We start from the raw sequence: 121,896 nt of genomic DNA, 5'->3' as shown, positions 1-121,896 counted from the left end.
GACCAGGTCCCGGTGACCCCTCCCTCCTCTGTGACCAGGTCCCGGTGACCCCTCCCTCCTCTGTGACCAGGTCCCGGTGACCCCTCTCTCCTCTGTGACCAGGTCCCGGTGACCCCTCCCTCCTCTGTGACCAGGTCCCGGTGACCCCTCCCTCCTCTGTGACCAGGTCCCGGTGACCCCTCCCTCCTCTGTGACCAGGTCCCGGTGACCCCTCTCTCCTCTGTGACCAGGTCCCGGTGACCCCTCCCTCCTCTGTGACCAGGTCCCGGTGACCACCTCCCTCCTCTGTGACCAGGTCCCGGTGACCCCTCCCTCCTCTGTGACCAGGTCCCGGTGACCCCTCTCTCCTCTGTGACCAGGTCCCGGTGACCCCTCTCTCCTCTGTGACCAGGTCCCGGTGACCCCTCTCTCCTCTGTGACCAGGTCCCGGTGACCCCTCCCTCCTCTGTGACCAGGTCCCGGTGACCCCTCCCTCCTCTGTGACCAGGTCCCGGTGACCCCTCCCTCCTCTGTGACCAGGTCCCGGTGACCCCTCCCTCCTCTGTGACCAGGTCCCGGTGACCCCTCTCTCCTCTGTGACCAGGTCCCGGTGACCCCTCCCTCCTCTGTGACCAGGTCCCGGTGACCCCTCCCTCCTCTGTGACCAGGTCCCGGTGACCACCTCCCTCCTCTGTGACCAGGTCTGGGTGAGCCAGCCCTCAGGCAGGGGCTGCAGCCAGGCTGGAACCTGCTTCTCCCTCAGAACCTCTTCTCGCCCTGAAGGGTATCCAGAGGCGGGTTCGCTGCGTGGCCAGGGAAGTACGTACTCCCAGCTTTCCCGCGAGTGTCCGTCCCTCACCCTGAAAAACACTAGTCTGCCTGCAGCCTGGCAGCCCACCCGGGGGGGGGGTCCCCACTCTCCTCTTCCCACCACCCGGCCCCTTCCTTCCCCCGCAGAGGCCTCTCTGACGCCGAGCCTGCTGCTTCCCCAGGATGGCTACCTGAATCTCGCACAGATGTCACTTTGGTTTCCATTTACAGCTTTTATTCCTAAGTGCATTTGTTTAGCATTTACTTGAGTTTTCCCCTTGTGCTTTATGAAAAGGATGTTTTTGAATTTAGGGGAGGAGAAAGAAGGACAAATAACTATTTTTCGCACATAAAAGTGAGGTCATCCAATGCGAATCTCATTGTCAGTTTCTGCCGCAAGTAGCTCGTGCGGCCGCAGTCAACGCATGGCAGAAAATGGCCCCTTCCTGCTGTTCAATTTAGTGAGCAGGTACAAGGTATGCTTCCCTAGGCCAGTAATCTCTGAAGAGCAGAGTGACCCTTTGGGGTGTGCAGGGAGCAGGTCCAAAACATCAGAGCACCTCTTTGTTCGTATTTCCGGCCCCTCAGGTTTCACCCCAGGTGCGCACGTGTGTTACAAAGGACGCCGTGTTCGATTCAGCTTGCACACGCAAGTGCCCACAGCTTGGGGTTGCCTGGTGAAGACCTCTGATGAGGCATGCACTCGGAAAAGCCTTCCGGTTACTCTTTCTAGACTGTGCACGTCAAGAGCAAGAATGTATCTGTTTTGTTTTCTGTAGGCTGGATACTGGAGCGTAAGAGACACGCCATAACTATTTCTGAATGATTGGATCAATGTCTGCACCAACGTAGACATTTTTAGACTTTTAATTCTTTTCAAATCAAAACCACTTGCATAGGTGATATTGAAAGTGCTACCCCAACATAAGAAGCTATTTAAATAGCATCATAATGGTTATCACAGAAAGGTTATCCAACTGGCCTAATTAATCAAATTAGCAGTTAGTATGCCAAGAGGAGGGTTCTCTCTGTTTGGGACTACCAGAAAGTGCTTACTCAAAAGATACTATATGCCCCGATTTTTGTATTTGTCACTGTACCCTGCACCGATACTGAATGAATACTGAGGGTCTAAATGATGGCTTATGCTTTGCATATTATCTAATAGACTTCAAACGGGCTTCTGACTCCTCACTGAACAGATATTCACACAGTGGGAGTGGTCAGTGTTCAAGGAGTATGTCCCTTCACCAGCCACCCTCATCTGAGAGCATAGTAGGAAACTTAGATTCAGATTGGCTGAGGAAACTGGATGTCCCTAAACCACCCGTCTCTGGTCTGAAACACCGAAAAGCGCAGTGAGCAATGAGAGTGTGGAGCTGTGCACATCATGTCAGTGGGAAGGAGCCTGGGTGTGAAGGGGGACGAGGTCCACGTCTTCCGAGCTGGCCCGTCTCAGGTTCGGGTCACAGCCCCTGCAGAGGTCGTCACACTCAAGCCCGGTGTGGGTCCCTGGGCCACTAATTAGCTTCTGACCCTGCTGAGCAGCTAACCCTCTTGGGCCTCTACTGTGGAATAAGAAAGTGAAATTAGAAGTCCTCTTAGGACCCATTCATCTCCATGCAAATTTAGCTGTGTCGTCGGATGACTCATCACTCACTCAAGCAAATGGCATTTTTCACTTTTTAACTAAATAACCTTCTGTTCTAGTCAGACCTGTCAACCCACACACGACGGGAGGCTTTAGTGTAACTGACTTGCATACTGGGACTGACAAAACCAGAGTGGTGACCGTCAGCCCCGAGGTGGGAAGCTCCTGCTGCTAGAAGGCCCTGGAGGGCCCTCTGGGCGTGAGATCTGGACTCTTGCCTGTCCCATGGGGCCACCAAGGCCTGCGTGTGCAAGCAAGAGGGTGGGAATGGCCTGGGCAGGGGGGCGGCTGGGGCTGCAGAAGAGAGCCCTCCTCTTGGGTGCAGGCAGCTTCTAGAAGCACCTCTGCGTGGCCTCCATCACGTGGTTCAGGTTAGGAACTGCTGTGAAATGTCTACTGAGTCAGAGCCCACGGCAAATTGCACCAGACTGGTGCCTGACCCCATCCATGTCAGGGCAAGGGGACGCATCTCTGTCATTTTGACAAAACGTTTTCTCATCTTTGTAAAAAAGAAATTTCTTTTTGGCTTTTTATCCTCTAAGATTCAAGTTTCCTGCTGCCTTGCAACTTATCCGCTTGTTTTGGAAGAGATAAACCCTCACGTTGGAATCTAAGTCATGGCTGCAATAGTGATAATCCGAGGAGAAAAAGACTAAGGAACCTAATTTTTACATTGTTTTCAGGAAAGGACAGCAAACAGATGCCTGTGGAATCTGCTGTCCGCCAGGAAGAGAGGCCTGTTTCAAGGAGCAGGTCTAACAAAATACGAGCCTCTCCTGCCTCTCTGAGGAAGACCCACCCGGTGGCAGGTGGTGTTGGGCACAGGCTGCCGTGTAAATCAGAGACAAGGCGTGTGGCCGATAGGAAGGGTCGGGTGGCCCTGCGCCTGGCACCCTCAGATGTCCTTGTTTAGCGAACGCTGATTAGACGAGCCGTGTGTCACGCGAGCCTCCTGCCCTCACCTGTGGAACGTGATCACGGGCACGACCCGGGGACGTGGCACAGCTAGAGCGGTTTCTCTCGCCGGCAACAAAATGTGAGGATACAGTCCTTAGCCACCAGATTCAAAATTCAAAAAGAAATTTGAGCTTTTCATCGAGAAAGATATTGTTAGCCTCCATTCGTCTTGCTTGCTGGTTTTCTTTCCTCCTCTGGCACCAAATAAAGGCAAAATTGTACCATCAGTTCTGCCAGCAGGGCCACTGGCCACTTCCTTGGCATCTGGCCGAATTACTTACGCATCACTGCTGCTAGAATTTTTCATCTTCCCCACGGTGGCTTAGGAAGTGACAGAAAAAGCACTAGGATATAAACAGCCAGCACTGTGTTTGCAGGGAGGTTGGAGAAAGGCCAGCCTCGCCCTGGGCCCTGACACAGCATCACTTGACTTGACCCAGCATAATCCAGGCTGTTCATGGACACGTGCAATCAATGCAGAACGTGCTGGTTATGAGAGCGTGATTAAAGTCTGGGTTTTGCTTTAGGTCCGACTTGGGCTGCTCTCCAGGGGCACCGAGCATCTCACCAAAGGCAGGCGAGGCTGCTCACTCCGTCTTGCACAGAAATTCTCCATGTCTCAGTGAAGGAGAAATCTCCGAGTAAGACAGTGTTTAAATTTTTAATAAGTAGAATCCAGGTGGGAGATCCAACCCCCACTGCTCCGGCCTGGACACTGCACTGCGGGTGCTGCTGCTGCTGGATTCAAGGGTCCGTGAGCCAACCAGCTGGGAAGACGTGCGGCACGGCAGTGGGGCTGCTCTGGGGACGGAGGGTTGGCGCCGTGGGTGGGTGCTGGGGGTTCTTGCCACAGCATGCAGTATCTTGTGAATTCCATGCCACGGACAGTTTAAAAAAGTTTGATTCATTTTTTTCTAATAAAAGAAAGAAAAAGGAGTTTATACGCTCTTGAGACTAGCATTCCCAAAGTTTTCTGTAAACTTGGGGGACTCTCTTTTCCCGTTTGCAGCACATATAAAAGAAAGAAACAGAGGCAGAAAATGATTGTCTCAGTTTCCTGTTTCTCTGCTCAGAAGTCATTTGTCCTGTGGGCCTGGGGGTAATACATATCTGTTCCCAGGACAAGCAGACATCTTTGGACTTCAGTCAGCAACCTGGACGACCACGCCCTCCCATCCTCCTTTGTTCATCCCGGCTGTTTCTCCAGGTGGGGCTTCACACTGAGATGCGTGCTCTGGCCATCAAGAGCCGTACTTAGTCTACCTGCGGGCCCAAAGTGGATACCATCTTCCTGTTGATAGGTTCCAACTAAAGGATGCTGATCACTTGTTATGGGAGACTCATAGGACGTAGATGAGACCCAGCCACTGGAGACAGTTAAACACGTGGCTCCTTCAAAGCCACGTCATTCTATTGAAGTGTCAGTCAGAAGCCCCACACGTTGCTGAGAGAGGCCAGAGCAGGACCGAAAGCAGAGCAGGTCGTCTGGAAGACAAGCCTCTGAACCGCTTCCGCACACTATGGAGACACCACAGGGAGAACCCTGAGGGCACACAGCAGCTCTGAGCCCCTGTAGATGCGATCCAACCTCACTGCACTTGTGCTTGGCTGGTGCTGGGCACAGGACCCCCGGAGAAGCAGATGAATTCACCCCACGGGCACAGTGGCTGGAGCCCACAGCCCTGTGTGCACCCGGAGCCACCTGTCGCCGAAGCTTTAAGTGAGGAATATCATAAATTGTATAATGTACACTTTCCGTAGAACATTTTCTTATATTTATATACAAATTTAAACTCATAAAGTAAAAGGTGTTTTATAGAAAATTCATTTAAGTAATACATGCAAATACTTGTATCATTCCCAAAGGAAATTGTGCTCTCGTTCACGTGCAGATGTCAGACATTCTGTTTGGCTGCAGTACGATGTGGTCTGTCCGTGATCATACAGACATGTGTCACAGACTCTTAGGTTCACTGCTAACAGACAACATGGGCAGGTCTCTTGTCCTCTGCATTTGTGGGTTGGAAATGTGTACACACGTCCCAACCCCAGGTAGGTCGTGAGAAAAGGTTGGCTGAAATGTGTGGGGTCAATCTCTCAATACTCATTTCTCAGGGGTTTATGTTCCCAGATCCAAGATGGCCATGAGCATAACTGCACGTTCACCTAGGACAGAGGAGGGAGCAAGGCTGGGGCGGTGGGGTGCTGGCTTTCGGGTCAGCATCCCAGGGTGTTCTGGGCCATAGCCTGGCTGTGTGACCTTGAGCAAGTTTTAAGTTCCCAGTTTCCTCCTCTATAAAGTAGGAGCAACATCCCTATCACATAGGGTTATTGTGAGTGGTAGCCCACGAATGAAAAATGATGAACACGGTCTCTGATGTAAGGATGGTTAATGCTAATTTATCCTCTTTTTCAACATAACTCATAAGATGGTGTTTCTCAGGAAGACTGAAAATTGTTTCAAAAAACAAAAAATATATTAAGAATCTAAAATAGTATTATTTTTTACATATTAAGATAGATTTACTTTAGGGGCACCTGGGTGACTGAGTCAGTTAAGCATCCGATTTTGGCTGAGGTCATGATCTCACGGTTTGTGGGCTCGAGCCCCACGTCAGGCTCTGTGCTGATAGCTCAGGGACTGGAGCCTGCTTCAGATTCTGTGTCTCCCCCTATCTCTGCCCCTCCCCGGTCATGCTCTGCCTCTCAAAAATAAATAAACGTTAAGAAAATAGATTTATTTGGATCTGAAACAACAAGATTAGAACACATTCTGCCCCTTTAAAAAGGGGAAGTGCTTCTGTCACACCCGTGTCCCCTGCAGGAGAGGCCGGGCAACTGTGGGTGAGGCACCTGGCAGGTTGAGAGCTGGCTGTTATCAGCACCATCTAAGAAGGCTGACAGGTCCAGACAGCACTGTGGCTGATCCAGAATACTCTGGGTCCTGACCCTCAGCATGGGAAAGAAGAGGAGCTTAGCATGTGATGTTTGATTTTCAGATCCCAAGAAGCAAAGAAGAAAGAGTAACGTGTTGCTACTTTGGGATATTGGGGAAAACCGATGAGAATCCCAGTGTGGAGGGAATTACTGTAAGGTGCCTCTTTTGAAGGGGACTGGGAGCCCTAGGAAGCTGTGTCTCTAGCTGTGGGACATGAAGAGTGACGGCATTTGGCTCACGTCCCGTGGGCCAAGCCTGGGGAGTGCCAGCACCCATCGCTCGTACCTGCCCCTCACCAGGCACTTCCACTGGACCCCAGGAATGTGCTCAGAGGTCCTCGAATGGGATACTTGTGGGTCTCCCTGTGCTTCATCGCTGGCCACCGTGGACCTTTGTTTTTTCAAATCACAGCACCAGCGGCCTCATAGGTTGGTTCCATGAGTTTCAGCCAGAATTCTCAGGTTCTAATGGTCAGCACTTCATGGGAAGGACCTATGAGGCCGCTTTTCGATTGGGTGACAGTGACAGGGAAGCCATCTCATAGGTCTTTCAGTTATGAAGCTGCATGAGATGTTTGTCATGAAAGGGTGACCAGACCTCTGTCTTACCATGGGGTGCCACACTCTGGCTCCTCTCACGCTCTTCCTGTGTCCAAGGCTGGGGAGAAGCAATTACATTTCAGAAGAGAAGCCTTTAGAGCCCTAAGGGAACCATAAAACCTCCAGTCTAGTCATTTAGAACCAGCGGCTTTGGGGTCCCAGGGATACTCAGAGTTTTTGGCGGGGGTAAGAGTTCATGGCGGCTCCACTGCTGACACAGTGTGCCACTTCTAGTCTTGAACCAGGACTGCGATGCCAGTATGAAGAAGCCATCTAACTTGAGAAATCTGTGGTGATTCGTGTGAAGGATGAAGTATTTTTGTTTCTATCCTCTGCACTTCCTGGAGTCCACATTTGTCTAATATGCCAACTGTCATTCCCTAAATCTTAAAAAGAAATGGAGGAAGAAAAAGGTGTTCAGAAAAGGGTGAACCACATGAGTGAGGGAGTGGAAAATGGCATCAAGGAATGTGACAGTCCGGCTCAGAAGACAGTACGCCATTGGGAATCTCTTTTGCTTTAAATTAAGCTTTCATTTTCTTTGTGCTGTTGGTTGTTGACTAACCATGAGTTCTCACACTCTTTATAAGTTTTGCAGCTCGGTCTTTTGCTCCTAGCACTAGACTCTAAAAATGGTGTTAACTGACCCTACTTGTCTAAGGGAAATTGTGACTACCTTCCGTCCTTATGTGCGTGTCTCCAGACATTCCAGAGTTACATAAGTAATTAGCAACTTCAGAACAGACTCAATGAAGGTAAATATGAAAAACAATCTCTGGTTACTAATTCTGGCTTAGGTCCTAGAGTTCGGTGGTTGTGCCCAATAGCTATCACGAGTAGATGGATGGAGTGCAAGCTCTTCCCAGAGCCAAGCCACCTCTGTCTTGCAACATGCAACTCAATGTTTCCAGATGTTCTGAGTTTCACGGTTTGTGGATTCAGGGCCTAGAAGCCAGAAATCTTATTTTCCACACCCTTGGGATGCCTCCTGCTGAAACTGGAACTCAGAGTCTCTAATTGTGACAGGTCCAAGACAACAATTCTATGACTCAGGTGAGGAGTGATGATGGCATGTGTTCTCCATCTTGGCCATGTCTACCCTGATGTTCTTTTAGAAGGTCCTGTGAACACAGTGTTGAACTGTTAAGTTTTGAACTCTCATGACTCAAAAGAAAAACCATATCTGTTTATTTTTATTCAATTTTGCAAGTTTTATAAAGAGTTCCCATAAATAAAACTTTGTGTTTTGAGAATGTGAGGGCATGAAAACAGATACAGTTTAGCCAAAAGCAGTACCTAATATTCTAGTCTCCTGGGTTGTTTATTAGGGACCCTGAATTTTACACTAGAAAATAATTTAGGGTTCCAAAAGGTTACTACATTGACTTTTTATTTCTTTTTTATTTACACATGAAGTATTAAAAATATTTATGTGCAAAATCTTCTTGTTCCATGCAGTAATAAGTAAGGCCATGGGGACTCCTACAGGTATTGGTAACATGACCACAGTTTGGTGCCCTCTGCACAGACGGTGGCAAAGTCGGGATTCATATTGTGACTCAGCTGTATGATGAAGTGAGCTTCAGGGTTACATCAATGATACATATTGATGATGGTGTGTCCATGAGATATATACAAAAACTTATTACATTTAAGATATTGGTGGATTGATGACCAACAATGTTTTTGACCAGTCTCACTCTTTCCCTGGTATACTTTTATTCTCTGCGAAAGCAACTTTAAGACACCCATATATAAATACACAGGTATTTCTATATATTTTGATTTTTAGCACTATTAATTTTTCACAGGGACATTATAACCTCTACTTATATACTGATTCAATAATAGCATTCAAAAATAAGCATAGGTGATATTTTTGTGTGCTTAGAGAAGGTACTATAACTGATGGATTATTGGAAATCTTTATTTTTGCAAGAAGGCGGAAAAGTCAACAATGGGTAAATATATGTAAAAATAGGCTCCTAATGATTAAAATGAAAGTTTAGGTGGGTGATTTGGGATGACATGAGAAAACATGTCATTGCTTGAAGGTGAGCAGAGATCTTAGAAGTTGAACACACTTAAATGAAATCATTCAGTGAATAAAATTTAGCAGAAGTTTTTTGTTTGCTTGTTTGTTTTGTTTTCTTTTGTTTTGTCAGACTGGTCTTAACAGATTTTCTATAGATATATAACATGTGAGAAGTGCCATTCAGAGAGACAGTTGGACTAAGGTGGAGATGGGACAATGAGAGGAAGGTGTAGTTAGAGCAACCAACTAAGTAAACAGTGGTCAGTGAGATAATATATCAGTTAGTATGGGCTGTGTAACAAAAATCCTCAAAACTTAGTAGTTAAAAAATAGCCATTTTGTTTAGTTCACAATTCTGTGGGTTAGCTGGTTGGTTCTTCTGATATGAGGTAGTCCAGCTGGTCTCTGATGGGCTGTCATTCATCTGTGGATGGATGACAGGTCTGCTGGGGACCAAGGGCTAGCTGATGATAAGCTGAAGTTCTTTGGCTTTTTTTTACGTAGTTTTTCATTTATCAGGATAGTTTAGCCTCATTAGCATGACAGATTTAGGGTTCTAAGATGTGAATCAAACCATATCAGTAGTTATGTTAAATGTAAATGGGCCAAATATTCCAATTCAAATGCAAAGATTGTCTAAATAGACCGAACAGAAAATAAGACGTACTATATAGGCTGCTTGAGAGAGATTTTAAATATATTAAAAACAGATGGAAAGTAAAATTATGGAAAAAGATATACCATGCAACGAGTATAGGAAAACTGATGTGGCCACCTTAGTACCAGACAATGTAGACTTAAAGATAATGATTGTTACCAGAGATAAAGAGAAACATTTTACAATAATAAAATGGTCAGTTTTTCAGGAAGACATAATAATCATTATGTGAATATATTTAAATATAGGTCCTCAAAATGTATGAAAAGAAAACTGACAGAATGAAAGGGAGAAATAGACAAAATCTAAAGTTACCATTGGTGATTTTTAACACTTCTTTCTTTCTTTTTTTTTTTTAAATTTTTTATTGTGTATTTATTTTTGAGAAAGAGACAGACAGGGCATGAGCAGGACAGGGGCAGAGAGAAGAGGAGACACAGAATCTGAAACAGGTTCCAGGCTCCAAGCTGTCAGCACAGAGCCTGACGTGGGGTTTAACTCATGAATTGTGAGATCATGACCTGAGCCAAAGTTGAACGCTTATGAGCCACCCAGATGCCCCTACACTTCTTTCTTAGTAACTGATAGAACAACTAGAAAAAAGTACAGTGGGGATATGGAAAATTGAACAATGCTATCAACTAACACAACTCAATTTACTTTTAATTTTTTTAATGTTTATTTATTTTTTAGAGAGAGACAGAGTGTGAACAGGGGAGGGGCGGAGAGAGGGAGACACAGAATCCGAAACAGGCTTCAGGCTCTGAGCTATCAGCCCAGAGCCCAACGCAGGGCTCGAACTCACAAGCCATGAGATCATGACCTGAGCCGAAGTTGGACGCTTAACCGACTGAGCCACCCAGGCGCCCCTCAATTTACTTTTATAGAACATCCCACACAACAACTAGGAAGTAGACGTACTGTTCAAGTGCAGCTGAAACATTCCCAATATAGACCGTATGTGAGGTCATAAAATAAGTCTCAGTATCTTTTGAAAGCCTGAAACCTTATAGTTTCTGTTATCTGATCAAAAGAGAATCAAATGAAAAATCAACTACAAGAAAATTTAGAAAAGCCTGCAAATACTTAAAAATTAAACAACACACCTTAAATAACTCATTGGTGAGAGGTAAAACACTAAGAGAATTAGAAAACATTTAACTTTATGAAAATAACTACAATAATAGCAGCATTTACAGGGGAATTTAATGATGCTTCTAATGATGATATTAGAAAAGGACAGTAATTTAAACTTTCCCTGCATTTCCACATAAGAAACTAGATAAAGAGAAGTAAACTAAAACCAAATAAATAGGATGAAAGAAATTAGTAAAGAACTGAAATAAGTAGAGAAGGACAAGCCATGAAGACAAAATACTGTAAGTTGGTTCTTTGTGAAGACTAGTAAATGGATAAATCTATAGTGAGACCAATCAAGAAAAAAATAACAGAAAATATCAAAAATGGAAGAGAGAATGTCACTGCAAGTTTTACATAATTTAGACAGTTTATGAGGGAGTGTTATAAACAAACTTATTCCAATAAAATTGGTAACTTAAGTGAAATGGACAGTCTTTGGCAGACACCTTACCAAATTGACATAAAATAAATAGAAAATTTAAATAGCCGTATGTCTAATTTAAAATTTGAACTTTTGTACTGAAGACTATTAAAAAACCTTACCAAAAAGATAACTTTGAGCCAAATGGTGAATTCTAGAATGATGGAAGAAATAGTAGAAACTAACTTAAACTCCACAACAATAAGATATGAATAAATACTTTCATATTTTTTTCCACTGATTTTATTCACACAGCCCATACAGCCCTGATATCAAAACATGGTAAAGTAAAAGGATAATATAACATTGCCAAGTAGGATATATTCCAGAAATCCAAAGGTTGATTTAACACTTGAAAAATCCATCAATAGGATCTGGCCATCAACTGAGGAATGGATAAAGAAATTGCGATTTATATACACAATGGAATACTACGTGGCAATGAGAAAGAATGAAATATGGCTTTCTGTAGCAACGTGGATGGAACTGGAGAGTGTGATGCTAAGTGAAATAAGCCATACAGAGAAAGACAGATACCATATGTTTTCACTCTTATGTGGATCCTGAGAAACTTAACAGAAGACCATGGGGGAGGGGAAGGAAAAAAAAAAAAAAGGTTAGAGAGGGAGGGAGCCAAAACATAAGGGACTCTTAAAAACTGAGAACAAACTGAGGGTTGATGGGGGGTGGGAGGGAGGGGAGGGTGGATGATGGGCACTGAGGAGGGCACCTGTTGGGATGAGCACTGGGTGTTGTATGGAAACTGATTTGACAATAAATTTCATATTAAAAAAATAAAAAATAAATAAAAGAAAATTAAAAAAAGAAAAAGAAAAATCCATCAATATGAACCAATATATTAGCAAAATAAAAAAGAAATATTATATGATTTCAATAAATGCAGAAAAATATTTGACAAAATTAAACACTTATTTGTGATAAAAATACAAATACAAACAACAAATAAATACAAACAACAAAAAAATAAAAAGCAACTTCTTCACTCTGACAAAGAGCATCTATGAAAAACCTACAACTCACTTAATGGTAAAATATTGAAGGCTATTTCTCTAAAATCAGGAAGAAAAAGACAAGGATGTTCTTTCTGACCACTTAAATTTAACCTTGCATCAGAGCAACTAGCCGGTGCAATCAAAGAAAAAGAAATAAACAGGCATACAAATTGGAAAAGAAGAAATAAAACGGGCTCTATTTACACATGGCACAATTGTTTACGTAAAAAATTCTAAGGGATATACAAAATAACTACTAGAGATAATAAATGAATTTAGCAAGGCCATAAAATACAAAATAAATATAAAAATTAATTATATTTCTACATACTAGCATCAAGTAAGTGAAAAATGAAATGCAAATTTATAATAGAATTAAGAAATATAAAATATTCAGAAGCATATTTTATCAGAGTGGAAAAGAATTGTACAGTGAAATTAAAGATACTTAAGTAAATGGAGAGAAATACTATTATCATTAATTTAGAGACTCATTTTGTTAAGAGTTGAAATATCCACAAATTATTATTTAGATTCAACACACTCCAACTGAAATACCAACAGGCTGTTTTTATAAAAATTTACAAGTCTAAAATTTATATGGAAATGCAAAGGACCTTGAGTTGCCCAAATACTTTTGGTTAGGAAGAATAAAGAAAAGGAACCATCCTACCTAATTCCAAGACTTACTAAAAATCCACAGTAATAAAGACAGTGTGGTATAGACAACTGCATCAAGGCAACAGGTAGATAGCTCGGAAACAGACACCAAGTAGATGATAAATTGCTTTCAACAAATTTCTAAAGAAACTAAATGGAGAAAGGGTGTTTTTTGAATGATGTTGGAACAACAGGAGAAAAAAATGGAAATAACCCACCACTTCTATCCCCACCTCTCACTACACGTATAGATAAATTATGATTCACATTCCAGATACAAGCCAAAACTATAAAGTTCTTAGAAGAGAGCATAGGAGAATATTCTGCAACCTTTCAGAAGGCAAAGATTTCTTAAAGAGAAAAAAAGAAACACTAACCCATAAAGAAAAAGTTGGAAAATCAATCTGCATCAAAATTTGAAAATCTTTCTTTAAAATATATTATTAAGAAAATACAAAGGTAAAGCATAGACTGGGAGAAGATATTCATAATACATATATCCAACAAAGGACTCATAAACAGAATATACAAACTGCTCACATGAATGAGTAAAAAATAGATAACTAAATAAAAATGATTCAATGACTTAGGCAGATGTTCTACTAAAGAAGATATACATGTGTGCAATAGAAACATACAAAGGTGCTTAACAGTGTTAGATATCAGGGAATATAAATTAGTATCTCAATGTGATACTGCAATTTGCTGAAGTTAAAAATTTAAACGCACCAAATGTGGAAGTGGTTGGGGAGCAACGTGAACTTTCATACGTTGCCAAGGGAGCGAGAAATGGCTCAATCACTTTGGAAAACTTTTGGCAGGTTCTTATACGGTAAAAATATACTTATACTATATGACTCAGTGGTACCACTGTAGTACTTACTGAAGACGTATGAAAAAAGTGTGTCCACAAAAAGACTTGCTCAAGAATGTCTATAGTAACTTCTCGCATAACCCCAAAGGTTGTAAGAAATCCAAATACCCACCAGTAGGAAAATAGATTGAAAACCTATGATGTAATCACACTATAGATAGTGCTCAACGATGAAAAGGAATGAACCAGTGATTCCCACAGCAGCATAGATAAGTCCTAGAAACTGTGTTGGCTGGAGGACACATGTCCAGGACAGCCGAGTAGGAATGGGCAATCGTGTTGATAGAAACCAGAACCATGGTTGCCTGGGTAGGTCGGTATCCATCTCTGGTAGGAATTATACAGCTTTCTGGGTGATGGAAATGTTTTTATATCTCGACGTGTGTGGCAGGCTGAAAGGCAGCCTCCACAGATATCCAAGTCCCAATCCCTGGGCCTGTGGATGTCATTTTATACGGAAGGCTTTGCAGATGTGATCCTTCTGGATCGGTGTGCCCTACAAGAGGTGTGCAGAGGGAGGTGTGAAGACAGAAGGCAAGTGGATGAGATCCTGTAAGAAGGGGAGAAAGGCAGTGGGAGGCAGGGCTGCGAGCTGCGGGCGTGGACAGCCTCCAGAACCTGGGAAAGGCAGGGAAGCAGACTCTGCCCCAGGGCTTTTGGAGGGAGCCAGGCCCTGTCAACACCTTGACTCTGGCCCAGTGAAGCCCATTTTGGACTTCTGGCTGCCAGTCTGTGAGAGGATAAATGTGCACGGCAGAATCAGGAAGCAAACCCACTAGCACGGTGGCGTGGGCTGTATGCATTTATCAAAACACCAAAATCATGCTTAGCAAAACTGGGGGAACAAGACAATGGTCAGTGGTTGCCAGGCGTCGAGAGGCAGCAAGAGGGTGAACAGGTGGAGCACGGAACATCCTCAGGGCAGTAAGGTACCCTGCGTGGTGCCATAGTGTCCGATCACAGCGCTCTGTATTTGTCCACACCCACAGAATGAACACCACCAAGTCTGAACCATGATGGAAGCTATAGACTCTGGGTGATGTCGATGTGTCGGTGTCGTTTCACCCTTGGTCACAAATGTACCGTCTGGTGGCGGTGCTGACCGTGAGAGAGGCTGTGATGGGGCCACGGGGTGAATGAGAACTTGGGCCTCATTCCTGTTTTGCTGTAACCCACACTGTTCTAAAGCATAACGTCCTTTAAAAATGTACCCTTATGATCCGTGAATTTGACTGTATGAAAATTTTACCTCAACTTAAAAAACCCTCAACAACAGCAACAGAAAGAAAAATAAATCTATTCCACACTTGGATACAAAAATATACACACACATGAAATGGGAGTTCACATTTGATATACTCTTCTGGAAGAGATTCAGATATGATATTTTGTGGGATTCTTATTCTTTTAAGTAGGGAATCCTCACCAGAACCTGTCAAATCTCATTTCTTCTAAGTCAATGCAGCAGAGTCAGTTTCCAGACTTCTCCACTCTGCTAGTTCTGATCCTGCTCTCCATTACCTGGGGAACCCCTGCCCCCAGGACCCTGGGAGGACATGTCAGTTCTGCCTCATCCCTTTTCCCACAGAGCCACCCCACTGCCCTCCTTCAGTCCACTGTGATCCACATCCACAGCCTCTTTCTTCAGCTGACTGAGAAGAAGCAGAGGGAGAATGAAAGCAGGCTCAAGGAAGGGAGATCGCACTCCTGGGGAAGAGACTTTAACTCCAGAGAAAGGGACACTGGGAGAGGACTGGGCTGCGTGCCCGGGACCGGGAAGTGCAAAGGGGACCAGATGCTCACAAGGAAAGTCCAGAGGAAGATGCCTCTTTCTGCTGTTAAATAGAGACTGAGCCATGTATCAGCGGTGAGGAAGCTTCAGGGAGCTGACTGGAGCAGCCCGAGTGCAGCCAGGGCTCCCCAGTGCAGGGGAGCACAGGGGTGTGCAGAGAAGGGCAGGGGCACACAGAGGAGGTCAGGGGCGCACAGAGGAGGGCAGGGGTGCACAGAGGAGGGCAGGGGAGCACAGAGGAGGGCAGGGGTGCACAGAGGAGGTCAACGGTGCACAGAGGGGGGTAGGGGTGCACAGAGAAGAGCAGGGGTGCACAGAGGAGGGCAGAGGTGCACAGAGGAGGGCAGGGTGCACAGAGGAGGGCAGAGTTGCACAGAGAAGAGCAGGGGTTAACAGAGGAGGGGTGCACAGAGGAGGGCAGGATGCACAGAGGAGGGCAGGGGTGCACAGAGAAGAGCAGGGGTGCACAGAGGAGGGCAGGGTGCACAGAGGAGGGCAGGGTGCACAGAGAAGAGCCAGGGTGCACAGAGGTACTCAGTGGTACCCAGAGAGAGGGCCAAGATGCACAGAGAGAAGGTGCCAGGGGACCTGCTGATGGGCAGGCAGTTCACAGGGCAAGAAAGGAAGATGAGCGTACAACCCCCCAAGCTCTGTTAGGTATGTTTCACACTGGCACACTCACTGTGGGTGGAAATAAAGGGGTTTCCTGTGGCTGACTCAATGTGGAGACAGGACACCAAGGGGTCACAGCAGGGCGAGACATCAGCCACAGGCAGAGGGTCCCAGGCTGGGTAGATGCTTGTGGGTGGGATCTGTCCTTGGAAACTGACCCTCAGGTGTGCCCTCCCTCTTCTCAGCCCACAGGCTTCTCTTCTTGTGGGGTGGCCCCTTTGGTTTTCATTCACAATTTGCCGTAAGTGTCCTCATCTACATCTCCAAATTTAATAAAGAAAGGGTTTAAAATAGTCTCTGAACAGTGAAAACCAGAAAGGACTATAAAAGGTTAAAAATAACTTTGAACATGTTTAAAAATATAATTGCTTTGGATACACAATCTGTGGCTCTCAGCTGGCTCTGCTAAATGCCAGCACTTTTGTACTTCAGAGCTGACATCCCTCCATTGACTCTGAACAAAGGGCAAGCACATTTGGTGCCCATCATGAGTCAAAATGATCACCCGACAACATAAAATGTTGCTGTCTGATCCACACTTGGAGTTCACCTCCAGACTGTGATTCTTAAACCCCTGTATCTTTGTGTTCTTTGTATATGTTGAGTTTTACGTAAAATTAAGCAGTTTCTTATTTTGTTTCCCTGAAGCAGGCCAAGTTTCTAAATCTTCCTGTAGGGAGTATCTACATGCAGGTGCTGCCGGGCTCTGTGGTGTGAGTGCCCAGGGCTTGGAAGGGCAGGCAAAGTCCAGACACCCCCTTCCTGGAGGTGCCAACCTTCTCTGAGATGTTTGATGCCGCATGATTCCTCCTTCTTCCCACTACACCCATTCTGTTTACAAGGTTAAACTTGTAATTTTTCCTTCTTTAGCAAGAGAGACTGAAAGCTATATCACATTACATTGGGATGGAAGGATCTGGAGCCATTGATGCAGCTTTACCTGGACAGGTAAACTTGGGGGAAGTAGACGCCTATCTCTCAGGCGTCTTCACTCCTGAGGAGGACAGAAGTGGGCAGGTGCATAGCTAGCCCTAGAGATGCCCGGAGAGAAACAACATTCCTAGAACTCAGAGCCCTTATTAGCAACTGGAACAAAAACCTGAGCTTGACCTCTGAGTTGAGATTGGGATTGGGTTGAGTCCACTGCAGGGATGGTGAGTGGCATGGAATGGGGTGTTCTATGTTTAATATTTGTCTCTTAACTATGAAAGAACTCAGTGGTTACCAGGCATATTAGCAGGAAAGGCAGGAAACAAATAGACAATAAGCAAAAGATACATGTCTAAAGACTGTAAGCAGAAGAAAACAGAAAATAATACCATCTTGAGGGAGATTGGAGATAGTATCAGAGCCACTCAATGAGAACAAGATGTCATTACACAGAAACATTCAGAGAACAACAATGAACCCTTAGATTTTACATATATATACATATATATATATGTACATATGTATGTATATGTATATAACCAAAAGTTAACTCAGTAAAAGAGTTGGAAAGTAATCTTTGGAAGCTACAGATAAAAGGCAGAGATGGAAAAGACGACAGAAAAACTACAAAATTCAAATGAGTCCTGGAGGCTCATTGTATTACCAAATCAGAATTCCAGAATGAGCAGGCAGGGGAATTACAGGGAAGAAAATAACTGAATTCGTTAAAAAAAAACAGATTTCCAAAACTTAAAGATAGTTTGAAATAAAAAAACTCAGGGCCCAGCACAAGGTATGAAAATCCAGCCAAATGAAAGCACCACACTGGGAAACTTCAGAACGGTGGTGAAGCTGAAGTCTCTAAGACAAAACACAAAAGGCCAGCGATAGAACCATTTATAGTTCACAAAACAACACTGGAATTGAAAGGCAACTCAAGTTTTCATGAGAAATTATTTCCAACTGAAGCTACCATACCAGTCAAACTATCAAAATGAAGGGCAGAATATAAGTATTTTCAGATATTATCAAATATGTTCAGACAAAGATACTTGCCATCTCATTGCCCTTCCTAAGAGGGGAGCAGGGATGCAGGAGAGAAGAAAAGGCATTCCCAGGATGATGTATGGTCCATCCCAGAAAAGCATTTGTGTGTCTAGTTTAGAGGATACCCAGCGTGGATAGTTCTGTCTCCAAGAAGTAACTGGGAGAAAATTCGATGTGCCTGAAAGCCTTAAGGGAAGATTTAGTATTGTATTACTCTAGTAAACCAAATAAAAAAACAAGGCAATTATCAACTCTAGAAACCACAAAATCTTTTTAAACAGTACCACAGTTTATTATGTCTTATGTCAAGTGAATCTGCTGTCACCAAAATGTGAATGCTAAATATTGATCTGGCCTGAACTGCAAGATACATCTTTGAGGAAGATGGGCAGTGCATGCTGATGTCTAGAGGGGGAAACAGGGTCAGTGCTGATGGTGCAGCAGTGGGAACACGACAGAACTTGTCTAATCTGAAAGTTTCAAGTTTCCACATTCACACATGTGATACAGAGATGTGAAATTAGTGTAGAACGGTGTGAGCGGAGAGGGAAAAAAATGGCTGCTCTGTGCCTGAATAACCTCAATAAAAATAACGAGTAAAACTAACAACTAGTAAAGATGAGATATAGATGCTCGTGATAGAGCTCCTAGAATATGTATGCCAGGGCTATTTCAACATGGACTTTCTGTTCTCGCTCTCAGGAACACTGGACAGTACTGCAGTACTATTCTTTGGGGCCATTTAAACAGCAAAATCACCAACAAAAACAAAAAAATGCAAAGATTTGACATATGTGCTGTAAACAGTACACTGTCCCAAGACAGGAGCTGAAACAAAAAGGCAGAGGGCAGCCTTGACCTCAGCTGTGAACATGGGCCTCAAGCAGCTCAGACTTCTTGCCTCTCTGTGCATATCTGCAAGTAGCCCTGAAGCAAGTGCTGAAGCATAGACTCAAGGTTACAAATAAATTCTGGTGAGTAGGTGAATTCATGAATGCTTTGAAATAAGTTTTAAAATTGGGACGTGTAAGTCCTCCTCCCTTGTTTCTCTTTTTCAAGATTTTTTTGGCTATTTTGGGGTTCCTCATAATTTCATATGAATTTCAGAATCACCTTTTCCATTTTTGCAAAATAAGGTCATTAGAATTTGGGAAGGAACTGCTCAAATCTATGGATCACTTTTGCAAGTATTGACATATTCATAATATTGAGTCTTGTAATCCATGAACATGGGATGTCTTTCCATTTTTGAAGGCTTGATTTTTTTTCAGAAATGTTTTGTAGTTTCAGTGTTCAAGCATTTTATTTCCTTGATTTAATTTCTTCCCACATATTTTATTCTTTTGGATACTATTGTAAATGATATTACTTTCTTAATTTTCTTTCAGATTATTTAATGCTGATGTATAAAAACACAATTGATTTTTGTTGTTGTTGATCTTGTACCCTGCAACTTTGCTGGATTTCTTTGTTTGCTCTAATAGTTTATTTCTAATGTGGATTCTACAGGATTTTCTATATGTAAATCATGTCATCAGCAAACAGAGATAGTTTTACTTCTTTCTTTCCAATTTGAATGCCTTTTATTCTTTTTCTTGACCAACTGCTCTGGTTAGGACTACATGGCATAGCAGTGTGAAAGGGGGCATCCTTGTTTGTTCCTGATTTTAGAGAGAAAGTTTTGGTCTTTCACTAACAAGTATGATGCTAACTGTGTGGTTTTCAATTGCCCTTTATTATGTTAAAGATGTTCTGTTCCATTCCTAGTGTGCTGAGAATTTTGTAATGAGGAAAAGGTAATGAATTTCATCAAATGCTTTCTCTGTGTCTATTGAGATGATTATGTGGGTGTGTGTTGTTTTCTTCATTATATCAATATGGTGTATGACATTGATTTTCTTATATTGAACTATCCTTGCATTGCTGGGATAAATCCTACTTTGTATAACCCTCGTGTGATGTATAATCCTTTTAATGGCCTGTTGGGTTCAGCATACTAAAAGGCAATGCTACTTTAAAAGTATTCACATATTGTTATGTAACTTAGCTTGAACTTTATTTGATGAGTCCAGGTCAAGACCCACAGCTGGAGTTACCTTAATTGTTGGCTAAAATTTTGGTTACACCTTTGTTAGTTGGATATTTCAGAGAAGTAGAAATTAATCATATTACAGTTAGCATACAAAAAGTAGATTTCAGGTTGATGGGTGGCTTAGTTGGTTAAATATCCTATTCTTGATTTCAGCTCAGGTCATTATCTCACAGTTCATGGGACCAAGCCCCATGTTGGGCTCAGTGCTGGCAGTGTGGAGCCTGCTTGAGACTATCTTTCTCCTCTCTCTCTGCCCCTCCCTCACTGCCTTTCTCTCTCTCTCTCTCTCTCTCTCTCTCTCTCTCTCTCTCTAACTCTATATCAAAATAAATAAATAAACTTTTTTAAAAAGTAGATTTCTGTTTGTAGGAGGTTTTTTTCTGTTCCATAATAGATCATTAACTATGCCTGATCAGCTAGTGTATGATCCTGCAATGGAATCCAAGCAAATTTATCCACATTTAATTTATTTTATTGCTAACTTTTCATATTTTATTATTTATTTATTTTACTTTTATTTAAATTTTATTTAAATGTTAGTTCACATATTGTGCAATATTGGTTTCAGTAGAATTCAGTGATTCATTATTTACATACAACATCCAGTGCTCATCACAACTAGTGCCCTCCTTAGTGCCCATCAGCCCTCAAGCCCATTTCCCACCCACCTCTCTCCATCAGTTCACAGGTTGTTCTCTATCATTAGATTCTCTTGTGGTTTGCTTGTTTGTTTCCCTCTCTTATTTCCCCCCTTCCCACATGTTCATCTGTTTTGTTTCTTAAATTCCACATATGAGTGGAAATCATAGGGTATTTCTTTTTATCTAATTAACTTACTTGACTTAGCATAATATATTCTAGCTCCAACCAAGTCATTGCAAATGACAAGATTTCATTCTTTTTGATGGCTGAGTAATATTCATATGTATATATATCTTATATATGATACCACATCTTCTTTATCCATTCATCAGTTGATGGACATTTGCACTCTCTCCATAGTTTGGCTATTGTTGATAATGCTGCTATAAACATTGGGATACATGTACTGCTTTGAATCTGTATATTTCTATCCTTTGGGTAAATACCTAATAGTGCAATTGCTGGATTGTAAGGTAGTTCTATTTTTAGTTTCTTGAGAAACCTCCATCCTGTTCTTCAGAATGGTTGCACCAGTTTGCATTCCCACCAACAGTGAAAGAGGATTCCCTTTTCTCTACATCCTCACCAACACCTGTTGTTTCTTGTGTTGTTAATTTTAGCCATTCTGACAGGTGTGAGGTGGTATCTCATCATGGTTTTGATTTGTATTTCCCTGATGATGAATGATGTTGAGCATCTTTTCTTGTGTCTCTTAGCCATCTGGATGTCTTCTTTGGAAAGGTATCTATTCATGTCTTCTGCCCATTTCTTAACTGAGTTATTTGGTTTTGGGGGGTGTTGAGTATAATAACTTCTTTATAGATTTTGGATACTATCACATTTATCCAAATTTAAAAAATAAGAATAGGGACACCTGGGTCACTCATTCTGTTGAGCGTCCAACTTCGGCTCAGCTCATGATCTCTCAGTTTGTGAGTTCGAGCTCCCCATCAGGCTCTGTGCTGACAGCTCAGAACCAGGAGCTTGCTTTGGATTCTGTGTCTCCTTCTCTCTCTTCCCCTCCCCTGTTCATGCTCTTTCTTTCTCCCTCTCAAAAATAAATGAACATTTAAAAAATTTAAAAAAAGAAGAGTAAAACATTTGTCATTGTTATCTAACCTCATATTTAGAACATAGGGATGTATGAAATCTGATTTCATACAACCTTAGTATCTCTTTTTTTTCTTTTTACCAATAGTGACTTGCAATCAAATCAAATTTATAATCAATTTATAATCAACTTTGACAAGTTTTTCTTTATTTATTTTCAAATAAATATTTCCAAAGGATTATTATGTTTTTATTTGGTATGTATCAAATGCATAACTCATTGACTCTTCACTGACTTGCATTTTCTCTGTAATATTGCCTCAAGCTATTGAGTTATTTTCTCTTTGGTGTTAATTTTTAATTTTTATTTCGATTCCAGAAGTAATAATTTCCTAAAGTTACACCTTTGTCAATAATATATAGGGTTTTTACAAAAAAATGGTATAATTCTTGAAATAATTGTTATGTTTTTCCAAGATGTACTTTAAAAAAATCATGATATATTGTATGTAGTTATATCTATTTTTTGAAATTCATGTCTTTCTTCTCTCCTCATATGCTTTTGAAGATATTAGAAGGTAAAATTCTTATTTCACATTTAAAAAATGAGCTCTTCTATTAAAACATAAAAATCCAGCATGCCTGGGTGACTCAGTTGGTCAAACATCTGACTCTTGATTTTGGCTTGGGTCATGATCCCAGGGTTGTAGATGCAGAACCCCAAGTCCTCTCTTCTCTCCCTCTGTCCCTCTCCCCTGCTCATGCGCTCTCTCTCTAAAAAAACAAACAAAACCCAAGACTTTTATATTTCCTTTTATTTTAGATAACCATCGATAAAAATTGATTTATTATAGTATACAACTTTTGCTATTAGAATAATTTTAATACTGACAATTAAATATATATTTATGTAAAGTCTCTTTTTAGACATGTTTTTTAGAAAACAGTACAAGTAACCCACACCCAAGAGGGCACTTAGGGTGGACTAGACACCTTCAAACAGTATGTACTCTCAGGAATTCTGTAGCTTTTCCCCAAGAGTGTCACAGCCAGAAGAAGCATGTTTTGTCCAGGACACCCACTTTGGTCACCGGGATCCTGTGTGACACATGCTTGATCTTCAAAAACTACTCAGTGCCTGGGAGACCTCCCTCCTCTCTGTCAGGTTGCTTCTTAGAAAGGGTTCTTGACACTTCAAACCTCAAATGTCTCTGACACCTGGAGGTGACTGCGTGTCAGACTCCCCACTCACCTTCTCTAAGGGTTCAGGCTCGATACCTTCATTACTCTGTCAGGTGTAAATTAGCAAAGTTGTGAAAACACACCAGCCGTAAGTCTTTTGAAACAGACTTAAATTCCTTCATAAAAATATACTTTGCAAAATGGAATCTATATTTTTGGAAATAAGTATCCAGATTTCATTACTCATATCTCAGCAGGGAAGAATCTTTTTCCAAGTCTCGCTGAGGGAGAGAAATTACCTGATTAATCAGGAATATAATAATTCTTTAGGAAAAATAGATTTTATTTGAACTCTAACAGGACAGCAGATGATGCAGCAAAGAAAGAACACAACAGAGGCCACTGGCTGAAGTTACCAGCTAGTTTTCATCACTCATCAGTTTCTAAAGAATTTAAATATATTAAAATACAAGAAACACAAATTATAGTACGTAATTTAATCTTTGGTGATTCAGAAACAATTCAGCATCCTGCTTCAAGGTTAGCATTATGAATATCTGTGGATATTCTGTACTTGAGAAATTTGTCATCAGCACTGACTGCATGATATAGCCTTTCACCCAAAACCGCACTATCAGTGCGTTTACTTAAGATCTAATCCTTCAGTGGTCACAAGATGCCAACTTCCAGTTATAAAATAAGTAAATCATGGAGATGTACTAGACAGCAGAGTGACCACAGTTGATAAGACTATTTTAAAGTTGCTAAGAGAGCAGACCTTAAAAGTTCTCATCATGAGAAAAGACATGTCACTGAGTGGTGATGGATGTTAGCTCGACTTGCTGTGGGGATCATTTTGCAATACACGCATCTATCAAATAATTAATTTGTACACCTGGAACTAATACAATGTTGTATGCCAATTATACCTAAAGACATAAATAATTTTAGAGAGTCTTATGTCTTTCTATTGCACTTGATGCTTTAATTCATGGTCCTTATTGGAAAAACACTCATCATGTGGAGAACATTTGTATACATCTTGAGTCTATTTTAGAGTTTTCCTTGTTAACAAATGACAGATTTTTCTATATAGGTCCTTCACATTTATGGCTGTGCATTCCTAGGTACTTTATGTTTTTTGTTGCAGTTACAGAATAATCTTTTTCATTATATTTGTTGATACCAAAAATCTGTGATTTTTCACATTTGTTTATGTCTGATCACCTTATTTCATTACTAATTTCCAATAGGCTCTCTTGGATTTTGCAGGTAAATTGTCACATGATCTACAAGTAGCAGTAACCTGTCTCTTGTTTTTCCATGTTTGCCTCTTTCTTCTTGTCTTTTTCTTTTTTCTTCTTCTTTTTTTCTTCCTTTTTTTTTTTTTTTTGGTCTTATTTAATCAAGTAGAATGCCCAGAGCAATGAAATCAGAACAAGTGGTCAAAGTAGCAGACTCACAAAGACCAAGTTCAAACACAGTCCCACACTGCATGTTTGCGGGACTCTTACAAGTCACATCCCTGGAAAAGCATCCACCTTGTTTCCATTAAATTGGGAAAATAAAGTCACCCTCACTGGTCAATGTGAGGATTAGGGTTATTCTTTGTCATTACCTCAGCTCAGAGGCTAGAACATACTTTCCATTGTAGTTATTGCTTATACTAATTGTGATAATATTGGGCATCCTTGTTTATTCTTGATTTTAAGAATAAACACCCTTGCTTACTTATTTTTTAAGAATGAATTTTTTGTATTAGTCTGAATTAAGGTTTTTGATGATGGTTTGTAATTGATTTGTTTTAAACACAATTTTTGTATAAATAGGAGATTTTTCCCCTATAAATAGATGATGGGTTTTATTATAAGGCAGTTTTATGATCTATAAATATGTTTTTCTTTGACCAATGGGTGTAATAAATTTTGATAATGCATATATTAGTATTAAACTATCCTTGCATTTTTGATATAAATACTACTTGGTCAAAATGTATCATTAAATTAAGATACCCAGTATTAAATTAGCAAATACATTATATATGGGGTTATATCTCTAAAATAGAAAATATTCTTCTTCCTAACTGTGTTTTTAGTATTGTGACTTTGCATTTTCTCTTACTTCTTGAATATTCTTATAAAATAATTATTTTATTGCTTATTTTAAAGAATTAACATTTGAATTGTATAACTTTGGTTAGTTTTCTGTTTTCTAATTCTTTGTCTTTGTTTCAGACAGCTATCCTTATTTTTTCCCATAATTTATTAAGTACATGCTTGCTTTATTTCCACCTTTTCCACTTCTTTTTTTTTAACATTTTATTTATTTTTGATAAACAGAGAAAGACAGAGCACAAGTTGGGGAGGAGCAGAAAGAGGCGGAGACACAGAATCCAGAGTAGGCTCCAGGCTCCCAGCTATCAGCACAGAACCCAACGTGGGGCTCCAACTCACAAACCGTGAGATCATGACCTGAGCTGAAGTCGGACGCTTAACCGACTGGGCCACCCAGGCGCCCCACTTTATTTCCACTTCTTAAAGTTAATAATAAAACATTATTGACAAACATCTTAGATGCTATTTATTGCCTGTGTAATTATACTACTGTCTATTTTTATTAAAATCAGCCTATGTTCCTCTAAATGTCACATTTAGTTTGACAATATTCTATTCCTAAAATCTATGTTTAAAATTAGAAATCACTTTATGGTACATTGTATTGGTCTGCTGGGGCAGCTGTAACAAAATGCCCTAGACTTGGGGGTTTGCACACAGACGTGTGTTTCTCTATGTTCTGGAGGCTAGCCTTCTGAGGTCAAGACGGGGGCAGGGCTAGCTTTGGGTGAGCTGAGTGGTCTTGGTGAGCGGACACTGCCTTGTTGCTGTGTCCTCATACATCTTGCCTTGGCAAGTGCTTCCTTTGGCTCTTCCTGTTCCTGTAGAGACAGCAGCCCTCTGGGAGTAGGGCCATACCCTATGACCCCATTTAATCTTAATTAGCTCCTCCAAAGCATAAGAGACTCTTAAAAACTGAGAACAAACTGAGGGTTGATGGAGGGTGGGAGGGAGGGAACGGTGGATGATGGGTATTGAGGAGGGCACCTTTTGGGATGAGCACTGGGTGTTGTATGGAAACCAATTTGACAATAAATTTCATATATTGAAAAAAAAATCTTAATTAGCTCCTGAAAGGCCCTCTTTAAATCCAGTAATGTTGGAGGTTAGGGCTTCAATTTACAGATTTGAGGAATACACAGTTCCATCCATCACATACATCACTGTATTTCACATTCTATATCTTGTGATTGAAAAATATTTTTGATATGAGTCTGTTTTTGTGAACAGATTTCTTTGGATATATGTATGTTTGATTGGCATCCATACTTACTGGTAGTCTTGTCATAATTTTTCCGTTCTTGAACTCTTCACTTTGATTCATGTCATGCTGGATTGGAATTACTCTCTGGAGAGATTTTTCAGGACAGGTCCATGAGTGGGATTGTTTTGAACTCGTCTATTTCTATTTATTAGATCAAATACAGCTTGATGATGAAGACGTCATGTAGTCATATGTTCTCTTTCAGACATTGGTAGGCCCTATTCCATTATATCTTGACATTTAAGATTTCAAAGTGATGAGGGAGCCTGTGGCAAACTGAGGGCAGAGTACAGGCCAAACCCCCTCCACCCCTCGCCCCCACCCCCCCGGAATATCTGTGATATTCCTTAGACACTCCTGGCCACCCAAGAACAAAGAAAGGGGTTTAAGTGCTTGCCATAGCGATGTGGGAAACTAAGGCAAATGAAAAATTAAATTCCCTTACTGCCTACAGCCCACTGATAAGTCCTTGAAACCCGCAGAGTGACCTCCCTCTAGTAGCTCAGCTGCCTCGAGGATGACACTTTGTTAGGGCCAAAAGGAATCTTAGCTTGACATTACCCCAACCTCAAGGACCCTGTAAGTCTACTGTAACATAAAAATTCCTTTGGAAACTTCCTTTGTCTCAACTGCCCCAAGATATATGCTGGCAGTTATCCTCCAAGCTTATGGCCCCTGATACATCTGAAGGGTCTCACGCCGGAGGTTTTACTAAACAGTAATAAATGGCATTTTCCTAACCTAGCCCCTCAAGGTCCTGGAAACCTTGCTTCTAAAATACCTTAGAGACTTACTCTATCCCTAATCCCTTCCCAACCTGAGGGTATATAATCAGTTACCTGTCACAACCCCAGTGCATCTCTTCCTGCCCACGGGTCCTGTCCCCATGCTTTAATAAAATCACCTTTTTGCACCAAAGACCACTTCAAGAATTCTTTCTTGGCCATCAGCCCAGAACCCCACCATCACCCCAGAACCCCCACCATCACCCCAGAACCCCACCATCACCCCAGGACCCCACCATCAGCCCAGAACCCCAACCATCACCCCAGAACCCCCACCATCACCCCAGAACCCCGCCATCAGCCCAGAACCCCAACCATCACCCCAGAACCCGCACCATCACCCCAGAACCCCACCATCACCCAAGAACCCCCACCATCGCCCCAGAACCCGCACCATCACCCCAGAACCCCACCATCACCCCAGAACCCCCATCATCACCCCAGAGCCCCACCATCACCCCAGAACCCCCACCACCAGCCCAGAACCCCAACCATCACCCCAGAACCCCCACCATCACCCCAGAACCCCCACCACCAGCCCAGAACCCCACCATCAAAGGGAAAATTATACTTTAGTTGCTCAGTGGGCAAATTCCCTCTCATCCTGTTACCAGTAAAATTTAGGTTCTTTCTTTATTCCTGTTGTCCACACACCTGTATCTGTTGTCACTCTCATTGGTAGTTTTTTGTCTGGAATGACTGCATATGCTGCTTTTCAGTTCAGAGAAGTTGTCTTATATAATTTGTTCCTACTGTGCTTCTATATTCCTGCAAGCTTTCTTTGTATCACTAGTGATCTTTATAAAGTTCCTCTCTTTTCTGTTCTCCAAAAATACCATTTCACTCCCATGATTTTCTTCTCAGTTTTCCCTTCACATCCCAGAGCGTGTTTATGAATGATTACTCAACTCTTGCTAGCAGTTTCCTGCATGCACTGTTACCAAGATTTTTCTCTGCCCCTTTACAAAGCTGTTCTGTGACAACTGTACCTCCCAGGGGTCAACTTCCTGTTGCCAACTCCTACCCTTGTGGCTTTAACAACCAATTTCCTGAAAATGCAAAGTTTTGCTTGAGACAGCTGTCCATGAAAATAGCCCAAGAAGTCCTGTGTGGGTGAGGAAGCCAGCAGCTGAGAGCCCTGTAAATATTGCAGAATGACAGGGAGAATTTCTGGATAATACTTCCTCTGCATTCCTAATGCAGGGGGAGATTTTGCAAGAGCTCCCAAGTTTCTTTCTTCTCTTGCGGAGGGACTCCGCAGTCTTGTGTAGCCAAGCCTGGGCGCACTTCTGTACCCAGACTTCCTCTACCATATAGTAAGAAAAGTTTCTGCACAGGCCAGGCTTATGTGGGAAGTCTGTCTTGGCTTTGGGCGCGGTGCGTTTTCCGCTTCCTCTCTTTATGGCTTCATGGGGAGAAGGAGATGCATCAGGGGAGGCCGGAGAGGTGTAGCTGTGTTCGGATTGCCCCCCGAGATTTCCCACCCTGCTTCTGCTGGCTGTGTCTGTCCACATCCTTTTTAACTTGCTTAGGGCCAGGGCAACTTGGAGGAGGAAGATAACGAGATTCTGTCAAAATTCCTTTTATATTTAGCACAGCATGTTGATAGGAGATTACTTGCCAAATCTCAATTTATATGACTGAACTTAAACCCTTTAAATGTTTTAGTGCATAGAGATTTTAGTGTGTAGGAACAGTGACATTTTTAATTTCCAAAGGATAAGAGAAAGACTTTTGCTACATTTCACTAAATTTTAGTCGTCTAAACAAAGTGCTTTAGTTGTTCCAATTTTAGAAGTCTAAAATGTGGGGTTTATTTTATAATCCAGAGAGACCATGAGAATTTCCATAGGTTATGCAAATAATTGTAACTGTGTGACATTTGGCAAATATATCAACATCTCTGGACATTTAATTAAATCTCAGATACAGGGTGCTGCAATTCATTTATTCATATGGGTGTGGCTCAGTTCCCTGGGAGACGGGTACTGAAGTATTTCACTAACAGTCTGTGACTGTGAATGGTCTTTTTACTGTTCCTGGGGGATATACTATGCTCACTTTTGTGAGCTCATGGGAGGGTGAGTGGGGGGCTTCTCTCCAATGTCATGTGTCCTGGGGTCATTCCATGTACCCTAAGGGTTCCCACCCATGGGTGATTTCTGCCGTGACATTTTGGTGGTCACACTTGGGGGAGCGTGCTGGCATTTAGTGGGTGGAGGCCAGGGCTGCTAGTAAGATCCTACAATCCACAGGACAGCCCTCACACTGAAGGACCATCCAGTCCCAAATGTCACTAGTGTCAAGGCCGACAAACCGAGACCCGTGCTGTTGAACTGTGATGTGGCTCTTCCTGCCTTTGATGATGTTAGTTGTCTGTCATTTCACGGCACAACCGATGCCTTTGAATTTATCCTTGATGTAGCTACAAAGCTTCAATAGGCCTGAACACCATTTCATTTTTTAAAGTACATATATTTTTTGCCTACAAATGCTCCAAGTACATATAATGAAAGTGCTTTAGTTCCAAAAACGAATGCTGTATTTGTTCCAAAATCCAAATACTGCACTTGAAAGAGATTTTAAATCCATATGGTCCACATGGAAGGGGGGGGGGGAATCTTTCATGAATATTTGTTGGCTTGGGACATTACCAATATCATATTTCAAATGACAATATTCCCAAGAATCTTGAAGAATAGTATAATTAGAAGTATAGAAATTTTGAGCTGGAATGAGTTTCAGGGGCCATCTAAAATTTGAGATGTTCAGCCAGACTGTCTCCACATGTGAGGTGTGACATCTGAGGCCCGAGGAGGTGAGCCCTGACCACCCCCACGTATGGGGCTGTGTCACCTGGGCAAGTGGGTCACCTTCATCTGCACTAAGCCAGTTCATCTACTCAGTGGTTGGTGAGAGAAACATTTAATGAAGCAGACTCATTTCTACCTCTTTCTAATACAATCCACATTATCTTTTTATAGCATATCTACAGTATAAACATAAAAGACTTGATTGTTGAGAAGATATAATTTCGCATCAGATGTAGTAAAATTTGGAACGTGGCTTACCACTGTAAGGATGCACGTAAGTTACCTAAACCCTGTCCCTGATGTTTCTTTCACTAAGCATTCATTGCGAGTGCCACATTCACCAGGCACTGTGCTAGAACGAGCGATCCAAGATGAGAAGAAAGCACTGTCCTGACCTGGTGGGGCTCACAATGTGATGCACGGCAACAGCATGGAATAAAACCCTGATAGGTGAACGATCGTGATGTCACGGAATAGACACCCACGTGTTAATATTTCAACAGGGTTTCATTATGCTGACTTACTTCACTGGTGTGTATTTCTGTGCATGTTATTAAATTCCTTCATTATTCTAGATTATCCATTGTATCCCTGGGCCAGTGGCAAGCACTGGATACAGTGAGAAGATGTCAGAGGCTGGCGTTTGCTCCGACGGCATTTACAATCTCTGGATAGAGGAAGATGCTAAAGAAGCAGAAGGCAGGGGTCAGTCTATATTAGAGGCACTAATGGGGTGACCACTTGGCTGGGTGGTCAAGGAAAGAAGGCCTCTGCGGAAGCAGCACTGGAAGGACGAATACAGGTTATTCAGGGAAAGTGGGTCAGAGGGCTATTTCAGGCAGAAGGAGTAGTAGTATCTGCCGTTTTGCTGCTGGGAAATAGAAGTTATTCCTTCACTCTGTCATCAGTTGAACACACTGACTTAACCAGCATCCTGAAAAACTCACAATATTCCCATAAGATGGACCGATAAGTGTGGTTTAGTGATAAAAAGCAAAGGTTCGGGGGCTGGCCTGGATTCCAACACCCTCTGTGATTTGTTGCTACCAGAGGGACCATGAATGTGATTGGCCTCCGTAGGCTCTTTGCATGAGTGACGCTGGAAGGCAGAATGTCCTTTTTTCTCATGTCCCTGGGCTCAGTGCCTCACCAATTTCAGTCTTCGCTCAAAGTCATAGTCTTCACAAGACTTGGTCCTTGTATTTAAAATTGCAGCCCTTCATTATCTCAGTAAACCCTATACCCTTTCTTTACTCTTTTCAGCATACCAATTACCTGTAATTCCACACATTTTTGTTTATTTATTTATTATATGTCTACTCCACTAGAATTAATCATTATGAAACCAAGGATTTTCATTTGCTTTTTTTTTCACTTAGAAAAGTGCTTAGAAAAGTAGCTAGTATATTGGACATTGAATAGACATTTGTTAAAAGTATAAATCTCACAGGGCTCTTCAGAGAGTTACAGACAACGTGTGCAAAGGCTCTGGTACACTACGTGGCATGGATGGCATAAGTGCTCGAAAAATGGCAAACATTTTTGTATTTTAATATAAAAATTAGTACTTAAATTGAAAAATGTTCACGATGTTTCCTTCTAAGATCAATTTTCTTAAAATGAGGACATTCTGGACAATCTTTTCAACAAATTGTGTTGGGAAAACTGGAAATCCACTTGCAAAAGAATGAATTTGGATCCTTACATCACATCATATACAAAAATTAACTCAAAATGGATCAAAGATCTACATGTAATAACTACAAAACTCTTCATGATACTGGATTTTCAATGATTTTTTTGGATATTACACCAAAGGCAGAGGCAGAGAAAGGAAAATAGGTAAACTGAACTTCATCAAAATTAAAATTTTTGTGCATCAAAGGACACTACCAACAGCTTGAAAAGACAACCCATACAATGGGGGAAAATGTTTGCAAATCATATACTTGATAAGAGATTAGTATCCAGAATACAAAAGGAATTCCTACAGCTCGACAACAATAATAAAACCAAACAAATCAATTAAAAAATGGGCAAAAGACTTTAGTAGATTCGAGTAGTTTATATAATATACACAAATATAAAAATATCTGTTTATATTATGCAGATAGCCAACAAACACATGAAAAGATTTACAACATCACTAACCATTAGGGAAACTCAAATCAAAGCCACAATGAGATACCCATTAGGATGGCTCTTACTGAATAAACAGAAAATAACAACAATTGACAGGGATGTAAAGAAAATGGGATTCCTGTGTGTTGGTGGGAATGGAAAGTGGAAAATAGTATGGAGTTTCTTCAAAAAATTAAATACAGAATTATCGTATGACCTAGCCACCAAAAGAATTGAAAGCAGAGACTCGAGCAGATATTTTCACACCATATTCATAGTAGCATTATTCACAATAGCTAAAACGCAGAAACAATGCAAATGTTCATCAATGCATAAATGGATAAACACAATGTGATACATAAATACAGTGGGATAATTATCAGTCTTTAAACGGAAGGAAATTCTGACACCTGCTACAACATGGATTAACCTTGAGGACATGATGCTTAGTGAAACAAGCCAGTCACAGAAGGACAAATATCACACGATTCCACTTACCTGAGGTACCTAGAGTGATCAAATTCATAGAGACAGAAAATAAAATGTTGATTGAAAAATAGAATAGGGGCTGGGAGGAGCAAGAATGGGGGGTTAGTGTCTAATGTGCACAGAGTTTCAATCTGAGAACATAAGAAAGTCCTGGGGAGGGACAGTGGGGATGGCCGCACAACAACGTGAATGGGCTTAATGCCAGTCAACAGTACCGGGATGAGTGGCTAACATGGTAAACTTCATGTTATATATACTTACCACAATAAAAATGAGGACTTTCTGACGAGTATTATCAACAATTCTAAAAATATTTTCAACATTACACAATTCATAAAGTTTAAATTTTCAAGGTTGTAATATAAGGTTGTGATATCAGACATTTTGGCTTCTTTCTGCCTGTGTTTGCCTCCTGTATTTTTTCTACTGTATAGATAAAATAATCCAAATCTTTAGAAAATTTTCCATTTTAGAGGAATTGACTTAGACCATTCTAACACAGACTATGGGACATATTGAAAGAAATGCAACATAATGATGAGAATGGAGGGGAAAAGGTAGCTGAAAGTATTTTCACCTCCACCAGGTGCCAGTTTTAGGTCATGTTGAATTCTCATGGCCACCCCATATGGAAGATGCTATTTCGCCAAATGTTAGAGAACCAAAGATCAAGATAGAAGCCATTTGTCAAGGTTGAGACACATAGACATGCTGGAGGCTTTTTTTTAACTTGCAGGATATTCACATTTTACAACCTCCATACACAGACATCAAAGCCTGCTCATTCATGACCCTTTCTGTTTTACCAACTTAGTATTTGCATGAAGTGTACCTGGCTCCCAGCCTGCCAGGCTCTATGGGATTTGGTACAGACCATCCCATTTTTGTCCTGTAGTTGCTGAGGACACGAGTTTGCAGAGTGAAGCACTGAAACGTGTGATTCCTTCTTATAGTACAATTCTGCTATCTGCTGGGAAACACTGTTTCAGTGTTAAAATGATGATTTTTGTTGACCAAAATTTACTGAAACTCATTGGTCTAGAGCGTGATTTGGCAAATAAATTCCTAATCTACCTTAGTTGGTAATCCTATTTTACGATTTCATGTTTTTCCCCTTAAGGGAATGAAGAGAGAAACTTCTATCATGATTGAACCGATAAACATCTTCTTTCTACTGTAGCACACTGCTTGTGCTCCTATCCGGGTTTTGAACACTGCTCTTTTCAAGTAGGACTAGATTAGAGCTCTCGGATTATAGAAAGTAGGCAGAGATGCTTCTTACCTTAGAATTTACCTACACTGTCAGTGCAGACTTTCAACTTTGAACAGTGAGAATATTAGCAACGTCATCTTAGAACCTTAACTCAGTGACTCACTTGCTTCCAAATGGATGGAAGTATGTAAGGAGATACCACAGGACCACGGGCCAGGGCCGAGTGGCTGACTTTGCAGCTGAGCCGCCCAGGCTGACTTAGAATATCGAGAAGGGGGAGGAAGGCCGGCCCAGGGGAGTGCCGCTGCTGTGAAGGCCCCAGGACCCCAGGCGCGCAGCCTACTTCAGGGTGGACATTATGGTTCACCAGCATCACACAGTGAGCACAACTGAATAAGGAACATGCAAGTTGTGTTGCGGCTTGTGTGGTGAACATGAAAAGTGTCATACAATTACAGATTGATTAATTTTGATTCTGTAGTTTCTTTTCACATTTTGGAGCCATTTTTTTAAACCTTGAAGTTCTCATGGCTCCAGGGATAACTGTGCCTATGACTCCTGCTGGATAAAACAACCTTGACCTGAAGAAGGGGGTTAAATCTTCTACAAGGTCACCCAGTTAACTAGTGGTGCGGTATCTGTGCAGGGCTGATGTCAGCAGATGGGCACAGCCCTATGAACACGGTTGTGATATCAATGACTAATGGACATTTCTTAGCTCCATCGGTACATTAGACATTGTAGCAAACATCATTTTGAGCCCTAATCAATAAGATCGTAATCTTAATTAATCATGGAGACAGGGCACAAATAGAAAATGAGGGTCCTCAGTTTACAGACAGAGAGAGAGACAGAGAGAGAGACAGAGAGACAGAGAGAGAGAGAGAGAGAGGAAATGTGATTCACCAACAGGATCTTCAGTAGACTCTTACTCACTGCCTGGCATCTGAAAACCCTGCTAGGTCCACAGATGATTTGGAGTCTCGTAAATCACGCAGGGCTTGTCCTGGAAGAGGTGGCAGGTGATCCCAGACTTTATAGGTGGGGACATCCAGGCAGAGAGGCGACTCCTCTGGGGCTGGGCTAACCTGGGGCAACCTTCACTCTCTCACAGAGCCCATTATATTTTTTCTTGCTTCCTTGTTTATTTCTTTTATGGCCAGAAAGGAGGTATGTTCAACCTTTGTACAATGTCTTCCTGTATAAAAGTTCAGCACACAGGTCTCTAGTGTTTGAGCCCAAGCCATGCTCATATTCGGGGGACTAAGAAATGCAAGGAGAATTGCCAAATCACAGAAGTTAAGAGATCGAATTTGGCATTTTGAGTAAAACTGGAAGTTCAATATCTGAGCAAACACCAAGGAGATGGTCCAGGCAGGACCTCAGGCAGAGGCCATGCTGTCATGAGCCTGACCTCATGTAAATGAAACCAAACACGTGGACTTCTGTGTGACTCCAACACATTCCCTGCAGTGTCCCTCCCACAGACAGTAACGTGCTCCTGGAATGCATTGTGTGACCCGGGACCCAGGATGCACCGTGAGGCAGTGGGGCAGCATTACAACGATCGCTTCAGGTCTCACGGATCACACTAGACGTGTATGAATTCCATCACTTATTCAAGAACGTTTCAGTTCTTTAAAAATACAAACCCAACAATTTGTCCCCGATATCTTTGAGTAAAAGTGAGATTCTAAGAAGACGTAATAAGCACTCTCGTGATTTAAGTACCTTCAGCCATACTGCTCCCAGCGCAGCCCACAAATCCAGACCCACAGGGCGTGTTCACACGGGCTGAGCCTCCATGAGAGGAGCAGGTGAATCTCTACTCGTATTCTCTGTTGCTGCCTTCAGCCACGGACCAAGGCCCAGGTGGGCTCTAAAGGCGTGATTTGCCCAGCATGCCCGGCAAGCACAGGGAAGGTGGAGAGGGTGGTGGGCAGAGCTGGAGGCAGACAGACACCCACATCCCTTCTAGAATTCTACATGCCCTCTGTGCTCTGCTTTCTACAGTCTCCATGGATCCAAGCTGGTTAGGCTTCTGCCCACATCATTTTATCCAAGGGAAAAACACAGGAGGCAGGTGACTTAGACCAACTTCAATTAACTAGATGTAAACGAAAATAGCAATAGTTTCAGGACTTACCTGTGGGTTAGTTCAGTGCACATGAAGGGATAGCTTACAACCTGGAGTCCAGTCCTCAAACAGTAAAAAAGTATGCATTGGCTTGGCTGTCCTGTTTCTGTGCATTTTTACCCCAAAGAAACACACAAATGCTAACTGTATTTATTTACCTCTTTCCTTCCCCTGCCATTTCTTCCTACTTAATCGGTGTCGGTGCCGCTGTCTTCTGCTGCAGGGTAAGCCACCAGAAGACAGCTCAGTCAATGGGGACAGGCAGGTGTCTGTCCATGGACTTTCTCGTGAGCTCACTGCCGGGGGCTTGGGGCCTCCTTCCCAGGCTCAGCCGCCATCCAAGGACTCCACAAGCAGAAGAGAGACTCCAAAGTGCAAACGCTGTGATTTCTCATCAGGCCCAGCAGTGCCGTTGGGGGTAAATCTGGCTCACAGACACATTTTGCTTGGCCCTCATAGCATCAGAAAGTAAGCTAACAGTAAAGTTTACATAAAAAGTGCTGTTGCCAGCTTGCTTTGCAAGTAGGAAGATCCGGCCGGGCTGGACCGCAGGCCGCACTGGTGTCTGAGCACTAACTCGGGCGCTGGGGCCCTTCCAGTACCGCGTCTGTCCAGTCGGCCGGAATCTGCACAAGCCAGTCCATTCGGACTCCCCCATCGGGACGGGAGCCTGCAGGCCTGAGGGCGGACCATGCAGGCTGTCCAGTGTCCAGAGCAGACCCAGCAGCCCACGTGTTCTCATCCGTGGAGGGAATAGATGTGCTTAGAGAGCTCACATATGCACTTTCCCATGTTGAGATCTCATTTTTCTTTCAGATTGGCCGTGATGATTGCGGGGTCGTGGAGAGAGCAGGCAGGTGGGCAGACAGAGGAGGCTCACAGTCCCCCCACTGCTGACCCCCTGTACCTGCTACCCGTTTGGTCCATGGCAGGATCATCATGGACAGAATAAACAGCATGAAGTGACAAAACAAAGGTGAGTCAGAGCTAGAGAATACGCGTTTTAGAAATACAAAATTCATAAAATGACTAAATATACAAGGGAGTAAGTTATTTTAAAGATAAATATGTTAACACAAATTTCAAAAATAAAAATAAGAATTAATAACTTGAAAAATAAATATTTAGTAATTAATATAAACAATGTAAAATATGAAAGCAAGAGCAAACTAATTTTATTTAACATTACAAACACTAAAATAATGTCAGAAACACAGAGTTGGATATTATGAAATTCATACTTTGGGCATGAAAAAATCAAATATCAGCAATTTCATATGTTTGAACCCAACATATGTTACTATTACTCTGACAATGTTCCTCAACAGCTGGAAAACATCTGTGTTCGCTCTTTTGTGGGAAAGAAAACACAGCCCTCCTGGAGCTGGCCGGTGTGCCGAGGGCCTGACGGATGCTTGGGTGGGCATCTGTTCCCTGGACCTCAGTCCTGTTTCCGTCCCCACCCATCCTGCTGCCTCGGCCACCGTCTGCTGGCCCCAGGCACCACCACCCACACCAGGGCTGTGGCTCCAGTGTCTGCAGCCACTAGAGGACCCAAACTCGGTTCTTTGAGAAGCATTGAGGATGGCCCCTACAAGATTCCCTCTTTCTAGTATCGATTTTCACAGCATAATGGGTGCCTTGCTACTCAGATACCCACTGCCCTTTACAAAGTATCACTTTTACTGCAGGTTCCCCTGTAACAGCAGAAGAGCCAAACCAACAGGGACTGAGGCACCAAGATTACTCCCTCGTGGGGCAGAGCCAGAAGAGGGCAGTCATGGGCTGCTGGCCGGGACCCAGGCTGTGTTTAGCTTCTCCGGTTCTTCGGATTCTATCCTCCAGCTCACAAGGTGGCTGCTAACCCCAGCCATTGCATCTGCCTCCAGTCAGGAGGGAGGAGGGAGGAGGGAGAAGGGAGGAGGGTGGCAAACAGCTTTGTTTAGCTTCCCGTCACCCCTTCAAGAAGCCTTTCTGGTCTCCCTCCCAAATTCTTCCATCTGAGGTCTCGCTGACCAGAGACTAACAAAATAGCCACCTTGGATACAAGGGAGGCTGGGGAATGGTTTTTAGCTGAGCAGATGGCTGGGCCCCGTAATGTAGGCTACACTTAACAGGGAAGAAGGGCGGCTGTGAGGTGGGCAGGTAACATTATTCTTCTTGCCAGAAGTTCCTCCATGTCTTCTCTCCCTGCCACGTCTCTGTACCTAGAGTTTCCCACCTCTGGCCCCTGCAGGCTCAGCCTGGATGTAACCTAAGCCGCCTGCACCGCAGGCTCCCAGGGAGCCCCGTCCTGTGCCAGGTTGGTTCCCAGGCGGCTCTGGCTCGTGAACGGCTGGACACAGTCAGTACAGAGAGTAGAGTGTACGTGCTCCAAACCGGGCAATTCCAGCTGCACCCAGTGACCCGGGACGATAGATGGCAACTGTTCAGAATCAAGACGAAGTACCTGGGGAAAAATGACCAGTTTCACATACAAATTAGTAATCTGATGAGCCCTGCTTTGCAGACACAGAACGCAAACTTAACAGGGACAACACAAACTGCACGTTAAAATGTTATTCCTAAGGTTCTCAGCTTTTTTGACTTTGTTCAAAATAGTGAAGGAACAAACACGTGGGGCTGTTTTCTTCAGCACAGGCCGTGGGGGGGACTGTTGTGTGAAGGTTCCTCCTGGGTGTCGGAGAACCCAGAACTCCCGTGGCTTTGGACCTTCTGCCACAGTCTGTAGTGAAATGGTTCGTTCTGAAGGAGCCACCAACTGGGTTGACTGCGCGTGTTCAGGTTCGACTCTTCTCTTCATAATTGGGACAAATTAAATACAAAATAATGTCCCGTTGTGGCACAATGGAAAGAACACAGGGTTTGGCACTGCACAGACTGGGGTTCAAATCCTGCCCTCAACCCTTCCCGGCTTCATTACGTTACGTGATTTGCTTGACTTTTTCACGCTGGTTCTCTTCCCCGAGCAGTTTGGGTAACTGAGGCGGAGCTGGTGACCATGTAGGCGGGAGGGTGAGGGTCACTCTGAAAAAAAGGGAAGGCCTCAAGAGGATCTGGGGTAGCTCGCCTAATGATCCGGCCCCTGTCACTGTTCTACGACACCCAGAAGGTAGAGATGGAAGGAAAGAACAACGCACACGAGGAAAGGAGGGTGATAAACGCGGAGGAGACAGAGCTGTGAAGGGTAGCCCCGCTCACCGCGGCCGGGCCCCGCTGGCCTGCCAGGTTCGCGGCCCGCAGGACACGTTGCCGCTTGGCTTTTGTCGGAAGGACTGTCTGCTCTGACGTGGGGTCAGGAGAGACTCCAAGACTCTGCCAGTGTTGCTGGCGTTTTTCCAGAACCGGCAAGTCAGAAGAAGCTTCAAAACAAAACGAAACAAAATGACGACCCTCAAAGCGAAAAGAGAACGCGTTGCATTCAGAAGGGGAAAAGTGATGTTCTAAAAGTGTACTTAGAGAAAGCCTCTGAGAGCTGAAACACAGAAGACGGCAGAAGTCGGAGTGAGTAGAAGTGTGGCAGCAAAAATTGAAGAAATTTCTCAGAAAGTAGACAAAAGAACAAGGACTTAGAATATTAGTGAAAACAAACAAAACAACACATGATGTTCAGGTTCCTGCGTTGACTACCGGTTTGTGTCCCCTCAAAATTCACATGTTGGAACCCTATCGCCGGCACGTTGATGTTTGGGGGCCTGCCGGTCCTCGCGGTGGGTCAGCGCCCAGGTGGCAGTGTGGACGTGGGCGAGCACTCCACTCTCTGCCGTGAGAAGACCTCCCTCGGCAGACCCAGAGACGGTTCACACCAGACAGCGCCCCGGGCTGGGCCTCGGAGCCTCTGGTGCCGTGAGAGGTGGATCTCTGTCGTTCAGGGCTCCCGGTCACAGTGACGGGTCACAGGAGCCCGAAGCAATGAATAAAAGGCTCTTTTCAGAAGCTACGACATTCTACTAATAGGAGCTCGAAAATAGAAAACAGAGAAGTTATGCATCAAAGGACTAAAATGAAACAAACGTCCAGAAGTTAAGGACTGGACTTCCCACAATGAAAGCATCCACTGGGTTTTCAAGACAACGAAGGGAGCAAGCCATCACACCAGGACTCATCGTAAGAATATCGTGAGAAATAACATTGAGACATCTGACTTCAAATATTGAGATAAATATTACAATTGAAGGTCATTACTTCTGGGAAGTCTTTCACCAGAACAGGCAGAAACGGTTCAGAGGAGAGCTGTGTTTCTGTATGAGCCCTACATTTGACTTTTTCTGTTGACTGTGCTTATGTATTAACACAAAAATAAACAGACATTACATTATTTTGAAAAGTGAGACTTTTCCCCAATAAAGCACATTTATGTGCTCACATAATTGTTTCTATTGTTACCTGCATGTGCAGAGGAGTACTTACCATGTTAATGTTGGATTCAGGTGACAAAGGTGATTCAGGGCTGCTGTGTCCTCTACGAGTGTGAAGACTGAGCCACAGACGGGCGATCAGCTGTGGCAGATGCCAGCCCTCAACCTGCAGGGACCTACCTGGCAGACTCAACATGTTCTGGGTGCTTTCTGCTGTGGCCCTGGGGTTTTCCATCGTCATACGGACCATGACCGGATGCTGGGGGTGTAACCGGAGCCTAAGGCTCTTGACCAAGCAGCTGTTGCTGTGGTAGCGCACACCGTGGGCCCCCATTTCATCGTCAAGCGAAAGACCACCCTGCTGAGAATCAGTCTGGACTTCAAACAGTTATTTCATGCATCGAGCCTTCATTTCTGCTCTTGATTGGAGCACCTTGGATTGGAAGATAAAGTCTTTAGAAAATGTGGCATCTTGTGTCATCATGCCCCACCCCCCACTTCCCTGTGGGAAGTTGTATTTCCTGCTCTGTGGGTGTCAGACTTGGCCTGTATCTCTTCTGAACAGAATACTCAAGAGTCAGCTCATGGCCCACCATCTTCCCTATTGCCATCTCACAAAAGTGGTGACATCCCATGTGTGATCATACCTTCAGCTTGTGCGTTCAGGGCAAAGGCAGAATGGGGCAGAGTTTGGGTGGCTCGTGACAGGCGTGTCCCATGTCATTGGCACTGTTGCCGTTGCCAGAGGGTAACACAAATGCGGCTGGCAGATGGCACGTCCACCCAGAGGAGTGCCACCTTGCCCAGTTTTCCTGGTGAAGTGAAGAAACCCACACTTAGGATTTTGAGCTTGATCAAAAAAGGGAGGAAGCTACTGTTGGGGGTGGAGCTGAGGCATAACATACTCAAGTTTATGTTTACAAAAGTCATTCTGGCTGAAGCATAGAGATGGGGTTGGGGTGGAGGAAAAAATGGGTGTGGGGACATATTTTTGGAGGCTACTGAGGAAATATAAGCAAGAGATGATGGTGTGGAGGTGCTGGTGGAGTAAAAGGAACGATGTCAAGAGATATTTAGGTGGAAACCCAGTGATGGAATTAAGGCAGACGAGGTGGTGTCCAACTGGAGATGGGGGGGGGGGCACTGACAGAAGCAGGGAAATCTGTAGACAGGAGAGCCAGGGACCACTGATAAGAGGTAAAGATCAAGAGTTCTAACATAAGTAGTCTGAGCTGAGGTGGACTGGAGACATCCAAGCTGGTTTCTCGGGTGTCTTGCTCTACCTTCTGTGCAAGACAGAAATGCTGTCCGCCAAGTTGCTAACGTTCTCTGATGTTGTGGGGAAGCCCGTGCTCAGGTAAGCATCCTGTTAACACTAACTTAGTGTATTTTTATTACTATATTGAGTAATAGCAATGAGTAAGACTACTGCTTTTCTAACCTACACAAGAACATGGCTCAACTGTAGTTCATTTTTCCATTTTTGACAAACAAATGACAGTCTCCTGTTTTTACAACCACAAGGCAGACCAGGAATTTCAGTGACTGCCTCCAAGTCATAAATGAACTTTGTGAACTTTATTGCCGTATTAGGATTGCCGGCGAAGCCGCCCAAGCTGTGCCGTTAGACGACAGAGTTCCCATGCAACAGGTTCGGTATGGCGGAGGACGGCCATCTTGCGTCTGTTCTGCGAGGGAATCTCCTCGAGGGCACAGAGCTGCAGCTGCAGCTCTAGTGCGCAACCCATGGGTCACAATCCACATACAGACCAATCTAAAAGTATCGAGCAATTCTCGCTTTGGTAGCACATAGAGTTGGAACGACACAGAGGAGATTGACGTGGCCCCTGGGTGCGGGTGGCACGCAAAATTATTAAACAAGACAAGAAGCAGCATCTAAAACTTCTGGCCTGTTACTTTTCCATAATCTCTGCAATGGTGACTATAGGTGAATGTGAGGTTGGAAAGCCACCATTGCTATGAGACAGGCCTTGGGGCCTCAACAAGTAAAAAGCAGGACAGAAACAAATCACCTTACAGGAACATAAAGAAATATGTGAATTGGAAACTTTTGGCCCTTGAGAACTAATGAGGTGAAACACTGACTCCATGACATCCAATTAGTCCTTGTCTAATCCCACCCACACGGCGTACAAGGACACGCCTGTCCACCCACACGCACCCTCCTTAACTTACTCTGCCCTCTAAGGACTTCCACATCCTCAGTCATCCCTTATCTGGCTGTGCACACCCTCCCCAGCTTCTGGGACGTGGCCCTCAAGCCGCCTGACGGGAAACCAGTCTTTCCCTTCCTCTGGGAAATCCGCTCCTCTCAACGCCCAGCCCCAGCTGGCATACCTTGCGGAACCACATGCCCCAGCAGCCTGGGGTTCTGCCTTCCACTAACATCTTCTTCCCTCGAGTGTCGCTGAGGAGGACGAGTGCCTCCCTGGAAATTACGGCTTCCCACAGGGTAGTCGCCTCCCGAGCTGGAGAATTTTCTCCTCAGGGAAATGGATTCTGATTGAGTTTGCATGTTTCAATTCTACGCTTCGGAGCAAAGACCACAGAAGTGTTTTTCTTCTAAAACATTGCTGTTCTTGCTTTAGGCGGTCAGCAGTCTCCAGCCTCCGCTGGTTCCCCTCCGTGCTGGCTCCCTCCGTGGGCTGCTCACACATGGGTATGGAAGGCAGTTTACAAGGGCAGTCACTTTGGAAAACAAAGAGTTGTTGTAGAAAAGATTAAAGATACCATGTTTATATTGGGCTTCTCAATGTAAGCCGATTCTGAGATATTTTGAATAACAGCCAAGCGGACACTTATGCTCTCTGAACATTAGTGTTTTTTGCACACATATCTATTCTGCTCAATGTATTTAGAGATTTGATTTAATTACAAAACCCTAACAAACCAAACTGTGTGTTTTGCACATGGTAAAGGACCACACACTCACTAAAGCCTTAGGCGGAATCAGTTTACTGTGGATTCTATCCAATATTATGATGTTCCGTTGTCCAAAAACACAGTTATGAGAGATGAGATTAGAATTATTTGTGCTGTTTGGCTGAGATTTCATTAAGTGAGAGGGCTTTCGCGGTCTTCTTAGACCAAGCAAGCTTTATTAGGCCAAATTATTTTTAGGTGTATCTGTGGAGTCTCTCCAGTTTGTTGTATGTCCTAGTGTCATGGGGCTCTGGAATTTTGTTTTACTTTCCTTTTTTAAAATTCCCTCGCGCCCTCTGATATTATTCAGAGTAAAACACATTCTGTTTCCTGTGTGTCTGAGGACAGTGGAAATGCAGGATATGCTTGGGTTTTAATGCGGCTACAGAAGAAGTGTCACCACCATCACGGGCACCGCACGAGACCCCGAGGGGCCTTGTGCTCCCAGGACCCGCTGTCCCGCACAGTAGCCGCTTACCTGTACGCAGGGCAGCTGTTAAGCATTTTCTTAGAGTCAGACGGCATTCAGATTTGCAGTATTCACGAGTTCTCTGACAAACCGTAACTTAGTGCTCATGTGAGATATTAGCCACCGTGCTGAGTGTCACGGCTCAGGCCACACGTAGCCAGCTTCCAGTGTTCGGTTCACCACACGGTTCTCTTAAGTTCCAGACTAAGGTATGTTCAGCCTTCGGTGCAGCACACAAAACATCTCCAGTTCCTGTCACTGATGCCTTGAGCCATAAACTCCCCAAGAAAAAAGAAATCTTTTTCTAAGGAGATTGGCTTCCTTTCAAGCTTATGAAAACCAGCCAGAGGGCTCAGGCTAAGTTTAGACACCTAAAAATAAAGTGAAAACTTGGTTTTTAAAGTTATTATTATTATTACTTTAAAAGCCATTTTGAAATGTACTCATATAGTGTTACAAAATCAGACTTAAAATGTTTCATTGTCATCATGAAAATCAGTCTGGTTTTGGCTCCGATAAAATGAAAAGCTTCTGTAACGAATGTTTCTTCTTCCTTCTCTCCTAAGAACTGCAAGGAGAGTCCACTTACACAGCCACCAAGGGTCGTCAACGTCGTGAAGACAGAGGTGGGATGGGCACCAGGGCGGGGAGGGGGTTAGTGTTTAATGGGGACAGAGTTTCTGTTTTACAAGATGAAAAGCTATGGGGACAGACAGCTGCACAACAGTGAACGGATGTCGTGCCTCTAAGCTGTACTCTCAGAGATGGTGAAGACGGTGAACTCTGTGTTGTGTATTTCACCACAATAAAAACGAAGGAAAACCCAAACCGAAACTGTGTATGCGAAACTCCTTTTTAATGTTTATTTATTTTTGAGGGAGAGGGAGAGAGAGAGAAAGCGAGGGAGAGCAGAGAGAGAGGAAGAGAGAGAATCCCAAGCAAGCTCCGTGCCGTCAGCACAGAGCCCAATGCGAGACTCAAACTCATAAACTGTGAGTTCGTGACCTGAGCCAAAATGAGCGTCGGGATTCTCAACCTATGAGCCACCCAGGTGCCCCTAAATATACACAGTTCTGTGGGACAGACAACGATGATGGTGTACCCATCACAGCACCTGTTTGTCACTTAGCTCTTAAGCATCATCTTTCCCTTAAAGAGTTGGATGCATTTTCAGACATATGTGTTCTTATAAATGGTGTGTTTCTGATGTAGATATGGATTTGCCTGTTGATGTTTGGCTTTCTTTCGAATACTATACTTTTTAATATACGCCAAACATATGAAAAACCAGAATGAAAAGAAGATTCTGAAAAATGGCAGGCCAGTCGCACTCTTTTCTACTTTCACGGAGGAAATGCTGCACTTTTCTGGCAGCTGGGTGATTGTGAGGTGGGTGTTCCCTACCATTGTTGAAAATCAAACGTAAATTTTCTGAACTTCTCTAAACAGGAAGATTCTTACCAGAACTTAGTTAAGGATAATTTGGTCATTTTAGAAAGTGGGTTTATGCAGGTGAGTGCTACAACAAAATCCAACAAATTCTAAAGACAGAGGGTTGAAATACAGCTGCCTGGAGAGAGAGGTGCCTCTGCTCTCCGCGGCACGACCTTCGCCGCCGGTTCTCCGTCCGTGGGGCCAGCAGGTACAGTCCCTGGTCCCCAGGCATGGCCCCGAGGCCGCACCCACGGCCGGCAGGTCTGCTCACCAAATCTGGGAGCTGGGTGCTGCCGTGGGGAGGAGGGGAGCGAAGAAGGCGGATCCCAGGGGCCTCCCTCCATTAACATCGGCCTCATCCTGTGAACTCCCTATGTGTCCAAGCACATGACATCACATCACATGTCACTCTCTCTTAAGAGAAATGTGCGTGAAGCTGGGTGCGTGAACGCGAAGTCAGTTGTGGACACGCGTCGGCCCCTGCAGCTGTTTTGTGTGGCGCACAGAGCATGGCTGGGCAAAGCCCACGTCCCCAGACGCAGAAGCAGCGGTCAATGCAGAGTTACAGACAGACCAAAACATGCATGGTTAATAAAAAACAAACAGCAAAGTCTGGCTGAATAGGCAGAGAGCCTCTGGGGGGAGAGTCCAGAGCTCTGCAAAGCGGGAAAACCGATGGGGCCGAGGCTGTCTTTGGTGTCATGACCGCGTGTCAGACCTGGGGTTCTGAGCAAATGCTCTTCAGCGAGCAGACGCACAGCGACACACGCATGTCTGTTGGTCATGAACACCACGAACAGCTTTCTATCAATAATTAAATGTAAATGCGTGGTTTAAGACAAAACTAATCCAAGATCATTAGTAGAGCTTAGTGTCTCCAGGGTCTCTGTGGCCCTCAGCTCAGCTGTATTCATGGACAGAGTAACTCCGAGGCCAAGTCTGTCACTGAAAACTTCTAGAAGCACCTTCGTCCTGGTGTAGGTAACAGACTCCACCCATTTTGCCTGTCCTGTGCCTCAGAGACTCTCAAACCCTGGAGATGGCCTCCCTTGGTTCCTTAGAGAAGAAGGTAAGTGTGTAGGGACGTGAGATGCCCTGTCCCGTCCATCAGGCACTACTCTTGCCTCCTGTTCCAGAGGAGAGAGCCAAACCTTGGAAAACCATGTAAACTGACTGTGACCTAGGAGTAAGAAGTGACATTGTAAGGGTCTGACCCAAATGTCTGTTCAACACCAAAACCTGTGTGCTTCCCACTAAGCCACACCGCTTTTCAGGGATTTGTTCTTACTAGAACACAGAAGAATGACTTACAGAGGCACTGATAAGTATCTGGAGACTAGGTACAGCAGAAGACACAGGAAATACCCATCCAGAGCGTGCAGATATGGATGAGAGATTCCAACCATTCCCCTACGACAGAAAAAACACGTATGAGAAAACAGTTAAGAAAATCCAGAGTCAGAAGTGCAATAAAATGAAAGAGAAAATATCTCTTCGAAGATAGAACTGACCTGTGGACGTTTTGCTCTATGAAGTCATGGCATGAGACACACTGGCTGAGGCGCCCTGACCTCACAGAACAACCCCACCTCTCAGGGCCCGGGGTGGGGGGCCCTCTGCCCCACGTGTCCCCTGGCGGTCACAATGCGCTGGAGAACAGCAACACCCCTGGAAATGTGCTGAGAGCTATTCCTAATTAGCAGCAGTATTTTCCGTGGCACATTATGCTCTGTGAGAAGAAAGAGAACACCCTTCTCTTGGCTTTGCTTTTGTACGCTTAGCCTTTTTTTTTTTCCCACCCTGAGATGTCTTTCTGTGTAATTCAATGTAGCGTAAGACACTCTTCAGCATTCGGCAAATATTGATTGCAAGTCTAATATGTGGGACTGAAATGAAAGTCCTGGAACACACACACACACTCGATTCTTGTGAAAGCCTTTTAACGGCTCTCCACTGCAAATAAAAGTCACGCTGTTGGTGCTGGTTATGACCACCTCCTCGGGCAGCCTGAGCTGAAAAGGAAAATCAGGAAATGTGCTTTTGTGCCACACCTAGTGAGGGGCTGCATGCAAATTTCTACTTGAGTATAGAGTGTTTCTGTCCTTTAAAAAGTGAGTAGAGAGTTATAAAATTATTAGAAGCAAAGTTTTCACTCTTTCTCCAAAGAGGGCCTGGGTTTTTTCCAGACTTGGCCTGACAGGTGCCTGGGTTAGCAGTTCTGCAACCATCAGCCTGTCCAACAGGGCAGGGGGCTGACCCCTGGGGCTACCACAGTGTCCAGCAGGGCAGGTGGCTGACCCCCGGGGACACCACCTTGTCCAACAGGGCAGGGTGCTGACCCCCGGGGACACCACAGTGTCCAACAGGGCAGGAGGCTGACCCCCGGGGCCACAACAGTGTCCATCAGGGCAGGGGGCTGACCCCCGGGGCCACGACAGTGTCCATGCAGGCAGAAGCAGACCCAGGATGGAGGACAGGGACGTGGCCGATCCCGGGGTCCCAGGACAGGGAGGCTGGGGCGATGCCTTATCCTTGCAGACTTCATAGGAAACAGATGAGGTCTCAGAGTCACTAACTCCGTGTTGCTAAAGTTCTGGTTCTCTTACTCTCCATTTCACACAAGGAAATAGGAGGCTTTGAGGGCTCAGCATCTGGCCAGAATTGTTCTGACAACAGATTATAATAAGGTGTGGTATTTGGACTTGTGATTTAATGGAAATAAGTACATATAAGCAATAACCACAGACGTAACTTTGGTTCCAGCCTGTTTGAGGTGTGGCTTTGAAAGAAGCAATCAGAACGTAATACAGAAGATCATGTTAGATTTTAGGAGACTAATCAATCTTTACAAGTTAATCAAATCAAGTGGTATAAATACCAGGTAAAGCCAGAGAGAAACCCTTTCTTTGTCTTTGTTTTCCTTGAAATGATATATAGGTGTCCCTCCAACTTAAAGGCTAGGAAAAAAACCTTAAAAACAAAGCGTAATTACTGTAGTGATAGGTTGTTGGTGAGCGTCTAGTTCCGTCATCTGCTAAGATGGGCCGTCTTGGATGTCGGAGTCCGAGCCCTTCAAGTCCGAGCCCCAGCACGGACGTGACTATGAGCACAGGTGCCGGGGAACTGTTCTCTCCACTCACAGCATCCACGCTAGAGCCATGACCACCCCCACCCCCACCAGACCCTGGGTTCTACCCTGTTGTCCCCATACAGCGCTTGTTGAGTAAGAACAGCCCTTGAGCGCATCGAGCACCCAGGATCTGCTTCTGGCTCTCCTTCAGGAGGAACTGGCCTTTTTCACCTTGCTACCACAGGATGCGCGGTTCGGGGCTTAAGTGCAGATGGTCAATAAACAGTGCGCCCTGCTCTGGACAGCAGGCAGCTGTCCTGTGAGTGTCCCTCCCGAGTGCCACCGCCAGCCAGAGGACTGTCCACGAAAGGGAGAGAGCCCTGCCAGTCAAGGGTCTGCAACTTACCAGAATTCCTTCATGGAATCCCTTCGAGGGGTCACTCTGGAAGTGTGTGGGTTTTTATCGTAATTGAGAACTTAAAAAAATACTATTTCTTTGCCTACCAAAGCCTGGAAGTCTGACTTTTCTGTCATGCTGTCTTTGTCTCTCTGAAACAAACGTTAACTAGGAACTGAGTGCAAAAGTGGACTAAGAATTTATCCTCAGAGACAATATGGCCACGGAACTATTTAGGAAGTCGTATAGCCATTTACACGCTGCGTCGGCATGGCTGGGGGCTCAGCTGGGGTGAGGCCATCGGCTCCGGCTGAAAGGGCAAAACCAGGGTGTAGCTGTCAGCATCCCGCTTCTTCCCACAGGGAGAGCAGAGGCTGGGTCCTTGCTGCACAGGGGAACCGACTGCTCCCAGGACCTCAGTTACTGGACGTTAGATGCTGCAAAGTGCTCTTTCTGGACGAAAAGGTAATTACAGTGTTTAATAGCAACTCCAGGAAGTGCATATCCTACAACTTTTTTCCCTTCCCTTCGGCTAATCGAAATGCACGAGTGAAGCCATCCAGCCCCTCCACTGACGAGGACTGCTTTCGGGCGGAATCCCCAAAGTACCAGTCCCCTGAGAAACCACTTACGTGATGAGAATGCGGAAGAGGAGAGAAGGCCTGAGAGCAGGAGAGAAAGGAGACACAAAGACAAGAGAGAGGGATGGGGGGGGGGGGGGAAGAAAAGAGAACCACTTAGGTCCTGGAGGGGCCGCAGGGAAGGGTCGGCCGTGCACAGTGTCCTGGGGGAGAAGGGTGGCCTCCCCTGACTCCACAAGGGACACAGTGTCAGGATTCAGCTGTCACAGCGTGTCACCGGCCTTCTGTTTTCTCCTGGGTTAAGTTCTTCAATGTCACCTTTACCTGAAGAGGAAGTATGTCGAGGAGATGAGTCCCAGTGAGCAGTGCCCCGATACATCCACAGATCTCGTCCCTGCTTCTGAGTCTCCAAGCCGCCCCCCATTTCCTGCCACTCCCGACACATGGCCCGCGGTATCCCCGTTTCCGCACCTCTTGACTTTCTCCACTGTGAGCTGCTGCTACAATTCACCGCGGGGGCCCCGTGTGTGTGGAGCTGTCACTGTGCTACTGTCCCAGGCGGCACACGGGTCTCCTACCACGGGAGTTGGGCGGGGGCAGGTCCTTCCTCTCGTTACAGCCAAAAGACAGGTGCCCCCCCCAGCACTGACGGCCCCCCGGGACAGCAGGGCTCTGGGCCTGGCGCTCAGTTTAGGTCCCACCTTCTGCGGGACTTGGAAACACCGCCTCCACGTTTGGATTTAACACAGTTGTGATGGTGCCGTTGTTTGTGCAGGGTCCCTGTGCCACCTTTCCACCCACGGAGCCGCCTCCCGTGACCCTTGGCTTGAGGCTCTCGTCTGGGCCTTTCTGCAGCCTGACATCAATTTCTCCAAACGGCGATTTTTAAAGTAGTAATAGAACAAGCTGGGCCTGTAATGATCTCTTCACCTGAATTTTCGGTCTTTTATTTACAAAATACAGAATACGGAGTTGAATTGGCTCTCACATGGGATCCATTGTATTTAATGTTTGAACTTTTAATCGGAAGATTTCGTTCAGTGTTACAGTTTTTGTATCTCACCTATTTAACCTTGAGGCAACTGCTTATATGATCCTCAGATGTTTCAGTAAAATGCAAAGTATAAAAGAAGACATAATTCTAGATGAATCATCACCTACCACTGAATAAAAACACATTTATTTCGTAATACCAAAAGGGGTTTACTCAGGCATACCAAAATGATACATGGAATTTCTGAATTTCCCATTCTGTGAATGTCTCTGAATAGGGTAGAGAAAATTGCTGATAGCTAGTTTGAATAGCAAGAAATTTCTGGAAGGAAAGCAAACAACTATAAGTGTATGAAACTGATCTTCAAGAGAAAACGCAGGCTGAAAGCAACTTTGTCCCTATACATGTACCTTTTTTCCCACAGTAATGAGACTGTATTACAAAAAGTATGCAAGATAAAGAAGACAAAAATCACCTTGAACAATACAATCACCATCAGCGTGGCCACCACCAATACCCCAGTGTAAATTCTTCTGGGCCGTTCTCTATGTTACGTGGCTATACGGTCATATTTGCACTGTGCAGACAGTGATATGTGTTTTGTACTTAAAGCTTGATTATAAGCTTACCTCTGTATTGTCACATATGTTTTAAGCTTTGGTTGCGAGGGAGGAAGACTGAGGTTTTTATAATTATTCTTGCCTACCTCACAAACACAGTTCACTTTGCTTTTATGCACCCCCGGGGGCGGGGGGCGAACACCCAGACTGAGTGCTTGAATCCTTCTGGTTTCAGGCTGGTTCAGCTTCTTGGGAGGTAACAGTCAACTCTGGGTATCCCCTCCCCTCCTCTGGGCTGTCACGGGGGGTCAGACCCAGGGCCAGCAAAGGGGCCACCTGAGGGCCCCTGTAGGCCTCCCTCCCTGGCTCTCCCCCCTCCTTAGCCCTCGGCTCAACCACAGCAGGAGCCCCAGTTACCTGCAGAAGCCAAGGAACATCCATCTGTGTCCCCGAGGCTCCCTGATGGGCAGCTGCTGTGGTTGCCAGGCTGGGTACAGTGGCTCACAAGGGCTCAGTCACGCTGCTGGGACCCCCACAGCACCTGGCCTACAGAGTCAGAAGCAGGGAGAATAGGCTTTGAACTCCTGTCCTGCGGCTTCCTTCCCCACGGCTCTGCCTGTGCAGAGGCCTCTCTGGGCACATACCTACCGTCTCCTGAGCCCATCACTTTGCAGAAACTCTCCCAGGTCTGGCATTTTTGTATAGTAAGAGAAACTTAAGGGATCTGACACAAATACGTGTCTGCATGTAGATGTGTGTGTGTGTGTGTATATCTGTGTCTACTTCTGCCCAAGGACAGGAAAGATCACAAGTACGGAGAGTGAAAGGGAAAAAACACACTAGTTTAATCATACTTCTAGGCAGTGTCTGTTGCGCCAATAGTGCCTTAGTGTTTCCTGCTTCCTAGAAATGTGTTGGGCGTGGAATGAATTGGAGAGGGCATAAGGAGGCATCATCCCAGAGCAAGCTGCAGGCGGGTCTGGGCAAACAAGAGAGTCGTCTTCCTACAAGCACGAGGCTCAGCTGAGACCTGCACCTTTATATTACCAGGCAGTGGAAATCAGCTGATTTCTTCCCGTGAGGCTCGGAGGGGCAGCGCCGTGGAAACAATTACTCTGCCAGAGGAGGACGATCAGGAGGTCTGGGTGTAGTGTCATGTTCCAGGCCCTTCCGCTCAGGGGTGCTCTTCCTGAGGTGGGTGGGGAAGGGGTGTGGGATGAACCCAGGTGAGAATGTCCTAATATTGAAGAAACGTCTAAAATGTAAGTCGCTATTGCAGAGGCTCCTACTCCTTCTAGACTATTCCTTTTCATATAATGTACATAGCTTCTCTGTGCTGAGCCCAAGAAGACTTGAAACTGTGTAAGACCAAATAAAAGTCCCACCTGCCCAGACCCAGTTCTGAAGGCTCCAGGGAGTGCCAAGCACACTCTCTTTCTTCCTCACTCTCCGTGCTCCCTGCTGTGGGCTGGTTTCTGCATCTTGACAAACAACAAGTACTGACCATCCCAGGAGCGGCAAAGAGCAGTAGAAATCAAGAAACTAAGATTCTAATGATAGTTCTGAGCTCGATTAGTTACACACCATGCCTCCACCTCTGCTTTCCCACTCGCAGGTGGAAAGGTGTGCGGAGACCTGCGTGTGCCTCTGCTTGCCAAGCGTCCTGTGATCCCAGGCATTCAGAGAAAGTTGATGAAGCCCCAGTGTTCCCAGGCTGTATCTGTGGAACCAGGCTCAAGCTGCCTCGTGGTGTGGGCAGCATACAGCCCAGAGGCCCTGGGGGTGTGGCTGGCAGAGGTGTGGCTAGTGGAGGTTTAGTGGTTATGAGTTGTGTTTTGGAGGTTCACACGTAGGTTTGAATTCCACACAGGCCACCAATTAGCACTGTGAACTAGTCAAGTCAGGAGAGCACATACCCCAAGACATTCAGGTTTCTGTTCTAAGGAAATTAATCAGCAAAGACTTTTTGAGCATCTTACAGCTAATGTCAGGAGCCATCTAGGAGCTTGGGAAGCATCACCATTGCAGGGACCAAAGGTGCATGTGTTCATATAAACATCTGGCAGTTGTCTCATGGTGCGCACTTTCTCTAAATGCTTCCAGAAACCAGTTTCCAGTCTAGTCCCATACCACTGCAAGTCCAGTGGGGAGGGTTTGTCTCTCTCCCGGTCACTCCTGAACAGTCAGCATGGATGCAGTGCCTGGCACATCGTAGGTGTGTGTCCCAGCACGTAGCTGGCCAAAGTTACCCACTCGTGACTCCTGTAGTCACACTCATGTTCCAAAGCTCGTACTGACCAGCCTGTGTGATGTGTTCATCACTGTCTTTGATCCTCTCATCCCAGAGTCTGTGCTAAATGCCTTTTCATGTGCCTTCTGATGTGGGAAACAGAGGCAGAACGAAATGGCAAATAAAATTAAATTTCCTTATAACCTGCAGCCCATTGGCCAATACTTGAGGCTGGCAGAGTAAAACCTTTCTCCAGAAACTCCCTACTGTCTTAATGCTAATGCTTTGCTAGGACATAGCATAGCATAGCTATGAGCATATACTCTATGAGCATAGAGCATAGCATAGCATAAACAACCTTAGCCTGACAATAACCAGGCCTCCAGTGTCCTGGAAGTCTGTAGCGTATGAAAATCTCACTGGAAACTTCCCCTGGACTTTATTTACCCCAACTCCCAAATAGTCTCTTCATGGTCCCAGGGAAGTTCTTCCTGCCCATGGGCCCTGTCCTTGTGCTTTAATAAAATCATCTTTTTGCATCAAAGACATCTTCATGAATTCTTTTTTTGGCCATCAGCTCCAAACCCTATCACCTAAAACTTCATCATTTGGCGCCCAATGTGGGGCTATGAGTCTTTTCATCTGGACTCTGAGCAGTGCAGTCTTGGTGAGTACTTTCTCTTCATTTGCTCTCATTTCAGGGGCTTTTTGAGAAGTTTGGTCTTACTGGAATGCTTTCATGTCGATTGTTCAGGCTGCAATCCTCTAGCCCATGGCTACTCTATGGGGAGGAGAAAGCCTGCCTTTTGGCTGGAAGTTAGTACCCTGGCCGGAATGGTAATAAGACCCAGAAACTTGATCTCCTCTCTTCATTCCTGTCCTTATACAAAGTTGTCTGTCTTGGGCATGGGACAATCACCTAAGGCACTAGCATGGCTCCCAATCTTAAGACTCCTGTATGAGGTTTCCTCCTCATTCATGTAATACGATCCCCTCCACATCCCCGGTCTAGCTGCTTCTGGCCACAGGACCTCTGTTCAGAGCCAGCCAAAACCAGTACTCGGCTGAATTAAAACCCAACTTGGGACCATTTCCTAGGAAGTTGACTGTAGGGACTACACGTGTTGGAATGTTGCTTAGATCATGATGGATTTCTAGATTTACTGTTTTCCATCTTTGTCCTCAACTACATAATTGGTTTTTGAAAACCTTTCCAGTGCTTTCCATGAGTTAAAAATGGTGAGTTCTTTGTGGCCTTCTCAGCAAGGCAAACCACAGTACAACGCAGCATTGCCCCAAGGCACACATGCTCCATATACCAGCACCCATTTATAGTCTAGAATACAGTGGGGAAGTGAGGGGAGGGCAGGCCTCCCTCCTACATGGCCTCTAATGGCAGCGGTGATCATATGGATTTTATTCATATAATAAATGAATTATTTATTCATATAATAAATGAATTAAAGCGACCTTGGGTCGCTTTGACACTTCAGGAACCTCTGACATATCCTGTGAGTGGGACGCCACTCAGGAGTCATGGGCAGGGGGATTTTTGTGGTAATGGACCTTCTCTCTTCAGTCCCCAGGAACTCTCCCTTGGGATGCCTTTTAACTCACAATTTTGGATTTGCAATTTGGACTGCAAAATTTGGTAAAGGACTTATCTTCTGTAACACTGCATGCCCATAACAGGATCTGGCAGTAAGATCTCTTCTGCAGGAAACAGCAAATGGACAGATGTACCCTTGGTCCTGGACTTCATGGCTCTAAATCAGGACCCATATATCAAGGCTTTTTGCAGAATGTTTTTGTCTGAAATATGCTTGGCTAGTAAACTCCCTCCTGATATTGAATGTCTAGCAGGCCTCCTCCTGATAGAACTCAGTTGTTGGAGGAAAAAGGCCATCCCTGATGAAGGGGTGCTGACTCTCTCACTGTTACTAATAGTGGTGGCTTCTCCCTCATTCACTTCCCAGGTTAATGGCTCTCATTGGAGCCAACTGGTTAGTCTACCCCGGGGCGGGGGGGGGGGGGGGGACTTTAAGGAATATTCCCAAGCAGAGCAGCTGCCAAAACTCTCTTTGTTTTGGGGAAATTCCTGGTCTTCTCCACCCTGACATGGACTGCCTAATCCCACTAGCCAGTGGAAAACAAAACAAAACAAAAACATGGTATGTGCCCCTCTGTTCCAGCTGACAAGGTTAGAACCAGGAATCTTCTTCCTCTGCTGTCAGCTAGCACCTCATCTCTTCTGCCTTCCCCTCCCCCTCCTCCTGTGTCTGCACCACCTTGGGGGTGGCCTGCATAACTGGTTCCTCTATCATCCTCAGTGCCTTGGGCACCATCGTTCCTCCTCCCACCCTCCGAGTCCACCCTCCGCATCAGGAGTGAAGAGCACCCCCTTGGACCACCCACTTCAGATTCCCCCACTGATGTCCCAGGTAAAAACTGACAATGGGGAACATATTGATTGTCTCTTAAGTGGACCCAAGTGGAAAATATTTGGTGTTTAAACTAATTCAAGCTTGTTGGTTTAATTAAGATAGATGTGTCTTTAGAGTTATTAGCATTAAATATGAAACTTTTATTCTACCTAGGTTTGCTAAAGTTCAAATAAGCTCATGCTATCTCTGTTGTAATTTGTTAGCAAAAATATGACTTAAAATAATAGTTAATTCTGTCTCAAAGTTTTCATGGGTAATTAAGATAGTTTTAAAAATCTTTGGTAACCTAAAACTTTAAAGTTTTGCTTGCATGATAAATGGGATTAAATTCATTGGACATCTAGGTCTTTTCTAAATGAGATGAAGTGCTAAAGCACTGATTACTAAAGATAAGGCTTATCTGCTTTTGACTTCTCATTGCAGAGAAACTAAGGATATTTTGGTCTGTTGGAAAACATGCTTTGTGCTTAATTGACTCATGAACTTGCCATCTAAAAATTCTGGTGTAATAGTTCACAATCGGTTATTACTTAGTTTTCACTGGAGACTAAAGTCTCTAAGAGTTAAAATTCCGCTAAGTGTAACTAAGACAGATGGAAATAAGGAAAGGAACTCTGTAAGTAAAAAAGTAGGAGATGTGTAGGAAAGATATAAGGAATGGCAATGCATTTTTATTGAAGGTAAAAGAATATAATTTTGTCCGAAATGAGACTGGTTGTTTGGAGAGAAATGACTTGGGACAAAATCTGAATGCAAAGGAAAAGTCCAAAAGACTTTCCAAAGGAAATCTTGGGAAAGGAATTTTATTTGTGGTCAGGACAGACTAAGGTTAAAATAAATGGATTTTTTAAATACACTGGTATAAGGCTAAAATTCTGCTTTTCTCTCTGTTCAAAAGACAAAGTTTTCTTGGATTGTTGATCTGCTCTTTTTTTTTTTAAGTTTATTTATTTATTTTGAGAGAGACAGAGAAGACATGAGTGGGGAGTGGCATAGAGAGAGGGGGCAGCGAGAATCCCAAGCAGGTTCCTTACTGGTAGTGCAGAGCCTGACCCAGGGCTCAAACCCACGAAGCCTGAGATCATGACCTGAGCTGCAACCAAGAGTCAGATGCTTAACTGACTAAGCCACCCAGGCACCCTGATCTGCTCTTAATAAAAAATAATATGTAAATTTTTTTTTTCTCTTTTGCCCACCTGAAATACAAAAGCTTTAGGTTTCGTCTTTATCAAGTCTTTGATTGCTTAGTTAAAACTCCTCAATGTCAAAGGAGCTAAGTTTTGCTAACCCCTATCTAACCCTACATATTTGCTTCAGAAATCTCATATTGCCATCCTGGTTAAATAAGTAAAGATTTATAATGATTGATAATACTATTTAGAATGTGCTCTATAACTTTCTAAGGTTTTTAACAAACCTTACTAGGACTTATATTATAAATGAAGTCTTTTTGACCAATTAGGCCTTTTTCTTTGGTATGTTAAGTGGAAAGCCCTGTCAAATAATGGTAAACTTTAGGTTACATTTGAGTAAATGCTATAACTATTCTAGAGATTATATGCAATTCCTACTTATAACATGTTCTGATATAAGGTCATCACTTAATATTCTGATTATGTAAGTGTTGTGTGCCACAGAAAGTGAATTTCCTTGTCAATTGCATCTAAGGAACTCTCATCAGATCTTGAATCATGTCCATATTTGAGCCTTTTTCTTACAGTTTTGTGACTTTTGTTGGAAATCTTACCGGTGCTCCAATATGTGCTCTTCCATATTAAGGAAACTTTCTCAAGATATCCATGACATACAATAATAGGATAACATATTCCTCTGTAAACAAACTAAAGCATTTAACTTTTCTCTACCTAAACACTTTGGAATTCACAAACTCCGGGAGTGTTCTTTCTTCCATGGCAATTACAGTTATTTGCATAAGTTCAATGAGAATCTTCTCCTTGGAATCAGACACCATTGGAAACATTGGTTATTTTACCAAGACCCAGACTGGAACGTCAAATGTGAGATACATGCATAGACTCGGAAATGACCAGACAACTCTAAAGAACTAAGACTGACTTTATGAAGCCTGATGCCAATAAAGCCCCTTGGAAATGTTGGCCTGACACCTGCTGACAGAGTTCCCAGCAGCTTCACCAGGTGAGTAAGGAAGGTCACTTCCTGGCAGGTGCAGGAACCCAGGATATCTTTGGGACCTCATAGAATGAATTCACCCAAATCTACAGATGTTGCAGGCATGTCTGATGGCAAATATTTGGCTTGGCTTCTGGCCTGGGGAGGCTACTGAAAAGTTCAATGTAGATTCCTTATGAAAAGTTCCAGCAAATCAAACTTTAAAAGATCTACATGATCAGTCAGTACTCTTGCTGAGCTTATGTAAATAATTAGGCCAAGTCTGTTAAAACTGAACTTGTTTTACAAACAAACTAATCTATATTTGGCTATCTCTGGAAATGAGGGTTGTTAGAGAGAAAAATTATGTTTTAATAATGCACCTTTGTAGATGTTAAATTCTAGTTCTGATAGTCTTTAAATGTTGTTTTCCTAAACTGGACAACTTGAGGTAAACTTCAGAGAAATTGTCACAATAGCACAGGTATGCACAACCTTTGTGCTTGTTATTCTGTGGGGATAACAGGAACCCATGAGCATAGGATTATTTAAACTGTGGTAGAGCCCCTCCTTAAGGAATGTGGTTGAGGCCTCCTCAGAACCAAGGAAGGCAACATGGCGCAATCAACACCTAACCATGTGTGCATAACTCTGACACAACTTTGTAACTTGGACTATGTCCAATCAGACTATATGTGTCACCATATATGGGAGACAAAGAAATAGAAATTGCATAAAAGGCTACATCCCACTGCTCTTGGGGATCAACCTTTTTGGAGTTTTAGCCCACGGAGCCCATGCCTGCACAAATAAAGGGGCTTCCTGGAAAGAAGAGCCTCAGTGTCCTGACTCTCTGTGCAAGAATCCTGCTACATTTCATGGGGGCTCACGTTGGGGATTTGGAGACAGTGCATTTCCACCTCCTTCATCGTCGGTGTGTGAACCTCGGAGCCCCGGGAGAAGTGACCTCACCTGGCACCAGCGGATCACTTGATCCAAAGGAGACTAGCCTTCTGGCGCCCTGGGACGAGGACCCTGTGTGTGTGCAATGGAACCCGTGAGGCCCAGGAACCAGCTCAGCAAGCGCCACCCATCAGACTGGTAAGAACCCAGGTTCATTTTGGTTGATCTGCCCCTAAGAGGAAGAAAGGGAGCCTGATCACCTCCCAGAGGTGCCTGAATGGTTCCATAAGGAGTGAGGAACAAAGCCCCAATTCTAAGGTGCTGGGTGCTGGGCAGCAGGTTGGAGTTGCTGTGTGGACTGTGTGTGAATGAGACAAAGGAAAGAAAGGTTCCTACCTGACCAAAGGGCTGAAGTGAGTGTTGAGCCCCAACCTGTGCTTCTGTTGTCACCTCGTTCAGCTTAAGGCAGCGTCAGACTTCCTAGGGAGTCTGATCCAGGCCAGGGCTTAATCCTGAACCTGCCAATGCTAAAGAGGCGTCTGAAGTTTCTCTTGGAGGATGGAGAGCCCTGGCCTCCTGTGGCAGGTGTTCCGTACAGTACTATCTTACAGGTAGATCTATGTTGTAGAGGAGAGGGTAAATGGTCAGAAGTTCCTTATGTGCAGGCTTTCTTTGCCTTCAAGGGGCCAAGAAAGGCAAGAATTTGTAGACTCGCCTCCTGAGGCCTCTCCTCGGGAAGAGCCACCTGCTAGACCCTCATGCCCTCCTCATCCAGGATTGCCAGGGATAAAAAAAAAAAAAAAAAAAAAAATTCTCCTCCTAAAATCAAGTCCTGTTCAAAGTATCTATTGACTGAAATGCCTCAGGGTGTATTTGGCCCCATAAAGGTTCCATTTTCCTTGCAAGATTCTAAGGATCAAAAGGACCTGGGCAAGTTTTCAGATAACCCTGATGAATATATAGAAGTGTTCCAAAACCTTACCCAGGTTGCTAAAAAACCAACTAACCAACTAACTAAGAATGTTTAGATCTGTAACAAAAATTCTTTGTGTTTAATGGATTCATAAGTTTGCCATCTAAAAAAATTCCAATGTAACAGATAGTCCACAATTGGTTACCACTTAGTTTTCACTGGAGACTAAGGTTTCTAAGAGTTAAAATTCTGCTAAATGTAATTAACACTGATAAAAATAAGGAAAGAAACTCGTATGTAGAAAAGTAGGAGATATGTAAGAAAGATATAAGGAATGGGAATACATTTCTGTTGAAGGTTAAAGAAAGTAATTTTGTCCCAAATGAGACTGGTTGTTTGGAGAAAAAAGGGCTTAGGTCACAATCTCAAAGCAAAGGAAAGTTGTAGAAGGTTTGTGAAAGGAAATCTTTGGGAAGAAATTTTATATGTGGTCAGGATGGACTAAGGTTAAAATAAATGGATTTTAAAAATACACTAGTATAAGATTAAAATTCTGCTTTACTCTCTGTTAAAAAAGCAAAGTTTTCTTGGATTGTTGGTAAGCTTCTGATTTAAAAACAAGAGGTAAACAAAAGCTTTTTTTCCCCTTTTGTCTGCCTAAAAAGATGGGGGAAAATATGATTTTAACCAAAAGGGCAGGACAGCACGCCCTTTTGAGTTGTTTTACTCAAGCCTTGGTTGAAATTGCCCCTGCTTTGATCCAAAGCCTGGGGAGACGGTGACAATGTCCTCACTGCCGGACTCCAAATGTTCCACGTTTTGTTGTTTCTGTTTAGCATGGGAGTGGATGCCTGTGCCACATAGGGGATCGACAACTATGATATATAGGGGCCTTTTACTGGAATACGTAGGAGCCATTTTGCTACGCTTAGCCCAGTGTCTGCCAATTTGTAATAATAGGTATACATCGTATACATGTTTATCCACATGGCTGGAACATACTTCTGTGGGCTCTGCTGAAAAGGGCAAGGGAATAGATCTCTACTTTGGCCCATTTAGCCCCCCCCCTTGATGGCCAATTTTATCCTTACAAAAAATGGTTTTTACCGGCCTTTTAAAATATGTTTCTAAAGACAATTACTGTTGGGCCAAAATAAAAGTACATCCTTCTACAACCAGGGAAGTCTTGCTTGGTCACAGTCGGTACGCCCAAAGTCCTGCAGGTGGAAAACAGAGGGATAGGAGAAATCAGGGAAGACCAGGTCAGCTCTCAGAGGTAGGGTCAAGCCTGTATAAGAGCGACTGCTCCCAGCACCTTGCAAGACTGACAAAGCTTTTGGCTGCCAGTCGCACAGCCAGCCAGAATGCAGGGCCAGGAGATGAGACTTCTTCTGCTGTCCAACTATCAGGGTCAGGACAGGAGGCTTCTCCTGGCCAGCTATGGAAAATTAAGATAAGGGATACCTCTTCCTCCTTTTCCTGTAGATGGGCAATTCCCCAACCAAGGTCAATACTCTCAGGCATGCATTCTGAAAAATTGGGATGATTTTGATCCATAAACTCTGAGAAAAAACAACAACAACAACTGATTAATTTTCATGGGGCTGGAGGTCCTATAAGGAACTTCCGGTTTCCTACTGGGGCCCAAGAAGTTCCATCCCAAGATCCTAATTGGGACTATGCTCATCCCATTGAGAAATTGCATGGCCCCCACTTCCAAGTTTGTGCTTTAGAGACGTTAAGGATGTCTAAGGTTAAGCCCTTAAATTATGCTGAATTAAGCCACTGTTTTACAAACACAGAGTGAGAGCCCGAGGGCCTTCCTGAAGAGGTTGAGGGAGGCTCTCATTAAATATATGAGATTTAAATTTAAATATATAAACTTATATATTTAAATATAAATATATGACACCCCTGAGGCTGAGACAATTTTAAAGGACAAATTTTTCACTCAATCAGTCCTAAATATTCAGAGGAAATGCAAAAATCAGCTGTTGGCCCGGAAGGGGCCCTGGAGGAGTTCTTACGAGCTGCCAATCGGGGAGGTTACAACCGAGATCAAAATAAAAAAGAAAACAGGAAAGGAGGCTTAAGAAAAATCTGAGGCCTTAGTCTCGGCCTCATGCACTGTGTCAGACCAGACTGCTGGATGGCCTGGCACCAAATGCCACTTATGTGGCCAGTGAGGGCACGGGAAATGAGACTGCCCTCAGAAGGGACAACAGAAGTCAAGGCCCCGCAAGCCACGCCCCTTGTGTGCAGACAGTCCCTGGAGGTCTGAAGGCCCTCGGGGATCCCCATCTGCAGGGCTCAGATAACCAGTGGCCTCAGAAGGGACTGATGGGGCCTGGGGCTCCTCAGGGTGGCTCCCCAGAACCGGCTGTTTATCGGAAGCCCGTAACCTTGGGTAACTGGAAAACTCAGGTAACTAAAAGGCCGGTTCATTTCCTTCTTGATCCCGGAGCTACCTTCTCTGTCCTCCTTTCCACTCCTGGCCAACCGTCCAAATACAACATAATTTTCTGTCTCCGGAAAACTTATAACTAAATTTTTCTCTCTGTCCCTGGAATGCATATGGGGAAAACTAATTTTTTTCTCATTCTTTCCTGATAATGCCAGAGACCCTTACTCCCTTGCTAGGAAGGGACATTATAACTGAATTAGAGACTATAGTGCTACTAACTCCAGGATAGATAAACAATTGTGTGAGTTTGGGGACATTACTGGACATTGTAGGCTGTAGATACCAGGCTTCAGGAAAATAGCTTCCCTGCTCTATCAATTTTTAAAGGAGACTCAATCCCACCTACTCTTCCAAGGAAATAAACTGGGGTCTGACTCATGGACGCTGTCTCCAGCCCTCAGATGGTTACAAACAGAGAAGGGGCAATTACAATTACCGAGCTAACAGAGCTAAAAGATCATTAAAGCCCGGCATCAGGCCTTTCATTTAGCGGGGGGATAAAACTTATCAAACGGCCCAAAGTATGTTTACTGGGAAGAATCTGTCAAGGACATTTCAGCAAGTAGTATCAGCCTGGGAAGTCTGTCTTAAAAATAATCCTCTCCACCCCAAACTTGCTCTCCCAGGCAATCAAGGAACTGGAGGCTGTCCAGGTAAGAGTGACAATTAGGTCTCACTCGTGCCAAGGTCAAAGGAATGCCAACATCTGTTGGTATGAGTTGATACTTTTATTAATTGGGTAGAGGCCTTCCCTTTAAAGAAATGGAAAAGGCACAAGAAGCAATAAAAACTCTACTTTATAAAATAATACCCAGTTTCAGCATACCAAAACATTTGCAAATTAATAATGGTAAACAGCTGCCTTGACTCTTTCTCTGGTAGGACTCCCGGGTCTTGAAAACGTTTTATACCTCGAGATAAAGCAAACTGCCTGTTTATATTCAGCAAAGCTCTAAATAACACCTCACAAGCATTAGATGCTTTAAATAAAAAATTAAATAACATTAGGGCCAGACTCTTGGAGAACGGAACCACTGTTGATTCCTTATTGCTTCTCCATCACCTGTGTTATGAGAGATCCCCTGACATGTGTTGTTTCAATATTACTGATAATTCTCACAGAGTCTTAGAACCAATAGATGACATTCAGGCACAACTGGACAAAGTCAGGGTCTCTCCTGGATTGTTTGACTGGTTTGGGAACTGGGGACATTATCTTAAGATGCCATCTTGTAGGTCAGTATAATCTTTACTTTGTGTTTTTCTCTTTGTGTCTGCAAAGGTGTTTATGCCGTCTCATGCCTGCCAACCTTCCTGTCAAACCGTTCTGTGGGCCACTCGACCGACCCTTGGGTAGACTCTAACTGCTGTACCCCCATACCGTCCCTTATCAGCTTGAAGAAGCCAGGAACTCCGTCCCTGTTCTCTAACCAGTTACAGGCCTGTTCCAGGGGAGAAATAAATGGGGAAAGGGTTAACATTAGGCAGGGAGAGATAAGGGACCTTCAGGGAGGCAGACTACAGCTGCAGTTGGGAGGCTGAAGAAGCAGACGGGGTTCTCCCCTTATGAAATCCCTTTTGGGCACCCTCCCGCCATTATCAAGGCATAAGGGGGGATCTAAATGAGACAGGCAATCTAACCCTAAGGCAACAGATGAGGGCCCTTGGCTTTACTCTAACCACCTTACACCACTGGGTTAGGGACCGATTACCCGTGAGTCTGATCATAGATGCTCACCCCTTTAAACCAGGAGATGCTGTATGGGTGAAGGAGTGGAATATCCAACCCCTAAAACGCCTCTGGAGGGGCCGTTCACTGTCATTTTGTCCACCCTTACTACAGTAAAGGTAGCTGAGATGGGTCCCTGGATTCACCACAGTAGAGTGAAACCAGCCTCTCGAAACTGGGAGTGCGTTCCTGATCATCAATGCTGGGCAAGCTGACCACACGGAAGAAGCAATCTGCAACTCCCGGGGCTCCAGGAGACTGCGGCCCTGCTTTAGTCACTCGGAAGCTGACTGATGTACGCGCGGCAGAAACCTGAGGAAACGACAGTGCGGAGAAACAAAAGACTGGCCTTATTTTCCATATCTGTTTCCTTACTGTGATGCACTGTCAACCCTTGTGTCTCACTGTCATTGTGATTCTTGCTCTACTCTTCACCGTGGGATTGGCCGAGGCCGCCCCAGGCGGCTGGGAGTGTGGTGAGAGGTCTCTGTTTGCACCCACCTTCCTTTGGTGGATAGGATGCCTCCTTGGTGTTGGTTGCTTCTCATCTGGACCCCTTCTGTACACCTAGATTCCTCATCATGTGACCCATGTATTCGCACAACCAGGTGAGGTCAGTCAACACCTGACTCTACCACACCCACTTCTCGTGCCAGGGAACGATCCTGGGGCCCTGCAGACACAATCAGATCACCTATTCCATCAGCCACCTGGGGGTCAATACACTTGTTTTGACCTGCAGTGCTCCCCAACTGAGGAATGGTTGGAGGTTCGACACTCCCCAGGTGGGGGGGGTGGTTATCAGCCAGACCCAGGTTACTAATCCCCACCTGCCAGTCTCTGCACTTTTTAATGTGTTCGGCTAATAACAAAAAACCCTTTGTTGGTTCACAATTGCAGAGGTCTACTGTGGGAATGAGAATACAAGCTCAATGACAAATATATGTGTGAACAGTTCCTGCCCCCATCCACGTGTTATGGTGGGCACTGGGCTTACGGCTTCTGTTGGAGCTGTGTCTCCTGGGCCACTTGGAAAGGTAAAGATAAGGTAGCACTCCTCTAAAAGGGGGCTGCAACCTCCAGCTGTAGGCTGGAAGCCTGTAACCCCATTAATTTTACTATCTTTAATCCAGGAGACCCAAAATGGGAAAATGGCCTCAGGATTGGTGTATATATATGTGAGCGAGGCCCTGACCCAGGAACTGTGTTGTACTTCAAGAGGGTTACGGTCTCTGAGCCTCAACTCATGATGTCTTTCGTTCCTTTTATGAGTAAATAAAAAGTAGCCCTCCCCCCATCTCTGCCACAACAGGAAACCTGTTCCTTGCCTTAGAAGAACCAATAGCCCAGACCCTGAAGATCTCTTCTTGCTGTGTATGTGGGGGAACCAACATGGGAGATCAATGGCCATGGGAGGCTAGAGAAGTAGATCCCCATGAACCTGATAGTGGAAAAGAATACCCCTGTCCTACTACCAGGTTTGGCTCCTCAAAACCTCACTTATTGGGAAAAACTGCCTTGCCCCATGGGGAAGAAAGTTCACCATTTCTGTTGGAAGCTTAACATGCCTCGGCCAAAGATTTTGTAATCAACCTCCCGGCAAATGGTGGGGGTACCCAGATCTCCTAGAACCAGATCCCCACCCTTTGTCTAACTTCTCCTGTCTCTGAGAGGCCTGGGACAATGTCCATGCAGCCATCGAATGGCGGGCCCCAGGTGGACTATACTGGATTTGTGGAAGGACAGCCTATACAGTACTTCCCTCAGGCTGGTCAGGGTCATGTGTGCTGGGAACTATTCGTCCATCTTCCTTCCTGCTCCCACTTGCCAGAGGGGAACATTTGGGAGTCCAAGTGTATGGGGACAGGGAGACGTGCCCTACAAATTGGCAATTGGAGAGGTGATGAATGGCCTCCGGAGCATACAATCCAATATCATGACCCTGCCACCTGGGCAGAGGATGGGTCCTGGGGCTACCGCACTCCCATTTACATGCTAAACCGCCTAATCAGACTTCAAGCGGTTGTTGAAATTGTAACCAGTGAGACGGCCAGAGCTCATAACTCACTAGCCAAGCAGCAAACCAAAGTGCTCAATGCCATCCATCAAAATTGCTTGGCCTCAGATTACCTGCTTGCTTATGAGGGAGGAGTTTGTGGAAAGTTTAACCTGAGCAAGTGCTGCCTACAGATAGGTGATAAAGGAAAAGTCATGGAGGAGATCCCAGATGGAATGAGAAAGGTTGCTCATGTCTCTGTCCTGACCTGGAAAGGTTGGGATCCCAGGGAGGTATTTGGAGGATGGTTTTCAACCCTCAGGGGATTCAAAACCCTCATGGGAATTATCCTCTTGATTTTGGGAGTTTGCTTAGTCCTACTTTGCCTCGTTTCCCTGGTTATACAACCTGTCTCCAGCCTCCTTGAGGTAATGGTCAAAAGGAGAATGGCCACGCGTGTGATGATGTTACAGAAATATAAACCTCTTACCAAGATGATGTTTTTTGACCAAACATAAGGGGTCCAAGCATCCAAGGGGAGAATATGGTAGGGTCCCCTCCCTAAGGAATGTGGACGAGGCGGCCTCAGAACAAAGGAAGGCAACGTGCAACGTGGCCCAATCAACTCCTATCCGCATGTGCTTAACTCTGACACGACTCAGTAACGTGGACTGTGACCAATCAGACTCTATGTGTCACCATATATGGGAGACAAAGAAGTAGAAATTGCACAGAAGGCAACATTGAACTGCGCCAGGGCTCAGCCTTGTGGGGTTTTAACCTGCTGAGCCCGAGCCGACACGAACAAAGCCGCTTCCTGGAAGGAAGAGCCTCGGTGTCCCGTCTCTCTGTGTGAGAACCAGCTGCTAAACAGCTATAAAACGGGACGGAGTCCCCCAACAGTGGTACCTGGAGAAGCCTTTTCTCACCATAGGCCTGTCAATAGATACAGGCTATGTTGCTTTATTAAATTATTCACTTAAGGCCAGGTTAATTCATATATCTCTAAATGAATATGCAAACTGTATCCTCTCTAAACCTTATCTGACAGTTACTAGCAACCCACCCCATATAAACACAGGAGACCTGGTTTATTTAAAGGATTGGAAGTCTAATACAGCGGGGGATTTAACTCCAAAATGGAGGGGCCCCCACTGGTCATATTATGTACCCCCACTGTAGTAAAATTAGAGGTGCCTTCCTCATGGGCTCACGTATCAAGAATTAAACCCGGACCTTCCTCACAGGAATCTAGTAGGCCAGCTGACACGTGTTCTAACTCCTGTGAACTAGTGGAAGATCTCAAATTTCTCTTCAAATGACGGTAATGGACTGGAGTTGACAAAGGTTTTTTATTCAAGCTTTTTCTTGTTATTAACTTCATTTTGTTGTCTTCTCCATTGTCTCCCTGCCTGGTGTCAGGACTGCTTCACTGCCATAACTTCCAGAAGACAGATGAACCTTTCTACTCAAGAAGGCTCGTATCTGCTGTTTCCCCTGAACTGGCTGTCTTTGCCTTTCATAACTCCCCTATATCTTCCCCAACTGACCAATGTTGACCCATAGGCGGGGACATCTCTACACCCTTATTCAGCAGGAAGAACTCACGGAAGAGAAGACCTTCTACCCCTGGCAACCCTGAAGATTTTAAGGGTCAAACTTGTTCAGGGGGGAATGATGTGGGAGCAAAAGAAGAAGGAAATGACAGATAAAATTAAATTTCTTTATAACCTGCAGCCCACTGACAAATACTTGAGGCAAGCAGAGAAAACGTTTCTCCCCAGGGACTCCCCACTGTCTCAATGCTGATGCTTTGCTAGAGGGAAAATCAACCTAAGCTTGACAATAGTGAGGCTTCCAATATCCAGAGTCTTCTTTAGCATGAAATCTCACTGGAAACTTCCCCTGGACTTGACCTCCCCCAACCCCATAGTATATAACCAGTGTCTCCTCAAGTCCTGGCAGCTCTTCCTGCCCACGGGTCCTATCCCTGTGCCTTAATCAATCACCTTTTTGCACCAAAGACATCTTCAAGAACGCTTTCTTGGCCACCAGTTCCGAACCCCAACATCACTGCGAAACTTCATCACGTTCCTTTCTCCATTCTGAAAGAGCTGAGCAGGTGTTCTCAGGCCCTCTTTCCGAGGGGCAGAGGGGCCAGACCCCAGCCCTCTGAAAAGCAGCTCCCGTGCCTCTGCTGCCACGAACAGCCTCCCCTTCAAGAGGAGCCTATCTCCCAAGCAGAGGCATCACCAAGCGACTGCTGCTACTGTCCTTACGTGCCTACTCATCTCACTTCCAGTCCTTCTGTGTTCCTCGATTCTGCTGCTGATCTGGCCCAAGTCCTCACTGTGAGTCCGGGCCCCCTTTCTGATGGAAACTCCATGTGGTGGACACCCCAGGTCCTGTCAAATCAAGCTCTGCGGAACTGCCCACAAGCTTCCTTGATCAGCACTCCCTTTGAAGTTACAGTTATTTGGGCCCTTACCACCCCTTGCCTGGACTGTCCCCAAATGGCACCAATGTCCTCTGGCTGCTCAGCTCCCTCTAGTTTATCTGATAAAATATACACACAGTACAGTTATGATCACATCATTCCCTTCTCAAAACATTACTGACTTCCAATCTGCTTTAAATATAAGTATAACCTGACTCCAAAATCCTTCTCAGGGGCTTTAGCCACCTTTTGGACTGATGTTTCCTCCACTTCCCCTTAACTACCATGCACTCAGTTAAATGGAGCTATTCACACATCTATATACCGCTCCAGCATTGTCCCTCCTTGGGAATATTCCATTGACTTAGTCTTCAAAGGCCGGGTCATGTGTCCCCTCACGAAGTTTCCCCAGCCCTGTCCTACCTCACCTGGCACTTTCTATTTTGGACCCATGGCAGCTGTGAACCAGTCTCTTGACATCACATGTTCTCTGCACCCAGCACAGTGCCCTGTGGGATTGGGAAGCTGGACTAAATGGGTTGTTTCTGTGACTTTGGTCTCATTCACCGTTTTGGGAGAAGAGTAGCTATGCTTAATTATCTGTATTGCTACGTTTCAAATACCCAACTTCCAAGCTGGGATATTAAGTCAATCACTTATGTCTTGGTGACAGAGCTGTGCCTCAGCGGCCTCTCAGCTGAACAATATCCAGCATCTAAAAGCAAGAACAGATGCTTAGGCTGGGCTGCCATGGAGACGAATGTTCTCTGATCCTCTCTGTGAAGAATGCCTTCAGGGTTGCTGGTTATAGAAATGAATGTTTTTAGTCAACAGTACATCTCAGCCTCCAACATAAGAAAACCCTATTTCTAGTACCAGCCTGTCTGCAGCACCAATTATGTTCGCTTCCAAAATCAGTTGTGTTGCCACCAAATTAAATCTGCTGTGAATTAACAGTATCTGCCAACACGTGGGCATTTGGTTAATTATTGTCTTTTTATAAAAGAACTGTGCTTTAATTGATATATTTTTCTTTTACTTAAGCCATTAAGGATGTGCTATTCCAGCTTGTCATCCAGTAGCTCTGCAAATAATGTATTTTTGGAGTGACAATAAATGGCATTTGAAAAGTGTTAATGCTAATATCTTAGATGTCCTAAGAGAGTCAAAAACTAATTTAAAAAAGGAATGAACACCCTCATAGAGTCACATGGGTTTAAGCTGAGTTTGGTAAGGAACTATGGAAAATAAAAACTGAGATTTTAAGTTTTGCTTTAATAGAATTGTTCTTTTGAAGACCCTGGGTCAATTGAGATGACAGAGATTTTTATCCTCTTACTATTAAAAAAAAAGTTTTCTCTTTCCAATGAATGAGTAACTGGAAGGAAACTCTGTCTTTAAGTGGACAAGTATGTGTGGACTGAATGTTTGTGTTCCCCGCCCACAACAAGTTCATAAGCTGAAGCTCTAATCCGCCCCCCCCCCCACCCCAGAGTGATGGTATTTAGAGACAGGGCCTTTGGGCAGTGATGAGTGTTCGATGTGGTCATGATGTTGGGGCCCTTGTGACGAGATTAGTGTCCTTACAGGAGAGCCCTGTGTCCCTCTGCCTGAACAAGGAAGAGGTCGGGTGACCACACAGCAGAATGATGGCCTCAGAAGAGTACCCATCTTCCAGTACCTGGATTGTGGACTCCAATCCACACATCCAGAACTAAATGTGAGAAATAAATTTCTGGTTGTTTAGGCTGCCCAGTCTATAGTATTTTGTCATGTCAGCCCAAACTCTCTGTGACAAATAACTTGGGAAGTTTCTCATTACAATTTTGAATGAAAAGAGTAACAATGAAAATTAAAATGATCTCTATAAAATGACATGTGTGTTACTCAATTTAACAAAACATTTGCAGATATAGTATCAAAACTTGATTATCTTGATTCTTTCATAAATTTTGGATAAAATAAGGCAAATAGAGCTATCTCTGCTTTATACATAAAGAGACCACGGAATGTAATGTTGGTGACATGCCCAAAGCTGCTTTGGACAGAGTAGTGGGGATGGGAACCCACATTTTCTTATTTTATGTTGTCTCCCCATCTTCTTCCTGCTCACGGGAGCCCAATCACAACCCCTTGGCATTGCTTGGAACACCCTATCAGTGACAACTAAAGGGGGACTTGGTTGCATGGATTACGCACATGTAGACATTAGCCTGGTGGCAGAAATTAGCTGGGATGTTTCAAATAATTTTTGACCACAAGAAATAGTGATCATGTATTACATGTTTTATGTCCTACACCCGTTTCTTTCGAGACATTTAATCCCCACCTTGTTTGTGTGTTCATATACATGTACATTCCATTGCGTGAACATATACATACACATTCCATTTATTTATTTCCGTATCTTTTCAAAGAAGAAGTTACACTTTAATTGTAAGTGCTCTTGGTGAAACATAATTTTTGAACTATGAAATAATTCATCTCTATGTGAAACTTGGAAAATTCAGAATGTATTAAAAGAGAAGAAAAAGAAAAATAGAAAGGAAAACTAGCCATGAATTAACTCATACCCTAGAGCAATCCCTGGAAAGCTTCTAGTATATTTACCTACAATCAATGCTTCGTATATGACTGGTGTTGTTAAACCCTCCTGTTAACCCCAGCCCTCAATTTGCATGACTTGTGGGTAGCATCTAGCTCAGGGCACCCTCACAACAGACTTTCTCCCAGCCTCCCTCTTCCATCTTGCTCTGCATTTCCAGGGTGTCACTCAAAGCTTCGTTCTTCCTGGCCCTAAGCGATGGGGTTCATGGGGTCCCATCCACGAGCCTTTTTTCCTCTGTGACATTTCCCTAAGTCAATCTCATCTCCTACTGTGTCAAATACCACCTTCATACTGAAGACTCCTCTGTATTTGCATTTCCAGGCAGACTTCCTCAGGCTCACATCGGCCAGCAGCTCTTCAGCATGTGCTCCCAACTGACTAAGTGGCAGCTCATACTTGCAGGTGTCCATTGTCACACCCCCGCAAATCTGTTTGGACTAGACTTGTCCCATTTCATCCAATGGCAATTCCAGCTTTGCTCTAGTTTAGGACAAACCCGTGATGTGATCCGTGATTCTTGTCTCTCCCGCACCTGTAGGCTCCTGTAGGAGCTATTGAAAGACCACCGGGGAGCTGTCCCTCCATTTATTTTTGACTAAATAAATAATTTTATTAACTTTCTGATAAATGACTGATGTGGTTTTGGAGGGGTGGTGGGGTCAGGAACCAACAGCCAAGAAAGAATTCTTGAGACATCTTTGGTACAAAAGAGGTGATTTTATTAAAGCACGAGGACAGGACCCATGGGCAGAAAGAGCTGCACTGGGCTTGTGAGGAGAGTCTGGTCACAGACCTGGGAGCCGGCGGGGGTGGGGGGGGGGGTGGTAGGTAAAGTCAAGGGGTCATTCCCAAAAGGACTTTCATATGCTAAAGAAGACTCACTAGATGTTGGAGGCCTGGCTATTGTTGAGCTGAACTTACTTTTCTCCCTAGCAAAGCATTAACATCAAGACAGTAGGGAGTTCATGGAGGGGGGTTTACTCTGCCAGCCTCAAGTATTTGTTCATGGGTTGCAGGTTATAAGGGAATTTAATTTGCCTTTGTTCCCCCATCACCATGGAGGGGTGGGTGATTTGGGGACTCCAGGAAACACAATCTATAGGTTTCTGGAGGTTGCCTTTTTTCTTGTAAATCATGAAAACAGCTGTAAACTGATGGAGACTGTCCCGCGGGACTGTGACCTCTATCACTTACCCATTGGTTTTCCACTTTCCTTTATTCTTGGGCAGCCAGGAGAGCCTGAGGTATACCACACATATTCCACCTGGGGGTGGCCTTTTTGTGGGGTGTCAGCTTGCTTTATGCTCCCTCATCACTTCTTATTGCCTTTTTGAGTTGCCTAGAACTTCCAGGACAGTGCTGACTATAGATGTGACAGTGGATATCGTGGCGTCGCTGTCAGTCTGACAGAAGGCTTTTGCCAACTCACTGACATGAATAACACTTGTGATGAGGGAGCATAGGGCAGACTGAGGGCCCAGCACAAGCTAGCACCACCCCCACCCCCCCACCCAGGTGGGATGTGTGTGACATTCCTCAGGCACTCCTGGTGCCCAAGGACAAAGGAGAGGGCAGAAAACAAACGTCTAACTGACAGAGATCACAGTCATACACGACCTGAGTCTCCATCAGTTTACAAATGTCTTGGTAAATTACAAGGCAAAGGCAATCTTATCAATAGCCCAATCTCCGGAAACCTGTGGACTCAGTTTCCTGAAGCCGCAGCAACACCCTCCATAGTGATGTGGGGAACAAGGCAGAAGGAAATGGCAGATAAAGTTAAATTTATAACCCTCGGTGCATTGACAAATACTTGAGGCAAACCGTCATAATGTTAATGCCTCACTAGAGGGAAAACAACCTTAGCGGGGCCTCCAGCATCTTCTGAGTCCTTGTTCGCACATGAACGTCCTTCTGGAGGCCTCCCTTTGGCCTTCACCTCCCCCAGCTCCATAGTATATGACCAGTCTCTCCTCACAACCCCAGGGCCGCTCTTCCTGCCCCCAGGTCCTGTCCCCGTGCTTTAACAAAATCACTTCTTCAAGAATTCTTTCTTGGCTGTCGGCTCTGAGCACCCCCACTACCCAAAACTTCATCACTTGTGATAGTATTTTGTTTTTCTTTCCTTATGACATCCTTTAACAGATTTTTATACTTTCTTTGATCTGTTGTTTGCTAAGAGTTTTGTTTTGTTTTGTTTTGTTTTTTCCGTTATCATGAATGAATGCTGACTTTCGTTAAACACGCTCCTCGATCTTCTGGGAAGATGATGTACATTTTGTGCACAGCCTGGCAGGGACCCTCATCAATGGTAGGTCATGGACTCCCAATTTTGTGCCAAATGACGAAAAAAAATATTAGCAAAAACTTGTGCAAAGATTTGGCAGAGCAGAACTTTGGACAGACTCACCCCACAAGAGTCTGGGGAAAGCTGACCTGGACACATGCTCTCTGGGCCTCAGTGATGCCTCCAGGGGAAGAGGTGGCCTCCCTGGGCCCCACGATCACTCATTGTCTTGGAGGTTCTCTGATCCCTTCATTCAGATGTTTATATATAGTTTTGGTCTAGTTCTCACATTTCTCCCCCCCCCCCCCCGCCTTTTTTTTCTGAGCAAAAGAATTGATGTAGCCACATAAGATCTTCCCATTACCCTGGGAGTTAAGATAAAAGCTGTGAAGCCCTATGTCTTATACCCTTCTTTCTCTTCTGTCAAGGCTCATTTCATGTAATTCCTACACTTTAATGTTTTTGCTACAGATACATTTTATCTGTGAATTTGTAAGGAATTATAGAATTTCAAAGTACTTCATCCTAGAGACAGAAATCATCATTGAGCTTTGGAAGGCAGGAATTTCTTTGATAAAATGTCCTGTGAATAAATGTAATTTTAATCGTAAACTTATTCTACATAAATCAGCACGATGGTGTGCCCATCACTTTGGCTCAGTAAGAACTGAGGAAGAAGGGAGGAGGACTTGAATTGGGGGATTTGTGAGGGTCTTGCTTCTGCCGTGTCTTTGTTTCTGATCTGTAGAATACGGGGATAATGACTGAATCAAAATTTGTTTCAAGGAATAAATGAGAAAAAGGTTTTCAATGTGAGTGGCATAAATATTTTAAAATGTGGGGTTTCAAATTTCGTGCTTGGACCTTACTTAGTAGGTCACACAAAGGGTTTGTCATTGATTTCAGAATTGAACTGTTCCCAGGACATGGAAAGGAATTACATGTTAAAATGCTTTTCTCTGCTAAGGCTTCTGTGTTATACGTGTGAATTGAGAAACCACTTCTACAGCGTTTTGTGATGTATCAAATCACGGGGTTTGGTGTGTTCTCTTCAAAGCTGGCGGAAGCCACTGAAGACAGTCGCTGTCGGCGGGCTCCCTCCGGAATTGCCGGGGTCCCTGCTGGTGCATCCTGGTGGTGAAGGGTTGGGGCAAGTAAATCAACCTGCCAGGAGATGGGGGTTTTCAGGGCAAAAAAGAAAAACAGAGGACAAAAATATTTTCTTCATTTCTGTAATGTCACACTTTTGCTATGAAATTTTTTCTTTAATTTGGGGAGAAGTACTACAATTAAAGAAACACACCACTTTGCCAAGCGTTTTAAAAATGCAGTAGCTGTGCTTGGATATTTTTATGCTCAGAAATTAACACTCGATTCACGGTGACAGGATGCACCCTTTGACCCCTTCTCAGTTAGTGAATCAGATCCCATCCAGCCAGAGGACTTGGGTGGTTTCTCGATTCTCCTGAATGTCTTTCAGAACTTCTGTTGACCTAGGTTTCCAAGTTTTTGATGCTTTCAACACAACCAAGGAAACATGCAGTCCAAACTCAAGCCATAATACATTCAACTGACCAAAGGCTGAATGAAAACAATTGGTCTTTTCAGTTCTTATTCATTCAACAGAGAGGACATGAGCGTCCACTGTGTTCTAGGCAGTGGCCTAGGTGCAGGATTTGGAGGAAAGGTCCTGTCATGCGGCCCCTGGGACCTGGTGTTGGGCGCACCGACAAGTGATTGCCCGAGGGAGCCGCCCGGCCTATCCCAGAAGGAGCCACAGAAGGTGCCTTGCGGGATGGAGGTTGTGAAAACAGGAGCAGTAGCCTGCGGGACGCTGGAACCCGGCAGTGGAGGGACGAGCACACAGCCCAGAGGTCACGCCGGGCCTGCGAGCCCTCCCACAGCTCACATTCTCTGCAGTTTCGCCCGAGGCTTCCCACGGGCACAGTCACCCCGTGCCTCTCCCTCACGTTGCGAAGGTCCAAAGCATAGGCCCCTGGGTCGCCAGGCCGGAGTGGGACCAGAACAAGGTCTCTCCGCAGACCATCCTGCATGGTGCCCGTGTGGGCAGGTGTGCTTCATGTCACGAGAGGGAGCACAGACAGCACACGTACATGCACTGTAGACGTACAGATGTGGGCTCGGGTTCGAAACCGTGATTCTCAGCTGTGTGTCAGCCTGGCGGGTGGAAGGGTGTGAGACCACGGGGGGCTCAGACATTCTCCCGGCATCCGTCCACACCCCCACCGACAAACCAGGGCTGTTTTCAGTTTCCTTCAATAAAGTAGGGCTAGTAATGTGCACTAATCAAGAGGATTTCAAATGCCTGTGTCTGAGAAGCCACTCGGCATGATACCTGGTGTGAAGAAGGAGCCAAGCAAATGGTGACATAATCGTATGTTCGTCATCTCTGACAAAGTTCACTAACACAAGCACTGGCAGCCCTGACTTCTCACTTCTCCACCAGGGACCACGAGGCCGTGTATTAGAAAAATCCAACTATGACGTCACAAGCTGTGGAGACGAAACGGACTGTGTTCAAACTGTCGTCTGCCACTTCCTCATGTGTGGCTCTAGGCAAATTATTTAACCTCCTGAGCCTCAGCCTTCCCATGTGAACACAGGGTCCTGACATATGGCAACCATCTAAGGGCCAAGGTTCTCCCTGTTTTCCTGCACCCACAGAAACACATTTATTAACACCACAAAGGGAGAGTCAGACACACGGATGTAAATAGAAATACGCCCATGTTTCGCCATGATGGTCAAACTAGGACTACTCCATAGGTTTGGGAGTAACCACGGAAGACGTTCTTGAAAGAGCAGACCTAGGCCGGCTGACTAGTGACTATGTCCCCGACATGGCCGCAGAAAGAGGTTCCCACTCAAACCTCAGACCACGCCTCCTCCCCTTGAGTAACTTATGTTTTCTAAGAAAGCAGGCTACCGATTGATGCATTCTTCCGAAGTCTGAGGTGGGAGGAAGGGGAGTGTGAGAGGCGTGGAAAGTGTGAGTAGAACAGGGAGGGCTTCTCTCAAGTAGGGGCCAGAGGCAGGAGCGCTCAACCCTGTCCAGGCTTAGAATGACCTGGGAGCATTTTACCCCTCCCCAAACCAACTAATCAGAGTCTCTGGGGATGGTGTTTGGTGCTAGGTATTTATATAGCACAGCAAGGCTGACAGCCAATGGTTAATAGGTGACCAGTGAGAAACGTACTGTATACACTGAGGCCAAACATGTTAGAGACCCTCAGACACGGTGGTTCTTACACTTCAGGTGCATCAGAATCTCCTGGAAGACTTGTTCAAACACAGATTGCTGAGCCCCACCCCCAGAGTTTCTGATTCAGTGGGTCTGTGACCACCAGGCCCAACATTTGCATTTTTAACAAGTTCCAGGTGACGCTGATAATTGCTGATCTGGGACCACACTTCGGCAGCCAATCGGCTGAGTCCACGACCCTTTCCCAGCCAATCGGCTAAGGCCATGATCCCTATAAAACCTTTGGGCTTTGGAAACTCGCTCTCTCTCTCCGGTATCTCACCGCTGCTTCGGTGCAGGTAGGGGATTGAGCTCGAGCTAGCTCGAATAAAGGCTTTTTGCTTTTGCATCGGACTCGGCTCCCTGGTGGTCTTTGGGGATCACGAATTCTGGGCATAACAGTTCTCCCAGGATTGTGTCTGGAGAACCCTGCAGCCTGTGCTGGGCGGCGTCCGGGAGGCATCGCCTATGTTTTCACAAGAGCCCCAAATGGGCTCTTTCCTGTCAACAAGATAATGAGAACGGCAGGGACCCACGGCCTTTAGAACTTCACAAATGTTTGTTGAATGAACACTGTACTTGGTTATCAAAATAGCCCTGTGATTCTGGGAATAGTCACGGGGGATTTCCCTGAAAATCCTCAGAAAGCCAAGAGAGAGGGGAAGAGAGAAAATATACTTCTGATTAGAGTATAATTCACCAGTTTCAGTGAAATTGAAGATCAGAAAACATGTGTGTATTACCTGATCAATTTTAAATATTGAGGGAGAAAAGAACAAGTTTTGGGGGACTGGCCGAACCCAACCCTGCATGAGCAAATTCATTCAGGGGCCTTCTGGACCCAGCATGGCCGCCGCTGAGCCCCTACCGGTGTGGCCTCCGTGCCGGACCCGGGCAGTGGCCGGGGACAGGCTGGGCCCCCCCTGGAGCGCAGGAGCTGGGGGACAGGCCCAAGCCTGGCGGGGAAGCTTCCTGCCCTGTCCACAGACGGCTGGGGACCACGCTGTGCATGGGGACACTGGTCCTCACCTTCTGGCAGCTTGAGAACACTTCAGAGTCCAGGCTCGTCCCGTCCCCATCACTGGCCGATTCTGCCGCCTCAAGCCCTGGCAGAGCCAGAGAGCCCGGAAGTGGGCACTGGGCCAGAGTCGCAGTGACGTGGTAGCAGGACCGACGTGACAGCTTCTCACACTCTTTCAGTTCCACCTCCACCTCGCGAAAGGGGCCTGAGCCCAGGCTCCCTAGCCCCGGTGGCACAGACGGGCCGCGTACTCACTGGGGAGGCAGCTTGTCAAAGTCAGCAGAGCCAGTCTTCAAAGGTCAGACCCTAAACCAGCGACCGGGTATGACCCAGACCCAGAAGGCATGATTCAGAGTTGTCCCTGGGCTGGGTTTGGGGGTGAAGCCATGAAGGGGCAGTAATGAGAAGGGCCTAAAGGGACCAGCGGTCACGGCGGCCTCAGCACGGAAGAGGCCGTCCTCCTGTCTGGGTCAGTGAGGACAGTGATGCCAGAAGGACTGCCTGCTAAGGGCCCTGGATCCCAGGCTCAGGTGTGAGGTCTCAGCTTCCACACGTCACTTCACCTCTCTTGGCCACCGTGACTCCGTAATTAGCAGAGTGTAGGGGTCAGGATTTGCACTTGGGAGTTTCAAGAATGGGAGAAGCACGCCCTGACCTCCAGGAGCTGGCCCGGGCGCGTCCAAGCCGCAAACTGCCGAGTGCCCCTCTCCCAGCCAGAGTGGGTGCCAGCTGCCTGTCTACCTCAGTCGTCCTCCTTCTGCACGAGAATTACTGGGGCCCAGCCGGAAAACCACCCGGCTCCTGGGAGTGTGCTGCACACGGCAAAGTCCTGCTTCCTTAAACTAATTCACCTAAAGCAAGCCAATTCCAACAGCAGGTCCCTCCAGCACTCCATCCAGTGGGTGCCTGCGGTGAGCCTCCTGCCTCGGTGTGCCCGTCCATAGGCCCAGCGTGTTCCTGTACACGTGTGTTCCTGGGGCATTTGGCTACAGGACGTCAACAGTAACAGAACTGAAATTACACTTGATTCTGTTATACATAATATGCTAGAGAGCACGTCCTAAATTTATGTAGCTGTTCCTTGCTAGAGTTTAAATTAAAAGGATAAGTTCCAGGGGCATCTGGGGGCTCAGTCGGTTGGGCGTCCGACTTTGGCTCAGGTCATGATCTCACGGTTTGTGAGTTGGAGCCCCGGGTCGGGCTCTGCGTTGACAGCTCGGAGCCTGGAGCCTGCTTCAGATTCTGTGTTTCCCTCCCTCTCTGTCCCTCCCCCACTTGTTCTCTCTCTCTCTCTCTCAAAAATAAATAAGCATTAAAAAATATTAAGAAAAAGGGTAAGTTCCATTGTTGAGGAGAAACTAGTTGTTGATCAAGCAAGAGCCTATAAAAATAGTTTTGCTTTTCCACCAAGCACAGGTGATAAAGCTCCTTGGAATCTTCAGTCACTGCTTCAGTGGCCACACTTGACTTGATAGTGATGATGTCATTTTACAAAATGCAAACAGCAATAGCATTAAGCATTAATATTGTTGAGAAATGCCGCCAGATGCCTACTTTGGTAGCTGATGTGGCCAATACCCCCTGCAGACATCACAGACGATCCAGTATGTCAGCCTCGCTCTCTCTGTACAGACTGCAGCTGTATCTCTGGCCCCATGTCTCTGGGTCCCACTAGAGTGTGGGTCTTGAGAGTAAGGGTGGGTTAGCACAATGAGATCGAGCGGGGCTTGGCCAGCTCTGTTCTCAGGAGGTCACATGACATGGATCACGGGCAGCAAGGAGCATGACCATGAGGGTGTCACAAATGGGCCAGGAGAGGTTAGAGGCCTCCAGAGCCCTGCTGGGCGCTGTCCCGGCTTATCTGGCAGCAGCCGGGGGGGAGTTGGCTGCACACACCAGCTGCTAAGGGGTCAGGCGAGAGTCTAGAAGGGCATCACTCACGGGGACAGGTGTGCATTTCAGACTGCAGTTTGGGGGACCGTGAAGAACTTCACTCATCGTGGTGGGCTTCTGGAGAGTTCCAGAGGGTGTGCAGCCTGGGGTTTGGAAGGGAACCTCGTGGGTAGTGTCTCCTGGGTGGCCATCAGTGTCCCGCAAGTTCAACTGCAGTGAGGACTTCAGGGCTCGGGAAGGGAAGTACGTCCATGATGAATTTGAAGGACAAAACTAAGCTTTCAAAATGCTAAATGCAGATTTTGCACAAAAAAAAAATCTACTAGCTTATGAAATGCCATGTTTTAATGATCATAAAGCTGTGGATGAAATGCAGCTGCATTTTAAAAACTTGCTGCCTACACTGTCACTCATGTAATGGACAGCAATTAAATTACATGTTGGTCTCAAGTGCTTCCAAAGGAAACAGTTTTCTAATTATTGAAGCAATCTTTTGATGATACTGGAAAATTAAATCTTTTCAATTTCTTGTAAATGAGAGATTTTTTAAAAATAGAATTCTTGCTGAGTTTATGGAATCTTGTTCTTTTTTTCCCTGACTTTTTTTTTTAATTTCTTTTTAAATCTCCCAAGTTTTAAATGTGGAAGTGTGGCTAGAAGCATATTTCATTGGTGGTCGGACTGGGTGGATGGAAATCCCATCTAGCCGGAGGGGATTGACATCAGGAAGCCCAAGGCCCTTCCACGGCTCTGCTGGTTGTAACAAAGACCCCAGACGGGGCCTAAACAACAGGCATTTGTACCCACAGCAGAGGCTGCAAACCCAAGGTCAGGGTGCCTGCAGATTTGGGGTCTGGCAAGAGCCCTCTTCCTGCCTCCCAGAGGCCTTCTCCTTGTTGCGTCCCAGCACAGGGAAGGAGTAAGGGAGCCCCCAGGGGTCCCCTCCACAGGGTTCTCCCCCTCTGACCTAGTCACTTCCTGAAAGCCCACCCACAGTCATTCAGTCCATAAAGCCAAATGTGATCTTTCTTTCTTCCTTTTTGAACTAAATTCCTAAGGAGAAAGCAACAGGAACGAAAGTGAAGATGATGAGAGAAAGGGATGTGTTTGGAGAAGCAAAGCTTATCTGCAAACTGAGGCCAGAATGAACATTGTCTGCAAGTTCTCAGGCAGGAAATGTGCTAAAATATAAGAGATGGTGTACCCAACAGCATCTGTGTATATAAATTTATGATACATTTGGATACATATAAACATATGTTCATTCAGCATTTATTCAACATGCAGTATTTTTATGCAGGAAAATGTGAGACGCTTGGTCAGAGATGAAAGGACACCTTCTCCTTTCTTGGAAGCCCACAGGCCACAGTGGTGGACGAATTAACAGCTCACCCTGATGGAATGTGGGATGTGGCAGTCTGGTGCCACCCCTGAGCTCACGAGAGTCAGGGAGAGTGAATTTATGCACGTGGTCATCTATGGGATCTCATTTGAAACAGCCCTGAAAAAGCCCTGAATTTTACTGAAAAGCGCAGAAGGAATTTCAAACAAAGGAGCACCCAGGGACGTGTGCAGAGGCGTGGACTCCTTTCTCTTCGGAGGCGCATGCAGCGGGTGTATCGCATCGCGTTCCTAGACAGAACCTCAGCTCCGTGGATTGTGCCTCTTTCATGACTCAAATGTGCCCCATCTGTCACGAGGACTTACAGTTCTGTACCCAACATGCCTATGAATCCCGCAGAGTCATCCTCCTCCACACCACACCGTCCTCCTCGTCCATACCACACCATCCTCCTCGTCCACACCACACCATCCTCTTCGTCCACACCACACCGTCCTCCTCGTCCACACCACACCGTCCCCCTCGTCCACACCACCCTGTCCTCCTCGTCCACACCACACCGTCCTCCTCGTCCACACCACACCGTCTTCCCCGTCCACACCACACCGTCCTCCTCGTCCATACCACACCGTCCTCCTCGTCCACACCACACCATCCTCCTCGTCCACACCACCCTGTCCTCTTCATCCACACCACACCGTCCTCCTCGTCCATACCACACCGTCCTCCTCGTCCACACCACACCGTCCTCCTCGTCCACACCACACCGTCCTCCTCGTCCACACCACCCTGTCCTCTTATGTGCCCCCCATCTTGTCATTTTCATACTGCTGGTCTTGCCTGGGGACCAGTATCCGTCCATCCTTGAGACCTTCCCCAGGGGAGCACTGACTGAAGCATCCATCACAATTGTTGAGCGGTTCCCCTTCCAGGGTGTTTGGTGCCCTCCCCTCCCTGCTAGGGGCCTCTGGGATCCCCTTTTTTATCATCTGGCTTTCATTTCCACATGGTAAAAATGGTGATCTGAATAAGTTTTCCCACCGATTCATTTATAAAAACATACTGTAGCCAATCAGGAGATTTTCATCAGTTTCTTGGTGAGGAGAACTTAGACACTGACGTTGGAATCTGTGCATGTGATTTATGGGTTACTACCTGAAAATAGTCAGCTCTGCAGAGTTCTTATTGTGAAATATGCGTTTCACATTTATTATCAAGCACTTGTATGGTTTTCATAAAGTTTCCAGATATATAAGCATTTCATGTCTTTGCTAAAGGTGGATTCTTGAAATTATTGTTAAAGTTAGTATTTTAAGGCCAGGAGTGTACAAAATAGGTAAAAATTGTATGTAAAATAGGCATAGTATATCCGAGTTTGCTTACAATATATTAAAAATATTAAAAAGCTGTTGTATTACAACAAGGCCGTGTTGCTGTAAGAACAGATTGAGCAACAAAACCAAAATGCATCTTAGATTGAAACTGAAAACAAAACTCAGTAAGACTTCATATATCTTAATATATTATATGTTAACTAATGTGTGTGAATATCTTAATTAGCAGGTCGACATATGTAAACTGGGTGGAATTAATTTGACCGAGGAGCTCTGGAGACGTGTGCAATTCAGACCCTGTGCTCCCTGTGGAAGGAGAGCCAGTCTCACGAGGCCCTGGTCACAGCCAAAATACATGGATCTATTTTGTCAGCAGGCCTTTTCAAACAACGTTCTTGGGAATCCAAATGCGATCAACAATCGCGTTGCTTTGGGGAAATAATCCGTGCTTCAGACTTTGAAATTACGTTCCCAGGAAAAGCTTGTTCCTGAAGCATCTGTTTTTTATTGGGGTCCTGATCCACCTAATTGTACAGCTGGTTTGAGAGGAAAAACATTTCATGTAACGTTTCAGAGTGAGCAAGCAGACTCACTTCAGTCTCACCCATAGCTGTGACCCTAGAGGCCACCCGCTCCTCGAGAAAGCGAAATGTGCTCTAAGGTTGGGGTCCTCTGCTCACAGAACACGCTCTTCAGGAGAGGGAGGTGTGGATACATTGAGGCAAGCCGGTTGCAAACTGGGAAGGCCACACCTGTTTCCCACGGGCAAATGCGCAGTACACTTGTGGAGCCATAGCTGAGTCCTTGTGACTCGACGTGTGTCATTTCCCCAAGTTCTAGCACAGACGTGCCACATACACATTTTTCTCCACTCTCCGAGTGACAACAGAAACTCGGGGCCCGCTGTCCAGCTTCCCAGCGTGTCAAACCATCCCTGTGTGTGTACGGTCTCTTCACGTGGACTCCATATGCTTGAAATAATGACCAAGCTTACTATGTGACAGACCTTTAGACAATAGCTGTTACATGTTTACTTCATCTATAATTTTTATTCCATATACATTTTGAGCTCATTATATACAGGATATATAAAATCTATATATGTTTGTGGTAGTATTTTAAAAAGGATACAGTTACTTGCATTAAGATGGAATGGTAATGGACAAGCGGCTTAATTTCTGATTCTCGAATTTCTTATTTCTCAAGAGGGGTGAGCAAGCAGGTGGTAAGAGTGCCCACGAGTGCACACCTGGGGCCCTTGCACACACAGCTCAGCGTGGTCACTGGGTCCGTTCTGACTGTGGAACTCACGATGCTGGTTGTTCCTATTAGAACTGGTTTTAATGACCTCACGAATGGTAGAGAGTTGGCAACGTTATCCAGCCCTTTTCCTCCTGCAACGGCTTTGCGTCCCCTCCCGCGGAAGCTAAGAATCCGTCCCTGTCTCGTCAACCCCTGTGGACTCGGGGCCTGTGACTGGCGCTAGACTCAGGGGACACAGGAGCACCTTGTGCCGGTCTCGGGCCTCACATGCTTCTCTCTTCTTCCTCGGTACCTTGGGGTCACCACGTGGAAAAGCCCGGCACGGGCTTTGGTGGGGGGTGGGGGTCACTGGCTTCATGACTTGTACCAGCCCCTGCCAGCCAACGTGTGAGGACCCAGCCAGATCAACAAGACAGCTTTCTGTTTAAACAAAACAAGACAAAACTGTTAGAACTATTAAATGAATTCAGCAAAGTTGCAGGATACAAAACCAATACACAAAAATCTGTTGCATTTCTATACACTAATAATGAACCCTCAGAAAGAGAAATTAAGTCCCATTTCCAATTGCATCAAAAAAAGAATAAAATACCCAGGAATAAATTTAACCAAGGAGGTGAAAGGTCTGTATATTGAAAACCACAAGACACTCATGAAAGAAACTGAAGAAGACACAAATAAGTGGAAAGACACTCCATGCTCGTGGACTGGAAGAATTAATATTGTTAACATGTCCCTACTACCCAAAGCAATAGGCAGATCATTGCAGTCCCTATCAAAATTCCGATGGCATTTATTCCAGAAATAGAACAAAGAATCCTAAAATTTACAAGGAAGGAAACATAAAAGACCCCAAATAGCAAAAGCAATCTCGAGAAAGAAGAACAAAGCTGGAGACATCATGCTCTCCAGTTTCAAACTATATTACAAAGCTATAGTAACCACAGCAATGTAGTATTGGCATAAAAGCAGACACATAGATCAATGTAACAGAGTAGAGAACTCAGAAATAAACCCATGTGCATGTGGTCAATTAATCTACAACAAAGGAGCCAAGGATATGGGGAAAGGGCAGTCTTTTCGGTAAATGGTGTTTGGAAAATTGAACAGCCACATGCAAAAGAATGAAACTGGACCCCTATCTTAACATCATACACAAAAATCAACTCACAATGGATTTAAGACTTGAACATAAGACCTGAAACCATGATACACCTAGAAGAAACATAGATGGTAAGCTTCTTGATGTAGGTCTTGGTGATGATTTTTTAATCTAACACCAACAGCCAAAGCAAAAATAAGCAAGTGACATAACATCAAAGTAAAAAAGCAAAGGAACAGGCAACCTACTTAATGAGAGAAAATATTTGCAAATAATATATCTGATGGGGACTAGAGAACTTAAACAACTCAATAGCAACAAACAATCTAATTAAAAATTGGACAGAAGATCTGAATAAACCTTTTTCCAAAGAAGAATACAGATGGCCAACAGGGATATGCAAAGATGCTCAACATCGCTCATCATCAGGGAAATGCAAATCAAGACTACAATGAGATATCCCCACACTATGTCAGAATAACAATTATTAAAGAGATAAGAGATGACAAGTGTTGGTGGGATGCGGAGACAAGGGAATGCTCGTGCACTGTTGGTGGGGATGTAAGTTGCTGCAGCCCCTGTGGAAAACAGTATGGAGTTTCCTCAAAAATTAAAAATATAACTACTTGATGTTCCAACCATTCCACGTGTGGATATTTGTCCAAAGAAAATGAAAACATTACTTTGAAAAGAAGTGTGCACCCCTATGTTTGTTGCATCATTATTTATAATAGTCAACCTAAGTGTCCATCAACAGATGAATGGGTAAAGGAGATGTCACACACACACACACACACACACACACACACACACACACACACACTGGAATATTGCTCAGTCATAAAGAATGGGATCTTGCCATTTGTGACAACAGAGATGGGTATTGAAGGCATTATGTTTAGTGAAATAAGTCAGACAAAGACAAACTCTGTATAATTTCTCTTACAAATGGACTCTAATATATATAACTAACCTCATAAGATATAGAGAACAGATTGGTGGCTGCCAGAGGAGGGATATGGTGGTGGTAGGAGAAATGGGTGAACTGTTTTGCTTTTTTTTTTTTGGTTTGTTTTTTACTTTAAATAAATTGGAATTTAAAAATAAGACTGGTTTTGTAGGTGATGGGCTACTGGGCCCATGAGTGTGTCTGCCCTCCACCAGGGAGCTCCAGCCGACCTGCAGACTCAGAGCAACATAAGAGCTGTGTTTAGGTTACTAAGTTCTGAGTTTATGTGGTGGTAGCTAACTGCTACATGAGGATGTAGAAAGGGTTCAACAGAATAGCTTTTAAGATTATTTTTCCAGATTGTTAATTTGATGTTTCATATGATATAAATTGTGGACAACATTTAACTTCTAAAGGAAGTCACACAAGAAAACAAAATGCTGCTTTACTACTGGCTGGTTACACTGTGTGCGCCCACCACTCTTTGGAAACCTTGAGAATTTTCATGGTTTTAATTTAGTGCTAATAGTCATATTTATTGTTGTTCAAATTCTTAATTTTAATTGTGCAATTCTCTTTTCTTCTTTTTTTTTATTTGAGAGAGAGAGAGAGAGATAGAGACTGAGAGAGAGAGAGAGAGAGAGAGAGAGCGAGTGAGCATGGGGGAGGGGCAGAGAGAGAAGAAAGAATCCCAAGCAGGCTCCACACTCAGCTTGGAACCCGATATGAGGTTCAATCCCATGACCCTGGAATCATGACGTGAGCCAAAATCAAGAGTCAAACACTCGACCTACTGAGCCCCCCAGGCACCCCTGCTTGTGGAATTCGTCAGATTGTCCTGTTGTAAAGGTTGTTGTTTTGAACCGTCAGAGAGTCTTAAACTCACAGCCTTAATGACAGCAAATATGTTTTCTCAGCTAACTGCAGATTATAAGGATAACCTGGATCCTGATTCAGTTATCAACAATGTGCTTTTCTTCTCAGTTGTGACGCATCTGTGCTTTATCATATCACCTGTTACTAATCCAGGTCACTGTTGGAAATGTCGAACAAGTCGGATTGAGAAGGAGACTACAGTCTGTCTGCCTGTGGAAACACTTCTAAGATTTCAAAACTTCAACTGGAATGAAGTAGGCAAATGATGAAGTAACTCCCTGAAGAATCCTTTAATAAACACTTGGTGTGGTCCAGTTGACCATCTGTAAAGGGGGCTCTCTCACCCTTGAGAAGCCTCCACAGGCATATCCTTGCTGTTAAAATTCCCAGTGCTAGGCTGCTTACAGCCACCAGAGCAGTATGGAGCAGCCTTCCAAACACAGCTCCATCTCTTCGGAAGCTCGACAGATGTCAGCTTGAACACAGAGGACTTAACTTTAGAAGGGAAGACACAAAAGACGGTCATGTGGTTCATGGACAGAAGTCACCGACCATAAAAAAAATCCCTTGTAAATTATTATTAGAATTTTTGGTCGAAGGTTATTTGTCTGTGTATGGGGTAATTACATTTTATGCCACACTCCTAGTTGACCTTGGGCAGGTTACCTCAATCCTTGTATTATGGGGAAATGCTGTTATTAACTACAATATGGATAATAAGTAATACAGATTGAATAGATATTTTTAAAGCATCTACCATAGCAGGTGATCAATATGTTTGGTTTTCAAGAAAATAGTGAAGGTGGATGGAATCATGACAGGTGGTTGGTGTGTCGGGTTGTCCCAAAGCTGCCTGTTCTGCCTGTTCCTTGGGATCTTTCTAGACATTGGTGTCTTCTACCCCTATCAGGTGTCCACTGAATTCAAGTGGTTCCATCTCACAGATCCCGGAAAGTCGCCGATGAAGCAAACTCATAAGGAAAATGTCTCCGATGGCGAGTCCTTCAGAGCTCCTCGGATTATGCCAAACCTGATCCCACCAACAGGTCTTCAGTATCCTGTAGCCCCTTCATTACGATGTCCAAGATGGAGTTTCTTGGACTTTCTTCTGTACCTGAGATCTTAATAGAGAGCTTGTGTGTCAACTGTACTTCAGTAAAATGAAAATAAACATAAAAAAGCAACTCCCTTGCCTACCAGGGTTAAAAACCTGAGAAGTTCCTCCCCTGCTTCTCTTCACGGCCCACATCCAGTGCGTCCACACCCTCCTGGCTGTGGGACCCGAAGCTTGTCGCTGCGCCCGACTCCCGAGCCCCTCCGTCCTGCTGGTGTTGCCTTTCCCACAGCGTTCCCTCTCTGGCTGTCGTGTGCAGGGCGGTCCGCTCCCATTCCCCAGAGGCAGCGGTGTGTTCCCACACGGAGCTTCGCTGGTGGTGCTGGCACTGGTCCTCGGCGTCAGGGTCCTGTCTGTCTTCGGAGGTCAAGTCCTGACGCTAACTCCTCCGGAAAGCTGTTTCCACCGCCACAGAATGGATTCTGCTCTCTCATGGATTCCTGTCTCCTATCCAATCCAACCCCGGAGTCAGAGCACTATGTGGACTGCTTGGCTGCCTGCGCCCCCGCAAGGCGGCCCCCTGATTGTTCAGGGTCCTCTGCCTGTTGACTGGTGCCCAGCCCATCAGTCTTGCCATCGGGTGATCGCTGAGCGGAAAGCTGAGTGGGTGTCTGGGTAAGAAGGTGGGTGGTACCTGCCAAGAGAGGCCATGGCCAACAGCACCCTCTGAAGAACTCATAGTTTTAAAAATAATGGGACATTAGTATTTCTATCACCTAAATGACGATTTTGCTGAGACACAGAACTGCTGCAGAACGCACGGACGTGCTGCTTTCTGGAACTTTCTTCCGAGGTGTTGGCTGTAAAGGGGATTCTGTCACCTGAAGTGTTTTACCCACACATCAACTTTTCTAAGTATTTCTTCTTTTTCTCATCAAGAAGGGAGAAGCTGCCGATGGAGTAGTTCACGACCAGCTGCGAATCTTCCGGGCACCTCATTTGTAAAAGGGCGCAGGATGTGTTTGAGGGTCTTGGTCTTAAATGGTCCCTTCACACATGCTGAGTTTGGGCTTTGTGATTGTTTCATCCCCTGACCAACACCCGTGTTGTATGTGAAGTGTAGAAAAACAACCCGTTCTCTTTTCAGTGGGAAAGCTTTGTACATGAATTCAAAGGCTTTGGTACAAATGCCTTTCTTACTATATTCTCACGTTTTAATTCTGATTTTGAGTTGCTTTCCTCACTGATTTCACTGCCTACATTTGCAAAATAAAGACAAAAATATCTACCTCACAGAGTGTCTTTAATGAGGGACGGAAAATGCTTATTAAGTCATCTAAAATAAAGTAGGGTGTCCAGCAAAAATGTCCTTCCTCTGATTTGCTTTGTAAATGGAACCTCTTAACTGAGAAATTCACACAAATAGAGGTCATCTGCTTAAGTCACCTCTTTTCCGGACAGAAGAGAAGAGGCGGGTCTGGGGTGTGTCTGACAGCACACGAACACCCTCCCAGAACCACGTCTACCCGTGGGGCCTCCATGGCTGCTGCACGGGACACTTCACTATTTTATGGAGACTGAAGGGGCCACCTTGGCTCCCACCTAAGTCTGGGAGGGATGGGCAAATGAAGGCAAGAGCCACGTCCACGGGGGAAAGCAACAGGTGCAGGAACTGGTGTGAAAGAGGAAAAGGGGGGTGAGGCACGCCCCAAGAGAGAGAAGACCTAAGTCCTGAGGTGGGTGTGCTCACTTCAGTCACCTGAGACACTGGAGGCTCATCATCTGATGTCCCTGTGAGTGTGCAGACAACGTGGAGGGAATTCACCCATTGTCTCATTTCCCCAGCAGACATTTGCTCCACAGGTAATGAGGTGCCTCCTTCCAGAGGCCCGTGAGACGGGCATCCTGGCCCCGTCACAGCAGGCTGATGGCTGCGGCACCCAGCAGTGACCAGATGTTTCGTCTCGGGCTTCTCGGGGCAGTTAGGAAAACCACCTAGGAGGAGAAGAGGCCGCCTCTTGTCTCCTTTCCTTGTTTTCTCCAAAAGGTCTGGGGTCAGTATTGCCTGCTCCCAGACGTGCTCCTTGGGACACAGATCAGATATGAAACCTGCCAATACTTTCCAAACCCCCGTTGATGCAGCCCTCCCCCTTATTGTCCCCCCTCAAATGCCCCAACTGACACGAGATGCAGGCCTTCTGTCCCCACAAGTGCAGCCACCCTCACTGCCCACCCGAGATCTCCCCTTCTCAACCAGCTTGTCTCCTAAGTGAATCTTCTAAGTCATAACTTGGATAGTGATTCTCTTGTAAAAGTTCATCTTCGTCTTTCGGGTGGAATTTATATGATTCAGCTAGTGCTTCTCTAATTCACTGTATTCCACTCGTTCCAACTTCTTTATATTCTGAAATACACCATGCATTTGCGTAAATCTGCGTCCTCAAAAATGCCTTCCATTTTGCCCAGAACACCACTGATCCGCCTTGGAGTTTGCGAAGTTTTTATTTCCTTTATGATCTAGCTCAAGTGTTATTTGTTCTAAACTGTGCCTAAGCCAAGTCTTTGTTGGACGTCTGTCCTCTACAATACTGGACATTTCCCTTCCTTAGCAGGGGGCAGTGCAAAGGTTGTCTCTGTTTGCATGGTTGGCATTGTTATTATTATTACTTTGTTTTCTGGTCTATCACCGTTGTAGGAGTCTTAGGTCACAGCAGGGACTACATGCCTTTCTTTCTTCTTCATGGAACATATTTTGTTAAATGAGTGAATGAATGTTTCTATGTGTAAGACAAATGTGTCTGAAGGGAGGACGAAACATGCACCAGAATCATGCATACGTGGGGCTCGGCAGAGGCACTGGAGTGATGAGGGACAGGCGATGCATGGACAGGGACAGGGAACAGGAGGGCAAAGGAAGAAGAGACAGGCTGACAAATTGGGGCCCATCTCCTAAGAGCTACAAGTTCCTCAGCAAATCTTACAGGAGAAGAACAGATAGGATAAATAATTCTGGCAAAACAGGTCTTAGATCACACCCACATATTCGTGCCGTAACATTAAAAGTCAAAACTTTTTTTTTTAAGAAATTTAAACCAGGAACACCCAGTGCAAGACATGAATATTATTTTGTTGCCAAATCAAAACAGTTCTCCTCTGAGCTATGACCCTGCCTTTCTGCAGGGAAATTCCGTCTTAGTCACTGACAGCTGCGGAAATCTTACACGGTTTCCTAATAGGTGGGGCAGACAGTGGGGCTTTGGTGCACACCGACCACTGCCGATCTCCTCTTTGAGCCTGTCTGGGTCTTGAGCAGTTTGATTCTTGAGATTTTGTGCCAATTTAGAGCAGCTCACACAGCAGAACCTCCCCGCCAGAGCCCTGCCGCTGCCCACGCCTCCCAGAACGTGCGCACAGCCCTGCCCGTCTCCGGACAGGTGCGCACGGCACCCAAATACACATCTCTACACGTTATCCTTCCAGGAGCCTTATAAGGCGGCATGGCTGGTCCCAAACATACACACGTTTGGTGCCTTGAACGTTAGATGACACAGGAAGACCAGGAATCTGGGTCTACAGCACTGCTTCATACAAGAAACTGGGGACAGTGCTTTCTGCGGAGAAGAGCAGGAAACCAGCTCTCAAATGCCAAGAAGACAGACGCTCCAGGGATGAGGTTTCAGACCTCAGCGCCAGCTTGCAGAGACAGAAACAAACCCGCAAAGAAAACTGTGAAGGGTGCCTGGAGATCACGGACACCAGGGGCCTGGGACTCCGCAGCAGGTTAGCAGAGGTGAGGACACTGGGGGAGGCACTGGGGTCTCGGGGTTTTCCAACTGGCCGTGTCTTACAGTTGTTGGGAACAGGTGCGTTGTAGGTACATTGCAGACGGGTCCGTCGACTGAGGGTCGTGAGTCTGAAGCTGTGAGGGTCCTGCTTGTAAGAACTGTCCTCTGGGTTTCCCCACGTGGTCAGAATTGTAACGATCAGTGCCTTCAGGACCCACCACATTTTCTTACAGTCATTATTGTTTTTTGGGAAACAGTATGCCTGCATTTGTTCATTTTCTCTCTGCTCAGAGTTATAGAGTCTTCTTCTCCCTGACAAAAAGTTAAGTGTAAATTGTAGCTTATGTGGATACATATAATTTCACAATGAAAAACATTAAAAGCTCACAATAGAAAGAATAGTATACAGAATTTACTATTTTAGGATGCAAAGGAATGTTGAGGAACATTTTCCTCTGACTTTTATAAGATTTCTTTGGCTCTGTAGGGAGAAAACACACTCAAAAGTAAATTAGGGCACACCGTGCAAGTGAGGTCATGAGGCCCCAAGACCCCTGGGTGGTCCTCGGAGAGCAGTGCCCTGTGTGGGTGACCGTGGCGTTCCCTGAGAAAATCTAGGTTTTCTGTCTTCTTCCTGTATTTGCATTAATCATTCAAGATTTAGTTTTCCTCTGCCTTTTGTGTCTTTGTTGCTGCTTTTATCCTATAAGTAGTTAAAATTGTAAAAGCTCCATCAACTGCTCCGGGACCTCAAAGAATTGCCTCGACATCCATGGTAAGAATCCCTAGAGAATTAACTAATGTTTTGACTTTTTTAAAAAAAATTTTAATTTCATTTATTTTTGAGAGAGAGAGAGAGACAGGGCATGCATGGGGGAGGGGCAGAGAGAGAGGGAGACACAGAATCGGAAGCAGGCTCCAGGCTCCGAGCTGTCAGCACAGAGCCCGACATGGAGCTCAAACTCACAAGCTGTGAGATCACGGCCTGAGCTGAAGTCGGATGCCCAACCGACTGAGCCACCCAGGCGTCCCCTAAAGTTTTCACTTTTTTTTTAAATTTTTTTTAACGTTTATTTATTTTTGAGACAGAGAGAGACAGAGCATGAACTAGGGAGGGTCAGAGAGAGGGAGACACAGAATCTGAAACAGGCTCCAGGCGCTGAGCTGTCAGCACAGAGCCCGACGCAGGGCTCGAACTCACGGACCGCGAGATCATGACCTGAGCCGAAGTCGGCCGCTTAACCGACTGAGCCACCCAGGCGCCCCAGGTTTTCACTTTTAAAGTCAGTTCCTGTGACTACGGCCAGCTGGTTCCTCGAGAAATCACATCGGGTGGGACTAGCTTGGGATGCGTCAATGACTCCTCTGAAACCAGAGGACCTGCCTGCCGCTTCTTGTGTTGTTTCCATTTGAATATTCAACTTCTCCGAAAATGCTACTGCTCACAATGAAAACAAGTAGCCAGTGAGCATAACCCCCATGACCCCCACAAGGCTTCCATGCCCCCCGTGAGACGGGGGGAGTCATAAGAACGAATTCTGAAGCACTTGCTTCCAAGTCTGAAAATGCTGCACAGTTTTTTTAAATATATTTTTTAAATGTTTATTTATTAATTTTGAGAGAGGGAGAGAGAGCATGAGCAGGGGAGGGGCAGAGAGAGAGGGAGAACCCCAAGCAGGCTCCATCCTTTCAGCACAGAGCCCAGTGCAGGGCTTGAACCCACAAACTGTGAGATCATGACCTGAGCCAAAACCGAGAGTCAGACACTTGTGCCCAAGAAAAGGCTGCACAGCTTTTTTTTTTTTTTTAATTTTTTTTAATGTTTATTTATTTTTGGGACAGAGAGAGAGACAGAGTATGAACGGAGGAGGGTCAGAGAGAGAGGGAGACACAGAATCTGAAATAGGCTCCAGTCTCTGAGCTGTCAGCACAGAGCCCGACGCGGGGCTCGAACTCACTGGCCGTGAGATCATGACCTGAGCCGAAGTCAGACACTCAACCAACTGAGCCACTCAGGCGCCCCTAAGTGAAAGACCCAAGTGTCACCTTCAGGAGCAACCTTCCAGCCATAGGGACCCAGACACATTCTATTTTCTTAAATATAATTTATTGTCAAGTTGCCTAACATACAGTGTGTACATGTGCTCTTGGGTTTTGGGGTAAATTCCCTAGTTCATCGCATACATACAACACCCAGTGCTCATCCCAACAGGTGCCCTCCTCAATGCCCCTCACCCACTTTCCCCTCTCCCCCACCCTCCATCAACCCTCAGATTGTTCTCTGTATTTAAGGGTGTCTTATGTTTTGCCTCCCTCCCTCTCTGTTTGTAACTATTTTTCCCCCTTCCCCTCCCCCCCATGGTCTTCTGTTAAGTTTCTCAAGTTCCACATATGAGTGAAAACATATGATATCTGTCTTTCTCTGCCTGACCTATTTCACTTAGCATAAGACCCTCCAGTTCCATCCATGTTGCTGCAAATGGCCAGATTTCATTCTTTCTCATTGCCAAGTAGTATTGCACTGTATATATAAACCACATCTTCTTTATCCATTTGTCAGTTGATGGGCATTTAGGCTCTTTCCGTACTTTGGCTATTGTTGAAAGTGCTGCTATAAACATTGGGGTGCAAGTGCCCCTCTGCGTCAGCACTCCTGTATCCCTTGGGTCAATTCCTAGCAGTGCTATTGCTGGGTCATAGGGTATTTCTGTTTTTAATTTTTTGAGGAACCTCTACGTTGTTTTCCAGAGCGGCTGCACCGGTTTGCATTCCCACCAAGCGTGCAAGAGGGTTCCCATTTCTCCACATCCTCGCCAGAATCTACAATCTCCTGACTTGTTCATTTTAGCCACTCTGACCGGCGTGAGGTGGTATCTCAGTGTGGCTTTGATTTGTATTCCCGATAAGGAGCGACGATGAGCGTCTTTTCAAGCGTCTGTTGGCCATCTGGAGGTCCTCTTTGGAGAAGTGTCTTTTCATGTCTTTTGCCCATTTCTTCACTGGATTCTTTGTTTTTCGGGTGTGGAGTTTGGTGAGTTCTTTATAGATTTTGGATACCAGCCCTTTATCCGATACATTGTTCGCAAATATCTTCTCCCATTCCGTCCGTTGCGTCCTTTCCATGAACTGTGACCTGTTGGAGAATAGCCTCTTGACACTGAATTACTCAGATCAGCATGAAACAAAAATCACAAAACCAAAGAAAATTAAAAACTTTTGCCCAGAGGCACCACCGCACACAGCATGCAATCGGATGTGGTTTAAATGACTTTTGGTGTTGAGGGGCCTGTCTAGGAGCAAGGGAGCAAGAAGGGGGGATTCTTATCGCTGAACGAGCCTCATGTTTTCATCTCACCAGAACCTCCACCTAATTCAAAATGGGAAAAGCTTGGTTTGTTTACTCGTTCATCCTTTATTTAACGTCAGAAAATACTTTGTGAGTGCTCACTGTGGGCCAGAATTCTTCCAGTCCCTATGGATTCAGGGGTGAACGACACAGACCTTTCACATCAGGAATTTGGTGTAACAGGGTAATTACCGGGCCTCGTGTGTGCACGAGTTTTCAGATTACAAAGTGTGTCCACATGTATGGCATCAGCTTACGTTCACAAAATGGAAGGGTGAGCATTGCACTTCTATTTATCCTACTAGTGAGAGGCCAAGAGAGGCCAGATCGCTCTTGGCGTTGAGGCCTCACTGGGTCCTGCTGCCAGACCTCTCTCTAGAACATTGCATGGCCTTTGAGGTCAGAGGCAGACTAGAACGGCCTCTCCTCCCTGGAATCGCTTAGTTTTATTTCATTTATGTCGGCCTTTTGTCCCAGCTCCCGGCACGCTGCACAGGAGTGGACACAAGCCTTCTGGACCTGTTGTCTAGCACCTGACACTGGAGGCGGTCTGGATGCCGGGCAGGGACCTGCTCGCGGGCCTATCGATAACTTTCAGCATCGTTATGACTACAGACAAGCATTTTGTCGAGGGTGGTTCCCGGACCGCCCCTGTGGCACAGGGTCCACGATGTTGGTAATTTAACCCGCCGTAGTCCTCCAGCCGGCCACGGGCTCGGCTTTTGTCTGGACACTTCCCTGTCAGGAGACCAACTTGTTGGAACGTTCCCCACCTTTTACTCAGTTCTATGCTGGCTACAGTGGTAGTGAGTATCCGTTTCCTGGCAATATTTATATACTGGCCCTAATTCTACCCTTTGGAGCTGCAAGACATACATGCGACCATTGTTAAGACCGAGAAAGACCTGAACACGTTTCAGGTTCACTACCACACACCCTCTGGCTCTTCTTTAGGCCGCTCTCGTGACACCGTTCCAAAACTTTAGTGACTCCACAACCCAGGGTGTATTTTCCCCGGCACAGCCATCCACACAGCGGTCCAGGCATCTGCGATCCCCTGGCCTCGAGTCTTCTGAGTCCTGCTTTGTGCAGAATATACACGGGCAACGGGGAGGCAACTGGGTCACTGTGAGCATGTGCTGTCCAGGCTCGGGGTGTGGGCACGGCCCCCACTCAGCCCACCGGCCGGAACCCTTGTGTGGCTGCACTCAAGGCCTCAAAGCAAGGGTAGCTGGGACTCGAAGTCTGGCTGTGTGCCAGGAAGGGGAGGGGTAGACAGTCTGGACACTGCCGTGCAAGCCCGCGTGCACTGGGGTGACTGGGGTGTCACCTCCCCGGGACAGACACCCATCTCGAGAAAGCGTGTTCTCGGCTCATTCCTCACGGTATGTTGTCCCCCTGAACCGCTGCAAAATCATCTCTGTGCTGCTTTCCTCAGCTGCCACGGTACCACGCGTGTGCCACAGAGCTTACCGCCAGGCTTCCGCACCTCAGACCGTCATTTCCCAAGTAGTATGTGCAGCTTTTGGGTGCGGAAGGCCTAACGGACCTGTAAAAAATACATGTTCCGCGAACCACGAAACACAGTGGCAAAGTGGTTCTATTGACCTTTGTGAAACTTGAACGTGGTCTCCAAATTCAAAATGGACTAATAAAAGCAAAGATCAGAAATTTATTTCTCCCACTCACCAGTCAGATAACTATTAATATAAATTGGAATCTGGATCTTAAATGTAAAACGTACATCATTTCTCATCACTAGACTGCCTTTAAAATAAATTGATTTACCGAAGCCAAGGGATTTTATAAGAAACTAAACCTTACAAACAGCATGTCTCAGCCAACTGTGGCATTGAACTGAAGGGGTAACAGCCTCAGCCAGCTCTCCCAGACTGTCTTTCAGCCGTTAGCCACACACCAGCTGGATTTAAGCCTCAAATGAGTATCGCAGTTGAATTGGTTATTAATTTTCCGTTTTCCTTTTATTTTTTTAATTAAGAATTTTTCATTTTATTTACTTTAGAGAGAGAGCGAGAGAGCAGGGGAGAGGGGCAGAGAGAAAGGGAGAGAGAGAATCTTAAGCTCTGCGTGGAGCCCGATGCAGGGCTCGATCCCATGGCCCTGGGGTCATGACCTGAACTGAAATCAGGAGTCAGACGCTCAACCAACTGAGCCACCCAGGCACCCCTAATTTTCTTTTTTAAAAAAATTAGACTTTTTAAAATAAGCATTTCAAAATTTGAGTGAAAACTGAGCGGAAGCAGGGTCTCCCTCCTCTACCCAAGCGCACACACTGCCCCGTTCCTGGCATCTGGCATCATCGTGGTGTGCTGGTTACACGACTGCCAACCCAACTCCACGTCTGTGTCATTGCATGGCCGAAACAGCCAGTAGAGATGAAGTACGTGAATTCCTATCCATGCCCAACATGACACCCTTTGAGGACTCAGTGCTGGACAGTTTCATCTGAAGGTTAAAGTCTATCGTGCTTTTGTCCAAATCTTATAAAGCTTCTAGTACACACAGGCTAACAGAAGAGCCCAGAACCACGCAGCGGGCGGTGCCACGGGTTTTACAACAAGGGGCTCAGTGGGAACACGGGAGGAGGGGGTCACTGTCTGATGTGTCTTCACAGATGAACGCCAGCGGCCCCACAGTGAGGTGCTCCCAGCACAACTGGGAAGGTAGTTGTCGTCTGTGCTCGGACGGGACCCACTGCGATCACAGCCAATGGTGTGTTCTCCTTTCATGGCCGAGGCTCCCTGAAGCCAGAGACAACGCCGTTCATCTGTCTTCCCAAACTCCTGGAGCAGCGCCTGGTGCATAATAGACTCAGCGAAAGTTCCTTAGGTTAAATAGTCACGAGCAGGGGACGTCCTCGTATTACCAAGTAACGCACAAGAATAATGAAATGTAATTATGTGACTTAGAAGATTTGGATTTCTATCCGACCGCATGTGATTTACCCATTAATCGAATACCACCCAGATATACTGTTATCAGAGGATATTTATCTAAAACTGTGCAAAATCTTTTTAACTATTTAAAACTTCGTCAGCCATAAAACTTTAAAGCCTGAAGTTCATTACTTTTGTGAAAAGTAACAACATGACCCTGTTTATACAGATGCTTTCAGGCCTCTCGGGCCCTGAAAGGGAGGGTGGGTTTGCAGAGCTTGAAGGAACTGGACCTGAGTCCTCGGGAACCCCTAGTTCCTTCAGTGACTCCACTGAGCACCTGCTAGTCTCTAGAACTTGTGACAGGTGCTTAGGACACAGAGCGTGTGCGTCCAGATCTGTGCCCTGAGGGGCACACAGCCCAGAAAGCCGAATAAAGAAAGGTGCTCCAAAGCACGCGGGAAGTTCTGTGGCACGTGCAGCTGGGGCTGAGGCCTAGGGCCGAGTCCGGCATGTGGTGCTGGCACCTTGGAGCCCCTCTGGCCAGTCCGGGGTCTCAAAGGGTTGCTTCCATTCTGATCTGAGGCAAACTGGGGCTCGAAACTCAGTCCTCTCCTTGCACTGGGGATACTCCCTGCTCTCGCCCCCATTACCAGTCCCCACCATGGCTGGGCTTTCCTGAGTGGCTGGGGCGGCCTCTGCCAGTCCTGCCACAGGACAGGGAGCACTCGGAGCCGGATGCTGTGGACAGAACGTCTGCACCACATGCTTTCACTGCATGCTGCAGTGAATTAAGACTTGGGGGCTGCAGGCGTGGAATGAGTGGATGTCACATGTGAACAGGGCTTGAATTTGGGGCCAGGGGTAGAATGTCATAGAATGAGTGTTTGAGCCCCCCCAAATTCATGTGTTGGCCTCCCCCCCCGCCACGTGATGGTGTTAGGAGCTGGGGTCTTTGGGAGGGGCCTGGGCAGAGCCCACACAGCTCTCATAGAAGAGACCCTGAGAGCTCCCCGCCCTCCCCCACAAAGAGACACTGCAAGACGATGTGTCTATGAACCAGGAGGAGGCAGCCCACCCCGCCCCGGACACGGAACCCACTGGTGGTCTTGGACATCCAGCCTCCAGAACCATGAGGAATCAATGTCTGCTGTGTATCAGCTGCTCCCTCGTCCCGCTCGGTTAAGACCGAATGGACCAGGACACCGGGCTTTTCCAGTCCAGGCCCGTCACGTACGAAACAGCAAGAGGCCACAGAGTCTGCATGGGTATCTGAAACTGTAGGTGTTCAGAGAGTTCTTCCAGCCAGGAAAAGAGGAAACGTCTCTGTGGAGGGCTGTTTCGTGGCTGAGACAGACCTTCCGGACACAAGTCATGGTGGAGTTCACAGCAATCCCGGGACATTGAACAGATGCAGACAAGGGCTTGTGGGCTGCATGGACGGGCTGTGGAGTTCAGGAATCAGCCTGGGGTGGTCTGCATTGGAGTCTGTCCAGCAAGCAAGTTCATTCAGTTTCCACCGCCTTGCGATGCCTCTCCTAGAGGGGAAGGTCGAATGCTTTCCGCCTGCCTGGTCTTTCCTTTGAAAGTTGCTGCTCTCCTTACCTGGCCTCCAGTGACGCCAAGTTTCCTCCTTCCCAGCTCAGCTCCTGCGCACCGGGTCCTCGGGCGACACGGGCCCCTCACTTTGCTGCAGGCTCACCACCGTCAGCCCCAAGCGCCACGGTCTGCACATTTGCACGCGCTCTGTAATTCACGCGTCTGCCCTACACCTGTGTGTCAGCGCAGGCTCCCCAGGAAGCAGGTGCCGAGACAATTACGTGTGCAGGGGTTTCATCAGCGGAGACGCCCCACTGGGAGGGGGTCCAAGTCTGGGAGAGCAAACCCTCAGAGGCTGAGTCCCGGGGAGGCTCTGCGGTGCTGTGGGGGACCCTGAGCCGCAGCGACCAGTGTCTTCCTCCAGAGCCTGATGCACCATCCTGGCTGGAGCAGCGGTGGGACTGACGGCCTCCGCAAAGCAAGGCCGTGGGTTGCAGAACGCGCCGGCGAGGGCCTGGCCAGGTCGTGCCCTGGGGTTGCTGTGCTGGGAGGTCCGTGAGGCACATTTTTCATGGCCGACACAACAGGCTAAGTTGGTTTTGCAATCCCAGGTACTGTATTTTACCGTTGCGGGAATTGGGCCTCTGTCTATCTGAGAGTGTCTCCCTCTGTCATTTCCCACGATGGCCATCCCTCACAGTTAGCTCTCAGTTCAATGGCTGTGCGTCCATTCTTCTCCCTGAGAGGAGAGCCGTGCAGGATGGGGTTCTAGGCACACTCCAGACACACATTTCCACAGCAGTGAGGGCCCTTGATTATAACGAAAGACGGAAGGGGAGTGTTGCCCTGACTACGTCTGTGTGTCTGAGGGAGGCGCAGCTGTGCCGCGAGGTGGACGCTCCCGGGCCTGGAGACAGAGAATCGCACGCTCACACAGATCGGCCTACCCGCTGCGTGACTTTTACCCGGTGACACAAACCGTGCGCGGTTATCAGGGGAACTCAAGGAGATTCGGTCTGTCTGGGCATATCTCATCTACTTCTACTTATGTCCACACCTATACACGTGTCCACACCTGCACCCGCCTCCACACCTACACCTGCGTCCACACCTACACCCGCATCCACACCTGCACCCACGTCCACATCTACACCTGTGTCTACACCTACACCTGCCTCCACACCTACACCCACATCCACACTTACATCCACATCCACACCTACACCTGCGTCCACACCTGCACCTGCGTCCACACCTGCATCCGCGTCCACACCCGTCATATCTGTAACTGCATCCTACCTGGAGGGGGTCTACCACACGTATATCTACTCTTTCCAAACTGTTTCTTCACTTGTAAATTGACGCAGTTTACCTGCCGACTGCTAGAGAACTTTTCAGGGCTACGTTTTATTTGAACAATAGCCTTGGGTCTTGAGTTCTGGAGAACTCAGAAGGGAGGCTGGAGAAAGGGCCGCGTCACCACAACCTACCTGACCCCTCACTGGGCGCTTTACCCCCCGGAGAAAACTCTCCCTCCTCAGCCCGACCCCTGCTGAGCTGGGTGACAGTTCTGGGGGGAGGGGCCTGTCGTGCACGAGAGGCAGAGCTGAGAAGACAATGATGAGGGTGGAGAGAGGTTTGGTGGCCCTTTCGGAGCCTGGGACCCAGCGGCATCTGGACAAGCGCCTCCCACATGTGCTCGCGTGAAGGAAGACCCAATGATGAAAAGTAACAGATACATTCTGAGCCGCATCCCATGAGCCGGAGGCCAGAACGACAAGGTTAGCTTCCCCGGCTGACTACCTCACACGAGCACAGCACAGTGAGGTCAAAGCTCCCTGACCATGAGCCTGCCTCCCTCCCACGTGTCCTGCCTGGGCAGGCCCTGCAGACTCCGGCTCGGTTCAGGGTTTCGTAACCTCCTCCTCCGGCTGCTTGCAAACCCTGCCAACCCGCGGTGAGAGGTGGCTTCTGGCGTGCCGCGGGGGCCACACGGTCCTGGCGCGGTGGCTCCGCCACTGGGGTCCACCCACACCGCCCTGCAGAAACCTGAAGGTCCTCAGGCGGCTTCGGCGCCACAGGCGGAGCTTCTCCTACGCCCCTTGCTGACGCGTCGCCGCGCGGGCCGCGGTGCAGAGACGCACCCGCTGCATTCAGGCCACCCTCTCGGTGACAAGTGGCCCCTAATCATCACTAGGTCTTTGTTTGGATTTTAATTCCACTCCGCGAAGACAGCGGAAAGCAGCGCGTCTGGCGCTGGTGAGGAGAGGAGCAAGGAAGCCGCACGGGCCGGGAAGGGAACCGCACGGCGAGGTCAGCAGCGAGGCCGCCCTGGCCGCCTCCAGTGCACAGGTGCGCGGGCCACGGGCACAGCCACCAGGGGACGCGGGAAGGAAGCACGAGCCGGGTTAATTGGACACGGTTGATCAGTGAAAGGAGAATAGCCTGGAGTGAAGGGACAGGATCCCTTAATAGAGTAAAATGTTTCCCATCAAGCCTCCCCGGAGCAGCTCTAAGCAGACTCTGCCGCACCGGCCGGGGACAGATGCAGGTGACGAAGGCCACGGAGTAAACAGGAAACGAGAATGCGCTCGACCAGAGGCCGGGCTGTCGTCGTGGGAGAAGAATCACTTCCTCAATTTATCTCGCGGCGCGTGAGGTGAGCGGCCGGGAACATTGTGTCCCAGGCGGGGTCGCCTCATTGCGCGTCCCACGGCTTGTCTTATGTGGTGCCGGTGGCCGGGGTGATGGGTTCTAGGAAAAACAGCTCCTCATAACTGAGCTGGCACTTTGGTGTCTTTACCTGGTTTCTCCAGTCGAAACAGGAAGAAGGAGAAGGCATCACACCTTGTTTCCCCTTTTCTGGCCAAAACACCTCCCTCCGTTTATGACACTCTCAAAACTTCATCTCACCCACCTGTGTCTGAGCTACAGCGACGAGGGTGACAGGGCTCCGCGGGACCCACAGGTGTGGGTGCTTTGAGTCCCCAGCCAGCCCAGGATGTGACCCCAACCTGTTAATAAACCCCTAAGAAAACAGAAAAAAAAACACCCTTACTGCATGGAAAACTAAACTTGTCAGGTAAGCTGCTATGAATATCTAACAGGAGTTCTCATTAAATAAAAAGATAATAGAATTTTTCGTGGATTATGTGGGCTTCGATTCATGAAAAACAGCAACTTCTTGTTTTATTCTTTTCTGTTCCTTTTCTTCCCTATGACCTATTTATTTCATGGCTGGGAGTTTGTACTTTGAGTGTGTGTTTCTTCCCCCACGCCCTCCCCTGTGGCACTTACAGTTTGCTCTCTGTATCCACAAGTCTGCTCCTACTTTCTATTTTAGATTCGACATATAAGTGAGATCATTAGGTGTTTGTCTTTCTCTGACTCATTTCACTGAGCTTAATGTCCCCTGGGTCCAAAACCCTCTTGTTTTACTCTTAAAGCCCCCAACACTGAGGGGCAGAGGGGAGGGCTCTGGTCATAGAAGTGACAGAAACACCTGCCTGAGACAGCACAACTGAAATAATACAGTGATTGTTCCCGGAAGAAACCAGAATCCCTCTGTATTTAACATACTGTCAGGTGGGTTTTCTTTTCCTTGAGGCTGAAATTATTCCCAAGTAGTTCAAGGAAATGGAAGTATTAAATAGAACGAATGAAACCATTTAAATCTAAACACATATAACAGTAACACTTGAAATAATCTGATAAGAAAAGTCATAAATTAGACTACATTAAAATTTAATTCTACGTCAATTTTTTCAAGCACACCCACCGTTCAGACCGTTTGTGCGATGAGAGCGGCCAAGGCCACGGCGGCTGGTTCAGGCAGCGTCTGCACACAGACACCTGCTCCAGGCCAGCCACAGGCACTTGCCGTGGGGTGTGGTGTCTGGGGGAGCTGCAGTCAGGGACCCCGGCTGGCCACGTGCTTAGGAACCGCCTCACGCACCTGCTCTGTGAAGCCTCCTAAGGGTCCTCAGCTGAGGCATTTCTTGGGTACGGCGGCACAGACCACAGGCTCAGTCAGCACTTCTCCCCAGCCCTGGGAGCTAATCCCCCCATCGTGCTAATGCTTCTGGCCGACCCCTGGGGCCTGGACATCCTGCAACTAACTGCTCTGGAACCTGACAGGAGCTGACCTCCAAGAAGTGAGTGTGATGGCAGAGGACAGAGATGTGCAGGACCTCAGAGCCCGACCGCAAGGCGGAGGCTGTGAGTTAACCAGCCCCAGATAATAACCTCGCTGCTTTCAGAAGCAGCAAACTCTTTCCTCAAACTCACAGCTGAAGACTTTTTTAAAAAAAACATTTATTTATTTTTTTGAAAGACAGAGAGAGACAGAGTGCAAGTGGGGAGGGGCAGAGAGAGAGGGAGACACAGACTCGGAAGCAGGCTCCAGGCTCCGAGCCATCAGCACAGAGCCCGACGCGGGGCTCAAACTCACAAACCGTGAGATCATGACCTGAGCCGAAGTTGGATGCTTAACTGACTGAGCCACCCAGGTGCCCCAAGACTTTCTGACATAAACCAGGCTTAAACTACCAGAGGGAAACGAGTAAAGCATACAAACGGGTAGTTGCTGGAAGCCATACCAGTGAGCAGAACATGTGGAAAGATGTCCTCTTACCACCTGAGAAATGTCTCACTCACGAGACTGGGGGCTGGGACTGGGACCCAACCTGGAAACAGGGAGGGTCTTCGCTGATGAGATTGGAGTGACAACAAGGCCATCAGGTGGGTCCTAATCCAGTATGACTGGTGTCCTATAGGAAGGTGGAGACCAGGGAGAAGGACTGTGGCCAAGAAAGCAAAGTTGGGGCGGCTGTGAGCCAAGGACAGCACCACCTTGAAGCCGCTGGGCAAGGAAGGTGCTTCCCTAGACCCTGCGGCACCTTGCCTCCACACTCCTGCCTCCAGCTCCGTGGATAACAGTCCCCTCCTGTTCTCAGTCCCGGGTCTGTGGACCTGTTACCTTAGCGAACCATCCCAGGCCCAGCAGCAGGGAGGAGTGCTACTGCGGTCACAGGCCTGTGAGTGTGGACGAGGCTGCGGGTGGACAGCGGGTAGTGGCTTCAAGCATCTGGGGCACGTGGCAGAGAAAGCCCAGAACATTCCAAAGAGATGGTCAGTGGGCACACGGACGAGCAAGGACTCCGAGGGTCTCAGGGAGGAGGGGGGAGGACGCAGCCGCACCAGAGGGGACAGAAGGCTGCGGAAGCGTGTTCCACCTTCTGGGAAAGCGGGCTGAGGTCTCCAGCCAGAGCGCGGAGGGTACAGTCTGGTTTCTTCTGCTTTTGTGGTAAAACACGGAGGAAAGAGGGAAGCGGAGGTTGGGACGGAGCCAGAATGCCTGGCCTTGCCCTCGGGCAGGAGGTCATGTTGGCAGGGCGGGTGCAGTCCAGGAACCCAGCGTCCAAACCACAGAAACACACACAGGAGAATTAGTGCCTCTTTCGTTAATTAAATTCATGCTTTATAAATGATAATATCCCACGTATGGTCATGTCGTTGGTGGTAGGAGTGAAAATCTATGTGAGCTTTTGGAGAACAGTCTGGAAAGACCTTCACGACCCTTGGAATTTCTGTGCTGTTGACCTGGGTAATTGCAGAAATGCCCAGAGGTGAGAATGGAGAAGGGGTGATAGCAGGGGAGCTAGATATGTGACCAACAGTTGAAAATTAATCTTATTGAAATGAGGAACAGTTATAAAACAGTAAAAGTTGTATCATTTACAACAGCAACATGAAAAATTATTTTTTCGCTTTAATTATGGAGAAAAACTTAAAACCTCACTGAAAATAACTTTAATTAGGCCTAAATAAATGAAGCACGAAAGGTACAGTTCGCATCATCAGAGCGCTTGTGAACGTGCTCTGAGCTAGTGAACGTGAAAAATCCCACCAAGCTTTACATCCACAGGAGCTCAGGCCACTGCATGGCAGGCCGACCACACCTGCACGGGGGCTGGTTGTGAGAGTCATGATGAGAGTCACCGGGGAAACAGGGCGTTCAGTGTGTTATTTCAGGGGTAGGCACCGAAAATCTGTTTGGAGAAGTAAAATATAAATCTAGATTCGGCACCTTTCAACGAAATAAATCCAGATAGCGATTTAAATGTAAATGTAACCACTGACATTTTAAAAATAAAAGCAGGGGCACCTGCGTGGCTCAGCCTGTTAAGTGTCTGACTCAGGTCATGATCTTGCGGCTTGTGAGTTGGAGCCCGCGTTGGGCTTGTGCTGACAGTGTGGAGCCTGCTTGGGATTCTCTCTCCCCTCTCTCTGCCCCTCCCCGACTCACACTGTGTCTGTCTCTCTCAAATAAATAAACTTTAAATAAATAAATGTGTACAGGGGAGTGTTTTATGACCCAGGTTAGAGAAGGAGGTCTCTGGCATGACAAAAACACTGGAAATTATACAGAAAGTTGATAAATTCAACTCCATCAAAGTTAAAAGCTACCAATCCTCATAAAACACATAAAGACAATAAAAACACACCTGCAAACCGTGAGAATATCTAACGTGTGAAGAATTAGTATCTAAAATGTGTAAAGGGCTCCACAAACCAACTAAAGGACAACAACCAAATGAGTAAAAGACAAGAAGGGGCACAGGCCAGACTGGCCGCTTCACAGATGAGCGTGTTCATCAGGGTGATTAGGACGAGGTGACGGGTGTCCCCTCACACCAGGACGGGCAGTCACTGGCCGGGCTGAGGCGGGGTGTCAGCTGCAGGTGGCCGTGTGCAGCTCTCTCAGGATCTCGGCTGGCACAGCCCCTCTGAAAAACGGGCAAGCTTTACAGCGTGGAATCGAATGTGTTCACACTACGTTTTCCAGTTTCTACTGCTAGAAATTCTGGCATACTTTTGTAAGGAAAAAAATTAAAGAGAACTGCTTGTGGAAACATGACTTGTCATCATTTGTAATGATGACCTCAGAGTTTGAAAGGAGGGCACAGAGATAATTTTACCTATTATACAATGTTATATTTGCATCAGTGGGGGAGGCTGTGTGTGAGGTCGGACACATAATATCGAGGGACATTGTCACATGATCCTGGTTACGGTATAGCGCCTTTGAAAAGTTAAGCATAGAAACTGAAACAAAGCTAAATAATTAGGACAGGGTGATCTGGACTGGTAGGGGTGTGGCGGTCAGAGCAGCGCACGTGGTTTCACGCTCACTGAGGATTTTGTCATCCTTGTGTTGAGTGGCTCATCCGTTGCCACTCTAACTTCCCCCCACACACTAAAATCCCCCCGTAAAGCCATAGTAGGGCCCCCAAAGTTTCAAGTGTGTGAGTGTGGGGTACCCGTATGGCTGGGTTAATGGAAATTAATGTTTTTAAATCTGTCTATTCTTTCAGGAAAAAAACCCAGAAAGAAAGATAAACTATGTTTTTAACATCGGTCCTTCTCAAGCCTGAATCTGCTGTCCTAACCGCAGAATCTTCCGAGTGTCTGGGTGGCGCTGAGCATCTGCGTTTCCAGCCAGCTGGCAAGGGGTGCTGGCCCGGTGCCCCCGAGGACCGAGGCTGCAGGACGTCTGCAGGGGATGGCAGCTGTAGTCCACCTCCAGTTGAGAATAGGGACGTGTTTGCATAAAAAGATAAGCCTGGACCCTTTCTCCCACCGTGTACCAAGATCAGTTCCAACGGACCAGATTTAGGGGATAGACTCCTACAACGCTACGAGAAAGCACGGTGACTTACTTTATAATTTATGTGCCAAATACAGAAGCAGTAGGGAAATGTGATTCCATGAAAGCTGCTTGCTTGCCGGGTAAAAACATGCTGTAATGACAAGCTGGGGAAATATTTATGACTTACATTACACAGAAAGCATTGATACTCCCCAAATATAAGGACTGCTAAAAACACAGGACATAAAGAGCAATGACCTAGGAAAACACACTTAGGTGTATGAACAGACTGTTCGCAGAGGAGGAAATTACGTGGCTTCTCAATGTTAAACCTCATTCATTGGAGGAGAGCGCAAATTAAAACTAAACTAGAATACAATCATTCACCCGAAAAGATTAATGCGCTGCTGGTGATCCGAGAAGGCGCCCTTCGCACTGATGGTGGAATGCTGCAGGAAGTCTGCCGCGTCCAGCAAAACACCAAATCGTTTATTACCAGACAAAGCCGTTCTACTTCCAGGGATCTGGCCCCTCAAGCAAGATCCCGGGGGACACAGTCCACACTCTTCGCAAGGCAGCCCAAGGAAGCAGACACCCTGGAAACACAGCCCAGTGACCATCACGAGCCTGACCGAAGAAAGGAGGCCTGGTGTTTCACCACAGGGGATTAAGTAAGGTGCAGTTAAAAATGAATGAGAAATATCTCCAGTGCATGTTAAGGAAAAAAGCAGGAGAAGAAAGTGCTTATTTCGCTTGTTTTGAAAACAAAAAAACAACCAAGTGGCAAATCGTATACTGCTTTCCTGAGAGCGTATCACGCAGCATATCAGGAGTTACTAATTCATAACTCACCCCATCTTATCTGTAACCCTCCTTCCCCGGCACTTCGTAGACAAATGTCAGGTATTGTATCGGTTTCCCAGGACTGCGGTAAGAAATCACCAAGTAGGTGTCTTAAAACAACAGAAACGTGTCCTCCCACAGCTCTGGAGGCTGGCGTCAGAAAGCCAAGGGTCAGAGGTTGGTTCCTTCGGGGGCTCTGGGGGGAGAGGCTCAGGTCGGTCTCCAGCACCGGTGTTCTCCTCGGCTCGCACACCCATCCCGAGGGCCTCTGCTCCCTCCTCAGGGGTTGTTTCCCCTGTGTCTTCTGTGGCCAAACTTCCCTCTTCTTATGAGGGCACCGGTCACAGGGTTAGCGCTCACTCAAGTAGGACCGCGTCTTAACTCGATCACATCCACAAAGACCCCCTCTCCAGACGAGGTCACATTCACAGGAGGTTAGGACTTCAATGTGCCTTTTGGGGGAGAACAGTTCTACTGATTGCGGACATGATCTCGCCTCATCTGTACTTTTGTATATATTTTAATTTTTTATAACAAAATCTTTAAAATAGGGGTCACAGAAACAACTATTGATTATGTTACATATAAATTTGTAATTGTAGCATTATAATGTACCAATAGTAAATTAAAAAGTAGAAATTCTAGAAAGAATTATGTAATTATTAAAGAATTATTTAATGTAATGCTCACCACTTTTTTCTCCATAGACAACTTTGCAATTGATCCTTCCATGGCCTCTTACTAGGATGCTTACTTACAATTTAATTTTGCTTTAAGGTAACAGGCACACGGAGACACGTGTCCTTTGAGAGTGTAGGGGAATATCCAGCTCCCCCTTTTGTGTTTCTGTGTTTTCTCTTCTGCCCTCGCCCTCCGTTCACTCTCGAGGTTCCATGGACACCTGACCCCCGGCTGCTTGGGTGCACCTGTGAGACTGTCCTCTGCGTCCCGTGGCTCGGGACCCTTTGGTGGCCTGCCTCTCTTGTCACACAACCACGCTCAGTTAATATTCATGCAGTCATCACTGGTAATGCTTATTTTCTGAATTGTTCTTTTGTTTTAAAGCAGCATCTCATACTCAGCAAAGAAAAAATGTCAGTTTTCAAGATACTGTTCAAATCAGGAAAGGGCTTCACTGCTTGGTCAGAGCCCGCACTTCCCAGAGAGACACTACACCTCGCAGCTCACACTCGTTTTTAAGTTCAGTTTTTTCACTGTTTCCCATTTGAAACACAAAACTTGCGATCGTCAGACAGATAGACCCCAGCTCTCTATTATTTTTGCGTCTACGGCCACGGTCACCATGCCTACTCTGACTCTGCTGCTTCAACGCAGGGATGCCCCACTGGATTCCAGGCGGGGAATATCCAGTCCTGACTGGGTAAGCGTGCCTCGGGAAAGGCAGGAACACGTGTCCCTGGGTTTGCGTGCACAGGAGCCAATTCTGCGAGTTCTCAGAATTAATGTTCGTGTGAGAACAATTTATGAAAGAGGACACAACAAAATATGCTAATCTGAAGTTTACGTTTATTATTAAACTCAACGGTAACCTCAGCAATTATTTAGAACTTAGCAACAAAAAGCGTTTTTGAGGAGTGTTTTATTCTTAACATTCTCTGCAGTCCCGGCGCACACGTAGGAAGGACACAGCAGCCTGCCTTTCCTTGGTGTGATTATTCCAGATGGGCTACAGAGGGCTCCTGACTGCTCTCAGCCTGGGCAGCGGGCCCCGCCCGGGCTACGCACCACACGGAAGCAACGGCACGTGGGCCTGTGTGGAAGGGGAGCCTGCGGCTTTTCTACCTCTTTCCCAGAGTCTGTTTCAGTGGGGGAAGTCGCGGGGCAACGTGTGCCGTGCTCTTCGTATAAACTGACACAACTCCCGACTTGCTTTCGGAAGGTTTGCCCGAGCTCCGTAAAGCAGGGGTGTTCGCGTGCCGTCGCCGACAGCTTTACGTTTGGGTTCTTACCTTACGTTTCCGCCTCTGGCTCACGCCATTGCACTTTGTAAACAGATGAGAGTCTTTCCCCTGCACCCGATTCAGACCAAATTACTTTCTTTTGTGGGAGAAGGCGTAGGAGTGTGTGTCCTAACCTGATCACGCAGCTAGTTTCTCAATGAACTTCTGATTACATAAGCTGTGCCTTAGCCACCAGCGCAGAGCCCCGTCTGCCTCTCCTACAACCCACCCTTAATTAGTAATTCATCTTTATAGGAAAGTGCAACTCTATTAACGCGTCCCCTCTGGATGTTGATGTGATTTCTGCTTTGTAATTCCCTCCTCGTTGTTCTTTCAGACCACTTCATGTTTCATACTGGTGATTAGCAAATTCTCGTTACTTAGTGCTAATTTTAAACATCCCATCTATTTTGTGGGACACTTTTTCCGTAAATAAAACAACCATAGTTTCTCCTCAATGTTCACTGTATTCATTCTATTTATAGTCACAAGGTTGCGATCCCCCAGAAACCACTCTGCTCTGCTGCTTGTGATGAGCTCACCGGCTTTCCTCCTGCTGTCCCGACTCCACCCACTGACCCCACCGGCACATGCACGGCACGCCTACTGTGTGCCTGGCGCCAGCAGGAGGCAGGAGGAGTGAGAGCACCAGGGGGTGGGCAGACCCAAGATTCAAGGGGCAGAAAGGAACTGGCGGTCCTTAGGAGGCTGCTACGTGCCAAGCGATTTTCTTACCATTTCTGTGAATCGCTCCACATTACCCAGTTTTGGGGGATGAAGAAACAGAGACAGAGAAGGAGGGAAGTTGGTGGGTTTGATGTCCTCCCCCTTATGCCTCTGTACATTTAGAATTTATCACACTACCTTACGTTTTATTTTTAACATTTGTTTATGAGAGACAGAGAGAGACAGAGCACGAGCAGAGGAGGGGCAGAGAGAGAGGGAGACACAGGATCCGAAGCAGCTCCAGGCTCCGAGCTGTCAGCACAGAGCCTGACGGGGGGCTCAGACCCACAAACTGTGAGATCATGACCTGAGCTGAAGTCAGACGCTCAACTGACGGAGCCCCCCAGGTGCCCACCTTACATTTTATTTTTAAATTACAGAAGATCCCACAGATACATGTGCATGTGTGGGGCTCAGCTGGAGGCCGTTTTGCCCCCGGGGACATTGGCCAATGTCTGGACATGGCTTTGTTTGTCCTCACTGTGGAAGGGGGGCGACTGGTCAGTGGGTGGAGGTCGGGATGCTGCTGAACACCGTGCAGGGGCAGGATGTGCCACAGCCGAGAAGCACCGAGAAGCCACGCTGTGTGCTGTGTCCCCATGAGAGACTTGGCACAGGCATCCGTGTCCTTCTCCAGTTAGATTCCCGTGATAAGTGCGGTTAGTGGTCGGCGTGCACCTTCCCAACCTGTCTGTGCTGTGTTCAGATCTGTACTTGCGCTCTGGCCTCCCTCCACATGTACTTCTGGTTCAAAAAGAGATGATGCTCTGAACATTGACCTGTAAGCGTTTGCTGTTTTCCACTTCAGACCTGTAACAGACGTTGCCCGCCTGAGACCACGGCCTTCGGCTCATTCTTGTCAACGGCCCCGTGGACGCGTCATTCCCTCATGTGGGTGCGTGAGTTTACTTAGACATCCCGTGGATGGATATGAGCTTGGTTTCCATGTTTAATACTGTCTCCTGCCTTGCCTGTGGGCCGGCACCCCATCGTCTACTCTTTACTCCGTAGTCACAACCGTGTGAGGTCCTGGGGCAGCGTCAGGAGACACTTTACGGCGGAGACACAGTGGACGCCCACGTGGCCGGAACATATCTGTGTGGGCATTGCCGAGAAAGGCAGGGAATGGACCTAGATTTTGGCCCATTAGCCTCCCCAGAGGCTGAATTTATCCTTACAAATAATGGTTTTTACCAGCCTTTTAAAATGTATTTATAAAGAGAAGCAGTTTCATTATTATCGTTATGCTAATTACTGTTGGGCCAAAATCAAATCGGCGTATGCTTCTACAACCAGGGAAGTTTTGCTTGGTCGCAGTCGATACCCCCAAAGTCCCGGAAGCGGGAAACAGAGATGTATGAGAAATCGGAGGAGACGAGGTCAGCTCTAGGAGGTAGGGTCAGGCCTGGTAACAGCGACGACTCCCGGAACCTCGAGACTGACCGGGCTTTTGGCCACCAGTCACGTAGCCAGCCAGAACTCGGGGCCAGCATGAGGCTTCTCCTGGACGGCTCTCGGACATGGAGATAAGGGACACCTTCTCCTCTTTATCCTACAGACGGGCAGTTCCCCAACCAGAGCCAATACTCCTTTCGGATGCATTCTGAAAAATTGACAGGATTTTGATCCACAAACCCTGAAGAAAAAACAACTCATTTTCTTTTGTACCGAGACTTGGCCCCAATACAAATCGGAGGAGGACACCTGGCCGCCAGAGGGAACTATCAATTATAATACCACCCTACAAGTGGACTTACTCTGTAAACGTGAGGGGAAGTGGGGGAAGTCCCCTACATTCAATGTTTTTGGGCTTTAAGAGAAACTCGGGACGTGTGCATGCAATGCAAGGGCAGCCCTGGCTTATTGCAGCCCCTTCCAAGGTCCAGCGATCAGGAGGGGAACCCATTAGAGGCCCCTTCCCTGTGCCCACAGCAGACCTAGAGAGGGAGGAAGGGAAGCCTTCCACGTCAGCCTCCTCCTCGAGTCCTCAACCCATATATCCAGGTTTTAAAACACGCACTTCTGCTCCCTGCTGCCCACCTAATCCAGGCCCCTTGGAAATATGGCAGGCGTGTTTCCCCTACAGGAACCTGGAATACCAGGGGGCACTGCTGTGGTCAGGATACAAATGCCCTTCTCATTATAAGATTTAAGACGGATAGAAGGAGATCTAGGGAAATTTTCTGATGATCGGGACAAATACATAGAGGCTTTTTGGAATAAAACAGTATGTTTTTGAATTGACCTGGAAATTATATAATGTTTTTGTTAATCAGATTCTTAATGAGACAGAGAAGCATGGGGTTCTGGCGGCGGCTGGAAGAAATGGGGGCGAGCAACTCATTAAATATCATGGGACTGGAGGTCCTCTAGGAGACTTCTAGTTCCCTACTGGAGCCCAGGCAGTTCATCCCAAGATCCTACTGGGGGCTACGGTGATCCCATTGGGGAATGGTGTAGCCACCAGAGGGCCAGGCTCAGAGCAAAAGCCCAGGGATGCTCCATGAGCAGCGATGTTGTTTGCCCCTCCCGCCGACCCAACGGGACTGAATTAGAGGGGAGGCCACAGGGAAAGCTGTCACTGGACTGGCGGCTGAGTGTGATGCAGAAAATACCACTGACCATCTTAGAAAAGGGTCTTACAGAGTCTCCATCACCTGCAATCTAGATCAGTGGGACTGCGCTCCCCCAGGGATGCTGTGGGACAGTGCTCCTGGGGACACGGTGGGACAGGCTGGGTGCGCTCAGTCAGAGGCCACGGTGTGCTGGGACAGCTGACCATCCAGGGCACACTCAGGCTGGGAGGCACTGCTCTCGGGCACTCATCTGCCATGTGGTTGTGCCCCACACTGTAGAGTGTGTGTGTGCAAATTCCTCCTGTGCCAAATCAGTTCCGGGGCCTTGGAGGGACCGTCGGTGCCTAACCTGGGTCAGTTCCGTGCAGCCTCTTTTCAGGCTTCTAATTCATACCGTGTGTTCAAAACTCCTCGTTTGTCCTTGCTCAAGTGACTTTTCTCAAAGTGCACACAAAAGACAAATTGATTGAGGCAACAGCGAAGGTAATTAGGAAACCATGTACATTATTTTACAATTTCAAGTGAATCGTTTTGTCTTTAGTTGTGCATCTTTTCAAAACAGACCTCACACTTATGGCCAACTTAAAAACCACTATGATAACTCATTTCCTGTTGCTCAGAGAGTGGGCGGGCATTTCCCGCTAGTCTTCCTGATGGTTTAGTGAAATTCTTCTAGGAAATACTCAGGAGAACGTCAGTGTCGTAAAAGTAACAAGAGTAGTTCTGTGGTAACAGATCATGTCTGCAAAATAGACTTAGACGCCCCCATGCACCTGTGCAAGTGGTGAGTGCAAGCGGGAGGTGCCCCCCCCCAGAAGCCTCACAGCCGCTCCCACCCTCCCCTCTCTGGGCCTTTGGGCTCCCCATTGTCAGGGACAGGAGGCACCTGCTGTCCTCCTCTCTAAGTTAAGCTCAGTGATAAGAAATATTTTTAAATGAATAATAACAATTAGCGTCTGTTGGGGAGCCTGGGTGGATGGCTCAGTCGGTTGAGCATCCGACTTCGGCTCAGGTCATGATCTCACAGTCCCGTGAGTTCCCCATGTCGGGCTCTGTGCTGACAGCTCAGAGCCTGGAGCCTGCTTCTGATTCTGTGTCTCCCTTTCTCTGTGCCCCTCCCCCACTCACACTCTGTCTCTCTCTCTCTCAAAAATAAAGATTAAAAAAAATAACAATTAGCGTCTGTTTAACATTCTAGGCTCACCAGCTCTGTGCAAACTGCTGTGTTCTTGTTTAGAACAACTCTGATTGGGCTCTGTAAGTGCCTAGGATGTACAGGATGCTTTTCTGACTGAGGAAGACTGCGGAGGTCTGCAGAGTTCTAGTGACTCAGTCTGGATCACCTGTTTCATCCATAGCAGGGCCAGGGTTTGAACCCAGACCAGCGGGACCCCAAACCCTCCCTTGTGGATGTGCACATGGGCTGGAGAACCTCACGTTTCCTCTGCACTGGCCTCGTTCCGGCATTTCCAGGGCAAAGCCCTTCCAGAGGCCTCCACACCTTCACTCCTGGCCGGGGACCCTGTCCTGGAGCGGCAGCAGGGGGGGAGGCAGCCGTGGCTGGATGGGGGCCCGTGTTCCCTCAGGAGCTTCCTGGCACACCCACACGTGCATTTCAGCTCTGCTTCCCACCGCAAAGGAGGTGTCCCCCCCTACCCTGAAGATGATGCAACAACAGCCCCCGGGAGGTACAGCAGGTGTGGGTAACACACGGCAGAATCGAGATGGAGAGTGGGCCTTTCCCGACCCGAGAGCACCCTCCGCTCTCCTGCTCTGAGACCGCACTAGCCTTCTGGGGGACAGCACCAGCTTTGGGGTCCTCTGGGGATGATTCACCTTCTGCTTCTATCACTTACCCTGAGATGGTGAGTTATCAATCTCGGTGACCCTCACTTAACCAGCGTGGACACGGGAATGGCGAGATCCACACTCTGAAAGGAAAACGTGTCCGCAGCCACCTGACGTCCACACTGCTTCCTGGTGCTTTCATTTTCAGTATTTTCATCACACATTTGGGCTCACTCAGTGCACCAAAGTTCCCTAAATGCTTACGGTCCCATAACCCCTGTCCCACCTTTCCTGACCTCTGTGTACAAATACCCAAATCTCTTCAGAAGCGAGTGTTCGAGGTCCCGCTCCTTTGCTAAAGTTCATCTACCCAAGGAAGTGGGCTGGAGGCCTTGAAGAATGAGAAGTTGCCAGGTCTGTTGCCCGGGACAGTGTGTGGGGACCCTCAGAGTGTGTCACATGAAGGTCATTCTGGCCTCCGGATATCCTGCCTCTGACTCAAGGCAAGTCTTGTTGAGAGATAGTCCTGATTTTTTCAGGGGATGGGCTGTTGAGACAAAGAGGCAAGGACTAGAGAAGTGGGGAAGTGAACGCGGCAGACCTGTCTGGCTCGTTTACAAGAGGCCTACGCTGTCTTGTCTCCAGCAGAATATTACCACTCTGGTTGATGTGCATTTCCAAAGTAAGTTTGGTTTATTGGTGGACATAAATTTTTAAACATAATTTTGCCTTGGACAAAATCCATGACTACCCAAGGGGGGGAAACGTTCTTTGGAGGAAAATGCACAGAAATGAGTGGTTTTTATAGAGCTTGAAAAACGATTCAATTTTGATGCCATAAGAGCATGGCCAGCGCTTGGTGCCCCAAGTTAATGCCACACTTGACCCGCCTCACCCTCACCCTGCCTTCTGCAGATAACACCCCTGCTCTGCACGGCACCTGTGAGCGCAAAGCTGATGCCAAGGAGAATGCAGGGAGGGCGGTAGAGGGTCTGTTTTCTATTTTATCTAATTAAAAACTGTCTTCCCACCAGGAATCTTCTTATAGCTGTAAAATAGGCTTATTGTACCGAGTATGAATTCTCATTATATTGCAAAACCAGTAACAAGCCGTGTTTGTGTTACACTCAGTTAATAAAAGGTTTATGTCCTTTCCCCAGTGTGAGCTACATCCAAGACTGGATCTCACAGACGATGGAATGAGTTTCAAGTCATTTCATTTCATATTCCAGCTGATGGGACTGCACTAGCCATCGCACAACTCGGTCTTTACCAAAAATGGGCTTCCTGATGACAGGCCCGGCCCGCTCGAGCAAATTCCTGTCAGAGAACGACGTCCCCGGAGTTGGCAATTGTTGGTCTTATCCCAACGTAACCTAATTAATCTAACATCTGAGGGCTTAGTAAGTATGCGGTCCACGTAAGTGCATAATAAAAAAGATGCAAATCTAGTAAATTCATCTATAGTTAGTTTTATGGTTATTATGCTCCCAAGGGGCCGTAACCGTGACTTACTTATCAGGAGTCTCCAGAACTTGGCATGCTGCCTCCTGCAGTGGCCAGAACACAGTCTGCTTCTCCGTGGAAAACATGAAACAGGGCCGTGAAAACAGGTAGAAAAAGGCAATTTCTCTCTGACTTCACTGTATGTAGCACAGTCTCTGTAAACACCGGAAGACAATGAATAAAATCCTGATATAATTTAAGTGCAATGGTCTGTAGTCAGCATCTGTGATACTCCCACATTTTTCATTAGTTTCATTTTACAGCCAAGGCTGAAAAGATGACGTTGGAGTCTAAAGAGAGAAAAAATGTACGGGGCCCCTGGATGACTCAGTCAGTTAAGTGTCCAACTTGGGCTCAGGTCATGATCTCACAGTCTGTGGGTTCGAGCCCCATGTCAGGCTCTCTGCTAACAGCACAGAACCTGCCTTGGATCCTGTCTCCCCCTCTCTCTGCCCTTCCCCCACTCGTTCTCTCTCTCTCTCTCTCTCTCTCTCTCTCTCTCTCTCTCCCAAAATAAATAAATAAACTTTAAAGAAAGACTTAAAAATAAATAAAGAGATAAAAAATGTAACAGTAGGGGTGTCTGGGCGGCTCAGTAGGTTGAGCATCCGACTCTTAGGGTGACTCTCGGGTCACGATCTCATGGGTTCGTGAGTTCAAGCCCTGCCTCGGGCTCTTTTCTGTCCTCTCTGCTTTGTATCTCTGCTTTGGATCCTCTGTCCTCCTCTCTCTTTGCCCCTACTCTGCACACACTCTTTCTCTCAAAAATAAAGCAAACATTATAAAAATGTGAAAGTAGCAGATGAATTTTTTTGTCGGCTTAACAACTAGGGTCACTTGCTGAAGACTGTTAAAAAATAAATCTGTACTTCGTAAAACGGGACTACGACAGAATAAGCAACGCGACGGGTAAAGCTTCGTGCACAAGAGCAGAAGCAGGGGCAGCAGCTGTTAGTGTGTGTCCGGCCTCCCTCGCTGTGCTTCCCTCTCGTCGGTGAGAGGGAGCTGACCCCTGGGAGCTGAGTCTCTATCTGGCACCAAAGCTGATGAAGGCTTTGGTGGCCCCACGTGCAGGCACAGGAGACAACGTGCTGACATAACTACAGCTGACGAAGGGCTTTCTTGAAAATCAAATGCACAGTAGTTAACCAGTATTTATTTATTAGGTTAGAAATTTGCCATTAATCTAAAACATGCTATTTGTAGGCTGACTGCTAGGCCTTTATCCACAGTTAGTGACTGAACCGAGCAGAGAATGTGACCGTGATGTTCTCGAGATAGGATGGCTCGCCTTGGGACACTCACCTGGACGCTCACTGACACACTCACCTGGGACACTTGCCTGGGACGCTCACCTGACATTCACCTGGGACACTCACCTGGACATTCACCTGGGACACTCGCCTGGGACACTCACCTGGACCCTCACTGACACACTCACCTGGGACACTTGCCTGGGACGCTCACCTGACATTCACCTGGGACGCTCACCTGACATTCACCTGAGACACTCACCTGGACATTCACCTGAGACACTCACCTGGGACACTCGCCTGGGACACTCACCTGGGGCACTTGCCTGAGACACTCACCTGGACTCTCATCTGCAGAGACTTAAGTTGCTTGTCTTTTTCTTGCATCAGGCTCTTCCCTGTTTGCTTTCCTTCTCTACAATTCTCTTTCCTGACTGCTGCAATCAGGTGGGCGCAGAGACGGGGCCCTCCAGAAGCCTCAGGGGATCTTGTTGACGCCACTGTCTTTAGGTCTCCGAGCCCCACCGTATACCTAGGACATAACGCTGGGCACCGTCATCCTTTCGTCCACACGGTCATACCACCTCCACCGGAACCAGCAGAGGGGGTGATACTGTCTCGAGCGAGGGGGCCACCAGCACCGCCTTGGCCTCGGTCTCCGGCTTCCACGTTCTGTGGCCGGTGCCCAATGTCTGAAGTACCTCCTTGAGGGCGCTGACAAATTTCACATAAAATCAGGATCTGCTGCTTGTCGGCAGTAAGACTGTCACCTGGGCATTTGGCATGTCCCTTATTGACGTATCGACCGTCCACAAATTTACATATATTCTACATCTATCGCAAATGCAAATGGTAATGAACTTTAAAAAGATGTTCTTTTTGTAGGCTGTCATTCTACTTTACTGAGGAGATAAGTGACGGAAGATTCCTGGATAAGAGGCACCTGGGTGGCTCAGCCAGCTGAGCACCAACTCTTTCCGCTCAAGTCACAATCTCGCTGTTCGTGGGTCTGAGCCCTGTGTCGGGGTCTGCGCTGACAGTGTGGAGCCTGCGTGGGATTCTCCCTCTCTCTCCCTCTCTCTGCCTCTCTCCAGTTTGTGTGAACTCGCTCTCAAAACAAATAAGTCAACTTAAAAATCTTTTCTTGATTGAAAAAAGAAGAAGATTCCCGGATAAGGAATTTGGAAAGTAAAATGCCAAAACAAGTCAATCACAGCAGCTTTCATTGCAGACAGTTTCCACTTATCAGAAATTCAGTGCTTAGTCGCTCTTCAGTATTGACTGAAGAGAGCTATTCTGCAGAAAGAGGAAGGTTCTAGGTTGGGACCCACCTCTGTCCTGCTTCCTTCCAATCTCTCAGCCGAGATAACGGCCATGCCGTCACCCCACCATGGCTCCTGACGCCGGCCCCCTCCTGCTCAGATTCATGAATATCTTTCTTCACGAGGACTTGGGGGACTTCCCTCTGGGCAGAGGACCCCTTTTCCTCATTGTGTGACTTTCCTGGGCCAACAGCAGATCTGGGAAACACTGACAAGCCACAGAGAAGACACTGCACCTGGTGTGGGTGAGCTAAAAAAGCTGATGACAGCTAGTGTGGCACAGGCGCGGAGAAATGGAACCACCACACGTCTCTGGTGGAAGGCTGAAATGGTCCAACCACTTTTGCAAAAGGGTCTAGTAAGTTCTTTTTTTCTTTTTAATGTCTTTATTTATTTTTGAGAGAGAGAGAGAGACAGAGGGTGAGCAGGGGAGGGGCAGAGAGAGAGGGAGACACAGACTCCGAAGCAGCTCCAGGCTCCGAGCTGTCAGCACAGAGCCCGATGCGGGGCTCGAACCCATGAACTGTGAGATCATGACCTGAGCTGAAGTCGGTCGTTGAACTGACTGGACCACCCGGATGCCCCGGGTTTAGTAAGTTCATAGAAGTCAGCACGCACCTACATTTTGGCTGACTCCTTTCACAGATATTGACTAAAGAGAAATGAAGATTCATGGCCTCCAAACGACTTGTAAAAGAATATCCATAGCAAATGTACTCATAATAGCCCAAAACACATGAAAATTCCATCAACAAGCAAGTAAGTCAACCACACTTCCCCGTAAGTAAAGGGAGCAAAGTACTGGCATAGGCAGCATTCATGGGTGACTTTTACAGACACTGTGTTAAATAAAAGAAACTAGACAAAAAGACCTTATATTGTAGAATTGTGTTTATATAAAATTCAAGAATGGACCAATAGATTGCAGTGTTAGAAACCAAAATAGCACTGTTTCTGTGGTGAGATTGAGTGGAAAAAAGAACAGGAACTTTTTGGGGTGAGGGATATATCCCATATCTCTTTGAGATGTGGTTACCTGGGTATATACAAATGCCCAAACTTATCTTTAAACTTTGTCTTTAAAATGTGTGCACTTCACAGTTTATAACTTAACCTGGTGAAGTTAGACTTTAAGTTTGTATTTCTTTACTCTTAACAGCTTTCCCATCATACCTCTATAGCAAAGGCAATTTTCTTCTTACCTGTACATTCTTCTGGATACAAATATAGTTCTGCTGCATTAATAATCCCTCCCTCCCAGCCAAAGATGTCATGTACGTAGAGTGCCAACCGCCTAGCAGGCTCAGTTCGGGGGCTGGGAACACCATGAGGAAGGCAAGACCCCTGGACTTTGTTTCCACAGCCAGAGGGCACATGCTGTTTGCCCATCTGTGGCATGTGGGTGGCAATAGTGTATGAACTGTTCAGGAAGTTATTAAATGGAATGAATGTAGGTTTTACGGGCTCCCCAGGTGGTCACTGTCCCCCCCACCCTGTTCCTGACAAACCACTTTACTCACCACGGTAGTGTTTGCATATTCACCTCTTGGCTAGACAGAATCAAGCAGGGAGTTTTTTCTTTCCTTTCCCTCCTTCTCTCTCCCTCTCTCCTCTTTCTTTCTTTCTTTCTTTCTTTCTTTCTTTCTTTCTTTCTTCTTCTTTCTTTCTTCTTCTTCCTATGTTTGCCTCATCTGATTGCAGGGCAAGATTGCAGATTGCATAGGCTCATTTTTCTGTTTTTCCTTTCTAGATGCAACTACATGGTATGGAGATCATTCAACAGATATTCATAAAAGGACAGATTTACATGGCTTTCTGGCTGGACTGCCCCTGTTTGCTCATGAGTTCTTTGTTACACTCGTAAATGCTGGGGTAGAGAATGGGATCCACCCTTTCTGGGTCAGATGTCCACAAAGGTGCAATTGCTGTGGGCAGAGGGTGGCCAGGGGCACGTCACGAGGTGTACATGGTGACGTTCCACAGGAGGGGGCATGAGTGATTATCGTATCTCAGCCAAGGACATGAGAAAGCACACCAATGCACATTTGCCATCTTTATGAAGTAGGTTGGATGTGGCATGTACGAGCGATAGCAAACATCAATGATCAGGTGTGGGGAGTGGTGGAAGCTGAGCTAGGCTTGGCGAGGAAGATTTGATGCGGGCACGGAGGGTGCCGAGAAGGTGGGTATGGCAGGTGAACGGTTGTGGTTGACGGACACTCAGCTTCTTGGTCTGCCTGGTGCTCTCCCGTTGAGCTCAGATGAGCCTCAGGATCTGCCCCGGGAGTGTCCTCTGTGTGTGCCCACAGGAGCCCAGCGTGGGTGGCTGTGGAAGAAATCCAGGGAGAAGGAGCGTGCCGTTAGACAATGGGCACCCTTGGGTGCGTGGTCACCAGAGCATCAGTGCAGGGACAGCTGGTTCCAGGCAGCACTGACTGGACCCCGTGTGCGGTTGACAGATGCCTTGGCCTCAGTCTCCTCGTGTGGGAAGTCAGGGCCACCAAATCTGATTCTAGGATTTGTACCTTTAAATTTGTGAATTAAACGGATCTATCAAATCATTCTGAATAAGTGAGAATTTGTCCTAATTTCCTCTGCTAGTATTTCTTTTCCAGATACTTGAGATTAGTCACTCATAATGATTTTTGATTTTCAATGACTACCCGGAAGAATGCCCTGTGCAATGTATTTGGTTTTCATTTTACAAGTTATATTCACTGTTACAGTCATTGATTATAAATTAATGTATTTCATTTTCAAATTTGTAGAAAATAAACAAAATACCAAAGAAGGAAAAATAAATTTCATTAACCAAAGGTAACTCCTTTTTAACATTTTCACATGTTTTTATATGTCTTTACATCTGTATTTACACATGACTTTTGCATTTTTATGAGGTTTATATTATAAATTAGTATTGAAAATATTAAGACGAATGTGATTTTATATAGCCAGATGTGTAAACATAATTTCATATAAATGCGGTAAAACTAACGCTCCGAGTGCTGATTGGAGGTGCGGAAAGGCCTAGGACGGCAGAACCCCGAGGCTCCCCGAGTGTCTGTGAACCCCTGCTGAGGAGCCCTTGAGGAACCTCCAGGACAGAAGGCACTCAGGTGCGGAGAGAAAGGAGGAAGTCGCTGCGACGTGTGTCGTCTGGGAAATAAATGCCTATGAGGAGAAGGAGCCCTGAGAAACCTGCTGCAGAGACTAAGCCATCCACGTTTTGGGATGAAAAAGACACAAGCTGGAAAGTGGGAGTGGGGAGCTGGGGTGTGGCCGGCCGAGGAGCCTGAGGCTGCAAGTGAGCATGGGAATCCCCCGGGCGTGCTCTGCAGGCGGGGACCCCGTCCAGCAGCACCCTGAGAGGAACACCACCGACAGACACAACCAAAGAGCTCTCCTGAGCGAAACGACTTTCCGGTTTGCTTTTAGAGTAAAAATGGCATTTCTCCAGATGGAGCATAGCGTGAGCGGCGGTGTGCCTGCTCCTGGTGAAGAACGCCTCGTCCGCCCACGTGGCCACGGCCACAGCGTGTGGACTGGATGCTAACACCGGTTAGGGTACGTATTTATTATTAA

At 46.3% G+C, this 121,896-nt stretch overlaps 2 long non-coding RNA genes across 5 annotated transcripts; one reads left to right on the top strand and one right to left on the bottom strand.

The window, feature by feature from the left end:
• Positions 1-645: 645 nt before the first annotated feature.
• LOC109498489 lies at positions 646-5,148 on the top strand. The gene is made up of 2 exons (XR_002155346.3): positions 646-798; positions 2,983-5,148. It is a non-coding gene; the product is annotated as an uncharacterized LOC109498489 (long non-coding RNA).
• A 32,088-nt stretch (positions 5,149-37,236) lies between these two features.
• LOC123384663 lies at positions 37,237-46,998 on the bottom strand. 4 transcript variants are annotated; one of them, XR_006596135.1, is made up of 8 exons: positions 46,794-46,998; positions 46,594-46,692; positions 43,858-44,219; positions 42,795-43,145; positions 41,084-41,248; positions 39,280-40,869; positions 39,002-39,105; positions 37,237-38,527 (listed from the first exon to the last, which is right to left on the bottom strand). It is a non-coding gene; the product is annotated as an uncharacterized LOC123384663 (long non-coding RNA). The 4 variants fall into 4 exon arrangements; XR_006596134.1 differs by having other exon boundaries at positions 39,002-40,869; XR_006596133.1 differs by having other exon boundaries at positions 37,237-39,105.
• Positions 46,999-121,896: the final 74,898 nt, after the last annotated feature.

This window comes from Felis catus, chromosome A3 (genome assembly GCF_018350175.1).
Source record: "Felis catus isolate Fca126 chromosome A3, F.catus_Fca126_mat1.0, whole genome shotgun sequence".
Taxonomy (NCBI): domain Eukaryota; kingdom Metazoa; phylum Chordata; class Mammalia; order Carnivora; family Felidae; genus Felis; species Felis catus.
The sequence above is the reverse complement of the archived record's forward strand: the minus strand, read 5'-3'. Positions and strand labels throughout refer to the sequence as shown.